Source organism: Caloenas nicobarica, chromosome 10 (genome assembly GCF_036013445.1).
Source record: "Caloenas nicobarica isolate bCalNic1 chromosome 10, bCalNic1.hap1, whole genome shotgun sequence".
In the NCBI taxonomy this organism is placed as follows: domain Eukaryota; kingdom Metazoa; phylum Chordata; class Aves; order Columbiformes; family Columbidae; genus Caloenas; species Caloenas nicobarica.
Window position 1 is genome coordinate 23,516,817 of NC_088254.1, and position 121,916 is coordinate 23,638,732.

General features: G+C 64.4%; 13 protein-coding genes across 15 annotated transcripts; 6 read left to right on the top strand and 7 right to left on the bottom strand.

Annotated features, from left to right (window-relative positions):
• The first annotated feature begins 32,385 nt into the window (after nt 1–32,385).
• On the top strand, nt 32,386–33,945 carry ANKRD34C (ankyrin repeat domain 34C). Its single transcript, XM_065641989.1, has one exon. It carries the CDS (start codon nt 32,386–32,388, stop codon nt 33,943–33,945), a length of 1,560 nt encoding a protein of 519 aa, XP_065498061.1.
• A 2,439-nt stretch (nt 33,946–36,384) lies between these two features.
• TMED3 (transmembrane p24 trafficking protein 3) lies at nt 36,385–39,172 on the top strand. The gene is made up of 3 exons (XM_065641580.1): nt 36,385–36,582; nt 37,047–37,295; nt 37,827–39,172. Exons 1-3 carry the CDS (start codon nt 36,385–36,387, stop codon nt 38,061–38,063), a joined length of 684 nt encoding a protein of 227 aa, XP_065497652.1. The 3' UTR covers nt 38,064–39,172.
• A 991-nt stretch (nt 39,173–40,163) lies between these two features.
• GNRHR (gonadotropin releasing hormone receptor) lies at nt 40,164–42,137 on the bottom strand. Its single transcript, XM_065641579.1, has 4 exons — nt 42,086–42,137; nt 41,125–41,714; nt 40,785–40,989; nt 40,164–40,618 (listed from the first exon to the last, which is right to left on the bottom strand). The coding sequence occupies exons 1-4, from the start codon at nt 42,135–42,137 to the stop codon at nt 40,164–40,166; spliced, it is 1,302 nt and encodes a 433-aa protein (XP_065497651.1).
• Nucleotides 42,138–43,480: 1,343 nt separating this feature from the next.
• On the bottom strand, nt 43,481–44,805 carry LOC135992745 (mesoderm posterior protein 1-like). The gene is made up of 2 exons (XM_065642112.1): nt 43,900–44,805; nt 43,481–43,543 (listed from the first exon to the last, which is right to left on the bottom strand). The coding sequence occupies exons 1-2, from the start codon at nt 44,803–44,805 to the stop codon at nt 43,481–43,483; spliced, it is 969 nt and encodes a 322-aa protein (XP_065498184.1).
• Nucleotides 44,806–49,713: 4,908 nt separating this feature from the next.
• Nucleotides 49,714–58,860, bottom strand: ANPEP (alanyl aminopeptidase, membrane). 2 transcript variants are annotated; one of them, XM_065641515.1, is made up of 21 exons: nt 58,762–58,860; nt 54,757–55,683; nt 54,362–54,507; nt 54,142–54,278; nt 53,937–54,063; nt 53,676–53,830; nt 53,489–53,602; nt 53,206–53,349; nt 53,045–53,110; nt 52,836–52,901; nt 52,563–52,735; nt 52,394–52,473; nt 52,126–52,259; nt 51,970–52,025; nt 51,709–51,856; nt 51,478–51,569; nt 51,194–51,304; nt 50,935–51,102; nt 50,722–50,862; nt 50,464–50,545; nt 49,714–50,203 (listed from the first exon to the last, which is right to left on the bottom strand). In XM_065641515.1, the coding sequence occupies exons 2-21, from the start codon at nt 55,368–55,370 to the stop codon at nt 50,039–50,041; spliced, it is 2,919 nt and encodes a 972-aa protein (XP_065497587.1). In that variant the 5' UTR covers nt 55,371–55,683; nt 58,762–58,860; the 3' UTR covers nt 49,714–50,038. The 2 variants fall into 2 exon arrangements, with proteins under 2 accessions (XP_065497587.1, XP_065497586.1); XM_065641514.1 differs by lacking the exon at nt 58,762–58,860 and adding an exon at nt 57,224–57,324.
• Nucleotides 58,861–59,899: 1,039 nt separating this feature from the next.
• Nucleotides 59,900–67,762, bottom strand: AP3S2 (adaptor related protein complex 3 subunit sigma 2). Its single transcript, XM_065642029.1, has 6 exons — nt 67,204–67,762; nt 66,911–67,002; nt 66,714–66,825; nt 64,421–64,492; nt 61,098–61,205; nt 59,900–60,611 (listed from the first exon to the last, which is right to left on the bottom strand). The coding sequence occupies exons 1-6, from the start codon at nt 67,270–67,272 to the stop codon at nt 60,483–60,485; spliced, it is 582 nt and encodes a 193-aa protein (XP_065498101.1). The 5' UTR covers nt 67,273–67,762; the 3' UTR covers nt 59,900–60,482.
• Nucleotides 67,763–68,666: 904 nt separating this feature from the next.
• On the bottom strand, nt 68,667–71,839 carry LOC135992294 (basic proline-rich protein-like). Its single transcript, XM_065641343.1, has 4 exons — nt 71,770–71,839; nt 70,210–71,026; nt 69,765–69,896; nt 68,667–68,838 (listed from the first exon to the last, which is right to left on the bottom strand). The coding sequence occupies exons 1-4, from the start codon at nt 71,837–71,839 to the stop codon at nt 68,667–68,669; spliced, it is 1,191 nt and encodes a 396-aa protein (XP_065497415.1).
• On the top strand, nt 69,996–93,510 carry ZNF710 (zinc finger protein 710). The gene is made up of 5 exons (XM_065641694.1): nt 69,996–70,129; nt 88,899–90,298; nt 91,257–91,448; nt 91,887–92,061; nt 92,660–93,510. The coding sequence occupies exons 2-5, from the start codon at nt 88,919–88,921 to the stop codon at nt 92,830–92,832; spliced, it is 1,920 nt and encodes a 639-aa protein (XP_065497766.1). The 5' UTR covers nt 69,996–70,129; nt 88,899–88,918; the 3' UTR covers nt 92,833–93,510.
• On the bottom strand, nt 93,383–98,779 carry IDH2 (isocitrate dehydrogenase (NADP(+)) 2). The gene is made up of 11 exons (XM_065641695.1): nt 98,669–98,779; nt 97,562–97,653; nt 97,072–97,237; nt 96,546–96,706; nt 96,283–96,426; nt 96,026–96,162; nt 95,742–95,893; nt 95,516–95,628; nt 95,342–95,439; nt 95,123–95,215; nt 93,383–94,879 (listed from the first exon to the last, which is right to left on the bottom strand). The coding sequence occupies exons 1-11, from the start codon at nt 98,757–98,759 to the stop codon at nt 94,792–94,794; spliced, it is 1,335 nt and encodes a 444-aa protein (XP_065497767.1). The 5' UTR covers nt 98,760–98,779; the 3' UTR covers nt 93,383–94,791.
• A 565-nt stretch (nt 98,780–99,344) lies between these two features.
• On the top strand, nt 99,345–114,364 carry SEMA4B (semaphorin 4B). 2 transcript variants are annotated; one of them, XM_065641692.1, is made up of 15 exons: nt 99,345–99,506; nt 106,525–106,687; nt 109,319–109,479; nt 109,726–109,788; nt 109,862–109,960; nt 110,104–110,215; nt 110,330–110,446; nt 110,545–110,702; nt 111,161–111,342; nt 111,503–111,653; nt 111,794–112,004; nt 112,091–112,206; nt 112,358–112,521; nt 112,635–112,729; nt 112,888–114,364. In XM_065641692.1, exons 2-15 carry the CDS (start codon nt 106,585–106,587, stop codon nt 113,661–113,663), a joined length of 2,508 nt encoding a protein of 835 aa, XP_065497764.1. In that variant the 5' UTR covers nt 99,345–99,506; nt 106,525–106,584; the 3' UTR covers nt 113,664–114,364. The 2 variants fall into 2 exon arrangements, with proteins under 2 accessions (XP_065497764.1, XP_065497765.1); XM_065641693.1 differs by lacking the exon at nt 99,345–99,506 and adding an exon at nt 104,920–105,071.
• On the top strand, nt 99,523–102,002 carry LOC135992495 (basic proline-rich protein-like). Its single transcript, XM_065641696.1, is given in 4 exon segments — nt 99,523–101,528; nt 101,531–101,677; nt 101,680–101,753; nt 101,756–102,002. Coding segments are annotated over 4 exon segments (1,155 nt in total). The 5' UTR covers nt 99,523–100,804; the 3' UTR covers nt 101,966–102,002.
• A 1,800-nt stretch (nt 114,365–116,164) lies between the features above and the next one.
• CIB1 (calcium and integrin binding 1) lies at nt 116,165–119,270 on the bottom strand. Its single transcript, XM_065641703.1, has 7 exons — nt 119,183–119,270; nt 119,018–119,052; nt 118,209–118,311; nt 117,705–117,858; nt 117,300–117,418; nt 117,140–117,228; nt 116,165–116,872 (listed from the first exon to the last, which is right to left on the bottom strand). The coding sequence occupies exons 1-7, from the start codon at nt 119,231–119,233 to the stop codon at nt 116,851–116,853; spliced, it is 573 nt and encodes a 190-aa protein (XP_065497775.1). The 5' UTR covers nt 119,234–119,270; the 3' UTR covers nt 116,165–116,850.
• A 55-nt stretch (nt 119,271–119,325) lies between these two features.
• On the top strand, nt 119,326–120,700 carry GDPGP1 (GDP-D-glucose phosphorylase 1). The gene has a single exon (XM_065641354.1). It carries the CDS (start codon nt 119,435–119,437, stop codon nt 120,512–120,514), a length of 1,080 nt encoding a protein of 359 aa, XP_065497426.1. The 5' UTR covers nt 119,326–119,434; the 3' UTR covers nt 120,515–120,700.
• The last annotated feature ends 1,216 nt before the right edge of the window (nt 120,701–121,916 follow it).

The following is a 121,916-nucleotide window of genomic DNA, read 5'->3' on the forward strand; positions in this document are numbered from 1 at the left end:
GGTTTTCTGTAGCCAGTGTCCCAGAGCCCCTGGAGACCGCACAGCCCCGCAGCGCTGCCCCCGGCTCGGGGCCCCTGTCCAGCCGCGGAGCCGGGCACGGCCAGGGCAGGACCCCCGGCACGGCCACCGCGGTGCCAGCGCCCCGGGCAGGGGCTGCGCGGCCGGGACAGGCAGCCCTGGCTCTGCCACCGTCCCTGCTCCTTTTTGCGGCTTTGTAATACAAGTGGTGAATGTAAAACAACAACAACGAAGCATGATCTAATTAGCAGCCTTCAGCTACAGCATTGAATTAGCAAAAAAAATTGGAAGTGGGTTTAATTAAAACTGTTGCTGGAAGAGAATTTTGATTAACTGATGTAATGCATTAAAATTGCAAATCCCAGAAGCTTAAGTGACAGATAAAATAGTGCAAATGGTTTACAAATTAATTTACTTTTTTTTTTTTAAAAAAAAAAGCATGCTGCATGTTATTAAAAATTAATTAGTCATAGAGGGAAGATCTCCCACAAAGGTTACACCAGCACGGGCTGCTGAGATGATGCACGTGCCTGTGTGTGGCTGGTGGTTTCCTGGAGCTACAAACACGAAATGCGTGTCTGTGTGCAGGGGCAGCAGCAGGAGCCGGTGACCGGCAGCACGGGGCTGTGCTCAGCAAACTTGGGGGGGCACAGAGCCCCCCGAGCAAGATGGCAACTCTGGTCATGGCACCATGTCAGTGCCTGGCTGTGCCACCACTGCCAGCCCCGCACCGGTGACAGGTAACGTGGGAGCACAGCACCCTTGTCCTGCCACATCCCCAACCCCAGGGCCACATCCCCGGGGGGCAGCCGGAGGATGGGGACCCATGGGGGCTCCCCCGGGAGCTGCCAGGACAGGGGATGCAGCCAGGGCGTGGGGCAAGACTGACCCACTGGTGGCCATGGGGACACTGACACCTCTAAACCCAAGACCTTGTGGTGACTTTCCTGCCGAGGGACAGGCAGGGGGTGGCTCCATCCCAGAGGCCACGGGACTGCCACAAGGATGCAGCCAGAACGTTGTCAAGAGCAGCAGTGTTAAACTGAAATGTTTATCGACACGATACTTTTTTCTTTTTTTTTTTTTTTTTTAATTCCCCTCATTTGACACATTTTGGTGATGTTTCCATACCCGGTTGCCATGGCAACTCGCATTCTCCTCCCCGCTGCTCTGTGCATCCTTCTCTCCCGAGAGCCGCGGTGGGTCCCCGTTCCACAGCCCGTCCCCAACAGCCGCAGGAGGGTCTGGCGGGCACAGGGACCCCCGGCCGGGGCTGCTGCCAACCACACAGCTGGGCCACCAGCCCTGTCCCCAGCACCACAAAATGCAACCCAACTTGCCAGCAGCGACATGGGTCCGCAGGCTGTGGCTGTGCCACAGCTGGGTTCTTTACACTTCTAGGAGCTCCGGATCTTAAAATAATCCTCTTGGGTTAAAAATACCCTGTGGCCACCCATGACCATGTCCCTGGTCTGTGCCATGAGTGATCCCTGCTCGGTCACCGTCCCTCCTGCAGTGTCCGCTCCGACCTCCCCTTTCCCCCATAGCCCGTGTTTCTGCACAGTAACCACCTCAGGGACAGGGAGCACAGACCCCCACACACCAAGGCCAGTTTTAAAAAAAAATGCATTAAGAACCCCAACCAACCTCCAGTTTATAATTTGCTGCCTAAATAAGTGACCTGCTTCTGAGAACATCCCAAAGCAACGAGAAGGGTTTGTGCTACAGCCACAGATCCTGACACCCAGGCTTCTAGCCCCTTTTGCAGGCGTGGGGAGCTCCGGAGCCCCCTCCCCACATACCCTGTGTCACAGCAAGTGTTTGGGACTGCACCAACTGCCAGGGGCGGAGGCGAGAGCAGCCCCCAGCCGCGGGCCAGGATCGCACCCCGCGGGGCAGGGACGGGGCTGGGGCAGCATCGCCCCCCTGCCCTGGGCTGGTTCGTCCTCCAGACCCGCTCGGCCAGGTGGGACCCACACCCTGCACAGCCGGGGTCCTGCTTCTGCCCCCAAAACCCGGGTGTGTGGGGAGCAAACAGTTCGCACCAACCCCAGACTGGAAAACACTTGCTGCCTCATCTTTAGCAGAACTTCAGATATTTTTTCCAGGCACTCACTGTTTTCCAGGGTATTTTATTCTGTTTCCAATGCACAGTTACCCTGGGAGCCCAGGACCTGTTGCAGGTGTTACCGACGGTGCTGCCTTTTCCCCAGCTCAGTGACGGGTCCGTGCACGGCCCTGGAGCGCTCAGCTGGGAATTGTTTCTGCTGACAAAATCAGCGCTAACAAGTAGGACATAAACCCGCATCCAGAGTAAATCCAGTGTGCTGCAGGAGCCACAACTCCAACAGGAATTTAATTGTACCCTTTAGGCATCAGATAAAGTTTTTAAAGATACAGCAAAATATAAAGCGATGCAAATTTGACAAAGCATTACATTTATCACTGAACACAGTAGGGGATAGAGGGCTAGGAAACAGAATATCCTTAAAGAAACCTGGTAACCCTTTGTGGACTGGGCAGACTGGACCCCTGCAGCCCCCAGCGCCGTCAGTCCCCCTGCAAGGGGACGGACAGATGGACGGGCACTCCGTGTGCCACCTTCCCTGGGAAGCTTGGCTGAAAATCCTATAGAAAGCAAAAATAGGAAAATGCTCTTCAGGAAAAAGGGATATGGAGCAAACACCACTGAGAACGCATCCGGGTCAATCCCCCTGCCTGTCCTCACACAAACATCCTTACAGTCTCTGTATTCTGGATTTCTACTCAGGCTAAATGGCCTCATCTCTCAAAAAACCCCACAGAACACCCACGACTGCAGCTGAGCCTGAGCAGCTCGGTGGGGACTGTTCCCAGGCTCCAGGGCCGGGTTTGTCCCTGATCCCACAGGACATTGTGTGGGGGAGCCCAGTGCGGGGCTCCGGGCTTGGGGGTGACCTGCAGGCAGCGCAGCCCCGCTTTGCAGGTCAAAGAGCCAGCACGGGGCCAGGCGGCAGCCCCACACAGCAGCACAGCACCCACTGCAGTGCTGGAGCATCACCAGGCACCACTTGCCCCGTCACGGGGACAGCACATGTCCTGCTCGCACGGGGGTCCCAGCAGCCGGCAGCCCCCAACACACGTGCAGGGGGACTGGGGGACCCGCCCAGCATGAGCAATGGGCTGGGATCCAGCGGGAGCTGAGCGGCAGTTCCAGCTGGCTGAGCTCATTCTGTTGCAGATTACAGAGATGTTCCCAGCAAGACGGGCTGTCACATCTCATCTCACTCTGCATTCCTGCTGTGCTTTCCGCACGCCCGGCCACAGCAGCCGCGTCCCACACAGGGTGTCAGCCCAGCCCAGCGGCTGCTCTGAAAGCATTAATGCACCCCAAGGGGGGCAGCGCCCCAATGCCACCGCTGCCCCTCGCTCAGGGTCCCACCCGGCTGCCTCCAGCAAGTAGCACCCACTGATGTGTTTTGCCGGGAGATGCAGATGTCACGGTCACTTGCGGCATCTTCGAGTGACACTGAGCTGCAGCTGCTGCAACATCCCAATCTGCTCACAACACTCCCAGATGCTCGAGCCAGTGTCCCAGTCCCAGCAGCTGGCACAGCAGAAGCCACACGATGTCCCTGTCTCAGCACGCAGGGACCAGACGGTGACAGCCACCCATGGGCATGTGGGGAAGTGATGGGGCTGTGTCTCCTGCTGTGAAGCTTCCACTGCTCAGCACTATTATTTCAGGAAAAAGTTGGCCTGGGAAAAGAGAGAGGGGAAATACAATTCGGATACTTGGATGTTACCTGCATTACAGGTAGAGCGTGGTGTTTGGCTGGTTGCCTCAGCACCTCCAGCTCAGAGCAGACACCTTGGCAGATCTGAACCAGCCTTTGCTGCCAGGTGACGTGAAAATGAAAAGTCAGCTAGGCCAAAGCTAGCTCAGCGTTTTCAAGCAGGCTGACTGGGAGCAGGTGGCGATGCGTTCCCCAATGCTGCTGCTCCGCTCACCCACCCAGGGACACCTCTGTACGAGCTGTGGATGCATCAGGCATCGCACAGAGTTTCTGCTCTGGTGACTGTGCTCCTAGCAGATGCTGCAAAATCGGATGGAAACAGCAACCCTGCTCATCCTGAGCTCTACTGGCAGAGTCACGTTTGGAAACTGGCTGGTGCTGCATTCCCCTCTCTCCCCAGCTCCCACCTGCCCCAGCCATGCTCCTCACAGCCCCGCCAGCTGCTGCTCACCGCAGTCCCCACGCTGCCCTGAGCTGGCTGCCGGCCCCCCGCTGCACCCACCTTCCATGCTGGGCTACCCCCAACTCCAAACCGTGCCCAGAAACCACCAGCCACCACCCTTGGCTGGTACAGTTTGCAAAACACCTCGGGGGAGTCCCCATTCGTCTCCAGCACAAGGACCAGCGAGCCCCCCAGCTGCAAATCCAGCTGGGACACAGCCCGGTGCCAGCCCTGTTTGGGAGCGAGCAGTGCCCCCACCCTCGGGGTGTCAGACACTGTAACACAAGCAGCAGCCTGTATTTTAATCCCATTAAAATTTTGCTGGCTGCTGCCAGTTATTTTTCAGCAGCACAGGGGCCCTTTCATGTTCCCTGTCTCCCGCAGGGCGCTACCAGGGCTCCATCCAAGTGACACATTTGTGACAGGTTCTGCTCAACCCACCTCACCTGCAGCTGCGTCCGGCTGCCACTGCAACCCGGGCTGGGGACCGGGGACCGTGGCCAGCACCATCCCAGCTCCAGCCCCGCCGCACTGCGGGGCACCGGTACCCATGCTAGGGACCTGGGAGAGAAACGGCACCTCCGGTGTGTCACCAACAGCAGCTGCTTCAGAGAGATGGGAACCAGGAGTGGGGTTCACGGGGAACCGCACGGGAAGAGTGGCTCTGAGCCCCTTCCTGAGCCCCAGCCCAGCACCATCTCACAGGAAGGTCTCACTGGAGCCTGGGGGTGAGCAACAGGAATCTTCTACAAACATCTTCTTGCTAAAAGCACTTCCCTGCAGAGCTGCAAGCCAAGAGTTGCCAATGTTCAGGCAGCAGCCCCACAGCCACAGCACATGAGGGGCACCAGGCAGAGAGGGAGCAAACCCCCAGAAACCCCCCAAAAGCAGCAGACAGCAATGCCTCAGAGGCTCCAGGCTGTGAGGTTCATCCACAGCACCAGCAGATTCACCTGGCAAGTGCCATTGTCCGGGGCTGGAGAAGCAGCTGTGACCCTGACGGACACACAGGACAGAGAATAGAGCCCAAGGCAAAGCACCAGCTCCTTAGATGCTACAGGCAACACATCCTCAGGGAATGCACAACCTGTGTCCTAGGTGGGCACTAAAAGCCTTTTGGCACCTTGTTTGTGCCCCACAGAGCAGAAATAGGCCCTGACAGCCCAGTTGATATAGGGCTGGGGTGATTAGGGCTGAGCAGCAGCAGGTGTGGGACCACTCAGTTGCTCCCAGCTGTGGATGCCAGAGCTGGGACACGAGAGCTCTTTTCCTTTGTTCCGAGCATCTCTCCAAGGCAGGGCCAGGTCTCTGGGCTTCCCCATCCTTGCAGCCCCGCTGGTGCTGGACCCAGCACTCCTGCCCCTGGCGCTGTCCCTGTGCCGAGGCACAGCCCAGTGCGGGCAAAGCGGGGAGACCAGGAGATGCACAACGCGCTGCTCCGCACCCAGAGCAACTGCAAAGAGCGATCACTCCGTGGCCAGCTTTGCTCATGAATAAACACGACCACTAACAGCATGGTTTACGCTGGCCCCTGGGGAAGCATTTTTGCAATTTCTCGCTAGAAACCCTCTAAATGCATCACTTCCCTGATCCCCCGTGGAGATGTTTCCACAAACAGAAACCGCTGGGCTGCTGCGTGTGAATATAACTGCTGCATTTTTTAAAAATCCCATCTCGCTCACCTTTTCAAGGAGAGCGGCAGCGGGGAGAGCTCAGCTCATTTCACGAAGGCAGCAGCTTTGCTGAAGCCTACAAAATTATTCTGTCTCCCAGCTCTGTCCTGGGAGCAGATCTCTGCCTTAGACCATGAAAGGAGCAGCAACGCCAGGAAAAAGATGACAAGTGGCAGCGTTTCTGCGCTCTCACTAGTGGGAAATAACCCACGGGTTCTGGGGCGCTGCTCCCACCTCCTGGGGCTGCCCCTGGGCAGGGGCACAGGCTGGTCCCCGTCCCTGGCGGGATGTGCCCGGGTATCGCGGGGCTTGGGAATCCCTGCAGCAGCGAGGGGGTGCAGAGCCCCAGCAAAACCCTTTTTCCTCGAGGGCTGTGGGGTCACCGTGCCCTTCACAGCAGCGTGTTCCCCACGTGTCAGCTGCTCCAATGGGGACGAGCTCGGCTGCCGTGTGTGAAACAGGCAGCCCGAATCTGAAAATACCCAATCTGTCAGGCTCGTTCCTGAGCATTTTTTGGAAAACCCTGCAGGCAGGTGCAGGTGCCACATCAATATGTCAGCACTCGGATGACAAGTTCATAATATTTTCTGCTTGCATTCCGCTGTCTCCGCGTATTAGCAAACAAGCTGCTCCCAAGCGCTGCTCTCCAGAGCCGGGGTTGCAGATTTAATAACAAAATCATCATTGTAAATCATTAGTTGGTGATTCAGCATGGAAATACCTCATTATCACTTAAGCGTGTGCAGTATGCGACTTATGAAAACCTCTGAATTATGACTAACTAAGTGCAGGCCAAAAAATATCCCGGATCAGAACTACAGTCATCCACCGTGGAGAGTAAAATCCATGAGGCCGACAGGACTGCGGGACACGGGGGGTGAACAGACCCATGCGAGGTTCTCATTGAACAGCATGTGCAGAGGTGCCCAGAAAGCTTCTTCCATCCTGAAGCGTTGGGATACTTCGCAACATAAACCTCTAATTAGCAGAATTTTTAAAATCTGCAACATGCTAATTAATGTCTATATTAATTGTGAGAACTTTGAACACTGGCAGATTCAAAACCTCTTGGAAACAAATCCATTCTGTTTTGGAAGAGCGGACCCCAAAGAACCCAGTGACTGTGCCCCCTGCGCCCACCCACTGCTCCCGCTGTGGGACTGGAGCTGCTGGTGCTGAGCAACTGGGGGGGTCCCTCTGTGCCCCCTAGGACACCACCCCCCGCGGCCCCGGTGGGATTTGCAGGTCACCTCAGGGGGACACCGGGGGACCGAACTGGCACCGAGCGAGCCCCTCGCGCTAAGAAAGGCTCTAAAACCAAGCTTTTAATACACTCTTGCATCCTGTCAGAGCTTTAAATAGCTGCTTGGAGTTCAAATTTTAAAAACTGTTCAGCTCAAATCACTTACGACAACTTGGGAGACAAAAATAAACGGGAATGAGGGAAGAGGAGGCGCCGTCCCCCGCGCGGCTGCCCCGGTGCCCGTGGGCTGAGCCGCTCGCAGCCGGTGCCCCAGCCGGGGGGTGAAAGTGGGATGTGGGGGGGGGGTCACCCGGGGGGCAGCCCCACAGCCACCCCATCCTGCGCGGTGTCACCTGCTGGACCCCATCCTGCGCGGCTGGAGGGATCGGCCTCGTTTACCCTGCGGGCAGAGGGAGGCCAGGATGCTCTTGGCCAGGAAATTAAGTCGAAACGACTGGTGACCCTGACGGCTCGGCTGGGGTGGGCTCTCACGGCCGGGGAAACTCCCTCTCTGCCGCACAGCGATGCCCAGACCTGCCACCATATCTTGTTTTCTAAAAGACCACCCGAGGGCTCGCTGACCGCCCTGTGACGCAGGTCTGTCCCCACAGGCGTTGTCACAGGGGGCTGGGGGCGCGGCCGTGCGGGCAGCCCCTCGTGTCCCCTCCGTCGAGCTGCGCCCAGGCGGCGCCCGCCACGCGCCGGGCTGGAAGCAATCACTGCTCGCGGGCTTTCCAGAAATATCCTGCTCTCTCGTTCATTGAACTTTGATCTTTTATTCAATTTGCATTCTTCTGGAAAACTGAGAGACAGGAAGGATGCCCTGATGCTGTCCGTCAGGGAGGAGGCTGCAAACAATGACGGTGCTGCCTGCCTGCTCTAAAAAATAACAACAGGGCTAAGCAGGGAGGGGGCTCCAGAGCACAGGGCCTCTTATTTCGTGTTTTCTGGGCTTTGCAGGAGCCGGCCCCTCTGCAGCTGCCGCTCTCTGGCTCATCTCGGAGTGAAGCGTCTCCCTGGGCTGCAGAGAGGCCACTGGGCTCTGCTTGCTGCGCTAGCGGAGGAAGCAGCGAGCTGCAGCTCCGCGCTCTCCTCCCGAAACAGCTGAGTAGGAGGTGATGGAAAAAAGATGTTTTCCCAAATCCCCAGCACTTTCTGCTGCAGCACTTGGCTCTGGCTCCACCTGCGTCTCCCCACGCAGCTCAGCACACTCCCTGAACCGGCCCGGCACCAGTTTCCCCTCTCACAGGCAGGATCCCATGGTGGGAACGTGGCTGCAGTGCCCCCTCCATCACGCACCATCTGCTCCGCATGCAGCTGGGGAGGGGGCTGCCGCAGGGCTCCCGCAGTGCCACCGCTGTCCCCTCCTGCAGTGCCACCGCTGTCCCCTCCCGCAGCGTCACCGCTGTCCCCTCCTGCAGTGCCACTGCTGTCCCCTCCCGCAGTGTCACCGCTGTCCCCTCCTGCAGTGTCACCGCTGTCCCCTCCTGCAGTGTCACTGCTGTCCCCTCCCGCAGTGTCACCGCTGTCCCCTCCTGCAGTGCCACCGCTGTCCCCTCCTGCAGTGTCACCGCTGTCCCCTCCCGCAGTGCCACCGCTGCCCCTCCTGCAGTGCCACCGCTGTCCCCTCCTGCAGTGTCACTGCTGTCCCCTCCCGCAGTGTCACCGCTGTCCCCTCCCGCAGTGCCACCGTTGTCCCCTCCCGCAGTGCCACCGCTGTCCCCTCCCGCGGTGGCACCGGCCTGGGGCTGCTGGGACGCAGCGAGCCCAAACCGCAGAAAATCCCCAGATGTGCTTAGTCAGCATTTTCCTCAGTCATGCTGGAAACCTTTCAGGAGCGCAGCTTTGTTCGTGCTTATTGATGTCGAATTGCTTTTGGGGGGCTAATTCCGCAGCAGATGTGCACACAGGTGTGTGCCAGCAGAGTGGGGCTTTGTGGGACAGGGCTGGCTTTGTACCAGCGGTGAAGCTGGGTTTGCACCAGGGGTGAAGCTGGGTCTGTACTGGGGGTGAAGCTGGTTTTATACTGGGGGTGAAGCTGATTTTGCACCGGGGGTGAAGCTGCGGGTGCTGCCGGGTGTAGGGGTGAGGAATGTGGGAGCGGACACTGGGAGTCAGAACTGGCCTGAGCAACTCGGCTGCTCATGACAAGTGAGGAGAAGCGATGGTGGGTGCATGCACTGCTGGGGGTGCATGCACTGCTGGGGGTGCATGCACTGTTGGGGGGTGCATGCACTGTTGGGGGGTGCAGTAGCTCTGCCCCATGAGGCTGCGAGCCATGTGGTGACCGCCAGGCTGACACCCACTCGGGTGGCTCACGGTGGCTCATCCTGGCAGGCGGCACCGGCAAAGCCCCAGCTCCTGAGGAGCCTCACGGGTGGCACAGGGAGGTGCAGGAGTGACAGGGACAGCTGAGGCTGGTGGCACTGGCAGCCCCCGGGAAGTTCTGTAGGCGATGAGCTGGGACCTGCTCATCTCCTCCCCAGGCCAGGCAGCAGCCCAGCGTGGGGACACGTGTCACTCAGCTGAGATGGCTTTCCCATGTGTCAGATAGTGGGGTACACCCATGACACAACAGCACTTGGAGCAATAGCTCCTCAGAAAGCACTAACGCACAGTGAGAACCAGTCCTGCACCCTCCTCTGGCGCTGCGGCCAGGCAGGGGAATGACCCATAACGCACAGGATCAGGCCCTCTCACGCCCGCAGTGCAGTGAAACATGCTCGGGGTCTGGGTGCTTTACAAAAGCGCCTCGGTGCAGAAGACACACTGCAAACAGTTTTGCATGTAGCTCTTTCAATTACCAATCTTGAATATTAAAAGGCTGTATCCCACAACCGTGGAACAATATGGATGTGAAAATGAAACTTAATAATGAATAATTTGCTCTCTAGGGGAAAAAGATGCCAAAGGGAAGTATATTGTACTTGCAGTCATGTCATTACAGATGTAGTAATTTTGTGGTTCTTGTCAACCCCTCCCGCAAACAGCAGCGCTCCTGAGCAGGTTCCCCCAGCCCTCGGGACCCCAACCTCCCCGCGCCGGGGGCTGCTGGAGCGGTGTCGGGAATCCCAAACGGTAAATGAAATGTAAACGTGTCACCAGGAGCAGAGGGGGAATAATGAGCTGGGAACAGCAGAAAGGGGCCAAGGCTCGAGGTGCGGAGGTGTCAGCAGCAGAGGAGAGGGACCAGCAGCCTGGACACGCGGCATCCTGCTGGGACACCCAGGGGACACCCCGGGGACACCCCAGAGTCCCGGCCCTGCCAGGCAGAAGAGGGGGCTCAGCCGGGGGCTCAGGGAGGGCCGGGAGCAGGACAAGGCTGCCATCTACAGAGCACGGAGCAGGCGGAGGGGGCTCTGCCCGGGACAGGGATGCGATGGGGATGCTGGTGGTCCCTGGTCCCCTGGCCGGTGGCTCCTGGGCACCAGCTGCTGCCGAAGCCGCTGCCCGCGCAGCGCGGGGAGCACCCAGAGCCCCGGTGTGGCTCTGCGGGTGCCCGGCAGCCGTCCCTGCCGGGGGCCCCCGGGACCCCGCACTGCCCGCAGCCATGCACCCTGCCCGCAGGGAGCGCACAGGCAGCCGGGCAAGATGTAGTCCAGTTTGTGCCACGTCACTGAAATTGATAAATCATGCTAACGAGTGCTGCATCTGCCACAAGTGTCCTCATTAGGCTCTGATCATGCGTTAATGTTTAACAGGGATCTCTCACCAGGGGTGAGCTGGGCTGAGCACCCCAACTCCCAACCCCTGGCAGCCTGTGGGGCTGGGGCTGCTCCAGGCAAAGAGCCGAGCAGAGACACATGTCACAGCCAAACCATCCCAGCACATTCCATGGGACCGCGGCCAAGGCTCAGCCCTCCCGGAGCCAGGACACCAGGCGGGAAGGTCCCGTGCACCACCCTGCCCCTCTCCGGCGTGGGGGCACAGGACAGCCCTGTCCGGCTGCCAGCCTGCAGCCCAGCTCTGGCGGGGCAGCCCTGCTGCTCGCCCCCGCCGTGGGCAGCCCCGGGGAGCTGCACCGTGTGCCGTGGGCTGCTGGCGAGGGGCTGGCAAGGCCCGCGCCGCTGGGTCTGAATGCTGCAGCGATTTTCCCGGTGAATAACCAGCACACACCGTGGCTGTCCCCAGGCTGGCTGTCCCCAGGATGGCCCTGGTGCCAGGACACATCAGGGGTGTCACACTGAGCCCCCTGATGAAACCTTCTGGCGTGCCAGTGGCTCTGAGTGTCCCAGCCCTGGACGTGGAGCTGTGGATGCAGTGCAGGCGGATTTGCCGGCTTTGGCTCCTCGTCTCTCACAAGGTCCCTTCTGCATCCCCTGGCAGTGCTGGGGCCGGCGGCTTCACCGGGGCATTGCCACTGGCAGCATCCGTGGCTCCCACAGCTGGGGCAGGAGCTGTACGAGGAGCTGTACGGGAGCCGTTTGAGGAGCTGTATGGGGAACTGTACCGGCAGCTGTGCGGTGCCGGCCGTGGACAGTCCATATTGCAGGTGACATCCAGCGGCTGTGGGCAGACAATGCAGCCCCATCGCCACCGCAGCACCCCGCACCCAGCACCCGCACCGGGGCACGCAGCTCACAGCTCTGAGGTGCCGGGGTGATGCTGGGCCCGCTCTGCTCACAGTGGGCGTGGGTGTCGGGCGAGCAACAGGCTCACTCGTGGGGAGCTGCCAAACCCCACGCCGGCAGCGTGGCGCTCCCACGCTCAGCATCGTTCTGCCTCCCGCAGCCTCACGGTGTGTGGCTGAGCCCGAGCCCTGTACCGCACTGGGACAGGACGGGGCAGGACGGGGCTGAGCGTGCAAAGTCCTGCACGGCCCCAGCCATGCCCGCTGCTCCCCGGTGAGCCCCCCAGGTGCTGTATGGGGCTGACATCCCACACGCCTCCCAGCAGGGCCGTGCTGCTGCTGGGGTGCAGTAGCTGCCAGGAGAGCCCGTTCTCCTCTGTCCTGTACTGCCCACGAGATCCAGCAGCACCCGCAGGGCCATGTCACTGCTGCTGAGTGAGCACAGGGACAAGGGACCCACGTGGACCCAGCCCTAGAGGGAGACCCTGAGTGCACGGTCCTGCTGGCACAGGAGATGGGGACCCACCGTGCACCGGTGGGTGCCTCTGAGCCAGGGAGAAGTGGGGTGTCTGTGCCAGGTCAGCACCAGTGAAAACCAGTGAGAAGACAGCCCCAAACTGGAGCCTCGGGAGGCTCAGTCTGCTGCCAGCCCAGCGTCCCGGCACGTCACCCCGCGGCACCCGGGGACACGAGGCTCCGGAGCGGGGTGGACGTGCCGGGGCCTCCCCAGCCAGAGGGTGCAGCTGCTCAGAGATGGGAGCTGCTGGGGGTGGGGTGTATTGGGAGGTATTTGCAATTTCCTCCTACCCCAGGGGTATTTTGGATTTTCTCTCCCCTCTCCAGAGGGCAGCAGGAGAAACCTCACTTTGCATCTCCGTCCAAGAGCTACTTTAATAACAGAAGTATGTGGGAGAGGCCTGTGAGCACAAATAAACCCACAGACGGGAGCACCAGTGAAGGGAGCTCACCTTGCACCCGGGGCTTGCTGGGAGCCCAGACCCGACGGGACGCCCCGGCCCCTCCAGCAGACCAGCGTTTGCCGGGGGCGCAGGCAGCCACAGGACCCAGTGTCGGCACCGCGCTGTCTGAATTCCCACGTCTCATCCAACACTGCCAGACTCCTTGTCACCCTGCCCGGGGCCGGGCTCACCCCGGGCACGACCAGCTCGGCATGGCTGGGAACAGCAGGTCCCTTGGTGCCACCTCCCTCCTGCTGCTGCTCAGCACCTGGGACCCTGTTTCTGGGGGCATCATTTGGGGCATCAGCCCTGCTGCCACGGTGTCACGTTGTGAGGAGCTTCTGCAAAGAAACTCATTTTGGGAGCGAGTCTTGTTTACTCTGAAACAAATATTCACATCCCTGGGAGCTACTCAGCAGCACAATCACCAAAACCAACACGGGACCCAGGGCCGCTCTGTCTTTTTGTACTTGCCCACTGGCTGCTCATAGAGATAAAAGCCTTGGCTCTGGCCGCAGCTGCTCCCGTGGGCTTTGTCTAGCTCAGCCCAGCCTGCTTTCCCACCGCACTGGGGTGGTGGCACCAGTCAGGGCATGGCGGTGCCGGGGTGGTGGCACCGGTCAGGGCATGGCGGTGCCAGGGTGGTGGCACCGGTCAGGGCATGGCGGTGCCGGGGTGGTGGCACTGGTCAGGGCATGGCGGTGCCAGGGTGGTAGCACTGGTCAGGGCATGGCGGTGCCAGGGTGGTGGCACCGGTCAGGGCATGGCGGTGCCGGGGTGGTGGCACCGGTCAGGGCATGGCGGTGCCGGGGCAGGTGGGAGCCCTGCGAGATCGTCACCTGAACATGCGCCTGACCCCGCAGCTGGGGTCCGCGGGCAGAGGGTGCTTCTCTCCAGTGTCCCCGGCAGCGTGCAGTGCCGCCGGCCTCAGCACAACGCAGGGACACATCTGTCTCCTCTTGCTTCTCCTCCCCTTGCAGATGTTTTCAATGGGACAGTTTGTACCTTCCAGCAAAGTCAGAGTTCAGGTCCGACAGCCCGGGCCGCCGGCTCTGCAGGCTCGCAGCCGAGGGGCCGCGGTGCCGTTCGCTGCTGCCCGCGCCCCGGGGACCTGCCTGCTCCCAGCTGGCAGCAAGGATGTCCCTGCACGTCACCTGTTCCCACAGGCTTTTATTGACCCCAGCGACTGGAAACGTCCCCCAGCTGTGTTCTCTGTGCGGAGGGAGGCTGGAACGCGGGGCAGGCTCCTGAGCCAGCGGGACACGTGCAGGTTCCTGAGCGCGCCTGTGCCCGAGGCGGGAGCAGCAGATGCAAAGGGGCTCAACACAGCTCCAGGGCCTTCGCGGAGCCGCTCCTGAGCCCCCGGAGCCCCCCGCGCCTTCCCAAGGGACAGCTGCTGCTCCCTGAGGTGATGGCCTCAGTCAAGTTACCTGCAAAACTGCAGAGACCAAGAGGACAGCAAGGGCTGGCTCGTCAGGCTGGCCAGCGCGGTCACTGTCTCTTGTTACGGTAGCAGATAAACCTGGACTGAAACAAGAATGAGTGGGAGCCGCAGCTGCCCTGAGCTCACGGTCGCAGAGACCTCGTGCGTGACAGCCCCCAGAGCTCGCTGCTCTCCAACAGCCCCGCTCGGCAAAAGTTTTTAGTTTTGAAAAACACCACCTACTGGGTGTTGTACTGGCCTCATTTCAGACCAAATGTACCTGTGGTGGGTCCCCACAACCCAGCCCAGAGCTGGGTGGCCAAGGGCTGTGGCCGCTGCCGTCTGCTAAATACAGTACAATACCAAATACGCCCATTTGCCATCACTGCCGAGCGCTGGCTGCCACCAGGCCCAGACCCATCGCTCCCACCTCGGGGATGCCTGTGACCACAGGACAGGAGGACCCTGGCCCTGGCGGGTTAGGCCGGAGGAGTCTGGGGCTGTTTTGTGGGTGACTCACACCAGGAGAGGATCTCGGGTTAGCCTGACATCCCCCGCGCCAGCGCGGGACCGTCCCCGGGCGCTCGCTGATCCCCGCGCGGAGCGGCCGTGACAAGCTCGCGCACGCCCGGGCCGGGGAGCGCAGATCCGGATTCCTCGGCTGCAGCCTCGGCTGCACTGGAGCTGAAAACAGGAGGGTGGGGCGCTCCGGTCACAGCCCCCGGCCATGCCGGTGGGGTCAGCTCCGGCGGGCAGCGACCGGTGCTCTGCCGCCTGGTGTCCTGACAGCCGGTGCAGAGCAGGCACATGCCCACGGGTCACCCACCCCCGTGACAGACCCGACTTGGTCGCTCTCCTTGAGCCGTTGCCCTCAAGTGTGCTGAGGAAGAGGAATCACACACGAGAGAAGTGGAGGAGAGCGTGGGGACACGGCGACATGGGCCCTGGCGCACGCGATGGGGTGGCACCGCGGGTGCAGGGATGGGGTACGGGACCTTTCCCAGCCGCCGGCAATGGGGTTTCTTGCCTTTTGGAAGGGAGCACCACCAGCCCTGTCCCCTCAGCCCCGCCACAGCAGCGGGCTGGGGAAGGCAGCAGCTGTCGGTGCCTTTCTGCAGCGTCAGACAAATCTGCCCGGCTGAAACCCCACGATTTATACAGCTTAATCCAGCGCTGGGCAGGTCCCACCCGCGCCCGGCCGGGCCGGGGTGCCGGGCTCAGCCCTGGCGGGCGCGGGGCCCAGGGGACGGTCCCACCCCGCAGGGAGGGGACTGAGGTTATGAAATTTGTGAATGGGGAGTGTCTGCGGGGCTGGAGCGGTGGGAGCCGGTGGGGCGCGGGCAGTCGCTGCAGGCAGCGCAGGCAGTGCAGGCAGTGGGGCAGCACAGGCAGTGGGGCAGCGCAGGCAGTGGGGCAGCACAGGCAGTGCAGGCAGTGCAGGCAGTGGGGCAGCACAGGCAGTGGGGCAGTGCAGGCAGTGGGGCAGCGCAGGCAGTGCAGGCAGTGGGGCAGCACAGGCAGTGGGGCAGCACAGGCAGTGGGGCAGTGCAGGCAGTGGGGCAGCGCAGGCAGTGCAGGCAGTGGGGCAGCGCAGGCAGCGCAGGCAGCCCAGGCAGCGCAGGCAGCTCAGGCAGCACAGGCAGCGCAGGCAGTGGGGCAGTGCAGGCAGCGCAGGCAGTGGGGCAGCGCAGGCAGTGGGGCAGCGCAGGCAGCGGGGCAGCGCAGGTAGCGCAGGCAGCGGGGCAGCGCAGGCAGCACAGGCAGCGGGGCAGCGCAGGCAGCGGGGCAGCGCAGGCAGCGGGGCTGCACCCCAGGGACCAGCACCACGTCCCAGCACCTGCCCGCCGCACCAGCACAACAGCCGTCACCTTCCCGCGTCCCACCAACGATGTGACCAGAGAGAAGAGCCAGCCGGTGATGTCCTGACCTTTGTCTCACGCATTGCCGGTCTAGCTTGTTTTTTGCATTTTATATTCTCAAGTTTTAGCGGGGAGACATCTCCTGAGGCCATTCTCATCTCCTTATCACTTTTCCAGCCCAGCTTCTTCACTGTAACTGTTGGACGGAGAACTGATAAGGGTATGCGAGTGACACGAGCGGCTGTCCCGGCTGTCCCCCTGCGGTGAGCCCGTCCGGCTGGGATGTGGCCGATGAGCGTCCTTGCTCTGCTGCGGATGTTGGCTCTAAGTGAAACTGACTGCAAAGCAAACTCAAGGGTTAAAGAAACATCTTTTTTCCACTAAGACCTGGCAGGTCCCGTCCTTCCGGTCTTTTTCAGCATCTACAACAGGTCTCCTGTAGGAAAGTGGTTTTTTAAAGAGGTCTTGAAACACTGTTTGTACAAGGGGTCCTGAAATGCTATTTTAGCACATTACCGCTTGCTTGTGTTTCAGTGAAGTTAGCTTGAAATTCTTTGGAATCGATATAAAGACTAATTACAAAAATAAGAAATAAGTGTTGCATATGTGTAAAACTCCTATGCTTTATATGTGTCTGGAATTTTTTACATTACAAGCTATTTATCCCAAATGTTTACATGATTTTAAAGGTGAGCGCTTGCAATACGGCTCGAGCGGCAGCTGATTCAAGGACCTGCGTTGCCAGAAAGGCAAATACCCCGTCAGTCAGAGGAACAAAGCCAGGATTTAGGGAAGCGAACCGAAGCGTGAGGTAAGGGGGTGTTTGCTCAGCACCGGGGCTGAGCCCCGCAGTCACACACAGGCTGGGGACAGAGCCCCGGGACACCCGCGGGCGCTGCCCCACTGCTCTGAAGCACCTGGGGTTTCCTTCACATCTCAGCCTCTTTTTTCCAGCTGTCCCGGTCAGTCAGATTGCGCCTGTCTTCCCTGAATCGCTTTGCACGAGCCGGGGGCAGGAAGGGCTGCGCCGCGTTCCCAGTGCTGGCCCCACGGCCATGGGGCAACTGGAGGGGAAAGCGCCAGCACTGGGGGGTTCTGTACGGGGGGGACAGCCTGGCCTGCCTGAACCCCATGGGCTGCACGGCCCCTGCTCCCACCCACCCCCAGCCACAGGGCACCGTGGCCCCAGGGGCTCCCGGCAGCACCGCAGCCTCCCAGGGACCACCACACCGGGGAAGGGGCAATGCCAGCACAGGCAGCCCCTGCCCGCCCCTCGGCTTGGCAGAGGCTGGAGGGGGGTCCTGGGGGTGGGTGCCCCAAATCCCCTCCAGTCCCAGGGGCAGACATCGGGGCAGGGACTGACATGGATGAGGCAGCTCTGAGTCAGACACTGCAACCACCGGCTGGCCTGGGAGGGGACCACCCCCCAAACCTGGGCGCTGCCTTCAGGCCCCTCCTGCCCAGACCTTCCCTCTGCCAGGGCCCAATCCTGACCCCCCAGACCTGACCTGTCCCCGCACAGCGAGTCGGAGGTGCAGCACCCACTGCACCCATTTGGGGAGCGCCCGGCTGCACCCTGGTGCTCCCCCCACCGCAGGCAGCACAGCGCAGCCCCCGCCGCAGCGGGACACGGGGCATCGCCGCCGGCTTCTGCTCCTGCTGCAGCCTGCCCTTCCCTTGATGTCCCCTCAGAGCGGAGAGGGAACGATCAACATCTGGGAGTCTCCATTGCCCTTCACCTTCAGCTTTCAGCAGCCAGAGCTGCGAGATGATAACCTGGGAGTGCAACCCCGCGCTGACTCAGAACCGGGCAAAGGGTGGCAGGATGGGCTGTCCCCCTCCCCGCAGCACGGCTCTGCAGGGCTGGGGACAGGTTTGGGGGTGGCAGCAGGCAGACATCCCAGCAGGCTGGCACCGGTGGGCACGGAGCACTCGAGGGTCCCAGGACGTCCCCCCAGCCCGCCCGCCCGGCAGGGAGCAGGAGGGGCAGAGCGCTGCTCCACAAACAGCCTCCCCAGCCCCTCAGTCCGGCAGGGCTACGGTGAGCCCCAAAAACGAAGTGTGGGGAGAGGAGGTTCCTCCTTAGCATTCCCCATGAGCCAGTCCAGGGACCAAACCCCGGTGCTCCCCGTGTCCCATGGCCTTGACCCCGTGGCACGGGGGTTTCCAGGGAAAGCAGCAGCTGAGCGGGGAGTCGGGAGCTGCCGGGACCCACGAGCCGTCCTGGTGTGCGCCCCCGTGTTCTCACGGCTGCTTCTGCATGAGGGGTTCAGCGGCGGGACGGGACCTCAGCTGATCCCTCTGCAAACAGCCACCAGCGGATTGTCGCTGTGCATTGGGATGTCACCCGTGGCAGGCGGTGTGATTAGCCATGAAAAGCAGGCTTAGCGCGGGCTGGAAAACTACTGAGGCAGCCGAATTCCCCCAGCGGCCCCAGCCCCACCGCTGGGAGCCCGGCCCGGGGAGAGCGATGGCTGAGCCAGCACCGGCCCTGCGCGGTGCAGCCGCTTCTCTCCCCGAGCACGTAGTCCTTATATTAAATCCATAAATAGGAAATTCCACCTCCTCAGAAAAAAACAGAATCCGGATATTTCATAAGTGTCCCGGCGGACATGAAAGCTGAATCAGGAAATTTCACTCAGCAGAGTTATTAAAATTGCCGCAGCCCTTCGGCCAGCTGTGGCAAAGTACCCACGGCGCACGCCCGCGGCCTGGCACGGCACAGGGGCTGGCTGCGGGGACACGCGTGTGCCGCGGGGACACATGCGCCACAGCCCCGGCCCTGCAGACGCGGTTCCTTGGCCATGGCGGCTGCACATTTCACCATCCCTCATGTCCCCCCTCCCCACAGCCACAATTTCTGGGCAGCAGGTGACCCCGGGTTGAGCAGCGCCGGGCGGCAGCTCTGGCAGAGCCCCCACGGGAAAGCGTCGCTCCCACCAGCGCATTCCCGGCTGCAGAAGCCGCAGCCCTGGCAAAGCTGGCGCTGGCTGCGGTGAGCCCGCTGTGGGCAGCGTGGGCCCCTCATGTGCCGCTGCCGGCACTGGCTCCATGAGCCGCAGAATCACTGTGCCTCTGGGCCCCGATAACGGAGGTAACAGACTGCGAGGCCAGCGACCAAAGTGGCCAAGAGTCTTTTCCCTGCGCTGCCTGCACCACCCACACCAACCCTGCACCAACCCCGCACCACCAGCGGACACAAAACGTCCCTTTGATTGCTAAGAGGCCAAGCACCCCAATTTGGAAACCCCGCCAGCTTGGGGAGGGCCGGGCTGGTGCGAAGGAGGAAGAGGAGCGATGGCCACACAAGTACCAGCGCCCAGGCTGCAGCCGGGGCACAGGGGTGAGGGGCGACCCTGCGGCCATGAAAAGCAGAGGCAGCAGCGGCCAAGCCCCCACCATGGCACGCGCCGGGCCAGGGCCCTGCGGCTGGTGTCACCTGGGCTGTGGGCGATGCCACCCCAGGGACTGGTGACAGTGTCCACGGGGCTGGGCACAGAGGACAGGCTGCAGCCCCACAGCTCTCACGGCCTGTCCTGGCGCTTGGCCACGCTTGGCGCACACCGAGCCGGGAGCGCTGTGGCAAGGAGGGGACACGTGCTGGGAGCCGCCGCGTCCGTGCTGCCAACACAAAGCGCAGGAGCAGCAGCCCCCTCACTGCGCCAGGGAAAGAGCCGCCCCCACGGGCACCGCGCAGAGGTAATTGCAGGTTATTACACCGCTCTGTGGTTAAATACGGATCACTTCTCTTCCGACAAGCGTTCACCGTAATGCAAACTCAAATCATCTCCCTCCTCCACCGAGCACCTCTCCTCACCCGCCGGGAGCCACGGCAAGTCATGGCTGTGGCAGAGGACACAATGTGCACCGTGTCACGGCTGTGGCAGAGGACACAATGTGCACCGTGTCACGGCTGTGGCAGAGGCACACGGGACAAGCTCTGTGCCACCAAGGGCCGATGCTCTGGCATGACGAGTCCCACGTCCCACTCTGTCTCCACCACAGCTGCTCTGCTGGCTGGGGGGTTCAGAGCCCCCCCGGAGGTGTCCGCTCCCAACCCGGCCACACGCGCCAGCGTCAGGGTCACCTGCTCTTGAGGGACAAGGACAAGAGCTTGAGGAAAGAGAAACAGGGGAAAGAAAGCCCGACTAATGACACCTGGATGGCGTACGGCGCACAAGGACCCCAGACCCCTCCAGAATCATGAACGTTCTCCGCGAGAGCCCCGCAGTCCTGGCACAGCTGCTCTCCTTCGGCAGCGGGGGACGGAGAGGCCCCGATGCAGCCAGTGCCAGAGCTGGGACAGGGGGACAGGACCACTGGCTGTCACCTCCTGCACCCCTGCACTGACCCCCACCCCTCACTGCCGGCAGCTGCCCTGTCCAGACACCCGTGGAAATGAACGTTCCATCAGGCAGGACTGGTGTGAGGGCAAAACAAAATCAGTTTCTATATAAACGAGCTTAAATCAATGTGAGTTTTAGATGCTAATCAGTTTGCTGTGCTGGGTTCCAGCACTCCATTCACGAGGCAGCAGTGCCAGAACGGCGGGGCCGGGATTTACCCAGCACCTGGAGCACACGGAATGTCAGGAATGGGAACCAGGCAGAGGACACGGATGACACCGGGATGCCAGCACACGGCCGTGTCCCCGCAGACCACAAAGCACCAGCACAGCGAATGGGACACGGTGCAGGTCCAGGCAGCCCCACCGCACGGCCACTGCCACACCGAGAAATGGGAAATTGGTCTGGGGGGGAATCCCTTCTGTATTTTGTGGCGGTTGTAATACAGTGAAACCAAGCTGATTATGCTCCTTAACCCTTTGCTCCGGTGAAATAAGGTTTCTTGGTCAGCAGCACAGAATCCCTGGCGCTGCCAGGCTCCCACGCTGGGAGCCATCGACGCCAGCGCCCCGGCTCTGCCCCCGGCACGGCTCAGGTGCAGCCACCCCGGGACCGCGCGGTACCCGGCGCACACGGTGCCAACATTCCCCCAGCAGCTCCTGTTCGCCCAGTCTCCAGGTGGCAGACGGGGCCGGGGGGTTAAGCTGCATTGGGAATGTGCCCCACGGCAGGGCAGAGAGCGTGTGGGGGCACCAGGGAAGTGACACCCCCCACCCGGTGACACCGTTGGGTGTCCAGGAGCACCCACTTAGGGCATGGGTGCGGGTGGGCGCCTGCAGAGCCCGCGGCAGCACTGGCCAGCTCGGGTCCCACGGGTGCTCCCTGGGGACAGCTGGGGGGACACGCAGTCCCCAGGCAGCCCCGCACAGACCCTCAGCACGGGGGGGCTTCTGCTTCGTGTCACAATGCATTTCCCACGCATCGCAGCATTTCACCACTCGGCCTGATGCCCCGTGCCTCTGCCTGTCCCAAGGTGACATTTCGCTTTTGTTGTTTCACGCACTGTCACGTTTGGAGATCCTTACAGGGTTGGAAGTGAAACACAACCCAAAGAGCATTGTAACAACTTCTCAAGAGAAAGTGGGTTTCTAAAATTAAACCAGCAAAATGAGAGAATGGAATATTTTTGCATTGATTTCATTGCCATTAATATTTATAAAACTCAGCTTAACAATATTAAATAAAATAAAAAAGAGCACTGGATGAGAACCACTGCCTGCATCCCTCAACCTGCAAAGCACATGTGAGAAGACGCCCTGAGACTTGGGGTGCCAGCATCACCAGCCCCATCTCAGTGCTCGCATTCACACTCCCAGCTTCACCTCTGCCTTTTCAACCCCTCTCCTCAGGCTGAGCGGCCTTTTTCTCCCATCCCAGACACTGCCTGTGCTCAGGCTGAGCGGCCTTTTTCTCCCATCCCAGACACTGCCTGTGCTCATCTTAATTGGCAAATAATCTCTGCAAATTGAATTGCCACTCAGCTCCGCCTATGCCTGCATATTAACTGCTGGAGTTGGCGGGTTGGGGAGCACCCATGTGGAACTGCTCTCCATCGCGGGCTGCAGCCCCTCGCCAGGCTCCCATGTACCTCAGACCTGCTGCCAGGACCCACCAGCTGCCGGGGGGGGGTTTGGCTTCGGGGAGCTGGTGCCATCGCTGTGACAGCCCCTGGCTTTGGAAGGACACGGGACTGCGTTCGCTGTGGTGAGCCGGAGCGGTGCCACGTCACCCGGCTGCTGCAGGACCGTCCCCACCTCCTGCTGCCACCTCTCTGTCCTGGGGCTGCGGTTTTCCAGCCCAGACCGAGTACAGTTCCTGCCCCTCAGTCCAACCGGCGTCTCTGCAGAGCCCCTGGAGAGCTGCCGAGATGGGAAAACCAGCGTGGAGGTGCGAGGATGTGCAGGTTACACAGCAAAAAGGATGCGAAAGAGCAGGGAGAGGGACACGTCGCCAAGGCAACCACCGACTGCCGGGTGGCAGAGGGAGCGGGGGGTGACAGAGAGGGCCGAGGGGGATGGAGGGGAGCAGGGGCACCGGGGAGCTGCACCACAGGCACGGACTCGCTGGAAGAACCGTGGTTCCCCACACGCGGCTCTGTAAGGACACAAGCGGGTTTGCAAACACTTTTCCAGCTGCTTTCAAAACACATTCCCACCCCAGCTGTGCCCACACGTGAGAGGAGAAGTTTGGGAAGTGGACCTTCGTCTCAGGAGCCCAGGGCTCCGGTGATGGAGACGGTGGGGCTGGAAAGCCCAGGGGTGAGTACAGGACAGACAGACTGTCCCCAGCCCGTCTGCCCACCAGGGCAGCTGCCAGCCCTACCCCGAGCCAGGGAGGGGACTCTGGGCACCGCAGCATCCCCAGAGCCCATCACCACACATCCTGCCCGCTCCCACGGTGGTCAGAATCCATGGGATGGAAATTGCAGTTATCTGAGGGCCAGCGCATCGAGTTAATTGTGCAAAATGTCAACCGGTAATTAGAAAATGAGAAGCACTCACTGTTCAGTGACACATAGCTGTGGCATTTCTATTTTCAGACCTTAACACAACTTATTAGAGTCAAAGTCTAATTAATGCACCACACTGTTGAGCAGAGGATGGAGAGTGACCCAGATCTCACCCATCTCCCAGCCCCTCACTTACAGGAAGGTTTTAAACTCTGCTCGCGCTTCAGACACGGGTAGGGGCAGATGGGCACCGAGGTCCCGCTGGGCGCTGGGCAGGGGCTCGCTCCCAGGCTCCATCTCTCTCTATACAGGTGCCATTTATGCTTTGTTTGCCAGTGGAAAAATGAAGGAATGCTGGAGTCATCCTGCCGGGGAGGAGCTGGCACAGCCAGGCCCGGGGATGCGCTGGCAATGAGGAACACGTGGGCTTCCCAGCATGGAATGATGCCGTGAAGGTGCTGGGCCCCACCGGGCTGTCCTCATGGCACGTGGAGGTGGCCACTGATGCTCCTGAGGTCCCCAAGCCTTGGTGCCATCCCTTGCAGAGGATCTGCAGCCAGTGCCCAGCCCTGCTCCCACCGAGCATCGCTCCCGCTGCAGCGCGGAGCTGAGCCGCGACGCTCACAGTCCCAGCAAGCGGGTCCGAGCAGAAGGGGCAGACCCTGCACCTGCCACGTGTCCCTGTCCCCACGGAACAGCCCGCGGAGGGTCCCCAAAGCGTGGGAGCCCTGGGAAGCAGCAGAGCCCGCCCCTGCCTGAGGACACCTTGGTCACTACAGCTGCACCGCTGGGATGGCAGCGAAACCCCACTTGTACTGTGCCCCCCCCGCAAATCACTGGGGTGACAATTGACACCCCCAACCTGCCCTGAAACCCAGGGTGAGCCCAAGCTGGCTTTGGTGAAGCTGGAGATCCCCATCTCCGACACTTGGAGGCTGCTCAGGCTGGCCCCAAAAATCACCGTCCCCAATCTGGTGGGACCTCAGCTGCTTCTGCATGCACCTGGTGCTGGAGCTTTGGAAGCTCCATGGCTGAGCAGCGAACACTGTCACCCAGAGGGGTCTGAGCTGCAGCCCCTGCTTGGGATGCACAGCTGCATGCCAGGACACAGCTGTCTGCAGAACTGGGACAGGCCCAGGAGGGGACAGCAAGGGACAACAGCCACCTGTAAGGTCCATGGCAGTCAACACAGCTGCAGAGCTGCCGATCCAACACAGGATGGCAGGAGGGAGAGCAGCTTTGAGTTCAACCCCACAGTAGTGACCATGCGCTTGCTCCGGGCACAGCAAAGCCTTGATGCTTGTTCACCCATGAGACCTGACAGCACCCAACAGCCGTCACCGTGCCTTCAGCCAGGACGGGGACAGCCCGGGTGCTACGCAGCCGCGGGGACGGGCACAGGGTGGGTGCAGGAGCAGCCCAGTCTCCGTGCGGCCATGCTCACATCCTCACCCCACAGCTCCCTCCTCCCCAGGGCTGCCGGTGACCCTGGAGCAGTCCTGGCACTGACAGCAGCTCCCAGCAGCACGGAGTGTCCCGCTCCCCCGTGAGCCCCTGCTCCCTCAGCACCGCAGCCCAGCAGCTCCCCCTGACAGCTCCAAAATGCTCCAGCACTATTTTTACCCCGCAGTTGCTATAGAGACATCAGACCCACTCGCCGTGATGCGGCCTCTTTCGGAAGCACTGCATCACCGGCTGCCTCTGACGACGCACGGGGCAGGAGGCCGCTATTTCAGGCAGAGCCCCAGCGTAGCTGGAGATAACCCAGCCCCGCAGGACAGCCTGGCCTGGGGAGACCGACGGGTCCAGCAGAGAGGGAGATGTGGCCGGGGAAGAGGACAGCAGCTTTTCAGAGCCCTGGAGCCTGCCCCATCACCCAGCCCTGCCACCCGCTGTTCCCCAGGCAGGACTGACACCTGGGCTGCTTTTAAAAGCAAGAAGGGAAGCACTGAGCCTGTCCCACACAGCAGGTGCCAGGAAGGGTTTGGGGTACAGGAGTTCCCAGAGCTAGAGATGAGCGAGCAGACACACGGGATTCACCATGCCCTCCGCCAGGCTGGGTCCAGCCCTGCAACACCCACACTGCTCAGAAACAGAGGTGCAGCAGACTTCTGGAGACGCAAGAAGGACCGTGCTGGAGCAGGAGGGAGGTGCAGGTCCCATGGACCCCCTCCAGCTCTGCAGAGCTTTGCCAGCTCACCCCGCTGCTGAGGGGCAATGCTGCGGGATGTGGGAGCGAACAGCCACCTGCTCCATCGCTCCTGGTGCCCCAGGTTGAGCATGAGCTGCTGCACAGCAGGGACCTGCCTGGGGAGTGTGGGCAGGGCTGAGGGCCTGACCCTGAACTTCACAAACCCGTCATCAGTCCTAATCAGCAACACACACCTGCAGCATCCTCCCGGAGCAGCGAAGCCTGGGACAAGCCCAGCGTGAGGCCCAAGCACAGGCTGCTGCGGGTTACGAGCTCGCTGATGAGCCGGGACACGCCGGCTGGCCCACACGGACCCTCCCGTGCCCCGCGGGTCAGGAGTCACGGCCGTGCCCCAGCGTTCGTGGCAGAGCGGGTGGTCCCCCCCGAACTGCCAGCGCTGACGACTCCCCCATCACCTGCGCTCATCCCTGCAGGGATGTGTGTTTATAAAAAGCGGCTGTGCGTGGATGAGCTGGCAGAAATAGCAGCACGCGGCCCTTTCTGTGTGGCGTAAGGGATGATCACCAGCTGTTCTGCAAAACGCCCAAAATAGCGCCAGCGCCGTGTGGCGCCTGCAGGGACGGTCCCTGTTTAGCTGCAGATGGAGCAACCAGGCTGGGCTCTCATCCCATCCCCGACTGCACCCCCTCTGCTCCCGGGGGAACTCAGGGAAATGTCCCTTCCCCAGGAGAAGGACCAGACTCTGCCAAGGCTCAGGCTGAGCTGCTGCAGCTCCTCCTGGGGCTTCAGAAGCAGCCGGAGCCGCGATGGCCCCGTGCTGCCCGGTCCCCAGGCCCGCAGCCTCAGGCTCCTGAGGCAGCGCTGCAGCCCCTGCTCGAATGCCCGGGGACCACGGCTGCACCACGCACAGCAGGCAGGCCTGTTACTGTCCCAGCAAGCAGCTGAAAGCAGCTCCCTCCTCCTCTGGGCTGGGCCAGACTCTAATTATAACTTCAGAAAGCTGTAATGAATGGATGAGAGCTGCCCGGCAGCTTGGCTGTGGTTTGATTGCTGGCGTGGCCCAAAGGAAGCACTTGACATCTCTGCCATTCTCTTTGGTATCGCAGTTTTGTCACCTCCGTCTGTCCCTGCCCTGCCCAGGGGGAAAGCACCGCGAGGCAGAAGGAGCCCCCTGCTCTGGGTACCTGTATCCCCGTGCACGCCGACAGCACCTGCGGGCCGGTGCCCAGCCCTGCGCAGCCATTCCAGGGCTGTTTGGGCGGCTCAGCAGGCAATGGCACCCCAGGCAAAACCCCCTCCATGCCCATCCTGTCCTGAACCAGCTGGGTCTGGATGCTGTCCCGCAGCCCCAGCCTGCCCAGGGCTCTGCTCAGAACCCTCCCGCCAGCGCTGCAGCTCCTCCCGCAGCCAGCCCTGCTGGCCCCGTTGCCATGGCACCCTCGGGAATGGCACGGGTGGCAGCGAGGAAGATGAGGAGGATGAAGGTATGTGGACACGTTGGCTCTGCACAGCCAGGATGCAGCTGGGGCAGATCTGGGGACCCTCGCAGCAGGCGGGGGCTGTTCCCCTCCCGGGAGGCCCCAGCTCTGGCGATAACCTGCGGCAGCTCCTGGAGAGCCCTTGGCTCGCCAGCCTGGCCAGCAGCGGGTGCCGCAGGGGGGCTGAGCCGGCATGGGCAGCACAGGCATCGCCCTGCCCGGGGCACACCTGCCCACCCCGGCCCCCGGCACGGCTGGGAGAGCTTCTGTCTGCCCCCCTCACAGGACGTGGCAAGAAATCAGCACCTGCGGACACCTTGCACGGGGTTATGACAGTAGATGAGCTGGGGGCTGCTGCCCCCCACCCACCCCTGCTCCGTCCCCCTCGCTCTCCCACCTGATTGTCTGTGGAGATGTCAGACAATACCGAGACTTGTATCTGCGCCCACAGAGACCGAAGAGCGACCCACGTGGATGCTGGTCCCACAGCGGAGGACGCAGAGATGCCCAGTCCAGAAGGACAGCAGCGTTAAAGCTGAGATGACACAGGTGACACTTTCCAGCCATCTCTACATGTCCCCTGGGCTCAGCCAAGCCCCCTCCATGTTCACTGCTCCCGGTAAACCAGGGATATTCAGTCCAAATCTTCTATTTAACTCATCACCTAATTAAACAAGATCTCCCATTTTAGGCACATCTCACGTTCACAGCAACTGAAATTCATACCGGTGGCCTGGCGAGCTGGCGCTGGCACAGTGTCCGGGGCGCTGGTACCAGGCAGGGAGCGGAACAGGGCTGGGGGGTAGGAGAACTGCCTGCCCCTGCCTGCCCCAGAGCCTGCGAATCACCCCAGAGCAAACCGCAGCCCGAGGAGCAGCACAGACATTACTCAGCAAATCATTATGCATAACTAATAGTTCTGAAAAAAACCGCAACCTGTGATCGCGTGCAAATAGGAAGGGAGGGGGGGCATCTCCATTAATCACTCATTATGAATTATTCGGCAAAAGAGGAAGCAAAAGGCAAACACAGAAATGATTTGTGTAGAAAGATGGTGCGTTATCATCAGTGCTCACCCCGCCACAGCCCGCCCCGGGCTGTGGTCCCCGCAGCGCAGCCCTGGCAGGGCTCTCCCAGCCGTTCTCCTGGAACCTGCTGCATTCAGGCTGATGGAATAGGAAAGCGAACTCAGGTCCGAACATCTGCAAGGAAAGGCCACTCCTGCTCTCCAGGCAGGACCAGCCCCGGCAGTGCTGGTGGAGCCCGGTGCTGCGGTGGGAGCTGGTCTGGGCTCCAGCACAGGGGCAATAACCAACAGGAATGGCAAATTCATCAGAAGAGGAAGGGTCGCTTGCAGGTGGGGGGTGTCAGCTCCCCGACACTTGTTGCTGATGCTCCCCTAATTGAGACCTACCAGGAGGGGTCACAGGAGCCTGGAGAAGGTTGTGTGTGACTCATGGCCTCTCGGCACCCCCTGCGTGCTGGGAACAACCATCCCCCCATTTCAAAACGGCCCCGCCAAACCTTGCAGTGAAGCTGCTGGCAGAGCCCCTGTCCTCAGGACACAGCCAGCCCAGGCACTGCGGGGAGAGCCCAAGGTGGGGAGATGTGGCCCCTCCAGCCCCGACCACCTGAGGGCTGTTTTCCACCTGCTTGGGGTCATTTCTGTCATTTCTGTCTGTACCGAGGCTGCAGCTTTGTCCCTGATGACCCAATGACAAGCAGCAAGGCAAAGGCAGGACAGACAGCCTGCTTTTTGGTATTGCATAAATTAGTTATAAATTGTCAGTCATTTATGTAATCCCACATGAATAAAGCATGTTTGATGCCACAAGCAGCGCTGTGAGGCAAGAGCAGCAGCTCCGGGCGGGTGTGGGTGTCCCCGCACAGCTGTCTGCCCTGGGCACCCCCTCCCGACATCCCCCAGGACCTTCCCTCCGCCCCACCCCATCGTGGCTGCCCCCTGCCCACCCCGGGGCTCCCCAGGCCCTGGGCAGGGCTGTGAGCTCCCCCTCGCCCAGGCTGGGATGCTGTGACTATTTTCTCTGGTGCCAGAGAACAAACCCCCATCTCCAGGCAGAGTCTCTGCTCATCCTGCCAAGGCAACTCATCTGGTTCTAAATGCATTTTTTTTAAGTAGAGCTTTTCTACAAGTAATCTGGAGTGCACACATGCATCTGAAAACGAATGGACAAACATTTTCAGGGTTTCTATGGCCAACTCAGCAAGCTCCTGAGAAGTCTCTGCCTTCCTGGAGTTAGCAAAGAAGCTGCCATAAGGTTTTCCTAAATGCTTACTAATGTAATAAGACCTACTTCATTTCTCTGCTAGCTCTGATTATTATTATTATTATTATCATCTTTTACCAAAGAAGATTGCAATTTTAGATTGTATTTTAGTAATCACGAGAGAAATTTCCCTTAACATTAATCCAATCTGAGAGAGTGCTATGATAAATACTGTTACAGGCAGCAGTAGTCTGCTAAATTACAGAGCCGTGTGTAACATCATGTTTATCGTGCACTTATGACCATTTCCCCTCTTCCACCAATCACCCATTTCTGCTGGGACTGTTCCTAAAGAGCCAATTTTCTCAGCAGCCACTGGCTAAAATGGGCTGGAGTCTGCAGAAAAAGAGTTTTCTGCCTGGATGAGAGATTCAGGGAGCAGAGAGGTGTGCTGGGGACAGCAGAAGGGCGCTAGTCCTTGTAACTTCTCACTGATGCTTTGTGCCCTGGAGAGCAGCACGCGGGGAGAAATATCCTGGCTGCACACGGGGACCACAGGGACATTAACACTGGAGGGGGCCTCAGGGGGTCTCTACTCTGTCCCGCTGCTCCAGGCGGGCTCAGCTGTGGAATCAGAGCAGTTTGCTGATGTCTGGGTCTGGAAACCCTCCACGATGGAGACAGCAGAGCCTCTCCAGGGAGCCCCCACCAGTGCTGGCTTCTACCCGCAGTGACACCTGGGCACTGTGACACCCACGGGGCACATGGCACCGTGATGAGCACAGGGCACTGCCAGCACACGCGGACCCATAGATGTCCACCTCCGGTGCCTGGGCACACAGGGACACCAGGGAACATGCGTGGCACAGCTCCCCGCACGTGGGCATGCAGACCCACGGGGACATGAACACCCCCCGCAGTGACACCTGTACACTGACACACCCTTGCACATGGACACACGTGCAAATACGGCTGTGCAAGGACATATGGACACGGACACACACAGGAATGCAGCCCCACAAAGGGATACACCCCCCCACAGCCAGGGACCCGGCGCACCTTCCTGCATACACCGGGAGGCACATGCACAGAGACACCCCCCCGCTCACCAGCATGAACACTGACACCTCCAACATCTGCACACCCCCCCGCTCACCAGTATGAACACTGACACCTCCAACATCTGCACACCCCCCCGCTCACCAGCATGAACACTGACACCTCCAACACCTGCACACCCCCCGCACCCAGCGCCTGCACACACCGGCTCACCCCGACCCCACCCCCGCGCACAGGCCCCACGCACGGGTGGGCACCGACACCCGCACACGGACACCCCCGCCCCGCCTCTGCCCGCACCCAGGCGGGGGCGGACGCGCCGCCCCCCGCGCAGCCCCGCTGCGGGCCGGGCAGGGACGGGCAGGGCCGGCGGGTGACGCAGCCGCCCGGAGCGCACACAACAGGCGATGCGGGCCGGGGCGCCGGGGCCATCGGCGGGGTAGCCCGGCACGGCCACGGCAAAGCGGGCGGCAGGTAACGGGCCGGGGGCGGCGGGCGCCCCCAGCAGCACCTCGGCCAGGGGCGGCGGCAGCGGGACGGCTCCGGCGGGGCGGGGGGCACCTGCCCCGGGGCTCTGTTCTCCCCACGGTGTCTCCGCAGCCCCGCGGCCGAGTCCGGGCAGGGGCGAGACTGCGGCTGGGCTGGGACCTTGCGGCGGCACCGGGGAACGCGACCGGCGAGGAGCTGGAGGTGAGAACCGACCGGGAGCAACTTCACACCGAGCCCGCGGGGCAGCTCACGGGCACGGCTCCCGGGACGCGGCGACACCGCCTGCGCCTCTGAGGGGGCTGGGGGCGATGCTCCCGGTGCGAGCACTTACAGCTGGTCCTGGAGCTGCAGGTTCCCCTCGTCCTCCGGGGCACGACGGCACGGGCTGGCGGGGACAGGCAAAGGCTGGTACCCACGGAGGAGATTTTGGGGAGACCAGGTGAGCACAGGCTGCCAGGTGCTCCGGAGCCAACCAGGCAGCTCAGCCAGGCCCCTCACCGGTGGGGATGCTCCAGGGAAGCACTGGGCACAGCCTGAGGAGCGGAAACTGCTGCTGACAGCTGGACAGGCAGCAAAGGGCAATGAGAGCGTGGGGCAAGTGGGTGGCAGGGCCCCTGGCCATGCTGGCTGAAGGTCCATTTCTGTGCCTCTGTGGTGTTTCCATGGTGCTGGGCATCTGCTGGTTCCTCCAGCACAGCTCTGAGCTGCTGCCTCCGCCTTGTGCGCAGAGCCCACCAGGTCTCAGAGCTGCAGGGGACAGGTGTTGTTCCTCAAGGACATAGGCAGAAGGGTCACAAGGTGCTTGGGTGGAGTATCATGGCTATGGAGCAATGCACAGGAGCCTCACCTGGCTGAATTTTCCGTAGCCAGCCCACGCCAGGCAGCAGCAGGGAAGCACTTGCCAGCAGAGATGATGCCTGTTGATCCTACTGAGCCAGTCCTGCTGCTGTGGCTGCTCTGGAGGAAGCTGCTCTTGCACCATGCTCCTACACAAGTGGCTCACACCACCATTTGAGCAGCACAGGGTTACAGACAGCATGACCGCAGCTGCTTAACGTTTCCTTTAGCAGTGAGGAAGCAAAGATTATGGCTGCAGCCCAAGAAGCTGTGGGAGATGCTCACACTGTCTCCAGTGAGCTCTGCATTACAGCCCCAGAGACCTAGAAGACATGGAGGAAACCATCTCAGCATCAGGAACCTTCTGATTTCTTTGGCACCCAGGGAAATCAGCTGCATCCAGGCAATTGGCAGCATGGCCACTGGGGAAGCAGAGCTGGAGAAGAGCAAGGCAAGATGAGCTGAGATGTATCTCCAGGGAGCAGCAAGAGCAAAGCTGCCCCATAAAGAAAGAAGAGCCATAAGCTGAGAGTGACCACAGCACAGGCAGCGGACAAGACCTCATCAGCAGGGCAGGGACAAGCCAGTGACAGGTCCCATCAACAGCAATCACCAGGCCAAGACAAGGTGGCAAGTCAGGTCCCAGGTCCACAAGGGAAGCCCAAGGAGCAAGCCTGGTCTGATAGAGTAGATGGAGCCTCAGGCACCTTCAGAGCTCAAACCAGGTCTGGGTGTCTGGGCCAGCATTTAAATAGAGCCCACAGCCCAGGGGCAGGGTGAGGGTGGGTGGGGATCTCAGGTGAGGCTGTTTGGGGCAATTAGGGGTAATTAGTGGATTAGAGCTCTGTCAACCAGGTCCTCTGGCATGTCTAGAACAGAGGAAGGCTAGCAGCTCCATGGCTGATACAGAAAAACACAGTACATCCTAAAGATGTATTGGGAGGGGGCCAACACCATGAAGTCAGGGCATGGTATGGCCGTGGGAAGGCAGGGCTGGGGCATCCCCCGGCTGGCAACGATCAGTACTTGTTCCCCAGGAGACCCTGAGGAGAGCAGCCCCTCCTCTCGCTGCACCCGCCTGCCTTGTCCCGGGCACACCCAGGCAGCGGGAGCCCCTGTGTGTGCTGCACACGGGTCAGGGGGTGGCTTTGGGGGCTCCCAGTGCCTCAGGGTGGGCTGTGGAGCAGTGCCCAGAGCGTGACACCCCCAGGAAGGCAGGGCAGGGGAGGGCCAGGGCTGAGGAACCAGCCTCACCTCCTCCCGGTTCCCTCCACAGCCGCTGGCCGATGCTGCCTTTGGCCACCAGTGAGGACCAGCGGGTGCCATGGATGAGGTGACAGAGCTGGAGATGGGCGGCAACTCCCTCCTGAAGGCTGTGTGGCTCGGCCGGCTCCGGCTGACCCGACTGCTGCTGGAAGGGGGGGCTTACATCAACGAGAGCAACGAGAAAGGGGAGACCGCCCTGATGGTGGCCTGCATCACTAAGCACGTCGACCAGCAGAGCATTAACAAGGCCAAGATGGTGAAGTACCTGCTGGACAACAGGGCCGACCCCAACATCCAGGACAAGTCTGGGAAAACAGCCCTCATGCACGCCTGCATCCGCGGCGCCGGCGGGGACGTGGTGTCACTGCTGCTGGAGAATGGGGCAGACCCCAGCCTGGAGGACCACTCGGGAGCATCAGCTCTAGTCCACGCCATCAATGCCGATGACAAGGACGTGCTGCAGCACCTCCTGAACGCCTGCAAGGCCAAAGGGAAGGAGGTGATCATTATCACCATGGACAAATCGGCCTCTGGCACCAAGACCACCAAGCAGTACCTGAACGTCCCCCCCTTGCTGGAGTTCAAGGAGAGGAGCCCCCCCAAAGCATGCACAGCACCCTCCAGTGCCCACCCGAAAACTCCCGCCTCAGCACCTTCCCCTGCTGAGAAGGAGAATGGCGTCTTCAGCCCGCGTCCCGGGGACACCCCCTCTGCCAGGGCTGCCGACGAGCCGCCCTCCCCAGGTCGGAGAGCCAGCGCGGCCAGGAGAGCCCGCCTGCCCCAGCTGAAGCGGCTGCGCTCGGAGCCCTGGGGGCTGGTGGCACCCTCGGTGCTGGAAGCCCCCTCGCACCACGACGACACGCAGGTCTGTGCCGACGACGAGGTGACCATGGGCATCGGTGACCTCTCGCTCTCCAAAAAGGCTCCACTGGCCCGCAGCGGCAGCAGCAAGAGCAAGGACCCCTCTGTCTTCCCCCCAGTAGATGAGCAGGCTCTGCGGCCACCGCTGGCAAGGAAAGCCACCTACGAGAAGAGCCAGGCCGCCCACCAGCGCCTGCCCCGCAGGAGCACGGTCCCCGAAGAGCCAGGGAGCGTCATGTCCTCGGCTGCGGCAGTGGACGCGCTGCACTGGCAGAGGCTGAGCGCCGAGCACCACGACTGCGACCCCCAGCTCTGTGGCGTCCCTGGTCCAGCCGAGGCGGGGAAGGTGCCGCCAGAGAGGAGGAAGCTCAGCGGGTCCCACCTGGCCTTGCTGGGCGGCTCGCGGGAGGTCCTGGACGGCATCGCCGGCACATCGCCCGGCACCGCCCGGCACCGGCCCCCCGGCTTGCTGGAGAGGCGAGGGTCTGGGACCCTGCTGCTGGACCACATCTCCCACACACGGCCGGGATATCTGCCCCCCCTAAACGTGAACCCCAACCCCCCGATCCCCGACATCGGCTCCAACAGCAAAACGCCCTCCCCGCTTGCTGCTGGCTTCAAGTCCTTGGTACCCGTCGCTCCCAGCTCGCCCCGACGGGGCGACTTGAGAGCCAAAAGGAAGCTCCTCCGGAGACACTCCATGCAAGTGGAGCAGATGCGGCAGCTCTCCGATTTCGAGGAAATAGTGGCCCAATAACCACGTCAGCGTTTCTTTCCCAGGAAGTTTACCAAACCAGTGCCCTCCCTGCAGAAACGTGATGGTTCCCGCACTGAGTGGTCACCCAGCTCTGGGGAAGTGCTGGCAGCTATGGGGGTCAGAGCTGTGCCCAGGGGGAGTCGGGGGCTCCTGCTCCCACCTGCCAGAGCTGCAGGGAGAGCCCAGCCCAAACAGCTGACATGTCTCTCTCTCTCACACTCTTCATTCACTTCTGGACTTTTCCCCAGAAGCAACAACGTGAGACATCAGCCCCAGAACACTTGAGATCATCAGGCTTCGCACAAAGGCTCCTGCCTGCAGTTCACTTACTCCTCATTATTTACAATCCATTTTTCTTCCATCCCGCTCATTCTGGCACAAAAACCTGTCTGAAGCCCCACATCAGGATGCTGTGGTGCTGACGTGTTTGTGAAGTGCCTACCAGGAAGTAAAGGACCTTAATGCTGCACAAGGTTGGAAGAACAGAACTAGCCCTGCCTGGCAATTGAAGGCGTTGGTGCCCTCAGTGTGCTGGAGAGGGAGACAACGTGCCACTGCAGAGATTTCCAAGCACTTTGAAACTCCTAAGGCTGAGCTACCCCCATTACTGCTGCAACCAGCTGCCTCCAGTGGGCCTGGCCCGGGAACGGGTTTGTCCCTGTCTCTGAAACGATCGAGGCTGAGAGGCATTTCCCACCACACTGAGCAGCTCCAAGCACTGAATCCCTGGGCAGGGAGCGCTCCCAGCTTGTCTGCGTGGGCAGCTTCTGCCAAGGGTGGGGGAGCAAGGATACCAAGCTGCCAAGGATGGCACATGGTGAGCGGCAGGGGAGGCTGCAGGCACAGCACCGCAGCCAGGATGACCCTCCTGCAACAGCTGTTCTTTGGGGCCAAAGCAGAGCTGAGCGAGGGCCAGCGGCTGCACGCAGGCAGGAGAAGGGGGTGGCCGTGAGGTTGGTCTGCATGGCAGGGGGGTCTGCAGCAGCTCTCTGCACTGCACTGGCCTGATGCAGTGTGTCTGAGCCAGCCAGCACATCTGCGTGGCTGGAGATGGGGTGTGACTGCAGTGACCTCCCGGTGCACGGAGACCTGGGCGCCCAGCCCTGCGCACGGGACCCTGCAGCACCTGGCCCTGCGTACGAGACCATGCAGTGCCCCACCACAGAACCAGGCCTGGACCAGCAGCACATGGCAGCTTTGCAGCATCAGGGCAGTGGGACTGTGCACTGCTCACCCCCTGTCACCCCCACCCACATGGCCCCAGCCTCAGGCAGCACGGGCCAGCGCTGGGGAGCACTCCTCACCCCGCACGTGGTTGGGACCGTGGGCTGGATGTGCCATTGCTGCCGTCGGTCTCAGCCAAACCCATTCCCTGGCTCCAGCTGCACAGAGGGAACGGGCCCCGGCCATGTGCTGCTGCCCGGGGAGCATGTTGGGGCTGCAGCCCACCCGAATACTGGGCACTCATACAAACCTGGGCCAGAACAACGCCTGGGGGTTTATTCAATGAAGTCTCCTGTGTCCTGACACCCACTGCACAGGCAGTGTCGCTGTGACAAGCAAGTGGCACCAGTCTCAGCCATTGGGGCTGGTGCTGTTTTCTGCCCTTGCCTCGATCAGTCCAGCACACACTTTGTCCATCCATCTTTCCGACACCGTTGGCGATGAGCTGGTTCCTTGCCCAGGGCATTAGCTGTTGTTCTCCAGGCTGTTGCAAAACTTTGCACAGTTCTTGCACAAAGCAGCACTGGATTTTGGTTTTAACTGCACAGGAATATTCTCTGGAAGTGCATTGTAGATTTAAATATGCTATTTAGAGCAAAGCTGGGCTTATATTTTTACAGCTTTAAAGTTTATACTTTCTGTAGGTCAAATGTCTTATAGATCGAATTTCAGGCGTATTTTCCCTATAACAATGATGTTTGCCCTGTATTTTAGAGTGTGGAATTTTAAATCCCGTAGTTCACCTTTTCCGTTCATTTCTAAGTATCCCGACACTTCGCATTCACCTTTTTGTAAGCGCCGTTTGCCGCCTCCAGCCGGTGACCGGCGGCAGCGGGGCTGCAGAACGCGGGTCCCCCCTTCGGCGCCTCCTGTGCCTGGGAGCGGGATCGCGAGCGGCGCGTCCCTCCGGGAGCGGTTTAATGCATGTGCGTGTGCGCGGAGGTGCCCGCGGGCAGGTGCGGGGTGACGCCGCGGGGCTCGACAGACCTTCCCACGACGGCTGCGCTCACAAAGACCCAGCGCTGCCCGAGACGCGCCCTGCGGGGCCGCGCTGCAGCGGCCGGGGGTGCCCGGGGGTCCCGCCCGGCGGCGGGAGGGGCCGCGCCCGGGGCCGCCCCCAGCGGAAGCGCCGCCGGTGCCGGTGCCGGGCGGGCGCCACGTCAGGCGGGGCGGGGCCGGGGCGGGATGCGGATGGGGCCGGGGCCGGGGATGGGGATGACGGTGGGGATGATGATGGAGACGACGATGGGGACGCGGGTCGCGGCGCGGGTGCTGGCGCTGGCCGCGCTGCTGTGCGCGCTGCGGGCCGGCCGGGCCGGCGGCACCGAGCTGACCTTCGAGCTGCCCGACAGCGCCAGGCAGTGCTTCCACCAGGAGCTGCAGCGCGGCCTCAAGTTCACGCTGGACTATCAGGTACCGCCCCGCCCGTGCTCTCCTGCCCGCTCCTTGCCCCTGCCTGTGCCCCCGCCCCTGCATGGGCCCCTGCCCGTGCCCGTGCCACTGCCGTGCCCCGCAGAGCCCCAGCAGGGCCCCATGCACCCCCCAGCTCCCCCCATGCTGCGCCAGGAGACATTCCCAGCCCTGACCCAGTGCCCACCCCAAAGCTGGTACTGGGATGTGCCCACAGTGGCCACAGGAGTCCCTGACCCAGCCGTCAGCACTATCCCCCTGTCCAGGCACCCCCCTGAGCTCCGGGCACCGTGGGGCACAGGTTTCCCTGGGCCTGGCCCCGTCCCGTGGCAGGCAGCCACGGGCAGGGTGCTGCCGTGTGCGCCCGGCTGTGCACACAGGCATGGGGCCAGGCAGAGCTGCTCCATCCGCGCTGGAAGGGTCTCGCCACGTGGTTCAGCAGGTGCCACCTGCATCTCCTTGTGCAGGTGATCACCGGGGGACACTATGATGTGGACTGCTATGTGGAAGACCCCAACGGCAGGACAGTCTATAAGGAGACCAAGAAGCAGTACGACAGCTTCTCGCACCGCACCGAAGTGGAGGGCGTCTACACCTTCTGCTTCAGCAATGAGTTCTCCACCTTCTCCCACAAAACTGTCTACTTCGACTTCCAGGTGGGCGATGAGCCACCGATCCTGCCTGACATGAGCAACCGCGTCACCGCCCTGACACAGGTGGGTCCCTGCACGCTGCCGCGGGAGGAACATCCTGCTGCAGCTCCTGCTTGCGGCCAAACGGCCCCACAGGACGGCAGTTAGGGGCTCGTACCCCTTCCCCTCTGCCAAATGCAGAAGTGCCAACCGCCAGCCAGCCGCCCCACCACACACATGCCACGTCCTCCTCTCAGCAGTGTGGGCAGAAGGGGACAGGGAGGACTGCTCTGGGTATGAATCTCCCCCAGCCTGAGCACCCAGTTTCCATCCCGTACAAGGGAAGTGCAGCAAAGCTTTTCCACCCTGTGAGCCCACAGGGATGACTGCCCCCTGGGCTGGGACCCAGACCCTGCCCTTAGCCCCCAGCACCTCATCAGGGCTCTTGGCTGTGCCCCAGTGCTCGCAGCAGGCTCGCTCTGCCAGACAGTCTGTGGTGCTGCCCCTCTGAGCAGAACCGCTGCTGTCCTGCTCTGGGTGCCCCAGCACCGTCCCCAGCTCCCTCGGCTGCCAGCCCCGGCCTGCAGGAGCAACGGAGCGTGCTTGTCTCCTCAGATGGAGTCTGCCTGCGTCACCATCCACGAGGCTCTGAACACGGTGATCGACTCCCAGACCCACTACCGCCTGCGGGAAGCGCAGGACCGGAGCAGAGCCGAAGACCTCAACGGCCGAGTCTCATACTGGTCAGTGGGGGAAACCCTCATCCTCTTTGTGGTCAGCATCGGGCAAGTGATGCTGCTCAAAAGCTTCTTCACTGAGAAGAGACCCGGCAGCGGCGGGGCCGGCACCTAGAGCCACAGCCATGCTGTGCCCGAAGTGCCGGGGGAAGCAGGATGGCAGCGTTCTCCTGGCTCAGGCTTTACCTCTATTTTCTGCAAGGTGCTGCCATGGGGAGGTGGCTGGGGGGATATGGGAGGACGTGATGCTGCTGAGCCGGATGGAAAATAGTCACCAAAGCACAGGCGGCCCCCAGCAAATTCCCTCCAGCATCACTCCCCACTCTTCCCGTGCTTGCCTTGCCGCCCTGTCCTCTCACCTGGCCGGTCTCTCCCCGCTCGCCGGCTCCACCAGGGCAGCGGGTGGGTGTGCTGGGGTTTGGCATCGATGCTCCAGCCTCTTGTCTGACACCTGGTGCCCCTTCAGAGCCCGATGGGACTGCAAGGTGCAGCCTGGCGGCCAGCGAGACCCTCGCTGCCCATACACACCCTGAAAGATCAGGAGCTCTGCCCAGGCCAGCAAGGGGACAGGGCAATGCTGACCCTCCAGCACCCCCAGCACCCACCTCCTGAGCGCTCCTGCCCCGAGCCCACCTGCTGCCAGCCCGGAGCAGAGCTGTCTGCCGGCTGCGGGCCCTGAGCTGCAGGCAGAGCCGTGAGCACAGCTGCCCCATCTCCCCGCAGCAGGCAGGGTGTCCCCGCAGCAGGGCCAGGGCTGGCAGCAGCATCCCACAGCTGCTGGCTCAAAAACGGAGGTGAGGTTTCAGCAGGGGCTTTTTGCTTGACTGTTTCCATTGCTGTGCAAGCCCCTATCCTCACAGCGAAGCATTTCCCAAATCCTTCTCTGCCGCGGGAGTGAGCAGCGCCTCCCATACCAGATGGTATTTTCATGCTTACATGAGTCCACACCTGGGGCTTGGCCCCCCCGTGCATCCCGCTGTGCCCAGCAGAGCAGGAGCAGGCACAGCTCTGCCCCCCGTGCTGAGGGAGCCCCATCCGTGCCCCAGCAGCAGCGAGGACCCCCTGTGTCCCTGCGACTGCAGCCCCATTCCCTGGAGCCCCACCAAACAGAGACCCCGACGAGAGCCCCAGGAGCCCTGAGCAGCACGGGATTGCGCCTGTGGAGCCGGGGCAGCACTGCCAGCATCTGACTTTGCCACTTCGTAATAAACCCCTGTGACGGTGGTCTGCACTGCTGTTATTGGGCACCCGGGAGGGGCAGCCAGGGATGGCCGTGGCACTCGGCCCCCTCCACTCTGCAGACAGCTCAGCACCCACCTCGGTGATGCCAGTTCCCCCCCGGCCCTTGCAAAGCCCTGTCTGAGAGGGGATATTTTAGTGCAGCAGTTACTGCAGCCCTGCCCTGGGGGAAGGCTCAGACCGACTACTCCAGGGTGCTGGGGGTGCGAGGGGCTCAGGCACCCCCAGCCCCTGCTCGAGGCCCGGGGCTGTAGCCCCCTCCTCCCCAGCCCTGGCAGCTGCACCAGCTCCTGCGGCAGCACTGGCCTTGGCGCCGTTGCCGCGCAGCCGGGAGCAGCCGGGTCCTGCAATGACCTTGGGCAGGAGCCGAGAGCTCCCGTTTGGAGCGGAGCTGCTGGTGTTTGCAAGACTGTGGTGGGGAGCACAGCTCCGGGGCTGCTGCCAGCCCTGTGCCACCACCAGGGACCAGGAGCTTCAGGGGGACGAACCGCCCCAGCAGCTGCTGCAGGGAGAGCAGCACCAGCCCTGGCCAGCCTGTGGGGGACCCTGAGAGCTGCCCCTCCCGGGGCCCTGGGAGCACCCAGGGCAGGGACAGGAGCAGCCAGGACCAACTCTGAACCAGCCACCCCTGGGGCTAACAGGCCGGGGCTCCCACTAGCCTGTCCCCAGCAGCACTGGCTCTGGGGACCCCAGCTCACGGCCCAGGACACAGGCAGGACAGGAGGTGACCCCGGGACACTTTATTGCTGTGCTGGGCTCTGCTCCAACAGCTGTGCAGGGCTCAGCTGACACAGAGAGAGGACTGGGGGGACCAACGCTGGCCCCACCACTCACAGAGGCACTTTGGGGCACAGAAGAGAGCAGCAGCAGCCCCGACCCCACCAGGTCCCTCCTGTCACTGGTCCCCTTGTGCCCACAGCCCTGGTTCCTGCTGAGCACCCCGGGGTGTCTCCATGGGCACAGGGCCATGCCCGGCTCACAGGGAGCTGCTCTGGCAGGAGCCAGCCCTGTCAGGCAGCCCCGTCCCAGGGGGCACCCGCTGCCCCCACGCCCCCGCGACACCCCGCTTGGGCGGCAGGGAGGAGGCCGAGCAGCGGAAGGAGCCGGTGGCCAGGGACGGGGGCTGGGGCTTGGGGCCGTGACCACAGGGGCAGCCCCAGCCCCCCCGGAAGGGGATGGTGAAGAGCCCGTAGGTGATGGGGTCCAGGCAGGCGTTGAAGAGGCCGAAGATGAAGAGGATGTGGGTGAGGGCTGGCGAGACCCTCTTCTCCATGGCCCGTGGGCAGAACCAGTGCCACAGTCCCAGCAGGTAGTAGGGGGTCCAGCAGAGGATGAAGGAGGAGACAATGACCAGGCTCATCTTCAGCATGCGCAGCCGTGCCCGCGGGATGTTGTTCCTGGAGCGGCGCAGTGACATGTCCCGCGAGGAGACTAGGGGGACATGGCCCGTGAGTGAGGGATGCTCAGCAGCCTGGCTGGGACAGGGACCCCGTGCCCTGAGGGAGGGCTGCGGGGTCCCTGCACAGCCCTGGCCAGGGCTCCCCCTGTTCCCACCGCCCCAGCGTCCCTGCGAAGCCCCGGGCATGGGGACACTCACAGAGGCTGGATCCCATGCGCCGGGAGATCTCCAGGAGGATGCGCGCATAGCAGCAGAGCATGATGAGCAGCGGCAGCAGGAAGAGGCAGGCGAAGCCCAGCATGTTGTAGACGGTCTCGTGCCAGGGCTGGGGGAAGCTGCCGCGCGTGGTGCACTGGGTGAAGTTGTGCGGGGGCCGGAGAGTGACCGTGCGGAAGAGGAAGAGCTGGGGGCAGAGCAGAGGTGGGACGGTGGCACTCCCCTGGGGACCACGGGGTGATGGGGGTTCCATGTCTCCTCAAGGCACCAGGGTACCGAGCCAGGACCGCTGGAACTGGGGGTCAGACGCTGGGATGGGTACCTGTGGCACTGAGAGCCCCGCGCTGAGGAGCCAGGCGATGTAGAGCATGATGCGGTTCCTCCTGCGGGCACGGGCGATGGCCAGCGGGCGCAGGATGGCGGCCTGCCGGTCCAGGCTGATGACCACGGTGACAAAGGCAGAGGCGTACATGGCCAGCAGCCGCAGGTACATGAGCAGGCGGCAGGCCAAGTCGCCCGCCTGCCACTGCAGCGTGATGTTCCAGACGGCATCCAGCGGCATCACCGCCACCGTCACCAGCAGGTCGGCGGCTGCCAGGTGCAGCAGCAGGAGGCGGATGTGGGAGCGCCGGCTGCCTCCGCGGGCCCCCGCCGCCCGCAGCACCGCCAGGTTGCAGCCGGCCGAGAAGGCAAAGAGGGCGAAGGTGACGGCCACGCGGGCCTGGGCGGCGGGGGAGAAGGTGGGCAGCCGCAGGGGCTCCTCGCCGCTCTCGGCCGGGGGGCTCCAGGCACAGCCCCGCTCGGGGGAGGACAGACCGCCAGGGGGCTCCGCGCTGGCGTTCCCCAGTGCGGGGTCTGGGTCCAGCCAGCCCCCTCCTGCTGCAATGGGCAGTGGCGGTCTGGCGTGGGGCTCTGGGGGGACAGGTCACCCTCAGCATAGTAGGTCCTGTCCCCTGGAGCCCGGGTCCCCGCCCAGGGCAGGTTCCTTTGCCACAACCCCCCACCCCAGCTCACTGCATTCTCATCCTCAGCTGCTCTCTGCATCCTGCGGCTCCTCCAGAGCCCCCAGCAGCCCCAGAGCCCCCCCACACCCCAGAGCTGCAGGGGTCCTTGGCACCAGGCAGGGCAGAAGCAGAGCCCAACCCACCGCCTACCCCAGGCCATTCCTGCTGCCCATCCATCCGCACCCCACAGCATCCCTCATAGCCCTGCATGGGGATGGGGACCCTCTCAGCCTGATGCCAGAGCTCCCAGGAACCAGACGCCCGCACCTTCCACCTCACCTCCAGCCAGAGCGTCCTGCCCAGCACCACCCATGGCAGGGCCGCTGCTCATGCGCTGCTGGGGCTCCGCACCGAGGGCTCCTGCTCCGGCAGCAGAGCGGGGGAGCAGGACAGGTACCGCTATGGTGCCGGTGCCTGCAGCCACCTCCGTGCCCACTGTCAGGCCACGCTCAGCGGGTGCTGGTGGGATGCCCTTGGCAGCTCAGGTTGCTGCTTGACGCAGCCAGCCCGCTCAGAACAGCGTGGTCCTTCAACCTGTGCCACCCACACACACACACAGGGGAGTGTGCACAGCGCTCACTCACACACGGACAGAGGAGTGCACACGGTGCTCACACACACACAGACAGGGGAGTGTGCACAGCATTCACACACACAGAGACTCGCACATTCCTGTCGATGCACACATGTGCATACACACACATGCACACAAATGTACACAGGGCTGGAGCGTGTCCTCGGGTCCCCTGAGCGCTCGTCGGGGGCAGCCGCAGCCTGGGGAAGGGCAGGGCAGCTGCTTTGCATTTCAAAGGCTTCGCCCCCCGCCCCGGCAGAGGGAATTAACGTGATTAGCAAGTCATTTCACAGATAAGTGGGGCTCATTAGCCCTGCAGAACCCCTGCCCCCGAGCCCCGGAGTGGGCGGAGAAGGGCCCCCCGGGTCCCTGTGCTGGACCCTCCGGCCCTGCACCCCGCAGGGAACCGCCGACAGGGCTGGGGGCAGAGGGGTCCCCCCGCAGCCCCCCTGTTCCCCTCCACCTGTGGGGTCTCCAGCCCGACACGTTCAGCCTCAGCCCCACACCCCAGCCCGTCCCCTGTTGCTGGACCTCAAACCCCACATTTAATCCGCGCTGTGGGGGCTCTCACACTGAGCCCCAGGGCCAGATCTGGAGGGTGCTGGTGACCCCTCCCCAGCAGGGACGTGTCTCTCCCAATGCCCCCCCGCAATCGCTTTCCCAGATGCTGTCCAGCTGCCCCACAGCTGTGTGCCGTGGCCCCCAGCCCCCCGGCATGGCGGTGCCAGCTCCGTGCTGAGCCCCTGCCCACTCCGGTGGGATGTCCATGGCCTGCCCCACTGCACAGTGGGGGTTCCACCAGCTCTGCCGTCCCCCAGCCCCAGAGCTGCTCCCGGAGCCAACGCGGTGGCCTGGAGATGCCGCACACCATCCTGTACCCGTTCCTGCCGCGGGAACAGCCACGCGGTGACACACGGTGGGGCACAAGGGTTTATTTATGTACAGTCGCAGCTGCCACAGCATGTCCAGCACAGCTCTGGGCTCACACCACAGGCAGCTCGTCCCCGCCACCTCCCATGTCCGACGGGGAAAATGCATCCCCTGAGCTGCAGGAATCCGGACAGTGCATCGTGGGGCCGTGTGGTGCCAGGTGCTGCGGGTCAGTCCTGGTGCTGTGGCGGGACCAGAGCCTCCAAGAGAGAGAGCAGGTCTGCAGAGAGCTCCTGGGGGACAGAGGGGGGCGAGAGGGTGACTGGCCAGGGCAGGGAGCAGGAGGGAGCATGAATGGGGGGTGACAGACCCCAGCAACCAGGAGGGCTCCAGGTCAGGGACAAGCGGGACCAGAGCCCCAGGTCTGTCCCAGCTGATGGGAACCCGACAAACACGAGAGAGGGTGGCACAGGGAAGGATGGGAGCAGTTTAAAGGATCCACATGCACCCACTGCAGGGAGGAGAGGGGACACCTCTCCATTCCCAACCCCCCACGAGGCTGTTGTTACCCGAAAACCAGGCCCCACACTGCCCCAAGCCAAGGGCTGAGGGCTTTGAGCGCACCGGGGAGGCTGAGCCCTGCACATACCTGGGTGACTGTCCCTGCATCCACGAACTCAGGCAGCATCAGCCCCGCATCCAGGAGGGGGTCACCAGGGAGGTCCAGGGGGGCTCCTGCCCCTGCGCAGCGAGGAGGGGACAGCCAGGAGGACACGTTGGAGGTGACAGCCTCATGCAGCTCCGAAGGGGTCTCCATTGCAGGGATGTAGGGGGGCGACCCCCAGGCCCCCATTCCCATGTCGGGAACCCCAAGCACCTCTGGGGAGGTGTCCACAGCAGGGCCATAGGGGGGCGACCCCCAGCCCCCCAGCCTCATGTCAGAAGCCCTGTGCAGCTCTGGGGGTGTCCCTGCCGTGGGAGGTGACCCCCAGCCCACAGTGCCAGAGGCCAAAGCATCCTGTGGGACCAGTGGGTGCAGGTGGGGGGCCAGGGGCTGGCAGCACCCCAGGCCCGGGGGGCAGAGGGGGCAGTGCCGGGGGGCCGCCCCCCGCCGCCGAGCCAGCACCTCCTCGCTGAGCCCCAGCAGGGCCGAGAGGTGGGCGATGTAGCGGATGGCGAGGCGCAGGGTCTCGATCTTGGTCAGGCTCTGCCCCGCGGGTGCCAGTGCAGGCGGCAGGTAGTGCCGCAGCCGCAGCAGCGCCTGCGCCAGCCGCCGCATCCGCAGCTTCTCCCGCTCGCTGGCGCTCTGCCGCGGCCCCCCCGGCCCCAGGCCCCGGACCCCCTTCCTGCCCCCAGGGCCGCCCCGCAGGCGGGGGGTGGCGGGGCTGCAGCAGGGTGCCCGGGCAGCAGCAGGGGACGAGAGGCCGCAGGAGTCAGGCGAGGGTGCGGGCGAGCTGCTGCTGTAGCCCTCGGGGTCTGGGGGCCCGCGGCAGCCCCAGTCCTGCAGCAGGGCTGCGGTGGGGAGCGGGAGGCCTGGAGCTGCCGAGCGGGCCATTGCGGTGGGGCCGTGTGCCGGCGTCCCCCGGCTGCCCCGGCTTTATGCAGGGCTGGAGGTGTGAAGTGGCACCTTCGTGGCTGCATCAGCAGCACTTCAAAGGCTGGGGTGGTGGGGGACGAGGGCAGCCGGCTTTGAACAGGCGGGTGACAAATTTTACCCCAGCAGTGTGAGGCTGCTCTGTGCTGCCCACCCCCCCAGCAATGCCAGCCCCCCGCACCACCCTGAGGATGGGGCTTGGGCCCCATGCGGGGGCTGCAGTGGGATTTGTAGCAAGGCTTTTAGCAAGGGCTGCAGTGGGCTGTGCAGTGGGGCTGGCAGCGGGCTGTGCAGTGGGGCTGGCAGCGGGTGTGAGCCGCAGCAGTGCCAGCTCCAGGTCCCCGCGTCCCCAGCGCAGCGCGGCCCCAGCCGGGCAGCCCCGGTGCCCAGCGCAGCTCTGCGGGACACTGACCCCGTGCCCGGTGCCGGGGGGCACAGCCCGGGGGGGCCACAGCCCGGCCGCCCCCCCGCGGCAGGTCCCCCGCAGCCCCCGCTAATGGCGTTTCACACGCTGCCCCTAATGAGCGCGGCCGCCCGCTGAGCCCGGCGCGGAGCCGCCACCGTGCTCGGCACCGGCGGGTGCGCGGAGCGGCGGCGCGGGCGCGGCGACCCCCCCGCGAGGGGCGGGGCTGGGAGGGGCCCCCCCGCCGCGTTCCCAGGCCCCGCAGGTGTCGGTGCCGGCGGGTGCGAAGGTTTCCAGGGAAACCCGGCCCCGCCGCGGGAAGGAAAATCAATCAGGGAGCGGGCGGGGGGGGCAGGACACCGGCAGCGCCACTCCGTCATGCCTCGGAGTACGTGACCCCCACATGGCAAAGTGCACGGCAGTGGGCACGGGACCCCCATACCGGGTATGCACAGGACCCCCATTCTGGGGGTGCACAGCCCCAGGGGTATGGCGGTGGGTATGAGACCCCCATTCTGGGGGTGCACAGCCCCTGTGCAGTACCAGGCACCAGGCACAGAGGCAGGCACGGGGCACAGAGCCAGCACAGGGCACGGTGCCTGCGGGGGGTGCAGGGCCGGCCCCTCCTCAGGGTGAGCCAGCGCCTCATTGTTCACAGGCTCGTGTTTCCCAGTGGTCACATGAAGCTTGTTCAGTTTTCCTTGGCAATGCCATGACACAGAGGTGACGAGGTAAATCCTGTTATCGCTCACCACCAGCCAAGCGCTCCTGCCATCCTGGCTGCGCTCGCCAGAGCCGGGCACACTGCTCAGCCCCACAGCAGTCCCGGGTGCCCCGGCCCTGTGGGGAGCCTGGGCAGGGGCATCGCTGGCATTTCAAAGCTCCGTCGCGCCTGTGTTGCAGGGCATGGGCATCCAGCCGTGCAGGGGCTCCCCCCCACAGTTCCTTCCTGCCACCAAGCACGCCACAGCACCCAGAGCCACGTGCACCCCGAGGTGTCACCCCTGCAGCCCAGCTGCTGGCTGAGCCCCACTCCCAGCACTCACGCTGCCTGCCAGGCACCATGAGGATATTGGCATCTAAACTGGCTGTTATCTCCCCGCAGGCGCCGCAGACCCGGCACAAAAACGCCAGTTAATTGCTGCTAATCCCCTTTGCCCTCTCGCTGGAGGAAGTGCGGTGCTGCTGCCCCGGCCAAGGTCCAAGGGTGCCGGTGCCAACCTGGACCCACAGCACGTTCCGGGTGCACAGAGGTCTGACACCATCCCAGCTCTGGGGATGGGGGCTGCGGGCTGCAGCAGGGGTCCGGCGGCACCGCATCCCAGGAGCGTGGCAGGGGGATCTGTGGAACGCTCTGCACCCAGCGACATGGTCCATTCCCCGCACAGCCCCTGGCTCTGCCCTGGCCTTGCTCTCCCCCCCGTTCCCAGGCCCCCTCCTGGGTCTCATTAGCTGATGAGCTCCCGGGTAATGAGTTCTGCGGCCCTGCTGGGCAGCTGCTTCCCACCTCCCTCTGTATTTAGACAAGTGCTGGAGCGAGGCTGGGCCGTGACAGCGCTGGCCGTGGGGTCAGAGCCCTCTCTGGGGAGAGCCCGCAGCCCCTCACTCCTCGGGGGAGATGGAGTCCCCCACATCACGCCTGTCTGTGTTGGTGGAGGGTGGGCACAGGGCATGGCGAGGATGTGGTGAGGGCACTGGGTGAGCTGTGGAGCCTCCTGACCGTGCCTCTGGCCAAAGCCCTCCCCAGGTCACTGGTGCCTGGCTTGGACCCGTGCCCCCAGAGCAGCCGTGCATCCCATGGGGTCAGGGAGACTGAGGCAGCATGGCCCAGTGCAGGGACATCACCCAGGAGGGGAGCACATGGGTCCCACCACCGCTGCCCCAGCCTGGCTGCTGCATCCCCTCGTACCCCTGCCCCTCGGGGAGCTGGCTGGAGCTGGGAGCACACCCATGAGAGCTGGGAGCTGTGCGCAGGGCAGGGAAGGTGTGGGGACACCGCTGGGTGACAGGGCCAGATGCTCAGGGTCCCAGCACTGGAAGGTCAAGTCCCCACTGTCCCCGCAGAGCCCCGGCCTGGCAGAGCCACCAGGGAGGGCGATGCGGGTGCTGGCAGGGCTGGTGGGTGCATTAGCATCTCTCATGGCCGTGTGAATTGGTCCCTGCACACTTCCCAGCGCCGGGCAGCGCCAATTAAGGGCCAGAGGAGTCAGAACTGACACCTCTGCAAATGGGCCTGGCATTCCCAGGCTCCCGGCCGGCCCCAGCCTGGCTCCGTAGGTTTTGACACCTCCAGGTGGTCACAAAGGTGTCACCTCACCCCCCTGGCCCTGCATAAAGCTGCCTGGGCACCCCCAGACACGGGCAGCAGAGCAGACCCCAGCCATGGCCGGACCCCCAGCCCCACTCCTGCCCCAGGGCCTCCATTCCCCGGTGGGCTGTGACCTGCTCTGGGACCAGGCCAGGGCCCTCCCCAATGCCTCCCCTCCTGCCCCTTCTGCGAATCCCCCTGGCATGTCCCCATGTCCCCCGTGGGGTCGGTGGCCGGGGGCCGGGGGCTGGCGGGGCGGCGGGGCTGAGGTGGGGCGGTGTAGGGGGCCAGGCGGCCCGCGGCAGAGCGCCAGCGAGCGGGAGAAGCTGCGGATGCGGCGGCTGGCGCAGGCGCTGCTGCGGCTGCGGCACTACCTGCCGCCTGCACTGGCACCTGCGGGGCAGAGCCTGACCAAGATCGAGACCCTGCGCCTCGCCATCCGCTACATCGCCCACCTCTCGGCCCTGCTGGGGCTCAGCGAGGAGGCGCTGGCTCGGCGGCGGGGGGCGGCCCCCCGGCACTGCCCCCTCTGCCCCCCGGGCCTGGGGTGCTGCCAGCCCCCGGCCCCCCACCTGCACCCACCGGCCCCGGCCCCACAGGATGCTTTGGCCTCTGGCACTGTGGGCTGGGGGTCACCTCCCACGGCAGGGACACCCGCAGAGCTGCACAGGGCTTCTGACATGGGGCTGGGGGGCTGGGGGTTGCCCCCCTACATCCCTGGGATGGAGACCCCCTCAGAGCTGCACATGACCTCTGGCTCCGTCTTGGGGTCCTGGCCATCACTGTCCCACAGCCTCAGAGCCGTGACCCCGCTGGAGCTCCCCTGGAGATGCAACACAGCCAAAGGGACTGGGACAGCTTCTTCCTGCTGCCTGGAGCCTGCAGCCCCCTACAGCCTCCCGGGGCAGCAGTGACGGACACGGGACCCCCTGGGACCCCCATATGCTGCTCCCAGCTGCCTGCGCGTGGCCAGGTACACACAGCCCCCTCCCCTGCCCGGGCCCTGCTCCTGCACCCACCACCCTCACGGGCAGCGGGGCTGGGGGAGCCTGGGGACAGGCAGGACGGGGATGGGGTGGATGGTCCCCGTGGGGTGTGGGCAGGGTTGCACCAGCAAAGCCACCTGCCTGCCATGGGGGGCACAGTGCGATGGTGCTGAGCCAGGGAGCCAGCCTGGGCACAGGGCGGCGGGCAGGGGACCCCCATGGCCGCTCACCTGACGCAGCTCTTTCTGCACAGCTCAGCAGCCCACCGCCCCCAGACAGGCTCGTCTCCCTGGCCCCTCGTGCAGCCCCCATCCCGCCCAGCTGCACCCCAGCACGGCACTGGGGGTGGTGGAGCTGATCCTGCACTCCCAGCCATATGGCAGCACAGGGGACAGCAGTGTGGCCATGGCACAGAGCCGCACAGGAGGGACACCGGGGAGGGCTCCTCATTAAAGCTGCTGTGTACTGCTGCACCCCGACTCATTACTGGAGGACCCCGCTCGCTGCACCCCGACTCGTTACTGCAGAGCCCCCGCCTTGCTGCACTCTGGGCCCGGGCACCCCCACACACAGCCAGGAGCTGTCTGTGGGCCGGGGGCTCGCTGCCCCCTCCAAGCCCACCCCACAGCTCAGAGATATCCCCAGAGCTGGGGTGACAGAGGGACTCACCAGCCAGGGACTTCCCCAGCCCCACTGATGGGAAGGGCGGCTCCCACCCACCTGTCAAGTCCCGACCCGTCCTTGTGTTCAAACCATCCAGCTCTGTCCCTTCAGGGACCTGGGACCATGTGGGGACATCCTGGTCCCAGGGTGGTGGGGACCCCTGGGCACTGCGCGGGGCCAGGGCCCAGCAGGAGAGCTTGCACACAGCTGTCAGACGGAGGGGCCGGGGGGCTGGCGTCAGCAAAGCCCCCAGAGCCACTTAGCACCAGGCTTCTAACGGCCTGAGGGGCTCTGTGTCCCCAGCCCCCTCCCCATGCCCACCACGGGATCCCAGGCGCCTCCTGCCCGGGCCCCAGTGCAGCCCCCCACACCGGCCCCACAGAGCCGGCACATGTCCCGTGCCCCCGTGCGTGCCCCCTGTTCCCAGCATCCAGCATCGCGGGTGAACGCTGCCATGCAGCCTTTATTGATCCCAGGCCTCACAGTAGCCCGTGGGGCCCAGCCGCTGTCCCAGGCAGCTGAGGGCAGCGGGCCCCCCCGCAGCCCAAAGCCCCCCGTCCCCCATCGCTGCCCATCATACAGGCACCAGGCCCTGCCCGCGGGCAGCAGCCCCTGCCCCTCAGCAGCAGCAGAGGACCCCCAGCTGGCCTGGGGGGAGCATTTGGGGCTGGGGGCTGAGGGGATGGAGTGAGCAGAGGTGGGGAGTGGGGGGGGGTCCAGCCCAGGCGCGGGGCCAGGGGCTCCGGGAGCTTCGGGCTGAGTCCCGCTGGCCCAGCCCGTGCCAGCAGCCCCAGCCGTGCCGGGAGGAGGGTAGGCGGTGGCCAGGGCGCAGGGTTAGCTGCGGGTGGTCTCAGTCGCGCTCTGGAACCAGGCCAGCACCGTTGCCTGGTTCTCCTTCACCCAGTTGATGTTGGTGCGGGTCCTCTCCAGCGCCTGCTCCAGCGCCCGCGTTCCCGACCCGAAACCGATGTCCTGGTTCTCTGCCTTGAACTGCTCCAGCTGCCGGGGAGAAGGGGGGCTGGAGCAGGTGTGGAGCGCCCTGGAAGCCCCCAGCAGCTCCCAACAGCTCCTGGCAGCCCAGGACAGGGACAGAAGCTGCCCAGACCCCTGGGCAAATGAGGGGCAGGGGCAGGAGCCCCCTCCCAGGGGCTGCTGGCCAAGGGCAGGTTGCCAGGTGCCAGCAGCGCAGAGCCGTGTCCCTGCTCCTGCTGGGGCGCCTGGTGCCTGGTCCCACAGACCCTGTCAGGGTCCAGCCTCACCTGCTGTAGCTCATACTCCGTGGAAAACCTCTGGGTCACCGCTAAGATCAGCCGGGAGAAGGAGAAGGAGCTGCCCCCGTACCTGGGGGAGCACGAGGGCTGGCTGAGCCGGGGGCCTGGGCACAGCAGCACCAGCAGCCACAGCTGCCCTGACCCCACACAGCCAGGGGAAGGGACAGTGGCACCCCTGAGGGGCACAGGTGGACGGGGGATGCTGCCCACCCCAGCCAGCCCCCCCAACCCCCACACGGTGCTCACTGGTTGAAGAGCGTCCTCCAGTTGCTGCGGATGAAGTCCCAGGCCAGAGGCTGCCCCACCACGTTGCTGGCGATGCTGTTGATGGTGGAGGTGGCATCCTGCCTGCGGATCTTGCTGGAGTCCACGGCGTACTGCAGGTACCTGGGGGGACAGTGCCAGGTGAGGGGACAGCCAGGACAGAGCCACAGCACCCAGCCAGGACCCCGCACCCACCGGTTGAGGATCCAGGGGTGGGGACTGCAGGAGAGAGCTGTGCGGAGCTTGTCGGCCTCGGACACGACCGTGGCCTCTCGGAACCGGTCCCAGATGAAGGCCCAGGCTTCCTCCCCGCCCGTGGCCACCATGCTGCAGTAGATGGAGGAGCGCAGGTTCGGGGGCACCCTGCGGGAGAGAGGACATGGCTCAGCTGGGAGCCCCATGTCGTGCCCAGCCCAGCTGCCCACCATGGCATTGGGGCACCCTGGGGACTCACGGGTTCCTGGTGACATTTGACTTCCAGTCGTTGAAGTACGTGGTGGCCAGCTGCTGGCACTCGGCGATGCCATAGGAGCAGGCTGTGTTGATGGCATTGATCTCATTGTACCTGGGGGAACAGGGCTGTGCTGGGGACCAGCTCACAGCAGCCGGGCACCAACTGGAGGGTGCCGGGCCACCAGCAGGGCCATTCCCGCTCCCCAGTGCACATTGGGGTGATGGTTCCAGTGTGGTCAGGGACACTCCCGGGGTCCAGCCCATCCCCAGGGCCGCAGCACTCACTGGTCCGTCAGGCCACTGGGTCTGGTGTCCCAGTCATGGGTGATGTTCTTGTAGTAGTTGAAGAGGGGCGTCACCTGTTGATGTATGTATTTCTGGGGGCAGGAGGACAGTCAGTGCCGTGGCACCAGCAGCAGCCCCCCCAGCTCTGGGTGCAGACCCAGCCCCTCGGCCCCATTCCCCTCGCACAGGGCTCTGCCGAGTGGCAGGACCCGCTGCGGTGGCACCGCTCACCGTCATCACCCCGAAGACCTCACTGCGGTCAAACATCAGCTGGAAGTACTGGAGGTTGTTGAGCGCCGCCTCCCAGGGCATGTACTCTGTCTCCTGGCTCAGGAACCGCGTGGTGTCCAAGGCCAAGGTCACGTTGACGTACTTGGCCCTGCGAGGGGTGAGGGCACTGTCAGTCCCATGCCCCACATGCTGCCCGCTCCCAGGGCACCCACCCTGCCAGTCCCCTCGCCCCAGTGGGCACTGGGCAGTGGCACGGCTCACCTGGCCAGGTTAAAGGCGTCATCGATGATCTGGGCACGGTTGATCACGGGGATGGCCTGGGGAGGGCAGAGTGGGCATCTCAGGGCAGCCCCGAGTGGGGTGTGTGGGTGCAGGGGGTGTGTGGGTCCGTGGGGGGCCCTGGCCAGCCCCGTGTACCTGGGGGTCGCTGGAGAGCTGCTCGAGGAGCTGGTCCCAGTTCTCCTGGTTGTAGTTGACGCGGAAGTACCCGCTGACGTTGAGGTTCAGCAGGAGCCAGTTGGGGCTGCTCACCCTGAACTGCTCGTTGGTTGCTGGGAAGGGAAGAGGAGGGTCTGTCACAGCCAGCCCCCACCTGCTCCCCCCACCAGTGCCCCCCTGGGGGACCTCGACCTCCGCGGGGCAGGGGAGGTGGCAGTGGGACCCCCGCTCCCAGGGCGCGCCGTACCTGAGACTTGGGTCAGCCAGTACCTGTCAGCGCCAACGGTCTCGCTCGTCTTCCAGGTGATGGGGACGATCCATGTGTAGCTGTGCCGGGGACAGGCAGACAGTGGGATCGTCCCTCGCCCCCAGCCCCTCCGGCCCCCGCGCCACCGACAGCCCCCCACCCCACTCACTTGAAGACGGAGGATCTCTGCACCTCGGACGTGGGGTCCAGCAGGAAGTGTTTCTGGGTGATGGTGCCGGTGCTGGTGTTGACGGTCACCACGGGGAAGCCCATCTGCAGCGTCCAGCGGTCCATGATGTTGCTGATGTTGTCGGGCAGTGAGACATTGTTGTTCTCAACAGCCTGCAGGGAGAGCAGTGCCACGGTCAGCAGTGCCAGGGGCCCACGGTGGGGAAGGGGCTGGGCTGGGGGGAGCAGCTGGGAGCAGCCAGTCCCCTCCTACCTCTTGCAAATGCAGCCAGAGGTCCGTGTAGACGGTGTTTCCGTAGGCAAAGGTGTGGAGGTAGGACTGCGGGAGAGCAGCAGGACAGACAGGTGGGCAGGGGCAGGGCCAGGGTGCAGGACACACACAGAGCACCTGGGGGGGGCCTTGCCACAGGCCACCCCACCTGCACCGGGGCTCGGTGCCCGCCGGCACTGGCAGGGCCTCACCTGCAGCCCCTCCTTGAACACGTCCTCGGTGAGGAAGTCAGAGAGCATCCGCAGCACCGATGCTCCCTGCGGAGATGGCAGGTGAGAGGGGCACCCTGCAGCCCACCCCCTGCCCTGGGACCACCAGCCGGTCCCCGAGCACCTGTGGCTCGCACACCCACCTTGCTGTAGGCAATGGTGTCGAAGACCTCGCTGATCTCGGCCGGGGTGTTGATCTCGTCCTCTTGGAAGGAGAGTGGGTGGGAGGTGGTCAGGGCGTCTGTCTCCATCACCGTGTACACCTCGTTCAGCACCATCAGGTCTTTCTGCGTGGGGAGCGCCGGCACCTGCCTCAGCCCTGCGCGAGCCCTCCTGGCAGCAGGGGCAGCCCGCAGGGTGCAGGGGGTGTCCGCACCCCCTGCCCGCACCCCCCGCCCGCACCGCTGCCTGCTGCCCCCAACTCACGATGCCCCAGGACTCCTCGGCCGAGTCGGCACCCAGGTATTCCACGTAGGAGGCGAATCCCTCATTCAGCCACAGGTCGTTCCACCACCGCAGCGTCACCAGGTTCCCGAACCACTTTGGGGGGGACACAGCGTCATGTCAGCCCAGTTCAGCCGCCTGCGGGGCAGGCGGGGGGCACGGCAGGTACCTGGTGGGCCAGCTCGTGGGCGATGACGGTCACCACCCGCTCCTTGTTGCCGATGGAGGAGTAGGTGTTGTCGTAGAGCAGTGCGTTCTCCCGGTAGGTCACCAGCCCCCAGTTCTCCATCGCACCCGCACTGAAGTCAGGGAGGCCGACCTGGTCTGGGGATGGAGGGGTCCCGTTGATGTGCCGCTGCCAGGGTGCTGGACTGACCCCCGCCACAGCTGGTGGCTCCAGCCAGCGCCCCGGGCACCCCACAGCACCCACCGGACTTGGGCAGCGGGTATGCTGTGTTGTAGTGCCTCTCAAAGAACTTGAGGATGGGGCCGGTGACCTGGAGTGCGTACTCGCCCTGGCCCTCAGCGATGGCCTCACTGCGGCCCCAGATGCGGATCTGGAGGGGCAGACGTGGGGCTCAGGCACTGCCTGGGCTCAGAGCCCCAGGCAGGGGGCTGCCCCAGCCCCAGCCTACCAGCACATTCTCCGAGGTGTTGTGCACGTAGCTGAACTGGCTGACGATGAAGGCCAGCAGGTAGGTGGACATTTTGGGGGTGGTCTCAAACTCCGTGACGTTCCACATCTCCCCGTCAATCTCCTGCTGCCAGGTGCCTGTGGGGAGCGGAGGGAGAGGGGTGACTCTGCAGCCCCGCCGGGCCCCCAGACCCCCCCGGGGCTCCCCCCACCCCACTCACTCCTGGGGGGCATGTTGGAAATGGCATGGTGGTCGGACGGGTGGATCAGCGTCACCGTGAAGTTGGCTTTCATGGCCGGCTCGTCGAAGCAGGGGAAGGCTTTCCGTGCGTAGGGCGCCTGCATCTGCGTGGTGGCCACCACCTTCCTGCCAGCAAACCCCGTCATTGCTGGGGGGCTCTGCCGTGGCTGGCACACCCAGGTCCCTCCGCTCACCCTGCGCCCCGCCTACTCCCCCATCCTGTCCCCACTGGGGTGGATGTGGACGCAGGGGGGCACAGAGGCTCCCCACACCCATCCCGCCATCCCAGTGGGAGACAAGCCCCAAACCCAGCATGTGCCTCCTGCCACCCTGAGTCCAGCCCCGTGCCCCCCCAGCCCCCTGCCCTCCACTCACCTCACGCCTGACTCATCCTCATATTCGCTGCGGTAGAAGCCGGCCAGGTCGTCGGCCAGCTCCCCCGTGAAGCTGCTGACGAGGCGGTAGCGCTGGCCCTGCTGCAGCGGAGCCTCCAGCTGCACCACCAGGTACTGGGTGGAGGTCTCCAGCCAGGTCCTGGTGATGGACGGCACGCTGGAGCTGTCCAGCACCTGCAGCGAGGTGAGGAAGTCTCCTTGCAGCGTGTAGTTCAGCTTGTTGCTGTGGATGAGGATCAGGTCGGTGGCTTCCACGCAGAGGAAGACCACACTGCTGTTGCCCTTGAAGATGTACGTGCTGTTGTCCGCGGGCTTCAGGAAGGGCTGCAGGGTCACCTCGTAGGACTCCGGCATCAGTGTCTTTGGCAGCCTCCACTGGTTCCAGAGCTCACCAGGGACGGTGGTGGCAGCCGTGGTGGTGGCAGCCGTGGTGGTGGCAGCCGTGGTGGCCGTGTCATCAGTGCCAGCATTTGTCACCTTGTTCTTCTCCTGGGCGTACACCACCGAGAGTGCAATGATGGTGGCCGTGGCACCCAGGCCCAGCACGATGGCCGCGATGCCCACGCTCTTGCTGATGAAGAAGCCGGCAGCCATGGCAGGGCTGCGGGAGCGCGGCTCACGGAGGAGGTGCTGCCCGCTGGCACGGCTTTTAGCCTCTCGCTCCCACGGGGTTTATTAGTCCAAGTTAATGGGTGAAGTATTAAACAACCATGAGGCTCCAGGTGGCACCGGCCCCTGGGATGAGCTTTCCATGTGCCTGCCTCCCAGCCTTGCACAGGCACTAAGAGCCGGTGCCGCTGCAGCACAGGACAAGACCAGCAGCTTGAGATTGCACCATCGGGATGGGCAGCGCAGGAGCGGGCACCGGCTGGGGCTGCCGACGTCCCTCCCGAGCACTGGCCCGGCCCTGCAGAAGGAGGGACAGAGCGGGTGGTCACAGTCAGGTTGCAGAGGGTCCGGGCAGCGTGGTGCAGCTGGGGCCACGCTGGGGAGGAGCCCGCTCTGCCCGCAGCCCTCTCAAAGTCCAGGGTCGCATCACCCCGCTCGCATCCGAGTTCAAACTCCGGGGCCCCTGAGCCCAGCCCAGCAGCCTGCGCAGGCCACAGGCAACGCTCACCCTCCCACCAGCCACAGCCCGGGAGAGCCAGGGCCCAGGGCTGGGAGAGAGGGGTCCCACGGCTCAGCCTCGCCTGCGCCCCACGGCACGGAGCCCCTGCGGGGGCCTGGCTGCAGCCAAGCAAACATGGGGGGCTCGGGGTGCAGGGCAGCAGCACACGCTGCTCTGGAGCTCTCTGGTTGGGCAGTGGGAGCAGCCCAAGCCCCCCAGCTGTGCGGGTCACCCTGGGAGCTCTGCCAGAGGCTTCTCCAGCCTGGGGGACAGAGTGGGCACAGCAGACAGCCAGGGAGCCAAGTCCCATGCGGAGCAGTGTGGGGAGGGGAGGTGCTGCACCTTCTCCTGGGAACAGAAACTCCTTGTCCCAACTCTCCCACAGGTGACGTGGGCAGGACCTGCTGGGAACCTCAGCTCTGGGGGAAGGGGGAACCTGGCACTGCTGAGCAGTGTCCTCAGGGAACTGTGCCCTGTTTGCCTCCACCCAGCTGCCCCCGCCGGTGTCACCGTGCCGGCAGAGCAGCCTCGGGATGCTGCCGTGTCCCCAGGCACCCCTGCCCTGCAGAGCCTGGCTGTCGCCACGGCCTGGCCGGCCAGTGCTGTGCGCAGGGTTGTGGCACAGACGCACTCTGCCCTGCTCCCTGCCCATGCTTTGGCCGAAGGCACAGGGTTTGGGGAACGGCTGCGACAGCTCCCCGGGATGGGGGCCACAGCCAGCCAGGAGGGTGCCGGGCACCCCGCGCATCCCCATCGCACGCAATGGGCACACTGTGCCCCTGCCAGCACTGGCCCCACACACAGACCCCTTGGGCACGGCATGTGGCACCACCCCAGCTCAGCCCCGCACACACTGCTCGCCCAGTAACACCAGCCAGTCCCCGTGTCCTCCCCTGAGCCCCCTCCCCAGCTGCCCACAGCCCCCCATGCCACCGGCAGCCCCTGCCCCAGCACAGGCAGGGTCCTGCTCCCCCTGCACAGCCTCCCCCCAGGGAGCACTCGCAGATGGCGCACACGCGTGTCCCATGTCCCACATGCGTGTGCCACGTCCCACACCCAGGCACCCGGGGCACAGATGGAGAGGGACATGCAGCTCTCTTGAAGCTGTGGCCCCACACACCCCATCACCCCACACACCCCAGAGCCCTCCATAACCCCATGCACCCCCAAACCCCATCACATATGGGCTTTGTAACCCCCGTGCATGAGCCCTGCAGCTCCGAACACACAAGCCCATGGACTCACTGCTGACCTCCACAGCACCCGCACAGCCCAGCCCCGCTCGGGCCCCCAGGACCCCCGGCTCAGGGTCTGGGCAGCGGCATCGCCCCCCACTCACCTTCCTGCACTCAGTTGCACAGCGAGAGGGGCAGGGGGGCTTCTGCCCACCTCGTCCCCGGCAGGGCACCCTGTTTGCGCCCTGCCCGTGCCCTGCCCGCACCCTGCCTGCACTCGGCTCCGGGCGCCTCAGCTCCTCAGCCGCCAGCGGGAGGAAAATTTCCTCCTAAAGCTGCAGGGGAAGGAACCCGAACCTCCCCCCTTAACCCCTGGGCTGCTGGCCGGCCAGGGCTGCTGGGGCACGGCTGGGGGGGCCGGGGCAGCGGGGGGAGTGGGGGGTCCGGCCCCAGCACAATGCAGGGACAAGGTCAGGGGTCTCTGCTGGGGAAGACGCCTCCAGTCCTTTGGGGCTGCGGGACCCCCTCACCTCTGCTGAGAGGTGTTAGGGGTGTGCATCAGAGACCGACACAGCCTGGAGACCGTGGTGGCTGTTGCTGGGGATATACTGACCCCACCCGCCCAGCCCCTACACCCCAGAGCCCCACCGGGGTCCTGCTGGGGGGTCCCCTCCCTCACACCCCCCACCTCGGCCAGCACACTCAGCCAGGGAGGTGGCGGGGAAGGGCACAAGCCATCACCCAGCAGCAGCCAAGCTGGGCTGTGCCCCCTCCCCAGAGCACCCACATACACTGGGAGTGGTGTCGCTGCTTGGGGAGTGCCCCCCACCCAGCCCCCCGGCACCCCCTGCCCCGGCGGCGCTGGGCTCAGAGCCATCCCAGTCCCTGTGGGCAGCCTGGTTCTGCAGTGGGGGCACGGAGGGTTTGAGGGGTGCAGCACCCCGGGGCACCAGGCCCCAGGTCTGCCCGATCGGGAGCGACTCGGCACAGCGGGTGCGGGGCCAGGCCCTGGGCTTGGCAAGGCAAACACTTATCCCCTGTGGCAAGTACCTGCGCGGGCTGGGCCAGTGCCAGGCGCCACCGCCTGCTCCCCCTGCGCTGCCGGGGAGGGGGCCCTGGAGCTGGGGGTCACGATCCTGTGAGCAAGCCCCGGCTGAGCTGGGTGAAATCCAGCACCCGGAGGTGCCAAATCACAGCCTGGCTGGGCTGGGCACAGGGGCTGGAGCTGGGAGCCAGACCCAGCCACATCTCCCGTGTCCAGACACACGGGCAGCTGGGACAGGGGAGCACGGAGCCCCAGGCAGCCCCTGCCCGATGTGTCCCCCAGCTTGCCTCGGGGTGTGGAGGGGCTGGTGACCCGGCTGTGGCCCCCTGGGAACACAAACCACTGCCAGCACGGGGAGTATCGCACCCTGCCCCGGGCAGGAATGCTGCTGCCCGCAGCAGGGCCAGCTCTCACCTCAGCACGGCCTCCCCCCTCCCTCTGCAGGGCACCCGGGCTCCGGTCCCGGGCAGGACGCAGGGTCCCGGCAGGCAGCACGCTGCCCCAAGGAGCCTGGGCTGGCAAGGCCACCTCAGCCCCGGGCACGCTTCTGCACAGTCCCGTGGCCACAGGGGCCAGGGCTGCAGCCCTGGGTGGGAAACGGGGAAATCTCTGCCCGATTCTGCCGTGGCAGGGGACATGGAGCAGCTGGGGACTCACCCTGCCCAGCGCCGTCCTCAGCCTCCTGCAGAGCCGGGCACCGGCAGGATGTGGGCCGGGGACAGAGCTGGAGCCGTTACCGGAGGCGGCTGTGCACAAACATCTCCTCGGTGCAGAGGAAGCGCGTGTGGCTGGACACATCCTGCACCAGGGATTGCCGTGCCATCAGCGCCGCCTGCGCCAGCCCGACCCCCGGCACCCCCGTGTCCCCGGCTGCAGCAGAGTGGGACATGGGCACCACACCGAGTTCCTCACCGTGGCGCAAGCCGGAGTTTTCCCCTCTGACCATCCCAGCACCTGCCAGACCCTGTGTCCCAGCCCAGGACAGACCCAGGCACCGCTCAGCTGCTGCCCCCACCGCACTGCTCCGGCAGCCGGCAGGAGGAGGAGGCGGCTGCCGGAGAAGCAGCAGCGGGTTGCCCAGCTCCTTGACCTCCGCCAGCCGCTGGCCATGGCTCGTGGCCAGCTGGGGAAGGGTTAAGCTGCAGGGAGGGGAGACAGCAGGAAAATTCCTTCCAGGCAGAGTCACGGTTTCCCTGCCAGGGGAAGTGGAGGCAGAGCCCGAAGTGCAGCTGGAGGGAAGCAGGGGAAGGGGCCCCGAGGCTGGTGGCCAGATGGAGCCGTGGTGGAGCCCAGGGCACGGGCTCGAGCAGCCCCACGGCGCAGGGACCTCAGTGCCTGGCCATCCCATCACCATGCTCACTCAGACCCCTCCAGGACCTGCCTCCAGGGCTCACCCCAGCCCCACATGCCCCACCGAGCCATACACAGCTGCCCTGAGCACAGAGCAGGGATGCTCAGCAGCAGGAATGCAGGAGAGCTGGCAGGGGGACAGCAGGCGCCCACGGGTTGCAGACTGGTGACCCTGCCCCGAAAGGCCCAGAGCAGGGGACGTCGCTGTCACAGCCCAAGCGGGGCCATCGCGCTACCCCCTCGGCCTGCCCGGGGAGGGCAGAGTGCAGGCAGGGACCTGCCCCGGAGCCCAGGCTGAGCAGCTGCAGGACCCCTCCATTTCTCACCCCCACGCAGCAGCCCGGGCTCCAGCCCCACCGGCCGAGAGACCCCACTGTGCAGTGTCCCCCAGCCCCTCCCGGGCTCCCCCCAGGGCCGGGCCAGCAGCACCCACAGCAGACACAGGTTCAGACGATGGTTTATTAGGACACAGGGACCCACCAGCCCAGTCCCTGCCTGGCTCTGAGCTCACAGCAGCTCCCACGAGCACCCCCATGGATCCCCACCCCAGCCTGGGGTGCCAGAGCTGGGGCAGGTGTGGGGACACGGGGATGTGGGGCAGGGGACAGCCCAGTCCCAGGAGGCTGAGGAGAGGACAACCCACAGCTCTGCCGGGAGCCACCAGCTACAGGTGCATTTCCACATTCCAAGAAGTGCTGGGAGAGGCAGGACCCGGCTCTTCCCCCCACGGCGAGGGGAGAGGCTGCGCACCCAGGGGGAGGGGGTGACAAAAAGCCACCCGTGTTGTGGGGACACCAGAACAGAGCCCAGGCCCAAGGGGACAGCCAGGTGGGCAGCACCACCGCACCCTTGCTGAGTCCCATTGCCCTGCCCACCGCTGCAGCCAGCCCGGCCCCCGCAGGACCCCAGACCCACCGTGTGCCACAGGGACAGAGGCCCGGCTGGGGGAGCCCCGCGGAGCCCAGTGCTGGTACCCAGGCAGCCCCGGCTGTGGCCGGCAGGTGAGGGCAGCCCCCGCCACGGGACGCTCACATGAACTGTGACAGGTTGGGCACTTTGATGTTGATGTCTCCAATGTTGATGTTGCGGGGGATCTCGGGCAGGTTGATGTTCTTCACAGCCGACACGGCGCGGGAAGGAGCAGCCGAGAGGCCTCCCTGCCAACAGAAGGGACAGTGACCAGAGACTCCAGCCCCTCGCCCCGCAGCCCCCTGCTCCCAGCTCAGCCCCACACTTTGCTGCAGGAGCATCCCCAAACCGAGCCCGCCCCGGGCTGCTCTGCCCCCCGAGCCCCCGGCCGTGTCCCTCTGCACAGCTCAGGGGAGCAGCCCCCGCATCCCTCCCAGCCCGCTGATGGACCCGGCCTATCAATAGCAGGACAGGGAGCGGCGGGGACACCGTGGTGTGTCCCTGCTGCATCTTCACAGCAGCACAAACAGGGGCAATAAACCTTTCAAGGCCTCGGGTTGTTAACCTTGATGGAACAGCTATTGCCACACTCGGGCTGCTCCCTACGCTCCTGAAACATCCCCAGCCCCCTCCCCAAGGACTCAGGCAGAGACTGGGGACACTGGGGACACCCTGTACATGGCACCCCAGAGAACACGGGCCTCCGTGGGGACAGTTGCGGCATCGCCACTCACCTCCGCCTTCTCCAGCTTGCTCTGCGCCTCCACCTGCGCCACGATCTCGTTCATGTTGGTCTCCAGCACCATCCCGCCGATCACCACCTCCTGCAGGATGTGGTGGACCTGCCGGGGGACGGGAGCAGTGAACCCATGAACCCAGCCCCGCTCACCGTGCAGCAGCTGGGGAACCGCCTCAGGGCTGGAATTTCCCCAAAAGACCCAAAATCCAACCCCATCCCCGCCTCAGCCCACACAGCCCCGGCAGCAGGAGGCCACGGTCCTCAGCGTGGGGGTCCAGCGGCCCCAGTTACTGCTTGTATCTCTGCTCTAGAGGACACCAGCCAGTGGGGAGGGGGCAAACGTCACCTGCCAGAGCCACCGCACAGCGCCCGGAGCACCCAGGTCCCACCCGGTGCTGGCCCAGCCTGGCCGGACCACCTCAACACCTCCGCTCAGCCCTTCTTCACTTTCTCTCAGGAAAGACGGGACTGTGACATGCACACAAAAAGCACCGAACTACTGAGAGTCTGCTGGGGTCCATGGCTGACACGGGGCAGCGAGCTGCTCCCTCCCGCAGCCCCAGCCGGGGGGAGCGACACCCCCAGCGTGGCACGGGAAGGGCCCATCGTGGTTTGCAAAGCAGTAAAACACGGGCAGCCCCATGCCGGGCTGTGCAGCACCCCCGGCCCTGCCGCCCAGCACCGGCTCCTGCCACGTCAGCAGCTCCCAGCAACCACCACACACAGATAATGCATTTATGGGTTTCTGGTTACTTCTGTGAAATAGGCTGTTACTAGAAGATGGTTAAGTTATTATACTGTTTTATGGCCTCATGAGGGCATGTCATACTTGTAAATGCTGTGGGAAACACTACCAGGGCAATGCTGTGAAAAATAAAGCACGCCAGAGAATGTGCTGGAAACCCAGCTTTGTGTGTAGGGTGAACGTGACATCCCGCAGGGCTCCCCGGTCCCGTCCTGCTCTGACAGCGGCAGCGTGTGCGGGACCAGCACCGCACAGGGATGCAGCACCAACCTAGGACCCCGCAGCGCTGGAATCGCTGTCCCCAGCGCAGCCCTGGACACCACACCAGCCACAGCTCCCGCACCAGGGGAGTATCTGGGCTGCAGGAAACATTCTTCCTTCAAGATCTGGCTTCGGCACAAGTTGGACCAAGACCAAGAGGGCAGAAATCCCAAGCAAGTTTTGTTTTGCAAACAGAAACACATCACTTCCCAAACGAACCGTGTCCTCTCTGGGACCTTGCAGCTGCCCAGAGGAACCCACGTTCTCCGAGATATGAAGCACGAGCAGGGGCTGCAAGAGCCTCCTCTGAGGCCCCCGGCTCCAGCCTCCCCTTGTGAAAGAGGGATCCCTGCAGCTCTTCCACAGCTGACAGCCTGACAGCACTGGTGTTACTGGTGCCACTGGTGCCTGAGAACCGCAGACCCAACAGCCCCATCCAGCTGCTCGCGGCAGGAGCAGGGACCTGAAACCGCCAGCAGCTCCGATTTCACGGACTCTGTGCTGCACATGAGTGCAAGGTGCATCTTAAGGCAAGAACAGAAAATCCCAGGACCCAGACAAGGCTGCACTCAAATCCCAGCCAGGGCCCGCTGGGGTCAGGGTGTTCACAGCCAGAGTCTCTGCTCAGCAAACTCCCGCCTCCTGCTGACCTTGGCCTCGTTCCTCCTGTTCTCCTCGGGAGGTCCCCAGCTCTGCAGTCCCTGTGCCAGCGCGGGGACGGCACCGTGCCCGGCTCAGCCTGTGGCACAGCCGAGTCCTGGGGCAGAGCCCCCGGGGGCATCGCGGCGCAGACAGCCCTGCCCTGGCAGCGAGGGGACAGAGCGGGAACAGGACACCCCAGGGACTGCAGGACACCCCGGGGATTGCAGCACCCCCACAACACAGCCCAGCTCCTGGGAGCACGGGCACCCAACATGAGCACATCTAGGGAATAAATACACGGCAAATACGGAAAGAGAGAGGGAAGGACCAGTTGATAGTGGCCAAGGTCTGAAGTTGAGGATGGGAAGCAGTGGGAGCACAGGACAGGAAGCAAAACCGCCGGAGAGCCCCGGGGTACCCGAGCCCAGGGGCTCCCCGGCCAGAACCCCTCCCGGCTCCCAGCCCACTGAACCCCTCAGCTGGCAGGAGAGCTCAGAGCCAGGGCAACCCCGCTGCTGCTGGCAAACCCACCAGCAACAGGGGCATCTCCCCTGCCCAGGGGCTGCAGGGGTCACGGTCACGCCACAGAACCAGTAGCCGAGAGCGTGTCCTGGCCCAGATGTGGCCAGAGGTGACCTGGGCGGCTGCCAACGTGCTCCCCACAGGTTCTCCTTCCTTCTGCCTCTCCTGTTGCCCACTTTGATAAGAATGCTTTGCTGATGAGATAATCAGTTGTAACGTTTCTGAAAGTTTACCGCCAGGCAAATTATGAAATCAAATTCTTACTTAAGCAGTTGCTGATGCCTCCAGTTGATCCAGATTGCCTTCTAAGAAGATTTGCTAACTGCATTTCTCTGCCAGAGTTCACAAGTTGGAATTGCCAGCAGCAAGGGAACATTTTGCAGCCTTATTTTTTCCCACTCCTCTTTTTGTTGGCATGCTTTGTGTTCAACAAAGCAAGAAAACCCTTATCAACAGCAACACAAGTCCAGCACTCAAGCAGCACAAGTCAGCTGAGTCTCTCCTTTCTCCAAGCTCAGTCCTGGCTATCTTCAGCTCGATCTATAAGATGATCAAAGAGGAGTTTCCACCCAGAAACTCTGTCCGGCTAAAGAGGAAGCATTAAAGGTTGTGGCTCAAACTGAAGTTTACTAAACACTTTGTGTTCCAAACATTCCCATTGTTCTTTTCCTCTTTTTTCCTGCAGCTCTAGTGAAACGTCCCCAGGACTCCCAAGGGGTCCCAGGGCACAGAGAGGCAAACACCGGGCACAGCGCCGCAGCCTGCCCAGCTCCACCGCACCAGCCTGACAGCCCCAGCACGGATCCCTGTCACTCAGCCGCACGGTCACCCAGCACCAGCGGCAGCCACCAGCCCACCCCATCGCTGTGCCACGGCCAAGAGCAGCCGCCCTGCGGCAACGGAGTCCCCATGGAGGGTCGGCGCAGAGCCCAGCACCGCACCTCCCAGGGGACAGGACTGAGCAGCTTGAGAAGACCCCGCGCTGACAACTTCTCCACCCAGGATTCCATCCTCTCCCCAAAAAGCGACCCCGAACACACCAACGGCCCCTCTGAAAGGCTCCTGAGCTCAAGGCGTGCAGGCTGTGGAGGGCAGGGCACAGGGGACAGCGGTGCTGGCCCAAGCAGCACACGGAGCCCACAACCCACCTTGTCCATGTGGAAGATGAGGTCCAGCTCGCAGACGTTCTCAAAGCACTTGTCCAGCGTTTCCACGAACACCTGGGGTGCAGGAAGGAAGGTCAGCGCAGGAGACCACAGTGAGATATTTCCCACACAGCCCCACAGGCATAGAAACCTGCAGCCCCAACCACCCACTGTGCCCTGGGCTGTCACTCCAGAGGGGACAAAACCTGCTCAGCAACCCTAGCTCCCTCCAGGCAGGGATGTTCCCAAGGCACACACAGGCAGCCCCAGGGCACCCAAACATTTCTGGGGGAAATCCTGGGTGTGGGTGTCCTGATCCACTGCAGTGCGGGCTGGTCACCGTGTGCCGGGCAGGGCTGACCGAACAGCCAGAAAGGAGCCGAGTTACAGGAACGGTGTGAGCACAGAGCAGGTGACTGAGCAGGGCAGGCGGCTCCTGCCAGCTCTGTGCTGACACTCACAGAATGTCCTGAGTTGGAATGAAGCCACAAGGATGATCGAGTCTAAGTCCTGTCCCTGCATGTGACAACCCCAAAATTTACACGATGTGTCTGAGCACGTTGTCTGGTCTCTTCTTGAACACCGGCTGTCAGCTGGATTTACCAAAGGTCACATTACAAATCCACAGTTTTTGAACACAATTTTCAACACAATTTTTTTGAATACAATTTTTAAAACGCACTTGTAGTTTTGGGCCCCTCATGCCAAGAAAGGCCCTGAGGTGCTGGAGTGAGTTGAGAGAAGGGAACGGAGCTGGGGAAGGGGCTGGAGCACAAGTGTGATGGGAGCGGCTGAGGGAGCTGGGGGTTCAGCTGGAGAACAGGAGCTGAGGGGAGACCTTCTGATCTCTGACCTGCCTGAAAGGAGCTTGGAGCCAGGGGGGTCGGGCTCTGCTCCCCAGGAACAAGCGCCAGGACCAGAGGAAACGGCCTCAAGTTGCACCAGGGGAGGTTGAGGTTGGATCTGGGGAACAATTTCTTCCCCAAAGGGCTGTGGGGCATTGGAACAGGCTGCCCAGGGCGGTGGTGGATACACCATCCCTGGAGGGGTTGAACAGACACAGAAATGAGGCTCTTAGGGACACAGTTTAGTGGTGGCCTTGGCAGTGCTGGGTTAACACTTTGTTTGCGGATGACACCAAACTGGGTGGGGGGGTGGGCACATCAGAAGGGACGGACACCTTGTCAGAACAGCCACCCCGCAGGAAGGACCGGACAGACTGGAAGAGTGGGTGACAAGAACCTTGTTAAGTTCAACAAGGACATGTGTAAGGTGCTGCACCTGGGAAAACACAAGCCAGGAGTACAGCACAGGCTGGGATCTGGACAGCTCTGGGGAAGGGATGTGGGGGAGAAGCAGATCCACAAGCAACCGGGGTGCTGCTGCTGTGGAAAAGGCCAAGGGGATGCTGGGCTGCAGCAGCAAGGGCATCATCCCGCTCTGCTCAGTGCTTGTCAGGCCACAGCTGGAATCCTGTGTTCAGTTTCAGTCCCTGCTGTGCAAAACAGATATGGATGGGCTGGAGAGGGGACAAGGAAGGGCCACAGAGATGATCCAATAATGAGGCAGCCGCAATGTGAGGAAAGGCTGAGAGACCTGGGCTTGTTCAGCCTTGAGACAGGAGACCTCAGCATCGTGTTCGGTATTTCAAGGGTGGCTACAAAGAAGCTGGAGACTCCCTTTGTACAAGGAGTCACGTGGAAAAGACGAGGGGCGATGGTACAAGTTACTGCTGGGGAGGCTCCGACTGGACACAAAAGCAAAATTGTTCACAACAAGAACAATCAATCATTGGAATAATCTCCCCAGGGAAGCTGTGGGCTATCCAACATGAGACACTTTAGGACTCAGCTGGGCAGGGTACTAGGCCAGCTTGGCCTAGGCCAGGCTTGTGCCAAGGAAGGCTGGACCAGATGAGGCCCTTTCCTATCTGGTATTCTGTGGTTCCACGATTAACAGTTGTACTCAGTAATCTTAGGGGTCTTTTCCAACCTAAATGACTCTGTAATTCTGTTTTTTAAAGACATTAATTCAGATTGACTTCCCCCGCTGCTTCCAGGTGGAGGAGCTGTGCATCGGCTAATGCGTGGGCAGATCCCGCTCCCCATCGCAGCCCCGAACGGCTCCTCAGTCACTGCCAGAAGAGCCAGTACAGAGATGCCACAGACACAACATGCACCCCAAAGGTTTGGGGCTGGGTCACTCGGCAAGGACTGCGCTTTGGGGGACGGTGCCGCCAGCCGCACGGGGCTGAGCGAGCGGCCGCCCCCGGGCAGGAACCCCGGCACAGACCGACCTGGATGAGGTCCAGGATGCCCAGCTCGCTCTCCGAGGAGTCCACGCAGAACACGAAGTACAGTGTGGCGTAGTGCCGGTAGATCAGCTTGTAGTCTGAGCCACCAAACAGGCTGCGGAGACACGGGGAGAGATGAAGGGCTGCGGGGGGACGAGGGGACAGCCCCGCGCGGACCCCAGTGGGAGGGCAGGGGTTACCTGCCGCACTCCAGGAAGTTGCAGATGTGGTCGTCCCGCTTCAGCACCAGGTGGAAAGTCTCTCGGATGATCTGCTGCTGGACCTCCTCCGCCTGCCCGGGGGCAAGAACAGGCACCCGTGGGCCCAGGGCCGCTGCTGTCCCCGCTGCCCCGAGGGACACCGTGCGCTGGCGGCACCGGTCCCCAGCACCAGGGCACAGCCGTGGGGATTAACCCGGCCACGGGACACCCCGAGGGACCGGGCCCGGGCTCCCCGCTCCCCACCGGCCCCGCCCCGCAGCCCCGGGCCGCACCAGGTGCTGGTAGAAGCGGACGAGCCGCGGCTTCCCGTGGTTGTTGAACACCAGGATGGCGTTGATCATCCCGGCGGCGGGCCGGGCCGGGCCGGGCCGGGGGCACAACCGGGGCCGTCGCTGCCGCAGCCTCCGCGCAGGAAACCCCTCGCCCGCCCCGGAAACGCGGCGGCGGCGGCGGGCGGTGCTCGGGGCGGCCCCCGGGGCCCGGTGGGCTGAGCCCGGGCGGCAGCGCCGGGAAACCGTGCGGCCCGGAGCAGCCGGGACCCGGCCGCGGCCACCGCGCAGCACCGGGGCTCGGGACCGGGGAAGGGGCACGGTCAGAGCCGCGCTCGGGCGGTGAACGGGCGGGGACGCAGCCGCTGTCCCACCGCCAAGGCCCGGGGCTCCCGGGGCCGGGCTGCTGCACCGGGGCCTGTCCCGACAGCCACCGCGGCAGACCGGGGATGCGGCAGGCGTTCCTCGCGGCCCGCACCGGGGCAGAGCACGGGCAGGTCCAGGGCCGGGCGGCCGCTGCCCCTGCCCGCACCGCGCTACCGGCACCCGCACCGACGCCGGGCCGCCGCCCGCCTGCGCCGCCAGGGGGCGCGCCAGCCCGAGCGACGGCGGCCGCGCGGGGCCACACCGCGGCGGAGCGCGAGGGCGCGCGGAGCCCCTCAGCGGCAGGCCACGCCCTCTCTTAAAGCGCCACCGCCCGTGTCGGCAGAGACTCTTGTGCGGGGTCAAAGGTCACCAGCAGGGCCTGCGGTGCGGCCGGAGCAGAGCCCGGTCCGGCGGGGCCGCTGCCCCCCGGCACCAGCGGGGCCGTTCCGGGGCTCTGGCTGACCCCCCGCAGCCTCAGCCCCGCTCCCTGCTTGTTCCTGGGGAGCAGAGCCCGACCCCCCTGGCTCCAAGCTCCTTTCAGGCAGGTCAGAGATCAGAAGGTCTCCCCTCAGCTCCTGTTCTCCAGCTGAACCCCCAGCTCCCTCAGCCGCTCCCATCACGCTTGTGCTCCAGCCTCTGAGCTCCCGGGTCCCACCCAGGACACCTCATCAGGCAGCTAACGAGCCGCACCCCACACGGCCGCCGGCTGCGGGGACACCGCAGGGGACAAGGGACACTGGACACACTGGGGTGGGGCCTCTGCCGAGTCGGGGGGACCCGCGTGCACCAGGGGATGAGGGGATCCGTGAGTGTTCAATCCGGGGCAGGGATCGGCTCGGCCTCCAATCCGGGGCAGGGATTAGCTGGGTGTCCAATCAAAGACAGCGATTGGCTGGGCTTCCAATCAGAAACAGCGATTGGCTGGGTGTTCAATCCGGGACAGCGATTGGCTCGGCCTCCAATCGGGGCAGAGATTCTCTGGGCTTCACCTCTGATTGGCTGAGACCTGCACACACTTTCTGATCCTCTGCTGCAAGTCGCTGTGGGTGCTCCTGGCCCACGGTGCTGATTGGCTGAGGCGGCTGCAGCCTCGTGTCTCCTCATTCTGATCGGCTGCAGTGGGCGTCGGGGCTATTCCACATGCTTCCCCCGGCCCCCTGGGGACACCCGGGGCACCCGCGGGAGCTGGAGTGACTGTCCCTCAGCTGCTCCTGATCCTGGAGCACCTGCAGGTCTTTGCACAGATGCCCAGCGCAGCACCCGGGCTGCAAGCTGGGGAGAGAAAGGCCGGTTTGGGTGAAGGTTCCCCCAGCCGGGCCCTGGCCGGGGCAGCAGGAGATGCCGGAGGTGCCGGGGCTGCGGCCCGGCCGCCAGCGTGCGGTGCGCACAGGAGATCACAAGCACCTGCAGCTGGAACGGTGTGAGATCCGTTTTCACCCAAGAACATGACCCCCTAGAAAGGAGAAGTGCATCTGCCAGACAAAGGGCTGTGTTTCAGACAAACTGTGCGGTGACTGGTCTGTGCAGCTCCACTGCCTTCCACAGCAGTGGGAACCTCCCGACACAACAGCCGAATCCCAAAGACCTCCGCGAGGAGCAGACCCTCGTCCTCCTCTTGACGGGGGCGAAAGCTCCTTCCCCCATCTGCAGCCATGAGACACTTGGCAGTTGCCAACCGCTCCCCTGACCACACCGTCTTCTGGCCCTTGTCCCATTTGGGGACCTGCCACCTTCTGCCACCACAGCCCCATCCTGCCAGCCTCTGCGGGACCTCAGCCTCCCCCGCTAGTTGTGGCCTCCCTGGGGGGTTAAACAGCATCTCCCCACCACAAGACCTTCAGATTCCTGGATCTTCTGAAATTCTGTTCATCCCTTTCTTTTGGGGGGGGGGGGGCGGGGGCGGGCTGTGCCACCAGCTGGTTTAACGTGACCCCTGCGAGGTTTCCAGGGAGGGCAGCGATGCCCAGCAGCCAACGGGGAACGTGGGGTCCCATCAGCCACTCTGCGGCCACGGCCCCTCGGGGCTGTGTGTCACTCCCCTGAGCATCCCTCTATGGGGTAAACCCCCCCGAAGAGAAGGGGTACTCATCCCCAGGATAAAATAAACCCCGAGGTCGGGGGTCCTGGGTGGTCACCATGGAGGAGATGCTGCGTGGGGCTGGTGCAGGGTTGGGCTGACTGCGACCACCCGGCCTGACCACGCACCGGCCCCGCACAGCGAGGGGGGGTCCCCGTCAGGCACCCCCATCCCCGCTACCATCAGACAAGCCGCGCCCCGCAGCTTTGTTCCGCGGTACCGAGGGCGGACCCGGCTCCGGGGGATGAGCGGGCTGGGGGGGACGGGGCGGGGGAGATCTCAGTGCTCGGGAAACTTGGTGGGGGGGACGCGGGGGCACGGCGGGGAGATAAAGGGCGGCCGCGGGCGGCCGAGTTAGGAGGAGCTGTTTTGCATCCCTTCACGTCAGCCCTGCCTCATTCCCTCCTTCTTCCTTCCTGCGCACCCAGCGCCGGGCCCGGAGCCGCCGCCGCCCCGCGCCCTGCGGAGCCGCCGCGGGAGCGCACGGTGAGTCCCCGCCGCCGGGCTCCCCCTCGCCCCCCACCTCCTCCACCGCGGGCACCCGCCGGGCCGCAGCCGGGAGTTACCGCTGCGTCGGCGCCTTCTCTTTCCCTTCCACCTTCCCCCCGCGACGGAGACGGGAGCGATGGCGGCGGGAGGCGGGGGGGGCCCGGGGGCGGCGGTGCCCGCTCCGCACGTGGGGCCGCCGCCCCCCGCTCCCCGCCGACAAGTTTCCCCGTGGCCGCTCGCAAACTTTCTCCGCGGTGGCGGGGCCGGTGAAGTTGCGGGGAGGGCGGCGCGGCGCGGCCCCCGGCCCCGGGGTCGGTACCTGTTGCGGGAGGGAGCGGCACCCCCGGGCCGGCCGGTGCGGGGGCTCCGGGGGGCGGCGGGGCGGGGGGTCCGCGCAGGGAACGCCCGGGGGTGGGATGGCCGGAGGGGAGGGAGCGGGCTGAGGATCGGGGCGGTCGCCGAGCAGCCCCCGGGGGTGCCCGGACCCGGCGTATCCTCGCCCCGGAACGGCCGCGGGGACCGGGGCGGGGGCGAAAGCCGGGGGGCCCCGCACGGGCCGCCCCCGAAGTTTGGGGACAGTTCGCGGGCGCTGGGCAGCGGCCCGGCGGTGGCTGTCCCGGGTGTGCAAGCCCGGACTTACAGCGACGGAGGGAAAGGGCCGCGGGGGGCTGAAATGGACGGGGTGGGTGACTCTGCGGGGCCCAGGCTGCCCGGTCCCACGTCGCGCTTTCCGTCGCGGAGGTGCCCCCGACCTCCTGGTGTCGGGACCCCGCGATGGCTCCACGGGAGGGTCTTGGTTTGGGGGTCGGGCCGGGGGCAGCTTTGTCTCCTGCTCCCCTGCCGGGGACAGCAGCTCATCGGGACTCCTTGTTTGTGCAGCCCTTTGATAGCTCCCTGTTAATCAACAGGATGCAGTGGTTAAATTAGTTATAATTAATTAATTAGTCAGTCGTTAGTAGTTTCTTTGTAAGCAGCCTGTGTGGGCAGAGGAGGGCGAGTGATGGAGGGCGGCATCCCGGGGCGCACCCTCCCGCGGCTCTGCACCCGAACTGCGCCGGGCTGCTGGCCTGCGCTCCGGGGCTTCTCCCATCACAGATTCAGACCAGCTTCATGAAGCTGAATATTCAGCAGTTCCAGCAAACATGGTTTCAGTCTGATTTGTGCAGGTTGACCAGACCAGCCACAGCCTTGGTAGGAATGCATCTCAGGTTGGAGGGAGACCCCGGGCCACGATTGCAAGGGAGTGGCAATAGGGACACTCGTGCCAGCATCCCCTTTGGAGCTCCTGGGGGTGACTGAGTCCTGACAGGCGGCTGGGGGATGCAGCTGTGGCAGCAAACACCGTTTCAGCAGCGGGACGGCAGGGCACCCTGTTCGCACCCCTGGGTGACGGCTTCCCCACCGTGGGGTCAGGGACATCCTCCTCCCAAGAGCGACCATGCGCACAGCCCAGGTAACGCCCTGGCGGGGCTGGGCTCCTCTCCTGCTGGCTTCCATTAACGCCCTCCTTGAACAGTGATCGCGTTATAGCCCTATAAAATGGGAAATTAGATCACAGTAACTTGAGCTGTGCTGCACACCGAGAAACATTCCCAGCCTAAACTTGGGAGGTGACTCGGGGGATCAGACGTGGATACCTGTGGTGGAGGGAGTGGGCGCATCTTCCACGGTACCTGAGGAACATGTCTCCTCTTGTTCTTTTGACATCGGCAGTGTTTCGTTTAATCTCTGAGAAAGTGGGTTTAGTTGGTTTTATTGGACCACAGTGCAAAGAAGGTTTTTCATTGATAAACAGTTTAGGAAACTGTAGAGAGGGATGAGCACAAGTGTCGTCCTGCTCTACTGTAAAGCTGGAAACATTAAGGAATAGGCAAAACGGTGGTTTTGTACTGCAAAGAATGTGCCGGCGTGAATCTCGTGAGTGAGAGTGTTGCCCACACTCCTTACGTTTATTTTACATTCAGGCTTTGTTAAGGAGAAGGCTCCAATTCATCTACTTGCTCGTGGTTTGGTTACCATCAGCTGAGCAGGTCGTGTCCGTGGTGTCCGGCCCAGAGCCAGGCCAGAGCGGTGACCCCGTCCCCACAGGCCAGGAGCAAGGGGTTCCTGCCGGATTTGTTACCACTGCTCCCCCTTCCCCCCGCTGCCCACAGCGGGTCCTGGTTTCCCTTGGCCCGCTACGTCTGCCCTGGTGAAACGGTGAGCGCTGGCAGGCGGGAGCGCAGCTCCTGTCCTGGCCCGCGGAGCCCCTGCCCGCTGTGGGAGCACACGGAGCAGCCCCGGTCCCTGCTCGGGACGTGCTGGCCGCGGACACGGGGCAGGTTTGCCTGGCAGAACGTTGCTGCGAAGTGCTGGGAGTGCCCTGGTCCTGTCCCTTGCGCGTGGCCGGGAGCCCCCGGGATGAGCCGCAGTCCCCGCCGAGCTCCCCGAGCCTTCCCGCAGGGCCTGGCCTTGGGGACAGAGGACTGGGATCCAGCGATGAGCGTTTTCCCGTTGTCCCTGTCCCACATGTTCCTCCCGCGCCCTGGGCACAGCTCTCCTCTGCCCCCAGTCCTCACCAGCAGCGGGATCTGTGCTGGGAGAGGGACCAGCTCAGCCCCCCGGTTTTCCCCGAAGCCCGATGTCCCTGGCCAGCGCGGGGCACTGGAGCTGCCCGGGGTGGGCTGGGAAGGTTCTCTCGCTGGGTTGAGCTGTGGGGAGGTTTCTGTATCTGAAAAACTCGTCGTCCGCCACTGTCCTTGGCCCTGGTTTGGGTGCAGGAGCGGGGATCTGTCCCACTGAGACAGCGGACGTGTCGTGTGGTTTCCTTCCCAAACTTTAAATTAAGGGGTGGGGGAAACATGATTTTAAATTTTCCTGGTGGTGGTCTTTACTCTTAACTGTCCATCACTTGAGTGCCTTGAAGTATTTCTAATGAAAACAACTCAAAAAGCCGGGTAATCATCCTGCCTAAAAAGCTCTTTATAAAGTCTGCACCTTCCACGATGCCCTTGTGCTCTTGCTGTCCTGCTATTTCTCTGAACATTTGTACAATGTTCCCTGCAAAGTATCGCAGGTTTTTTTAGTAAAGAAGTGACCTGGGGAGGAAGGCTTCTTGTTTTTCAGATGCCAGATCTCCTGGATCACTGAGAACGTTCTCAAGTGGGAAGAAAAGCCTCGTCTCCCACCCTTCCTTCCTTCCTTCCTTCCTTCCTTCCTTCCTTCTCAGACCACCTCTAATTTCACAGCAGAGAAAATGAGGGAGACAGGCAGTGTCCGGATTGTTCTTTTGTGTAGGGCAAGGAAAAACTTGCAGCAAGTTCATTTGAAACTTTGTAGGACTTGCTCCTGAGTTAAAAAAGAGGTGGTAGGTGCTGGGGAGCACTGGGGGCCGTGCAGGGTGGGATGCGGAGCCACAGCAAGGGACGTCCTGCAGCCTGGGGGCTCGAGGGGCATCAGGGTTGTACAAATGGATTTAAAAAAAAAAACAAAAAAAAGACACGTTATTTTTTGTTTGAAGCGGACAATGTTCTTCTCAAGGCTGGAGGGCTGACGATGTTATACTGGGTGTGTGCAGGTCTGTGGGGTGAGATGGGGAATGGCAGCTGGGGGTCTCGGACCGGAGCAGTCCCGAGCTGGCAGGACCTGCGGCGCGGAGCGCGGTCCCGTCACACGCGGAGCTGCGCGGTCCCGTCCCGTCACACGCGGAGCTGCGCGGTCCCGTCCCGTCACACGTGGAGCGCGGTCCCGTCACACGCGGAGCTGCGCGGTCCCGTCCCGTCACACGCGGAGCTGCGCGGTCCCGTCACACGCAGAGCTGTGTGGTCCCGTCCCGTCACACGCGGAGCTGCGCGGTCCCGTCCCGTCACACGTGGAGCGCGGTCCCGTCACACGCGGAGCTGCGCGGTCCCGTCCCGTCACACGCGGAGCTGCGCGGTCCCGTCACACGCGGAGCTGCGCGGTCCCGTCCCGTCACACGCGGAGCTGCGCGGTCGGGGCCGGGGAGGGGATGGAGGACGGGGCACGTTCCCAGGGCTGCCCGGGAGGTCCCAGAGCAGCAGCCGGCGCAGTGAGGAGCACCCGGCCGGGGTCTCCACCGGCCCTGGGCGGCTCAGAACGCACAGCTGCGGGGAGGGGGAAACGAGGGAAGTCCTGGTTCACCCGAAAAGGGATGCTTGCTTTCCAGGGCTGGCTCAGAGGAGGGAAGCGGCAGCACAGTGCGGTGACCGCGGCATTTTGTGTGGGTAGCTGTGCAGTAACCTACAAAGGAAGAAAGTTTGTAACTGTTCTTCATCTTACAAGGTTAAAAATTAACTGAATCAACCCCAAATCAGACCTGAGCATTGCTGCTTTGGGATGCAGCTGCAGCTGGGAGCACTGGTGGGTGGGATGCTGCTCCCTTAGTGAAGCAGGAGGGACGATGCACCTGGAAATGCCACCACCGAGTTTTCAGGTGGAGGGCGCAGGGAAGGGTCTGACAAACCCCCTGGGGGTGGCGGCAGGTTGAGGCCACAGGAATGGAGGTCCTGATGTGTTGGGGGTGTAACACAGGAGCTGTGAAACGTGCTGGTGAGGACAGATGTGCAAGCAGACACGTTTTGGTGGAGAACACTGACTAAGAGGAATCGCCACGGTTTTGAGAAAGCAGCAGGTGCCGGAGGGAGCAGCACCGAAACCCACCTGCAGAGCAGGGGCTGGAGGGGCCTGGGGATGGGTTATTGGTGCCAAACACACGGCACAGCTCTGGCCCAAAAATGGCCTAAAATGGCCTCACTCAACACTCTCCACTGCTGTGTCCTTTGCTCTTCCACGTGTTCCGCGGGCCCCTGTGCCCCCACAAACAGCCCGTGTCCCTCCCGCACGTAAACCCTGAGTATCCACAGAGCAGCCAGCGAGTGACAGACAAAGGGGTTTTCACTGAGGAGGAAATATCTATCAGTCCTTTAAAGGCTCTATCTCAGCACGTCAGTTTGGGGAAGAACGTATTTTAAGAAGGAAGCAGCAGGTGGACGTGTTCATTGTTTCACTTCCACGTCTTGTGTATGTGGAGCTGTATTTCTGCCTGGGCGCTGAACACCCAGACGCGCTTTGCTGGGTGTTGTGGGAGCCATTGCGGTTCAAAAGGGGAATTTCGTGGGGATTGCAGGCTGAGGCCACAAATGGTGCAGAAATGAAACCGTTCGGTCTCGCCGCTCGCTGTGCAGCCTTTAACACCCTTCCCTGCGCGGTGGGGCTGTGTCCCGCCGCCGGCACCATGGCACGGCTGGATTTGCTCCTGGCATAGCCGGGACTCGCCAGCGGCACCGTGGGCTGGGGAAGCCGGGCTGTGCCCCTGGAGCCCCATCCTGCCGTGGCCGACCCAGCGAGGGAGAGGAGGGGAGGAAGGCTGGGCAGCGCTGAGGAGGAAGAGCACTCGTCACTGGCCTCTAAATTTATATTTCCTGTTTCTCGGCAGCGGTGCTGGCTCGTGTCCGTGCTCCGTGTGCCAGTCAATTCTCTGACAGCTCATTGCTCCTCTGTGATATCCAGCTTTTAGCCAGCTCTGTCCTGCCCCTGCTTTTTCTTTCAAGTTTTTGATTCTTTGGCGCTCCCCGGGTGTTTTCCCTCCCTTTGCCCTCGCTCTGGCTCGGGCAGCCCCGAGCAGGGGTGTTAAGCTCAGTGTTGGCGGTCTCACTGCCAGGACAGTCGCCAAGATGTGAGCTGGAGGATGGTGTTGGGCTGTTTTCCCTCGGGGAGGCCTTCGTTTAACATTCACTTTGCTGTTTTGCCTCCGAGGAGGCGACGGCCGCAGCCCCCCACCCGCTGCCCCTTCTGCCCCTTCCTCGCCCTCGCTGGGTTTCTCTCCACCTCGCCGCTCCCCCACCATAACATTGGAACTTTAATATCTCTGTGCTCTGTACCAGTTGCAATATTTTTTTTTCTTTTCGAGCTGTCCGAGAGTTCCCATTTTCAGTCACAGATGGACCTGCGCCCCTTGGCTTTGCTCCGCAGATGTCCGTCCGTGTTCTCTGTTCCCGGCTGTTCGGCGCTCCCTGGGCAGAGCTCGGCCCTTGGGCACAGCGGCTCCGCGCAGCTCTGGGTTTGGAGGCACAGGTGCCCTCCAGAGAAAAACAACTTTCTAGAATACAGAGGCACAGGCAGAACTGAAAGAGCCTTTTCAGCCGGTGGTACCAGCCCCTCTGCTGTGTTTCTCCTCATCCATCCCTGTTTTCCGCCCTGGCTGTTTGAAGCCCATCAGGGTGACTGCAGAATGCATCTGCAGAGAGCGAGCCTTGATTTATGGAGCTTTGAGTGGTTTGGTTTCGTTTTATGATTATCAACAAGGGACACATATAAGAAAATTATTTCAACAGCTGAATATTCTGTATATTTATAGGATTTTCTTGCTGTAAGAAGAAAGAGTGCAAGATACAGCAATTATGCAGATTGCAATGAAAATGGGGACCGGGGTGGCTCAAGCAGACCCGAGTGTGAGCCAGCCCTTGGTGCTGCCGAAGCAAAGGCAGAACTACAGACAAACCAGCCTTGTGGATACGTTATAAAATATTTAATAACATGAGTAAAAAGTACAAACATCCCCACCCCCCTCAGTCATGGCCAGCAGTTTGTCCACCGCCTTTTCCGTTAAATTTGACAATAATCTCTGCCGAGCACATTCCGCAGTGGGGTTCATCCCCCGGCACCCGTGGCAGCTCCTGCCCGGCTTTGCCCAAATCTGCCTGGGTTTGCCAGTGGCACAGGCTGCTCAGTGCCCCGGGACACGTCCTGAGCTCCGAGAGAGCAGAAATGTCCCCGCGGCCACTTGTCCCTCTGCCCACAGCTGCTCCGGTCCGATGGATTTCAGGACTCGGATTTCAAAGTCTGAATTTCTGCTCCCCTGAAGTCACTGGGAACGTGCGGGACGTGGGATATGGAGTCCTTCACGCAGGGGCCCGTTCTGCAGGGATCACCTGGATGGGTCCCCGAAAAGCCACAAACTTCACTCTCTCATAGTCTAAAATTACATATTCAGCCTTTGTTTTCTGAAGCGCCTGTCCTGTAGCTGTTCATTATCCTTCGTTAAGGACTCGGTGCTTCCTGGCTTGGGGAGTTTTCCATGTCAGTCACTGGCTCCACTGCCCTGAGTTGTACCTGTCACCGCCTCACACTGTTCATCTGTGTTAGGCTGGGCTCCGTGCTGGAGGGTTTTTTCCTTTGATGATGGTGTTCGGTATTTTGAAGCAGACTCTGTGTTCCTGCGGTGCCGCCGGTCGGGGTGGGGGATTGGGGACAAGCCGCTGTCCCCAGTCCGCCGCAGGGTGGGTCGTGGACGGGGCCGGTGTGCGAACTCTGGTGCTTGGAAACTCGTTTGCTGAGCTTCAGTAAACCAAAATCACCGTGGCACGTCAGCCACGGTCTCGACTGGGCCCCTAATGAACACGGGCATAATTAGAGGTAGGATCGGCCTTGCTGCAGCCGGGGACGCGGCCGGAGCCCCCCCGGTGCTGCCGCGAGCTGGCGGGACGGAGCGGGGCAGCACCGGCTGCGGTGGCCTGTGCGCCAGGACAACGGCTGGGCTGCCAAAGCCCTCGGCTTCCTGGACCACACGCTCCAAACACCTTTCCAGCTGCTCAGAAAAGGAGCTGAAACATTTTTCACCTCGTGGCTCTGAAAGTAATGTGGCGTTTGCAGACGAGCAGTCGGGTCTGCTCCTAAAAGCGTGCAAGGTGTCCGACAGCACTGTTAGCCCAGAAATCAGAAATGGGACGTTCCCAGGGGTCCTGGGTCTCCAGCCCTTGGGCTGCCCCAGAGCTCTGATTCTCCCTCGTCCTTTCACCTGTGAGCCACAGAAAAGTGCACTCGCTGTGTTTATCTAACATTTCTGCCCCCACACGGGTGTCACCGTTGAGTTCTGCAGGGGACATTTCGTGTGTGGGAGCCAGTTCCTGGGGACACTGAGCTGGGAGGTCCCGTGTTCGTCCCGCTGCTTTGGCCGTATTTCCCCTCGCAAAGGCTGATCGGGGGATCTTCTCCCTTCAGAGCGAACCGGGTCGTGCTGTGTGTGCTCGGGGACCTGCAGTGGCTGCTGGCTCACAGCGGCTGCTGCAGCTCCTGGCAGTTTTCTCCAAAGCAGAACAGCCAGAAAATCACGAGTTGGCAGAGGTGACGCAGAGTGAAGTGTCCCCTCACCGGCAGCTCCTCGCCCCGTGCCGGCAGCAGGACCTGGCTCCACACACCGATAATGGGGCTTCGGGGGCTCTGACAGGTTTATGTGTGAAATATTATGTGGTCGGGGATTAATTAGCATGCTGAGATTAGCCCCTCTTGGCGGTGGTTTTGGCCCAGCAGTACGAAGCAGCCTGGGGGTCGGGAGCATTTCCCAGCTGCTGCTCAGCACGTGGGGAGACTGAACGTACCAGCAAAACCACGTGCAGCGCGGAGCGTTCACCTTCCTCCCGGCCTTCAGCTCTCAGTTGGAAGTTCCGGCTGCCACAAACGGATCCGCTGTCCCCGGGTGCCCGTGTCCCCGATCTTGCGGCCCCGTGCAGGACAGAGCCCGGGGAGGGGGCGGCCGGACCTGGGAGCTGTCACCCTGTGGGCAGCACTGCCCGTGCACGGGCATGCTCTGCACATGGAGAATATAAAACATATGTTGGAATTGTTCCCAAGGATAAGGGCAGCAATGGTCTTGAAAGTGACACTGTCTTCCCACCATGGGGGGATCTTCTCTCATCCCTCTCACCCCAAGAGGTTGTTTCACATCCTGTCAGGCAACTCCTGTTCCCTTTGGGGTGGCACACAGCTCACATTTATAGCATTTTGGTTGGTTTTCCCCTTTTACAACCAGCCAGCTGGGTCACACATAAAAAGGTGCTTGAGCTCCTGCTTGTGTGTGTCAGTCCCTCTGACCTCCAGACACTTTTATGGCTCCGCTCTGGAGTCCTCACAGTTTATGATTAACCCCTGGCCTGGGGACGCTGAGCAGGGGATGCCGAGCAGGGGATGCCGAGCAGGGGATGATGAGCAGGGGATGATAAGCAGGGGATGCCGAGCAAGGGATGATGAGCAGGGGATGCCGGGCAGGGGATGCTGAGCAGGGGATGCCGAGCAGGGGATGCTGAGCAGGGGATGCCGGGCAGGGGATGCTGAGCAGGGGATGCCGAGCAGGGGATGCCGGGCAGGGGATGCTGAGCAGGGGATGCCGGGCAGGGGATGCCGAGCAGGGGATGCCGGGCGGGGGATGCCGAGCAGGGGATGCTGAGCAGGGGATGCCGGGCAGGGGATGCTGAGCAGGGGATGCCGGGCAGGGGATGCTGAGCAGGGGATGCTGGGCAGGGGATGCTGAGCAGGGGATGCCGGGCAGGGGATGCCGGGCAGGGGATGCTGGGCGGGGGATGCTGGGCAGGGGATGATGAGCAGCCCAGGTCCACTTTGCTGTCACATCGACCGGGGTGCGGCAGGACCCAGGGTGCCTCTTGCAGCATGTCCCTGGGGACCTGCTGTCCTTGGGGCTCCATCTGCAGCATTTTTCACTGCTTTTCTTGCTCCCTTTGCCCTGTGTTACCGTTTCTCTCTCCTTGCTGTGCTGTTTGGTTCATCTCCACACATGAGGGTCTGTTCACCGCCCACCTCTGCTGAAGATGCTGAACCAGACGGGTTGGTGCTGGGGTTCGCAGCCCCATCAGGGCTCTCCTGGCTGGGGTCTCTGCTGTCGCCTTCATCTGCTGGGGGTCTGGGGTCTGCAGGGTGTGGGGTCTGCGTCACCCACCGGACCTTCCCCTGCCCCCCAGCACCCGCAGCGCCTGGCCCAGAATCGGGCCCCTGGTTTTGCGTCTGTCACAACCATCCCTCATCTTTCCCTGCGAGGTCTGGAGCTTGACCTCAATCCCTGGCACCCGTTGCTTTTCAGGGCCATGCTTGTTCTTACAGATCGTTTTTCTCTGGGATTTGGTCTGTGCTTGTTCCTGGCGGCTTTGCATCTGGGGGACCTTCTGCGTGAGGACGGGCCTTCCAGAGCCGCTCTGTGCAGAACTGCATTTCCTTTTTTACATATCTGCATGTGTGATTACTGGAAGAGGTATTTTTTAAAGTAGCTCGGCATTTCTTTCAGGGAGTAGCAAAGAGCAGATTTATTTTCTGCTGTGCTGAGAATTAACTCCCCTTTCTTCCTCTTCCCTCTGCCCCCGCTGGAAAGAGAGAGAATGCAGAAAAGAAGAAAGGATTTACATTGTGGTGGTGATTGGCAAGGGCTGTGAATGAGAGGTCATTTCATCTGGCTGTTTCTTTTCAAGCGCTCTTTTTTTCATGCACACTGTATTCAGGCTGGGAGCATTCTTTCTTTTCAAAGCTTCTCTGTCTGTCTCTCTCTTCCCCCTCCTTTATTTTTCATCCCTTTTCTTTACTTTTGCTGTCTTTTCATTCTGTTTTTCTCCACCCCCTTGGGGCTCCATTTTTTCTTTCCTCTTTCCTCTATTCAGTTCCTTTTTTCTTCTTGTGTCTTTTTTGAATAGCTCTTCTATTTTCAGAGAGGAAAGGGAGTATGTGGAAGAGAAGTCGTTGCAGCAAGGAGGAACTTGAAAGTCTTTCTTTCCCTGTTTATTTCACTTAAAAGCAAAAATTTTTTTCCAAGGGAGAGCGAGGTTTCTGTGCAGAGCCGTTGAAGCGGGGCTGGGACGGTGGGATTTCTCCCCGCTCCGCACCGCAAACACCATCGGTCCCAAGCTGTGGCCAAACGCCCAGAGCCCCCAGAGCGGGGGGTCTGTGGGTGGGTGCTGGGTGCGGGGAGTTGCGGGGTGCGGGTGCCACAAACGGGGAGTCCGGGGGGAGCAGCTGCTCCCCCTGCCCCGACTGAGCTCGCCCCTGGCCACTGCTTGCCCCACACCTTTGGGCACCAGTTACTTGTATTTAATTGCTATTTCTGTCGCTGGGGCTCTCGTGCGAGTGAGCGGCAGCATTTTCAGACACGAGGTGACAACAGGCTCTGGCAGCACCGTCCCGAGAGCTCTGCCCGGTGTGTCCCTGCGCCGCGCTGGGGAGGAAGGAGCTGGATGGGGATGGAGAGGCCGCGTTTGTGTCATTTTGAAGGGAAAACATCGTGGTTGCCCGTGGGAGACCACGGGATGTGCCGGGGAGCGGTGCCAGGGTGGCCAGTGACCATGGAGAGCCCTCGGGTCTGAGGACGCGGGGCTGCGGGGCGCCGGGTTCCACGCGTTCGGGCCCTTCCCGGCAGAGGAGCAGGGGGGCTCTGGCACGCGTCCATAAGGCCACGGCGGTCCCGGACGGGTCTCAGGGAAGACCCCTGGCTGGTCCCCGAGCCACTGCTCCCCAGCACAGTTTGGTGCCACCAGCAGCTCGCCATCCAGGGCTCCCAGCAGCTCCATCATCTTGCTTCCAGAAGAGCTGCCTGGGCAGCAGGGCTGATAAATCAGGCTTAAAGCTTGGTCAGTGTGTGCTGAAGAAGTGGTGTTGTGCGGAGTGGCAAGGCGAGAGGAGTTCCTCAAGGGAGGCGGCTGTGGGGGGTGACGAGATCCCTCCCCTTGAGTGCTCCAGCCCGAGCTGCTCCGGACATCGACCACCAGCCAGGTTCACTGCAGCTCGGGCTGCTCAGGGAACACAGGTTTCGGGCTTTGCCAGGTCGCTGGCTCCGCCGTCTGCTCTGGCACAGTCAGCCTGTGCACAGCGGGTTCCTGGTGCAGGGAACGATCCTGCCCCGACGGCTCCCGGCTGAGCTGCGCACCACGGGACGCGGTCTCCGGGGAGCGACCCTGCACTGCCGAGCCAGACCTGGCCCCCGCTCCTTCTGCCGTGCCCAGAGCCCCCAGCCCGTCCTCCCGCGCGGCGTGTCCTTCCAGCGCCCCATGGCCAAACCAGCGCAACTAGCACTCTGATTTTCAGAAAGCATCTTTTCCTCACTAATTTTAGTCTCCCCTGGTTGCTTTGAAATAAGGCAGAAGTTGAGGGCTGGTGTAAGACACAGGAGCAGGCGTTGGCTGGAGCCACCAGCTCTCCCGGTGTGAGGGGGTGGCGGACGGGGCTCAGCGCCGGCTGGGGTCCCGCTGTGGAACACGAGGCCGAGAGCGCGAGTGTGTGCCCAGGGCTGCTCCAATCCTGCCAAAACCACGGGTCTGAGTGAATGGCAAATGCACATAAATTCCAGCAAAGCGGGGACCCCTGGCGTAGCACCGCAACGGCAGGATGCGGCAGGTGAGCTGGGGAGGGGGCTCTGGCTGTCCCATCCTGAACGTCTGCTCGGGCGAGGGCAGAATTCTGCTTCCCCTTTGTTTGGGGCTTTTGGGGAAGGCTGGCGGGGCCTGGCCAAAGCAGGTAGCTGTACCGCTCTTGGCAGAGGGGCACAGTAGGGCTCGGGCACGGGCAGGGCTCCTTCTCGCGCGGGGGGCTGCGGGAGTGGAGCTGGTGGCACAGTGCTTAATGAAGTAGATTATTTTTTTAAAGTGAGATTCAAATAATTGTGACCCTGAGATAGAGAAGACATTGGAGGAGATGAAAAGGGAGAGAGAAAGAAGGGAAGCAAAGGACAGAGGTTTGGAATAGAGAGGGAGATGAGGAGATAGATGAAAGAGAAAGGAGAAAGATAAGAGGGAGAGAGGGGACAGATCTCCAGCGCGAGATGGGCGTTGCCAGGGAAACGGGAAGAATGAGGGAGCGACGGAGGGATGGAGAAGCGATGAGGAGCAGAGGATGCTGGGGGCGGGGAGCGATGGAGGGACGGAGCTGCGCTCGGTGGAGGAGGGCAGCGCGTTCTCCGCAGACGGGGGGCCGGAGCGGGACGTCCCGGGTCAGGGTGGGTGCCCGTGTGCTGGGGAGCCGGACAGTGTTGGGGATCGTGGCTGTCGCTCTGCGGTGCCCAGCCGTGGCATCGGCGGCCGCTCCCAGGCCGACCCCTCTCGCCCCGGGTTCCACCACTGGAGCATTCCTTGCTGCCCTGGCCGGTGCTGGGGGACAGGAGAATCCCTGGGGCAGGGCCGTGGCTTCCCGGTGCTGCCACCTCCGTGCTCGGCACAGCTGTCCCGAACCCCGTCCCGTGGAGCGAAGGTTTCCCGCGGAAATCGGGTGCCAGGTCGGGACAAATCCTGGTGTCCTCTGTTGCGGTCACAGGGCGGGGGCTGCCGGGCAGAGCCCGCAGGTGATGGGGCCGGAGCTGCTGCGGTTTGGCTGCCCCGGTCCCAGCAAACAGCCCAGCACCAAACGTCCTTCAAAAGCCAGTTTGTGCTCAGCTTTGGCTCTGGCTGGTTCCGGGAAGGTCCCGGCTGCACCGGCTGCTCCCGTGTCCCTGGGCTGGCGATGGGGGGAGCCAGGCAGCTTTGTGCTCTGAATACGTTTATTCTGCAGAAATGGTAATCTCCAGTGATTAAAAAAACATTCCTTTTTCCCTTCCAGTCAGAGTTTGCCAATAACCTGGTGGCTTCAAAGAGGTAAATGTTTAATTGTCACTGATAAACACAATGATTGGGGTAAGAATCACTAACGGAAATATGAACAGGGCGGCTGGGAGGGGTTTGACCCGAGCTGGCAAAGCGGGTCACACATTGTCTGTCACACGCACCTGATGTCACCATTTTCCCCAACTTGTTTTTCCACCTAATCTTACTGAAAAACATTATCATGCTGCAAATAGTAGCTTGTGTCCTTTTTTTCTTTTTTAAATCAAAGCCCCAGAAGACAATAATCCCTCCCCCCAGAACCACTTCACGCGATACACGCGACCCCACGTACATCTGTCCGTGTCAGAAAGTGTATCCCAGGCTGGAGGGAGCAGTTCTGCTTTCTAATCAACTTACAATAAGCAGCTTTTTTCTTTTTTCTAGAGAAGTCATTAACAAAAGGTTTCCTTTAAAAGCACCGTTAGATAGTATCTAATATGGAGATTGATTGAATGAACTCTAAAATTGTTTTGATTTCTTTAAAAATGCCGGGTTTGTTTGGGAGCAGCAGCCCAGCACCATGCATCCTCTTCCCTGTTTCTCAGAACTTTGGCTCACCAGGCCTGGTGCAGGACAAATGCTCTGGATCAGGTTTATGAATAATTTTGGTTGTGATTTTCAGGGAAAAAAATATTTTTCTGTTTAGAATTTTTGTGGGTACTTTGAGCAGCTTTATGTGAAAACCACAAAAAAAAAAAAGGATGAAAGACTGATTTTTCCTTTATTAAATTTAAATGAAAGCTTCTTCTAAGAAAGGAAGAAAAATAAAATCAAAGGTATTCTCACAAATATTAGAGGTTTGTTGATCAGCGGGGGGCTCCACAAAGGGGCTGCAAAGGGTCCCACAGTGGGGGTCCCACAAAAGGGTCCCGGCGCGGGTCCCGCAGCCGCCCAGCCCTGTGGCACCTGCCGCGGGCTGGGAGCCCACTGGAGTTCGGGTTTGGGGGCGCAGCTCCCGGACCTGCGGGGTGCCCCCCCGGCCGGCACGGGGCCTGGCGGCTGCGCGGGAGCCTCTCGGGGAGCCCCCTGCCCCGCTGCTGGCGGGGAAGCGGCCCAAAGGCCCCCGGGTGCTGTGGGTCGGTCACAGGGCCCGTCACGCCGCAGGTGGGTGACAGAAGACGAGCTGCTGCTGGTACCGGGGTCCTGGCACCCGCCCATGTGCCGGCACTTACCCTGATGGGCAGAGAGAACACGGGGCAGCAGCTGCAGGGAGTTGGGGGTTTCTGTCCCTGCAGTCACGGCTCCTCGGGACGGCTGCGCAAGGTAAATCTCACAAACTCTGCGGGCTTTGGGTGCCCTTGGCTCCCCGTCCCGCGGGAAGGGCTGGGCGAGGTGTGGTGTTGGTGGCCCTCAAGGGCACGTGGCCGGGAAATGGAGCCTGAAAGCAAACAGGGTTTTTGCAGAGCTGATCCCCCAGCGGGGAGTAGAGGCGCTCGGTGAGGTGGTCGGGGGCTACGGCCCCTCGCAGAAACCTTCAGCGGGGGCACGTGGTCGTTCTGCTCTGTTTCTCCCCACCAGATCTAGGACGTTGCAGGCAAACCTCGTATGTGTGCACAGGTGAGGTTTTCATGACCCGGACATGATTTTTTAGGCTGCTCGGTTTCGGTTTAGCAGGAGTCCTGTTTCCAGAGCCGTTGCATTGGTGTCTGCTGTGGTTTGGCTGCATGAGGGGCTGGTGGGACAGCGCGAGGCCGGGTGGAACCAAGGGAGTTAAAGCAGCAAAGGGAAGGGAGAAGTGTCCAGAGATGGGCGGCTCTTAGTCTGGGGCAGTGGCTGGAAAACTGGAATCCAGCAAGAAACATACTGGGGGATGAAGAGGCTGTTGTGCAAAATGCTGCGCAGGAGGAGACCTCTCTGGTGTAAGAGTCCTCAGGTGAGAGGTGTTTGAGTGGTTAAAGACGATGCAAGAGAGGTAAATACAAGTAAAATTACACAAGTGAAAGCTGTGTTAAATATATAGATATATATTTAAGTGCCTCGAGACTGGGAGGTGAGCGAGGCGCTGGTGGAGGCTCTGAGGAGGCGGCCGGTGGGCTGCGGGTGGGGGGCAGGAACCGCAGGGCTGTGCCAGGGCAGAGCCGGACCCTTCCCAGTGTGTTGAGAAAGGGGGGAGGAGAGGGGAGATTGCACGGAGACAAAAACCTCCAAGGAGTGGGAGGAGAAGTGCTGAAAGAAAACCGAATTTCACAACCCCCAGAGGAGCAGGGGCAGGAGCCGCTGCCACCGGCCCTGGGTGCGTCCGTCCCACGGGTGCTGGAGAACGGTGACGGGCGGGGGGGACTGGGAACACGGGGCTTTCGGAGGGGACATCAACAAGCGCATTTGTGTAACTCCACGTGTGGGCAGGCAACTGTTTCTGTTGGCGGATGAGCTGGAGAGCACCTAAACCTGAGCCGAACGTTCTGATTTAAGCCCAGGGGAGGGCTCTGCACCCTGGGGGCTGTCGGGGTGTTTCCTGGGGGAGCTGAAATACGTGACCCAGCCTTCCTTGCCCGTGTGTTGGGAAACAGCGTTTCCAGCCAGCTCTGCAAGACCCGAGAAGGCTGAATATGGAAGTGAGAGCGAGAAGTGAAACAAAAGCATCTGTCCCGTCCCCACTGCTCTCCCCGCGGTGTTTGTGCAGCTGCAGCAGCTCCGCGAGCTCTCGTGGCCTCGCTCCTCAATCACAAAGCTCCATTGCTCACGTACCAGAGCTCGCGTGTTCCGTAGAGAAAGTGTAAGGAGTGATTTGTGTAACACAAGGGGTTTATTTTTGTACCGAGGCCCAGAGGAGCTGAGCTCATCCCTGTTCCCTGAGTGCTCTGGAGTAGTATTATAGTATTATAGTTTCTTCTATTACACTTTCTTCTAAAAGCCTCCAGTTTACTTGTCTTGTGCTGCTCATACCGGGGGACAGAGACCCAGAGCTGCGCAGGGGGTCTGGCTGACCCCGCCCAGTGCTGGAGACAGAGATATCACTTGGTTCCCATCTCGTGTCCCCCCTCCTGTCCTGAGACAGCTGCAGGGCTCCCCATGCCGGGTGGATGTGGGGCTGTCCGGGTTGAGTGTCGCCCTTGCACGGCATTTACTGGCACCTGCTGTGGGGAGCAGGACCCAGCGGTGCCTTCCTGTCCCCAGCCAGGGTGACAACACCGGCTGCAGGAGGAGGACGTGGGTGGTTATCGTCCTGTGTAAGTACCTGTGGAGAAATCCTTGGGAACAGCGAGATCTTAACTGGGCTGTAAGAGACACCCAGTGTATGTGGAAACAGAAACTGCCCCAAACCGAGAAGGAAAACAACCCGAGACCCAATGGAAAGGCTTTTCCCTTGCCTCTCTCCGGCCGAGACCCCCGGGAGGAGCAGGAGCAGGAGGAGGATGATGCTGAGAACCCGCCCTCGCACCGCGGCTGCCGGGGCGGTGGGCGATGGGCGCCCGGGAGAGGGGGGTCCCGGCAAAGGGCGGGCCCGGGGCCCGGCCGTGCCCGCCGGCAGCTGCCTCCCCGGCTGCTCCCTCCTCTTCCTCCTCGTCTTCCTCCCCATCCTTCCTCCCACCCTCCTCCTCCTCCCGCCGCCGCCCTCCCCCGCTCCTCTCTTTGTTTCGCTGCCTCCGCACTCCCCCTCCTCCTCCCCCGTTCTCCTCCTCTCCATCTCCTCTCTCCGGTTGCGCAGGGGGCTGGAGGTGCGAGGGGTTGAAGCTGCCCCCCTTGTCTCGTCTCCGCTCCGTTTCTGGCCGGCAGCCCCCGGCCCCCGGTCTCTGCTCTGCCCAGCCCGGCCCCCCGGCCGCCGCGGGAAGGGCTGGCGGGGCTGCCGCAGCGGATCCAGCACGGCGGGCGCTGAGCCGCCCGCGCTGCCCGCACGGGAGCGATGCCGGGGAAGGACGCAGACCCCTGGGTGCCGGCCCCCGGGCAGCAGACCCCACACAGCCGGCGTCTCTCCCCGTCGCTGGCTCTTCGTGATTTCACGCTGGCTCTTCTCCCCTTCCCCCTCACTTCCCCAGAGGGACGTGTGCGCCGTGCCGCCGTGTCTGGGTGGGTGCAGAGCTGGCATGAGAGGACACGCAGGCCACACTCATCGGGCTTGCAGAGAAACAGCAGGAGCAGCAGCTGCCTGTGGAGTGTGAGAGTGGAGAGGCCGATGTGCTCCTTGTCCCTGCAGCTGTCACCGGCCAGGCTGGTGGGATGTGGCGTGGAGACCATGCGGGTGCTGCAGTGAGAACTGTGGGGATGATAACCTCTTAGGGGGGGGATTCTCTGCTCAGAGAGTGGTTATTTAGCCCAGGATTGCCTCTCACGGTGTGCAGGTGCTCCTGGGACTGCGACATAATCTGGTTTGGAGTTTATTCCTGTTTTACCTCCCCCATAGGATTTCTCTTTGTAGCTGCAAAATAATGGTATTTAGGAGCACATTCTTCACTGCAGGAGGAAGCAGCAGCCTCCTCCCTCACTTTCATCTGGTCTCCCATTGCCTTCCTGCCCGTCCTCACCAGCTGCCCCAGGGCTGCTGGGGTCCCGGTGCTGCCCCATCGATGGGTCCCGGGGCAGTCGGGTACCACTGCTCCAGGCTCTGCATCCCTTGGGAACCTGCTCCATCCTCTCTGGGGTGGGCATGGGGCTGTCAGGCCCCCGGGTACGGGTGAGCCGAGCACGAGCATGTTCTCAAAGTGTTGTTTTAATCCATAAACAAAATGCGTAAGCTACCTTCCATCCAAGGGGAGTGTTTTGGCAGCTGGTGCGTCTGTCCCTGGCCTGCCAGCATGCTGCTCCACAGGCAGAGCTGCCTGTGCCTTCACATCTCTCCCACTTCTCATTTCACTCTGTTTTGCTTTGTCCCCTCCCTGTTTCCCAGCCCCAGTCGCCAAGGAACGTGCGGGTGCCAGCCGGAGGGGTCTGGGGACAGATGGCGGAGCAGCAGCCCCGAGGTGCAGTGGTGCCTGCCCCGCTCTCCTCTGTGCTCCATCCCGGGTTCCCGGCCTGTTCATGGCAGCAGTTCCTGGGATCGCTGACTGGCGGCCCCGAGCGCTCAGAGGGGGCTGGTGCTGGTGGGGCGGGCACAGGTTCCGTGTGCCTGGTGAGGAACACCAGCTCTTCAGAAGGGCCTCATCCCTCCCCGCAGCCGTTCCCATGCCGGTCACACCATTTCAGTGCTCTCCAGGCTGATGGGTCCCCAGAGACCCCAGAGCACAGGGAGCTCCTGGTTTGTCCCAGCCTCAGGAGCAGAGCTGCTGTCCCCAGGGTGCCCCACACCTGGTGCGACCGCAGACCCAGCCTCTGCCAGGGTCAGCAGAGGGGTGACGGCTGGAACGAGCCCCTCGCCGAGCGGCATCCCCGGTGGCTGCGTGGCAGCAGGGGCACTGGGAAGGCTGACGACCGTGTCTTTGCCTCTGCAGCCATGACAGTGTAGGCAGAGATGGATCGCTTCACCGAGTGCGGGACCCAGACGGATGCGGTGGTGGTGCTGTCCCTGGCGCAGGCTGCGGTTCTGGGCTTGGTGTCTGAGAATGAGCTGCTCGGGGCCACCGTCAGCCCAGCCGGCTTCTTCCTGGGACTGGGTGAGGAGCTGCCGGATACCGTGGAGCCTGGGGAGCCTGAGGGTGAGGGGCAGGCGCCGGGGGACGGGCAGGAGGAGGACGCCTTGGAGGCAGAGTCCTCCCTGGAGAAGCATGCCCGGAGGAGGAAGCGGCCTCCTGTGAGGCTGGTGCCCAAGGTCAAGTGCGAGAAGGCGGAGGGTGAGGCGCTGCACGAGGCGTCCGACCCTGGGGACGAGGAGGGCGAGCAGCAGCATGGCTGCCCACCCCCCGGCCAGGAGCCCGGCCAGGAGCAGGCGGTGCAGAGCAGCACCATGAAGATGATTGACCTCAGCGCCTTCGGCAGGAGGCCCCGGCACCTGCGCCGGCAGCCGCACCCGGAGGGCCCTGAGAGCCACCCCGGGGACACCGACCCGGCCGTGGCAGAGGGCGGCACCGCGGGGGCCCAGCAGACCGAGTGCCCCTTCGAGGTGGGCGCCCCGTCCCCCGACGAGGCAGAGGCCCCCGCGCCGGCATCCCCCGAGCTGGTGAAGAGCGAGCAGGGCTTCAGCTGGCAGGAACCAGGGGAGCTGGAGGCGGCGGGGGCCACCAGTGAGCGCAACAAGAAGGCGCAGCTGGACCGGCTGGACATCAACGTGCAGATCGACGACTCATACCTGGTGGAGGCCGGGGACCGGCAGAAGCGCTGGCAATGCCGCATGTGCGAGAAGTCCTACACTTCCAAATACAACCTGGTGACCCACATACTGGGCCACAATGGCATCAAGCCCCACTCCTGCCCGCACTGCAACAAGCTCTTCAAGCAGCCCAGCCACCTGCAGACCCACCTGCTGACCCACCAGGGCACGCGGCCCCACAAGTGCGAGGTCTGCAGCAAGGCCTTCACCCAGACCAGCCACCTGAAGCGGCACATGCTGCTGCACACCGACATCAAGCCCTACAGCTGCCGCTTCTGTGGCCGCGGCTTCGCCTACCCCAGCGAGCTGAAGGCGCACGAGGTGAAGCACGAGAGCGGGCGCTGCCACGTCTGCGTGGAGTGCGGGCTGGACTTCTCCACGCTCACCCAGCTGAAGCGGCACCTCGCCACGCACCAGGGCCCCACGCTTTACCAGTGCCTGGAGTGCAGCAAGTCCTTCCACTACCGCAGCCAGCTGCAGAACCACATGCTGAAGCACCAGAACGTGCGGCCCTTCGTCTGCACCGAGTGCGGGATGGAGTTCAGCCAGATCCATCACCTCAAGCAGCACTCACTCACACACAAGGTAGGGGCCGTGCCCAGAGATGTGCCAGCTCTGGGCACGAGTGCTGGGGGACGGGTTGTCCCAGTGCCCCAGAGCCCTGTCCAGCCCTGGGACACGGGTGGTGCAGGTGGGCAGAGGCCCCCGGTGGCTGTCATTCATTAGGGGTCATTAATTAGCAGTTAAAGGAAATCGTTACAGACAGGAGCCCTGGGACTGCCCAGACTCCTTACTAGGACCTCCCATCCCGGGGGAGTGAGGTTCAGAGCTGCTGTGGGTGCTGCGCAGGGTGACTTGGGGGACCTGGCCACGTGCTGCCGCGGCCCCTCCAGTGGGCAGTGACGAGGGGTTCACCCTTTTCCAGGGATTCTTCTGGGGGCAGTGATTGGCCTGAGCCAGGGAGCAGAGCTGGGTCTCGCAGCCGGGCTCCCAGCGCCCGTCCAGCCGTGTTCCTCACAGCCACCCCCCACGTGCTGCCGGGCTGGGGCACAGCCCCGACACCCCTGTGCTGGGTCAGCTGCCACGTGGCAGCCTTGGTCCCCAGCCAGCCCTTGCTGTGGGGGCCGGTTTGCGGAGCTGCCCTTGCTCCAGCAGCGCTGGCCGCATACTGGGTTTTCCAAGTGCTGCAGGTGCATTTCCAGTGCAGGTGAGACAGTGGGGCCTGGGGTGAGGCAGGATCCTGCCCGCTGCAGGACCAGGCAGTGGGAATTGCCCCCAGGGCAGTTCGGGGGTGGCCCCAGGGTCTGCGCTTGCAGAAGGGGCAGGAGAGGGGAGCAGCAGGTGCTCTGTGGAAGGTGCAGATGAGATGATGAGGGTCAATCTTCCTCCATTTCCTGCAGTCCAGCCCACTGACAGGCCCAAAAGTTCTGCATAGCGCGAGGAGCCCACCCTGTGCCCCTTGGGGAGCGCAGGTCCCTGCTCTGCCCCGTGCCCGGCAGCGCTGGGTGCTGGTCCCACCGTCCCCTGTCCCCACCCCTCGCAGGGCGTGAAGGAGTTCAAGTGCGAGGTGTGCGGGCGGGAGTTCACGCTGCAGGCCAACATGAAGCGGCACATGCTGATCCACACCAGCGTCCGGCCCTACCAGTGCCACATCTGCTTCAAGACCTTTGTGCAGAAGCAGACGCTCAAGACCCACATGATTGTGCACTCACCAGTGAAGCCATTCAAATGCAAGGTATGGTCAGGGGTCCAGGGGAGGGGTGCAGATCGGTGGAGATGTGCAGATCTGGGGGGGTTAGCACAGGCCCTGATGTGCTGTGCTCCCGGAGAAACCTGGCCAGGCTGGGCTGAGTCCTGAGGCGCAAAAAAGCAGTTTTATGTTGCCTCCCTCTGTTCACTTGGGCAAACAGCTCGTCCTGACGCGGCTGCTCAGAGCTGCACTGAGGGCAGGACATGGGCACCGCTAATGGAGAAAGACAATTAGAGCCTCCACTAAGGGAGAAGGGGAAAAGCAGCCCCATTACTCCTGGGAATGGGTGGGAGCAGTGGGGTCCCCAGGGCGAGCTCTGCTCTGAGACACACAGTCGCAGGCGAGCGGCTGCTGCAAGAGCCCTTTGCTGGGGTGGGGACAGCAGCAGGACAGCCCCCGCTGACCCAGGACCACTGCCCGTAGGTCTGCGGGAAATCCTTCAACCGCATGTACAACCTGCTGGGGCACATGCACCTGCACGCGGGGAGCAAGCCCTTCAAGTGTCCCTACTGCTCCAGCAAGTTCAACCTGAAGGGCAACCTGAGCCGGCACATGAAGGTCAAGCACGGCGTGATGGACATCAGCCTGGACAGCCAAGGTGGGTGTGGCTGGTCCATATCGCAGACCGGGTGCTGTGGTGTCCCTGCACCGGTCCCTATCGCAGACCGGGTGCTGTGGTGTCCCTGCACCGGTCCCTATCGCAGACCGGGTGCTGTGGTGTCCCTGCACCGGTCCCTATCGCAGACCGGGTGCTGTGGTGTCCCTGCACCGGTCCCTATCGCAGACCGGGTGCTGTGGTGTCCCTGCACCGGTCCCTATCGCAGACCGGGTGCTGTGGTGTCCTGGCTGTGGCTGCTCCTGGGAGCACCCGGCTCTGGGCTGATGGCTCTGGGCACTGGGCTGTGCTGCCACGGCTCCAGCCAGCACCTCTTGGCGAGCTCAGGTCCTGTTAAAAATTAAGTTAAAATAAATAGCTCCTCAGGGAGCCGTTAAGGCTTCGGTATCTCTGGACAGGATGGTCCCCTCTGGTGACATGGTGGCTGTGGTTTCAGTTATAGGGTTTTGCAGGGTGGGAGGGGTAAATGCCGCTGTTCTTAGCCTGGCTGTCCCCAGAGGGGACAGGGGTGCTGTTGGCTGTGGACCTTCAGCGTGGAGGGAGGCAGGTCCGACGCAGGGTGTCCCTGTCTGAACCCTAGATCCCATGATGGACCTGGCCGGGGCCGAGCACGCCGAGCTGGACGGGCAGCAGGAGATGGAGGACTTCGAGGAGGAGAACTCTTACGGCTATGGGGGGGTGGGCAACCCTCCGGACGAGCACGCCCTGGCCGAGCAGGCCATGAAGGAGATGGCCTACTACAACATGTTGTAGCCCGCGCCGGGGGCGGCTGCGGGGGCCTTGCGTGGTGAGAGGAGCTGCGGCACCTGCCAGACCTGCACCCCAGCCTGGGGCAGGGGCTCGCGCTGGGCTCGGTGGAGGAGCAAACAGGGATGTCCGAAAACCTCTGCTAGGGCAAGGGCAGGCTCTGTGTCCAGCCTCCTTGAAGCTGCAGGCAGGGGAAGGCATGTCCCAGAAGATAATGAGCATTACTGATTATTCTACCTCCTGGGTCCTGCCCCGTGGCTGCAGCCAGCTGGCCCCCTGCTCCCCGCGAGTGCCCCGTGGGGCAGGAGCCCCTCTGCCCACAGAGGGGGGTTTCATTTCGTGCTCTGCTTCACCTCCCAGGCAGGCGAGAGCATCCCGCTTGCCCTGGCACCGGCCGCGGGCTGGCTCAGGCAGAGCTGTGGCAACCTGTACGGGGCACATACAGAACAGAATATTTTCTTACAAACTAATGGCAAAGCTCAGAGGAAGCAGCAGCTCTGCGTATGGAGCAGCTGTAGTGAGCAGTGTATTTAAAAGAAGGCAAACCACGTTCAACTTGAGCAAATGATGGTATTTTGAAAGTAATTTATTTTTTTCAGATGTGCCGCGTGGTTGGATTTATCTTTTCACTGAGTTCAGTTTCCTTCAACCAATGTGCTTTTTAAACCTGTGTAACGTGTGTGGTCTGTGCATGGGGGCGGTGGGGGCTGCGATGGTGCCGGGGGGCCGAGGACCAGAGCGGGGTCTCGCTGCTGGGGGGACCGGCAGCTGCTCTCCACACTGCGGCCCCCCGTCTGGGGCTCGGGAAGAGGCTGGTCCTGGCGCCGCGCAGCCCCTGGGGGGATTTTGCCACCTCTGTTCCCGGGTGCTGTGGGTGGGGAGAAAGGAGCTAGGGCAGCAGCGGCTGGGCCTGGGCCGTCCCTGCGTGGGGCCGGGCAGCACCGGCGGCGTCGCCCCGAGCAGGCCCCGTGCCAGGCAGGACTCTGGCAGGCGCCGGCACCGCCTGGGCAGCTGCAGCAGGGCCGGGAGGTGGGGACGACCCGTGGTGCTGGCACAGGGTTGGGGACACGCCACTCCGCGCACACCACAGGCAGCCAAGCGAGCGCAGGCCTGCGTCCCCCCGGCGCTGCGCGGGACCTGGCACCATCCACCCCATCCCCAAAGCCGCGGGCTGGCTCCAGGGGTGACAGCGCTCCCCGCTCCAGGCTCCCAGCCCCCAGCAGGGTGGGGTGCCCCCCGGCCGTGGGGCAGGATGGAGACGCTGCAGTGTTCAGCAGCCCGGACCCCTCCTGCAGCCCTCCCAGCTCCCTGCCAGCACAGCGCTCATGTGCTACCTCAGTCCATTACCAAAAAGCTGTGACACGTGTCCCCCCCGTGCCGGGTGATGCTGAGCCAGGGGGTCTTTGCTGCTGCCAGGAGGCAGCCCCGGGTGGCTGCGGCATGGGGCTCTGCCCCGCGGGGCAAGGTGGGGGGTCCTGGTCGGGGCTGTGGCAGAGCAGGGGCCAGCAGCCGTGGAGTCCCCTGCTCCCCGGAGTCCCCCCCTTGCATACGCAGAGCGTTTGGCCACCTCTTGTGCAAAGCCCTACTGTGTTTTTGTTAGTTTATCTCCTCCATTTGAAAAGTCGTTTAGCAATAATTCTAATAAATGCATATTCTTTAGCTGCTGGCTGCCTCCTGTGGCCGGCCCACCCCATGCCCGTGCCGCGAGAGCCGTGGCACCACCACCACACGCCGTGGGCTGGGGAGGTTTAATGGCTGCTGGCACCGCAAGGGTGGGGGTACACGAGTCAGTGTGAGACATGGCCCCCCAGAACCACCCCCTGCTAGAAAGGTTTTAAAAACACTTGTAAGAAAACTGCTTATAAAAACTATTTCACTGTTCCTGAGCGGTGCTGGTGAGCTGGAGGCAGCGCTGGGTCCCCATCCATCCCAGTGACACTGGGGTTGGGTGGTCCCCCCGCACCCCTAGTGCTTGCCCAGGGCCTTGTCCAGGTTGTTCTTGATGGCATCCAGGAAGTCGGTGGTGTTCACAAAGTGCTCGTTCAGCTTCACGCTGCAGGAGTACAGAGGGGCTGGAGGGGTCCCGTGGCCAGGGGATCCCTGCCCACCCCCTGCTGCAGCACAGCGCAGCCCCGGAGCGGAACGTGGCCCCAGAGCGGGACGTGGCCCCTGCCCAGCTGCAGGCACCGCCCAACCCCGTGAGCTGGGAATAGCCACCGCGGGTCCCTGGGGACTGTCCCGCGGGCAGCCTGCCGTCGTGGCTGCCCCACGCGCTCTGCCCTGTAGCCACACGTACTTGGCAAGGCCGTGGATGCAGCCGGCGAGGTCCTTCGTCATCGTCCCACTCTCCACCGTTTCAACACAGACCTTCTCCAGCGTCTGAGCAAACCTGGGGACAGTGGTGCCACACACGGCTCCAGCAAAGCCAGCACCTCACCGGCATTCCTGTGCCGCAGAGCCTCACCACGGCTGGCTGCACACCCTGCCCTGGGGTGCCCCCAGCACCCCCACTCACTTGATCAGGTCAGGGTTACTGTCCAGCTTGCCCCGGTGCTCCAGGCCGCGCGTCCAGGCGAAGATGCTGGCGATGGGGTTCGTGCTGGTGGGTCGTCCCTGTGCAGAAAGATCGTTCAGCTGGCTGGCACGGGCAGCACAACATGGGCAACCGCCATGGGCAGAGCACACCCACCTTCTGGTGCTCCCGGTAGTGGCGGGTGACGGTGCCGTGGGCCGCCTCAGCCTCGATGGTCTTCCCGTCCGGACACACCAGCACCGAGGTCATCAGCCCCAGCGAGCCGAACCCTGCGGCAGGACAGGGGTCAGGGTGGCCCTGGGAGGGTGACCACACACAGCCCACCCCGCAGCACCCCACAGCCTCCCACACTGCCCCACAGCACCCCACACCACCACCCCACCTTGGGCCAGGATGTCCGACTGGACGTCCCCATCGTAGTTCTTGCAGGCCCAGACGAAGCCGCCGGAGGACTTCAGCACTTGGGCGACCATGTCATCGATGAGCCGGTGCTCGTACCAGATCTTCAGCTTGTCGAACTCGGTCTTGTAGTGCCTGGGAGCCCAGGGCAGGCGTCAGCTGTGCCCGCCCATGCCCGCCCCAGGCCGGGTCCCACTGCGACCCCCAGGAAATGTTCCCCCCAGGAGGGGTAGCCAGCCCCCCTAGGCAGGTCCCCCGCATCCTTACTTATCAAAGATCTCCTGGAAAATGTCTTTGAAGCGCCCATCGTAGGCCTTGAGGATGGTGTTCTTGGTGCTCATGTAGAGAGGCCACTTCTTCTGGATGGCGTACTGGAAGCAGCTGTGCGCGAAGCCTGAGATGGACTGCAAGGGAACGCATGGACCCCCTGGGACCCCAAACCCCCCGCCTGGCCGGGCCCACCTGGATGGCAGGGCTGTGCCACCCCACGGGGACCCTCCTGTGCCACCCGCCCACCCCGTTACCTCGTCCGTGTTGTACATGCCCATGCCCACGCCGCCTCCAGGGAAGTTGAACACCTCCCACTCCTTGGTGCCACTGCCGTCCTTTGGCGTGAAGACCATCTTGAACGTCCCGGACTTGCTCACCACGAAGTCGGTGGCTTTGTACTGCACAGGGCAGGGCAGAGCGTGGGGCAGGGCACGAGCTGCCAGCTGCGCCCCCGCAGGCAGCTGCCCACAGGCTCACTTGGTCGCCATGGGGCTCACCTGGTTGCTGTGGGGCTCACCTGGTCGCCGTGGGCATGTCTGCCAATGGTGATGGGCTTGGTCCAGCCGGGCACCAGGCGCGGGATGTTCTTGCAGATGATGGGCTCCCGGAACACCGTGCCCCCCAGGATGTTTCGGATGGTGCCGTTGGGGCTCTTCCACATCTTCTTCAGCTTGAACTCTGCAGCATGCAGGGGTGAAGACCCCAGGCACCCCCCAGCAGGTGCAGCCCAGCACGCGGCCCCTGCCGCCCCCCCTCCTCCGTGCCATGGGCCGCTGCCAGCGCCCACTGCCAGATCAGCCGACGAGAGGGACAGCCGGTGTGGGCTCGTGACCAGCACTGGGCAGAGGCCAGTCTGTCCCCAGCCCTGCGCCCTCGGGGTCTCCTCAAGCACCCAGACCCCCAGCCCAGGCCACAGTGCAGCCCCCAACCCGCCAGAACCCTGAGCCGGTGGAGGGAGCCACTGGCTGACCCCGAGGGGCCGGGGAACACGGGGGGCTCAGCTCCCCTGGGGCTGCTGGCACCGACCCCCTGCCCCTACCCACCTTCCACCCTGGCTTCGTCCGGCGTGATGGTTGCACACTTGACGGCCACGCTGTACTTCTGGGTGGCCAGTGCTGAGTCGATGGTGACCTGGTCGTCTGTCTTGTCCCGGTGCGGCAGGCCCAGGTCAAAATACTTCAGCTGGACGTCCACATTGGGCAGGATAAGCTGGGGGGCCCGGGAGAGCGTCAGGGGGGCACATTGTGGGGTGGCAAGGGCGCAGCACCATGCACTGCAGCACGGCCAGCCCCAGCCCCCTGCCTGGGACTGTCCCCCCCTGCCTGGGACAGTCCCTGCTTTGTGGGACCTCCTCACTTCCAGGACTCAGCGGAAGCTGTGCTGATCTCACCACCTGCTTCCTGCAGACAGACAGACTGAGGAGGGCAGACAGACAGGGAGGGGGGGACAGACAGAGGGACCGCCTGTCCCCTGTACAACAGCTGCCTGTTCCCCGTGCAGCACCCACCCGCTCCCTGGACAGGACCCCATTACCTTCTCCTTGATGAAGGCCCAGATGATCCGTGTCATCTCATCTCCGTCCATCTCCACCACCGGGTTGGCCACCTTGATCCGCTTGTCGGCATCTGGGGAGCAGCGGGAGGGGTGTCAGGGGCACACAGGGGCACATGCCCGGCCCCGCTGGCACCAGCCCCACAGCTCTGCACCCCAGCGTGGGACCAGATGTCTCGCAGGGACCACAGGGCCCCGTCGGCAGGTTTGGGCGCCAGCCATGCTCAGGGCCGGGTGCAGGTCAGGATGCAAAACCCCATGTGGGAGCAGGACTGGGAATGGTCACACACCCCTCTCGGGGCAGGACCTGGGTGCAAACTGGGCTGCAAAGCCCTCCGCGAGTCCAGAACCAGGACCAGACACAAACTACTCGGGGCCAGACCCAGGTACCAGCTGGAGTGCAGAACCCTGCACGGACTAGGACTGGGAGGAAACTCCTCCCAGGACTGGATCCAGGTGCAAGTCCGTGCGTGGGACCTGGACCGGGAGTAAAACCCAGCTGGGTGCCAAGCCTAGCTGTGGGTTAGGATACAAAACCCAAGGTGGGACTGGGACTAGGACCAAGAGGAAACCCATCTGGGGGCCAAGCCTGGCTGCTGGCCAGGCTGCAAAATTCCACGTGGGACCAGGAGCGGGTGCAAACCCCTCTTGGGGCGGGACCTGGGCGCGAGCTGGGCTGCAAAACTTCACGTGAGCCCTGGGCCAGGAACAAACCGCTCCAGGGTCAAAGCGGGTACAAGCTGGGGTGCAAAACCCAGGAACAAACCCCTCAGGGAGCCGAGCCTGGCTGCAGGTGGGGCTGCAAAACCCCGCGTGGAACCGGGACCAAACCCACCCCGGACCGAACCCGGCTGCAAAACCCGCGTGGGTCCGTGCAAACCCTCCTGAGACCGACTGTAAGTGGGAGTGCAGATCTAGTTGCAAGCCCGCCCCCCCGCAAAATAAAAACCGACCCGACCCGACGTGGAAACGCCCCCGTGGGCCGAGACTGGCGCAAACCCCGCTCGGGGCAGGAGCGGCCGCCGTCTCCGTCCTCAAGGACACGAGGGCTCCCCCCGCGCCCCCCCACCCCAGGGTCACCCCACTCACAGTGTCGCCGCTGCCCCACGGCGGCGGCGGGCAGGGGGCAGCGGGCCAGGCGGCTCAGCGCCGGGGCGGCGCGGAGGCAGCGGGCGGCCATGGCGGGGCGCGACGGGGCGGACGCGACGGGGGCGGTGGCGGCGGCGCGGGGACGCGGTTCGCTCCGCCCCGGGGCGGTGCGTGCCCGGGCTCCCCCGTGGGGCCTCGGAGGGGCCCGCGCGGGGTCCCGCGGGGGAGCGCGGGCCGTTGCTGCACCCCCGCATCACGCAGAACACCCCATCTGCAAAACACCCGCCGGGGGGTGCCCCCCTGGGGTGTCCCACGAGGCAGGAGGGTGTCCCCCCCGGGTGGGTGACGGGGGAGATGCCACTTGCTCGGTGCAACCGGTGCCAAAGCACAAGGTGACCGGTGAGCCCGGGATCAGCTTTCACTGGGGTCCTTGGGACGCGGTGACAAGGGCGAGTGTGCAAGGCGCCATGTCCCCCTGTGCCCACTGTGTATGCAGCCCCGCCTGCTCTGGTCAGTGTGGGGTGTGAGGAGCCAGAGGATTTGTGGTGGTTCCCGTTCCTAGCAAAGGGACATGACCCTGTTGGCCACATCTGGGTGGGGGACATGCTGCGCGCTGAGCCCAGGGCTTGGAGCCGGCTCAGGTTTTCCCTACATAGAAGTGCCGGACCCTGCACAGTGCCAGCGCGTGACTCAGGGCAGCTGGGCCCAGCGGGACGGGGCTGCGGGAACCGCAGCTGCCGCCATTGCTCTGCAGATCTTCACCTCACCTGACCCCAGCACAGGGAGGAGGGAGTGATGCCCCGGGGGGCACCCCAAGAACGTGCACGGGAGCCAAGAGGTACTGGGGCGGCCAGGGGGCTGCTCGGCCCGCGAGGTTTGCTGTCCCTCTGCACGGGCCAAGCCGATGGCTTTTTTTAGCCATGGGGGACGGGCAGATCCTGCTCCGGGAGGAAAAACAGTCCTGCTGGAGGGGCTGGGAGGAGGCGAGGCCGGGCGCTGAAGCCTGCCTGGCTTTAACATTAACCAGAGCAGCAACCTGGAGGGGGCGGCACCCACTGCTTGGGGCAGTACTGGGGTCTCAGGTGCCCCCCCTCCCACCACCCTCCCCATGGCTCCCCGTCCCGCCAGCAGCTGCACGGCCGGCACTTGGGGCTGCACTGCGGTGGGGCAGTAGGCGGTGGTGCCCCCTAGCACAGGGCCGGGGGGCTGCCCAGCTGTGCCTGGCTGCAGCACTGCCCCCCCGCTGCCCTCGCCTTGGCCCCGCGGTCAGAGCCACCCAGTGACTGCAGCTCTTGCAGGGACGAGGTCACGCCAGCGCAGCAGCCGTCCCCCCACGGAGCTGCGGAGAGCAGCCATGTGGCACCCTCCCAGGGAAGGGCTGCCTGCAAACAAAGGAGCCCATCCCTGGCCGGAGCCCAATCCGCACACCCCGGGCTGCTGCCAAACCAGCCTCCCCTGAGCGCGGCTGGCCCTGGGAGGGTCCCCGGGGGGGTCTCCAGGCTGGCAGTACTGGCTGCAGAGCGCCAGGGCCTCCAGGGATGACGTGTCCCGGGTGGGCTCCAGCAGGTCGGGGACACTGAGACCCCAGCCAGAGAATGTGCCAGGACTGGGAGGTGGGGTCTGTCCACACATACACCACTGCCTGCAGGCAGCCCCCTGTCTGCCCGTTGAGGGGGGCACCAGGGAGGCTGGAGGGAGCTGTGTGCCTGCTGGGGCAATGCACAGAGGTTCCTGTGCGAGCAGTGCTGCCCCAAACATGCACGCTGCTCTGAGCTGCTGGCCCACAGGCTGCGGGGTGGGGGCTGTACCCCCGTTCAGCAGCAGTGTGCGTCTCCCCGGGGCTGCCGGGAAGGGGTGTGGGCGAGGGATGAGCCAGACTGTGGGGCAGAGGCACAGCCCCTATCAGCAGCCCCCCGCTGCACCCCCTCCCCATAACCCGTGGGCCCAGGGGCGCAGGGAGCAGGCAGCTGCCGGCAGCAGAGCCGCTGCACGTGCTGGCAGCACGGCCAAGAGCTGCCTGTGCTGCACGAGGCGAGGTGGCCCAGCTGCTCTGGGGACACGGTGGGACGTGAGGTGGAGCAGCCCGGCGCTCAGGGACAGGGGGAAGGATGGAAACTGCACGGGCTGGCTGGGAGGATGCTCTGGGAGGCGCGGGTGCAGGGCCACGGCTGGCTGGCCCTGGGACCCCTGCCCAGGACCCCTGCCAAGCCCAGTGCCAGCCAGCAGGTCAGTGCCCATGACACTGGCATCTCTGCTCTGGGGCTAGAGGGGCTCTGCCTGCTGGACCCCCAGGCTGAAGCACAGCTGTGTGTGCTGCCCAGCTCAGCCCCAGCACACCCCCATGGCACAGCTCTGCCGCACCCCCATGGCACAGCCCCGCTCACCCCTCTGCGCCCGCGGCATGGCTGCCTCCCACCCTGCCCACCCTGGCCAGAGCACAGGACTGCCCATGCCCGGGCCACCGGCTGCTGCTGCCCGGGTCCTTCCGTGCCCCAGGAGAGCAGCACGTCCCCCCGGCTCTCTGCAGACCCGGCAGCTCTGTGCACCACTGGCACCTGGCCAGCAGCCCCCAGCTCCAAGCGTGTCACCGTAGGGACATGCAGAGCCGTGGGCTACCCCAAACCACATGGAGCTGTGTGTCACCGCAAGATGCTGGGAGCTATGAGTTACCCCAAAATGCCTGGAGCTGGGTGTCACCACAGGGACCTCACGGTGATGCCTGGAGCCATGTGCACATGCACTGGGTGTCCCCGCAGCTGCCGTGCAGGGCAGACACCTCTGCTCCGGGGGCTGCTGTCCTGCTGCACCCCATTCCTCGTGGGCTCTCACCTAAGAAGGGCCCCCAGCAGGGCACACGCTGCTGCCCCCCAGACCACGCTCCCTGCCAGCCCCACAGCGCTGCGGCCAGCCTTGCTTGGAGGCACCAGCGGCGGCCCGTGGAGGGGCCAGTACTAGCCCAGGGCCAGCACCACCCCGGGCAGCCCCGCGCCGGGACTCCCCCTCCCCTGCCGCTGAGCCAGGGCCCCTCCAGCTCCCCCACCCCAATACTGGGACTGAACTCCTGAGCCAGGGGCAACCGCCCCCGCGGCGGGCGGGACACCCGGAGCGGTGCCAGTGGCGGTGCCGGTGGCGGAGCGGGGGCCGGGCGGCGGCGGGGCCGGCCGGGCGGGGCGGCCCTTTGTTGCGAGCGGCGGGCGGAGCAGCCGGAGCCGCCCGGAGCCGCCCCGCCGCGGGCGGGAACCCCGGAGCCGCCTCCGCTGCCGGCGGGTCCCGCCGCACCCGCCGCCGAGCCGGTGAGCAGCGGGCGGGCGCGCCGGGCCGGGGGGAGCACCGGGCACGGGGGGTGTGCAAGGGGTGTGCAAGGGGTGTGCACGGGGTGTGCACGGGCGGCTGCGTGCGAGGGGCGTGTCTGTGTGTGCGTGTGCACGATTCCTGCGAAGGGTTTTGTGCGGGTGTGCGGGGTGTGCATGTGCAGGGGGGTGTGTGTGCCCAGGGGCTGTGCACGGGTCTGCGTGTGCATGTGCACGGGGCTCCCTGAGGGGTGTGTGCGGGGAAGGTGGCGGAGGAGCTGGGACTGTGTGTGTGTGTGCGTGCGGGTGTGTGAGTGTGCATGTGTGTGTGCGTGTGTGTGTGCGTGCATGCAAGGTGCCGCGCACTGCGGGTGTGTGTGGGGGTGTGTGCTGGCAGCCCACCCGCTGCGTGGGGCTGTTCCCCGCGGGGGTGGGTCCAGGTGTGTGTTTGCCGTTCGGGGTGTGTTCTGCCCGTCAGCCTCCCTGGTGTGTTTACATGTATTGGGTGTGCGTTACGCACGGCTGAGGGTGCAGAAGTGCACGCACAGCACTCTGGACATGTTACGGGTTGCTCGTAGGAGGTGTGTGTGCACACTCAGGTATGGGGCACGCGTGTGCATGGCATGTCCCATGGATGGATGTGCCCTGGGCACTTGCAGGGTGCACACGTGCTGTGTGTCCTAGGCATGTGGCCACTGCTCCTGACAATGCTGTTGGGTGCCAAAACAGCCCATGGTCTTGGGGACACAGCAGAGTTGGAGCCACATGGGCTGTAGAGTCTCCCCACTGATCCCTGGTGTCTGCTCCAGCTGGTGCTGTGACTGCTTTGGGGGTCTGGCACCCCCTCCTCCCCTCGGCAGCACCACAGCGGGAGTGCTACTGTGCCGGGGATGAGCGGGGCCAAGGACACCAGCACTGGCTGGAGTTCTGTGGGTCCAGGGATGGTGGGGAAGGGGACACACATCCCTTAGCCAGGACCCCCGGGTGCAGAAGTGCCCGCACTCAGAGCCCACCACATCCCTGCCCTCCAGGGGTGCTCGCTGTCCCTGCTTTGCCCTGTGCCAGTGGTGCCCCGCAAGCAGCGGGGACCCAGAGCACACCCCGTGTGTCCTGCAGCGTCCCGGGCAGGCAGTGTGCAGGTGCAGGCAGGTGCTGGCACTTATAGGGGGGAGCTGGCCCACGGGGACACCCCGTAGTCCCATGAGCTGAGCCCGGCATCGTGCAGCAGCATGGGGCAGAGGAGCGATGGCAGTGATGGGACGGGTGCCTTTTGTGTGGTGCTGGGCAAGCTCGGTGCAGGGCTCCCATAGCGTGCCCTGCCTAAGGGTGAAGGGGATGCTGTGGGGCAGCGTGGGGCTGGTGCGTGCTGCCCTCGGACAGACACCGGCACCCTGGTCGGGAGGTCCTGGCAGTGGGGTCAGAGCTGGCCCGGAGGCACAGGGGCAGCCAGGCTTCGTGTGGCTGCAGAGCGGCAGAGAGCAGGCTGCAGGGTGGCAGGGCTGCGCCCATGGGACGGGGAGGCTGCTCCGGGGCCCCTGGGCCCTGTGGGGCACCCTGCGGTGCCCTGCCTGGCTGGCCATGCCCCCCAGGCCCTGCACCAGGACCAGCACCGGGCTTTTCCCTCCTGCGCCACGAGCTGGAGGCTGCCCCGGCCCCTTCCCTCGTTCTGAGGCCTCTCCCTCAGGGCCACCAGCTGCTGGGTGCAGCGAAGCAGAGCGGAGCAGAGCCAGCGTGCCTGCACCGCACTCCTCCCCGCCATGCCGCCCACAGCTGTGCCGGCAGAGCCAGCCCGGCCGCAGCGGGACGCGTGGTGTTCTCCGAGCGGCCGGCACGGAGCAGCTGGTCTGGGAGCATCTGTGCGTGAATCAGCAGGGCCTGCGTGGCTGCAGGTGTGCGTGCAAGCATGCTGCCGCTCTGCGTGTGTGCGTGGCCAGAGGAAGCTGGGGGGGCCCGCCTGGTGTTGTCTGGCAGCTCTAGGAGAGAGCCGAGCCGGGGGCGTGTGTGAGCCCTGGGAGATGTGGGTCGGGAGGAAGAGCTGGGGCGCGTAGGCGGCGTGCGAGCCGGGTGCAGGGCTGTGAGCAGGGGATGTGCCTGCGCTGCTACCTGCGCTGCTGCCTGCACTGGGCAGGCTGCGGAAGGAAGGTGTGAGCACACAGGCGGCAGCAGCGGGGCGCATGCAGCCCCAGCCCTGCTCCTTGCAGGCAGCAGGACCCGACTCTGCAGCTGCCTTCCCAAGCACCCACAACAGGGTGGAGGGTGCTGGTGTGGGAATTTGGTGCAGAAACCACCACCTCACCTCCCTGGTGACCCCAGGCCATGGGTTTTGGTGCTGCCTGAGCCCAGCACCCCGGGCAGTTTCCCCGTCGCAGACTGCTGTTGCAGGCGCAGGTGGGCCGGGACGTGGCGGGGCTGCTGCCCTCGCATGTGCAGGTACCTGCAGAGCTGCGCAGGACACGCACACGCCAGCCCGGCCCCTGCGCCTGCGCGGGTGCACCGGCAGGACGGGTGCTGCAGGGTGCCCCTGGCGCTGCCCCGCGCTGGCAGCCTGCGTGGGCAGGCGGAGGAGATAAATGGGAGTTTGTCGTAAACAGGCCAGGCTGCCAGCAGCGCTGGGAGCGCCGTGCAGCCTGCACTTAAAGGCGCAGGCTCTGGCCTCGCTCCACTGCCTGCTCACTGCCCAGCCTGGGCCAGGGCCGCCCCACCGCCCACTGCCCTGCCCACCCGAGAGCAGCTGGCGTCCCTGCGGGGGAGTCCTGTCGCTGCATGCCGTCACACCGGGGTGCTGGCACAGCACGCAGGTGATGGCTGGGTCACCAGAGCCCCCCAGGGACCTCCGTGGTGCCGTGGGGCGGTGGGGCCGTGGCTGCAGGGGTGTGTGTCTGCTCCCACCCCACGCACGGTGACGTGCCTGACTCTGTGATGCAGAACCTTGTCTTGTCTGGGGCACTTCCCGGGCAAAGGGTGCTGATAAGGCAGGCGGAGCGGAGCCAGCGGGACTGTCCCCGGCCCAGGAAGGGACATCGGCCTCCGGCGAGCGCAGCGGGAGCAGGAAGGGATCCGAGCTGAGGAGAGAGGCAGGGCCCCCACTGGCAGCCCCAGCCCCTGGACGGCAGGTACGGCCCAGGCAGTGCCAAACAGGTAGACTGTGGGTACAGTCATCCCAGGAGTGCGGGCACAGCCATCCTGGGGCATGGGCACAGCTATCCCAGGAGCGTGGGGAGTATTTTTGCTGGGCAGGGTCTCACCGGGAGCCTCTCCGGTGGGGTGGCAATGGCCTGGGTTCTGGGGCCAGAGCTGGCCAAACAGGGTGACGTGGAGCTTTGCCCCACATCAGGAGGGCAGCTGTGGGGCAGCCCCAGCCCCAGGAGAGCTGCCTGCTGCAAGGAGAGACCCTTTCCCCCTGTTTCCATGGCAAAATAAGCAGCTGTCATTAATAACAGGTTGCCATGGCAATCACTGGACGAGCAGGCAGTTCTCTGGGGTTTGCATGTGCTTCTGCCGGGGGTTGAGAGCTTTCCCCGCACACTGGCCGGGGTGCAGAGCCCACCATGGGCCCAGGCAGAATGTCCTGCCCAGCACTACCTGCTCCATGGCGTGCCCACGCCACCCGGCCCACGCTGCGACCCCACTGGGACCACCCTCATCCCGGAGCCCCCAGGAACAGGGCATTGGGGCTGGCAGGGACATGTCCCGTGTACCTGGGTGCTGCCCTGTGTGGACACCAGTGCCAGCAAGCTTTGCCCGGCGGGGTGGGCTGTCACAGGCATCCCACTGCCTGGCTGTGCTGCGCCCCGTGGGAGCCCGTCGGTCCTCAGGGGGGACAGGGAGTGCTGGCTGTGCCAGGGCAGGGTCACAGCCCCCGGCAGGGAGCACAGCCCGCTGCACACAGAGAGCAGAGATGGAGCAAAGCTTGAGCTGAGGGGCTGTGGGAGCAGCAGTGCTCCCTGCACAGCCACGGGCTGTGGCTGCAGCCTTGAGGCCGAACTCTCCCAGGACAGACATCCCTGGGACAGACATCCCCAGGCCAGCATTTCCTGGGACAGACATCCTCGGGATTCCTGCCCAGCCGGACCCCCGCTGCGGGAAAAGAAGCGTGGGTGTTGGGGAGACCCGCGGCGGCTGTTAGTGTATGAGACGAAGCACCGGCCCCTCCTGGACCGGGACCGGGACCGGGGCCGTGACCGGCTACTGCTCGCTGGGACTGCGCGGGGGGCGGGCGGGCAGGGCACAGCCGGGTACGGGGGCGGGCACTGGGGGGATTCTCGCAGCACCGGCTGCCCCACGAGGCCGCGATGCCCCGGGAGCGGGTCCCGGCGGGGCGGTCCCTGCGGGGAACCGGCCGCCTCCTTTTCCGAGCTGCCCGCCCCGCCCGGGGCACCGGCACGGCTCGGCGCAGCCCGGCTCAGTATAGCTGGCCTGGGCGGGGTGCGTTACCCCCCCGCTCCGCCCCGCCCGGTCCCGCCCCGGTGCCCGAGCGGGCGGGCAGCCCCGGGGCCGGGGCGGGCGGGGGCGGTGCCGGGCCGAGCCGAGCCGCGCCGCGCCGCCGCTGAGCCCCTCTCTCCGCAGGTCTGCAGCGCCCGGGCGGCTTCGCGGGAGGCGGCGGAGGCCCGGCCGGCCCGGCCCGGGATGGCGGCGCGGCCGGCGCTGCCCGTCCTGGCGCACTCGGTGCTGGCGGCTTTGCTGCTCTCGGCGGCGCAGGAGCCGGTCCCGCGGGTCAGCCTGTCCTACGGTGAGTGTCCGCCGGCCCACCGGGAGGGTCTGTCCGCGGGGCTCTGGCGGGTCCTCCCCTCGGGGCCGCGGGGCATCCCGACCAACCCCCCGGGCTCCTCACTCCGCGGGACAGGGTGGCCCCGCGTGGAAACGCCTTGTGACAGTCGGCGGTGCTGAGGCTGCACAACACCCTCCCGGCCAGCCCGGCGAGCCGGGGCTCGTGTCCCGCCGAGGGGCCGGGGTGGCCGCGCTCCCCGGGGGGACAGGGGGACACGACGGGGCCCCCGGGCGGTGGGAGCAGCAGCCGGGGCTGGGGCCGTGCTGCCTGGATGGGCAGAGTGCTGGGGCTGCAGGGCTGCACACACGGCAGTCAGGGAGCGGGGGGGGCCACGATTGCCTGTGTTGGGACCTGCACCAAGGATGTGAGCGGGTCTGGGGCACCCAGGGGTGCTCATGTCCCTGCACACTGGGCAGCGTTGGCAGCCACGTCCTGTGCGAGCATGGGATGGGCTGAGCTGGCCACAGGGCTCAGCCTGTGGCTTCATCCTCCCTGGGCCTGCCGTGGCCTGCCGGCCCCCTCCGCTCTCAGCTGCGTCCCACAGACACTTGCTGTGCTGTGCCTGGCCCCAGGCTGCTCTGGGACCCACCGCAGCCCCTGTCAGCAGTGCAGCTCTGGCAGGGTTTGCTGCTCAGCTGGGGGAGGCAAGTGGGGGGGGCCTGGCCCAGAGACCCCTCTCGCCCTGCACAGACCCCCAGCAGCTCTGTGGGGTGGGTGAGCAGCAGGGCACGCTCCGCAGGCAGCTCGGGCTCGGCACCAGCAGCTGCTGGGCCCAGCTCCATCGTCCGGCACTGGGGCTGTAGTGTGATGGGAGCTGCCCATGTGTGTCTGGGCTGGCTGCACTGCCAGGAGAAGGTGGCTAAATCCAGCTGCTGCCGGCCAGTGGAGCTGTCCTGTGCTGGGCAGCCTGGGAGGGTGCAGTGGTTTGGGCTGGGCTGGCTCTGGCAGCGAGACGCGGGCAGCTGGGAGCTCTCCCTGGCTCCATGTGATGCAGTTCATTGGCATGGAGGTGGCCTCATCATGTGCTCCCGTGACCGCGGGTCGTGGCTGTGGTGGCACCAGCAGATCTGCGACCCGCCAAGCTGGATGGGAGCCCCGGGAGCAGGACGGCCCAGCTCGGCGTTGTGCCATACCGTGCCACGCTGTGCCGAGCCACGCTGCCCAGCCCTGCCTGCACAGACCGGTTCTGCCCAAGCTCTGCCCACTGCAGAGGCTGCTTTGGCTGCAGGGACTGCAGCTTATGGGCTGTACCCAAGGGTCCCGACCTGGACCCCAGGGCTGTCCCGGGGAGCTGGGGTGCGGGCCGGCTGCCGTGCCAGCGGCCGCGTGTGCCCGGCTGTGGCTCCCACGGAGCTGGGGAGTGCGGCCGTGTGGGGCTTGCGGTTGTTGGGAGGGAGGAGCTGGTGAGCTGCTCCCCTGGAAGCGCTGGATGTGCCTCCAGCAGGTTTGTCTGGAAGAAGCAGGTCTTGTCCTAACAGGTCTCCTGGCAGCCAGCACAGGCTCCCGCAGCTCTTCGGGCTGCGCCAGCTCTGTGGGGTGCAGGGGCCCCCGCTGCCCCTGCGCTGGGGCTGTGCCCGCTGTGGGGGCATCACCCTGGTGCTGGGGCACAGGACCCTCCACAGGACAATGCCCTGGGGTTGGCAAGAGAGCCGAGGCGGGTGCTGGGCCAGGGGCCAGCGGAGCCCCTGGGGATGGGGAGATGCCGCCCCATCCCACGGCAGCCGGGGCTCACGAAGAGCCAGGAGGAGGAGCAGGGTCTGTCCCCACAGCACTGCTGGCACCACAGCACCTCAGGTCCTCGCTGTGGCTTACACCAGGCCGGGGTTGGCAGGAGCCCCGGAGTCTCCCAGCAGGGATCTGGGCGCAGGCAGGGGTCAGGGAAGGTCAGGACGTCCCTGGGGCACGGGGGGTCAGGGGCGAGGGAGTTGGCAGCGTGAGTCAGCCCAACGTGTCCCAGTGACACAGCTGGGCGGCTGATTCACAGCAGCTGCAGGAGAGCAGAGCAGGGAAAGCAGAGGAAGGGCTTCCTGGGCCCGGCCACCCACGCGGGACAGGGATGGGCAGCGCCGGTGCCCGTGACTCAGCTGGCTCTGGCAGCCTCTGCCCCGGTGTCTGGCACAGGCAGCCACCAGAGCTGCCCGTGTGCCGAGGTGGGCAGCCAGTCCCAGCACCCGTCTCCCTGCCAGGGGGTGGTGGGCTCGGGGTCCCTGCGGGGCTGGGCTGCGGCCGGGGCTGTGTGTGGCCGGGCAAGCACAGACCTGGCTGCAGTGCCTGGTGCTGGGCAGGGAGGCTGCGGTGTCCTGGGGACGACCCATGGCAAGGTGGCAGCTGGTGCTGGCGGCAGTGGTGCTGCCCTCGGCGCTGTCGCGGCGGCGCATGGCTCCCTGAGGTGTGGTGCCGCATGTGTCTGGCCACACGGGCAGAGCCAGATCCAGCCCTGGCAGCTCCGTGCAGCGGCACGGCCAAGCTGCGATCCGAGGGCACTGGTGCCCAGCAGAGGGACCAGGAGTGACCTGTGGCACGGGGCCGTGGGCGTCGGTGCTGACCCGCACAGGCTGTGCGGGGCTGACGGCCGTCCCTCTCCCTCCCCAGACTCGGCCGAGCGGGTTGTGCAGCGGTTCGAGGTGCCTGGCGTGTTCAACTACACAACCCTGCTGCTGAGCCTGGACGGCGGCACCCTCTACCTGGGGGCACGCGAGATGCTCATCGCCGTCAACACTAGCCACTTCCATCCTGGGGCACCGGCTCGCAGGGTGAGCCCACGGACGGGGGCTGAGCCCCGCATGGGACAACAAAGCGCTTGGGCTGGGCTGTCCCTGGGGAAGGAAGGGGACACCGAGCCAGCACTAGTGCCCCGGGCAGAGTGATGCTCTGGCCCAGCCACTGGCTGCCTCGCAGCCCAATTGGGGCGGGGAGGACATCGATGCTGGGGGTGGGAGATGGGCTCTGTCGCGGCCGGCTGTGACACGGGGCTCCCTGTGACTGTCCCCTCCCTGCAGCTGCCGTGGAGTGCGGATGAGGAGAAGAAGAGGCAGTGCGTGTTCAAAGGCAAGGACCCCCAGGTGAGCCCTGTGGGCGCCGGGGGGCTGTGGTGGGGGCAGGCAGGGGGCTGAGCCAGGTCCTCTCACCCTGCAGAGGGACTGTCACAACTACATCAAGATGCTGCTGTGGCTGAACAGCACCCACCTGTACACCTGCGGGACCTGCGCCTTCAGCCCGGCCTGCGCCTACATCGTGAGCACGGGGAGCGGGGCGGGGGGCTGCGGTGCCGCGGGGGGTGCGGGCTCCTCTGTGCCATCCAGGCCCCGTGGCGGGGGTCCCGGACACGGGGGCAGGTGCTGGCGGTGCTGCCAGCTCACAACCCAGTCTTGTTGCAGAACGTGCAGCACTTCAGCCTGGAGCGGGACACGTCGGGGAAGGTGCTGCTGGAGGACGGGAAGGGACGCTGCCCCTTCGACCCCGAGTACCGCTCCACGGCCGTCATGGTCGGTAAGGCACGCTGCCCCAGGCCACACCGGGGCCGGACCAGCGCGGAGCCCGGCGGGGAGCGGGGCTGTGCCGCACGGTGCGTGCCGGGTCCCAGCGGGAGCGTCTCTTTGGCAGATGGCGAGCTCTACGCTGGGACTGTCAGCAACTTCCAGGGCAATGAGCCCACCATCTACCGCAGCCAGGAGAGCCGCATCGCCCTCAAGACAGAGAATTCCCTCAACTGGTTGCAGGGTGAGAGCTGGGGCCAGCACAGCAGGTCGGGGCGTCCGTCCTGCGGGGTGGGGGCCAGTCCTGGTGGCGGAGCGATGCTGAGGTGCCCATGTCCCCAGACCCAGTCTTCGTGGGCTCAGCCTACCTGCGGGAGAGCCTGCCCGCCGGCAACCCCGAGGGCGACGACGACAAGGTCTACTTCTTCTTCAGCGAGACCGGCAAGGAGTTCGACTACTTTGAGAACACCATCGTCTCCCGCATCGCACGCGTCTGCAAGGTGGGCGTGGGGCAGCAGGGATGTGTGCGGTGGGGCTGTGGCTGGGATGTCACTCACTGCTGGGGTGGGGGCACGTGGGACCACCCTACACACCTCTGTCTGCCGGTTCCTGGACACCTCAGGAAGGGGCAGTTACAGCTCTATAGTGCCCAGCCCAGGGCTGTGGCTCAAGCCTGCTGCTCCTGCTGGCCCTGTTGGTGACAGTGACCCTTCCCCATCTCCCCTACCGCCTTGCCAGAGGGGACATGAGCCCCATCCTCCTCTTGGCTTGTGTTTCCCTTCCCCTGGGCACCTCGGGTGCTGCTTTGCTTGTGCCTCCCCGACACGGGGGCTGCTCCCTGGGGCCTGGGCACTGCTGCACAGATGGACAGACAGCCCAGCTCTGCTCGCCCAGCCCCGTGGGGCTTCCCGCCACCGGCCAGCTATGGCATTGCGCCCTGACCCGCCGTGCCATGCAGGGGGACCAGGGCGGGGAGCGCGTGCTGCAGCGGCGCTGGACAACCTTCCTGAAGGCGCAGCTGCTCTGCTCACACCCCGAGGATGGCTTCCCCTTCAACGTGCTGCAGGACATCTTTGTGCTCACCCCGGGGGAGCTACGCTGGAGGGAGACGCTTTTCTACGGGGTCTTCACCTCGCAGTGGTGAGTGGCCGGGGGGACCCAGGAGCGCTGCCTGCAGCACCGCGGGGTGGTTGGGAGCTGGAGTTCGGCTCCAGCCATGCTCAGGTTCCTGAGGTGGCGCAGAAGGCTCGGTGGAGCCAGAGGCCTGATCCTGCCGCGGGCTTTGCCTCTCCCCTGCCAGGAACAAGGGCGGGCTGGGCAGCTCGGCCGTCTGCGCCTTCCCCATGCGCAGTGTGCAGCGTGCCTTTGGCGGGCTCTACAAGGAGGTGAACCGCGAGACGCAGCAGTGGTACACGGACACTGGCCCCGTGCCAGAGCCCCGGCCAGGCACGGTATGTGCCTCCTCAGTGCCCGCCCGGTGCAGGACACGGGGCAGCCCCTTGCGCTCTCCCGGTCCTGGCAGCCACCACGGCACGGCCACTTGCCCGCCCGCTGCCCTGAGCCCTGGCCAAGCCCCCTCCTCTCTCCCCAGTGCATCACCAGCCACACGCGGCACCTGAAGATCAACTCGTCCCTCCAGATGCCGGACCGGGTGCTGAACTTCATCAAGGACCACTTCCTGATGGACAGCCCTGTGCGCAGCCAGCCGCTGCTGCTGCAGAGCCGCCTGCGCTACCAGCAGATCGGTGTCCACCGCACGCAGGGCCTCCACGGCACCTACGATGTGCTGTTCCTGGGCACAGGTAGGTGCAGGCGTGGGCTGCCGCGGGGCAGGCGCTGGTGCCCTGCATGTCTCAGGCCCTGCTCAGCACAGCCCTTGTGTTTGCAGATGATGGGCGGTTGCACAAGGCCGTGCGTGTGGACCACGGGGTGCACATCATCGAGGAGATCCGCCTCTTCCCCGCTGGGCAGCCCGTGCTGCAGCTGCTGCTGGACCAGAACCAGGCAGGAGCCGGGCACGGGAACAGTGGGGCTGGGCGGGGGGATGCTGTGGGCTCAGCCTGCATGGGGGCCAGGGAGGGCTGGGCTGCACAGGAGCTGACCCCACTGCACGGCTCTGGGGCCACCGCTGACCCCGCCGTGTCCCCTCCCGCAGGGCCTGGTCTACGCAGCCACCTACACGGCCGTGGCTCAGGTGCCCTTTGCCAACTGCAGCCTGTACCGCAGCTGTGGAGAGTGTGTGCTGGCGCGGGACCCCTTCTGTGCCTGGAGCCGGGGTGCCTGCCGCAGGGCCAGCCTGCACCCCCCTGCGCACCCCCAGTGAGTGCTGCACCCCTTCTCCATCCCCTGCACCCCTTCTCCATCCCCTGCACCCCGCAGCACCCCGCGGCACCCCGCAGCACCCCGCTGCCCTGACTCCTCTCTGTCCGCAGGCTCTGGGCACAGGACATCGAGGACGCTGACACGGAGCGGCTGTGCCAGCCGGCCAACGCCTCCCAGCCCCGGCCCCGCGTCCTCCTTCCCCCAGGTGAGCTGTGGTGGCTGCTGTGGGGCTGCAGCCACTGCCGGCCCGGGGTGTCCTGGGGCTCCCACATGTCGCAGGCTCCCTCTCAGCACGCTCATCCCACCTGCCCCCGGCCAGGGTCCCCACAGCCTCGCTGACGTCCTCGGCAATTCTTTCCACAGCCTCGGGTGCCCCGTGCCAGCGTGTGCAGCTGCTGCCCAACGCGGTGCGGCCGCTGCCGTGCCAGCTGCTCTCCAACCTGGCGTCACGGCGCTGGCTGCACAACGGGGCCCCCATCAACGGCTCCTACCTGGTGCTGCCCGACGGGGCCCTCATCCTGGTGGGCAGCCCCGAGCGGGCGGGCACCTACGAGTGCTGGTCGCTGGAGGAAGGCTTCCGCAAGCTGATGGCCAGCTACTGCGTGGGCGTGCAGGAGCCGGCCCGCGGGCCACCGGAGCCCGGCAGGAGGGGGGACGCCAGCCGGGACAGCCTGGAGACCGTCAGCACGTCCCGGAGCACCTCGGCAGTCGGCAGCGCCGCGGCACGGCTGGATGGCAAGACCTACTGGACCGAGTTCCTGGTGATGTGCGTGCTCTTCGCCGCCACCGTCCTCGTGCTGGCCCTCTTCCTGCTGCACCGGCACCACAACAGCATGAAGGCCTTGCTGGAGCCCAGCGACCCTGGCCGGCACCAGAAGCCGCCCCGCAAGCCGGTGGAGAGCCTGCCCCTAAATGGCAGCAGCCTGCCCAGCGTTGCGCCTGAGCACAAGGGCTACCAGGCGCTGCAGGACAACTACATCGTCAGCACCCCCGTGCACGAGCCCCCAGGCCCCCCACGCACCTTCTCCGAATCGGAGAAGAGGCCCCTCCATGTCCGGGACAGCTTCGTGGAGGTGTCCCCCGCCTGCCAAAGACCCCGGGTGCGCCTGGGCTCTGAGATCCAGGACTCGGTGGTGTGACAGGGACAAGAGCTGAGAGCTGAGCCCTCGCCCACGACCGCCTCTGCTCTGCTGAGCCTCGCCGGACCGCAGTGCCGTGGCCGGGGTCCGTGTTGTCTGTGTGTGCATGCCCGGAGCCTGTGCCCGCTGCGGCACCCACCCGGCCCGCGGCACGAGCCCCGTGTGCCCCGTCAGGGTTTGGCTTCCCTGGGAGCTCCCTGGGCGTCACTGGGGCTGCTCTGGCCCTGCCTCCAGGGTCGGTGCTGGCGCGAGGGGTGCGCGGGGAGCCGCGTGCCTTCCAGGGATGTGCGGGACTTTTCGCCAGCCTGGCGTCCCCACCACAGGGATGGACACAGCGCCCGGCTCAGGCTGCTGGTGCAGCCCTGGCTCTGCTGGTGCTGTGGGGCCCCGGTTCCCTCTATGCAGAGGGCAGGAGGGGGCTGCCGCGGCCCCCCCCGTGCCCCAACCCACTGTGACGTCCCGCTGCGGGACCCGGAGCCACGCATGCGGCCGGGCAGTGCTGGTGCAGCGACCTGCGGCATGTGCTGTGTGTCTGTGCTTGGTTCGTTTTTAATACGTTGAAAATGTGAATCGTGTCCCGGGGAAGGTGGGGGGATGGCGCTCACCCCGTGTCGGGCTGGGCAGCGACTCATCCCTGTATCCCTGTGTGCGTGTGCAGAAACGTCTGTGGTTTTTATATAAAGTCAGGTGTCTCCTTTGGACACGTGTGTGCTGCTGCGCGGGGCTGGGTGCTGACTGTGTCTGGGTGGCCCCATGAAGAAGAAACGTGTCTGGCACTCGCTGCGCTCAGGGGAAATCCTCCTGTTGTTTGTGGAGGTGTGTGGCAGTCGGATCTCCTGCGGACTGTGAAGTCCCCGTGTGCGTGGCTGAGCACGAGGCCCTTCGGGAGGTGGCTGTGCCCTTGCGGTGCTGCTACCGGGGTCAGTGGGTCTCTGTGACCCCTGTCAGGGTGGGGACAGAGCGGAGTGGCCCCTGCAGCGCGGGGAGCTGCAGAGCGATGGGCGATGCTGTCCCAGCACTGCGGGAAGTGGTGGAAGGCAGAGGTGACCGGGAGGTGCCTGGGGCTGGGAGCTGGGCAGCCCAGGGCTGGGGTGCTGTGCTGCACGTAGGACCCCGCTGGCAGCCCCGGGAGGGCAGGTCCCTGTCCCCGTCCTGCACACCTGCAGGCAGACCCTAGCCGCTTTTCCATGACAGCTGGGATCGGGATGTGCGCGCGGTGCTGTTTGGGAGCCCTCATCCCTGGGAAGTGTCGGCAGCACAGGATGAGGAGCGCTGAGCTCCACGCGGGGCTGCGTGTCAGGACAGGCTCCCCCGGGGACCGACGCTGCCTCGCTCCCGGCTGGACCAGCGCACCAGCCAGCCTGCCCAGCCTGTTCTGGGACATCAAAAAAGCCACCGCAGGCATTGGCTGGTGCTGTGCCAGCAGACATGGCCCCGGGGCCACAGGGGCTGCGGCGCAGATACCATCAGCACTGCGGGGCACTGAGCTGGAAGGGCCAGCACTACCAGGAGCAGGAGTCGGTACACGAGAAACGGCTGCACCAGCGCCCGGCACAGCTGCCAGCCACTCCACCTGGTGTGGGTGCTGCCGCAAGGCAAGACAAACCCCAGGCACCGGTGGGTGGTACCACAGCCCCGACGTAGCCCTGCGGAGTGGCTCCAGCAGGGAGGCTGCTGGCATGGGGGAGAGTGTGGCCGGGGGCTCGCTGTGCCGGGCAGGCAGGGCTGATGCAGGCAGGGCTGATGCAGGCAGGGTCATTACCCACGGGGGCAGGCAGGGCCGGGGCAGGCAGGGCCGGGGCAGGCAGGGCTGATGCAGGCAGGGTGGGTGCAGGCAGGGCCGGGGCAGGCAGGGTGGGTGCATGCAGGGCCGATGCAGGCAGGGCCGGGGCAGGGAGGGCTGATGCAGGCAGGGTCATTACCCGCGGGGGCAGGCAGGGCCGGGGCAGGCAGGGCCGGGGCAGGCAGGGCCAGGGCAGGCAGGGCCGATGCAGGCAGGGCCGGGGCAGGCAGGGTGGGTGCATGCAGGGCCGATGCAGGCAGGGCCGGGGCAGGCAGGGCTGATGCAGGCAGGGTGGGTGCATGCAGGGCCGATGCAGGCAGGGTGGGTGCATGCAGGGCCGGGGCAGGGAGGGCCGTTACCCACGGCTGGCACTGGGCCAGGGCCAGGCCTGCTGGCTGAACAGACACAAAGGGCTCTGGCGCTGCCTGCAGCGGAGGTGGCTGCTCGCCTGCCCTGGATTTCCCTTTGTGCCTCTCGCTCCAGGGCTGAGCTCTTTGTGTGGCGCCCGCTGGGAACGGTCCTTGGTTTGAGCCGAGGGAGGTGGCCCACGGAAAGGGCTGTCACCACGCAGGACATGGGACCTGTCCCTGCAGCCGCTGGCACGCAGGCAGAGGGGACTGGCAGGGGGCTGTGTCCCCAGCACCCTCGTGGCACTGGTCCCACCGTGCAGCTGGAGCCCCCTCTGCGTCCCCACAGCCAGACAAAGGCAGCACAGAGCGAGGGTGAAACCAGAGCCCTTTATTTGTGTCCTTGCAGGAGAAGGGGGAGGAAGGGGCTGGAACAGAGCTGCCGCTGAGCCCAAGCCAGCGAGGGGACAGAGAGAAGGAGAGCAGGGCCTGAGTGACGCTGCGCCTCACCGGCCAGGGCAGGATGGTGTCCTGTGTCCTGAGGGACAGCGCTGCTGCCGGGATGGCACAGCTGCAGTGCCACGGGGTTATTGCACAGAGAAAAGATCCACGTTTGGGTTATTGCTCAGAGAAACGGATCCACGTTTGGGTTATTGCTCAAAGGATCCACATTGCAGCAGGGAGGGCCCCAGGAAGCTGCAGGAGCCAGGCAGGGGCTTGGCTGGGCAGCAGCTCCCTGCCTGCTCGTGGAAGGCACGAATTGGTAGTGCGGGCAGAGAGGGGCCAGGAGCAGCTCCATGTGCTTCCCCCGCCCACAGAGCTGCCCCTGGTTTGCATAGGGAGATAAAATCCGCTCCTGGCAGAGCAGAGCAGCTGCAGGCACAGCAGCTTCCCAAGGCCCCGCTCTCAGGGCAGCAGGAGCGTGTCCTGCCCAAGGCGCTGCGGACGGTGAGGAGCGCGGCCACCGCTGCTCTGCTCGTGAGAAGAGGAAACGTTCTGGGAGCACGAAGAGCTGTGGCAGCCAGAGAAGTGGTTGTGCCACAGAGCTGCAGGGCTCTCACAGGACAATCTTGAAGGAGCTGCAAGAGACACTGCAGGTTCTGCACCTCCTCATTGGGTTGCACGCAAGTGTTTTGCGAGCACCCAGCACTGTGAGGACGATCACCCTGTGCGGGCAAGGCTCCGCAGAGCAGGCAGGGGCTGCGGTTCCCTCTGCTTTTGTGGGAGACCTCACACAGGTCACCTCGCATTACAGGCACCGCAAGCTCTGCCCCAACGCAGCGACCGGGGCAGCTGAACCTCCCGCCAGGCCCTGGGACAGGCTGTGCTGCCGCAGACCACGGTACCTGGCGAAGTCCGGGGAGCGGGAGATGACGTGCTGGAACTCGGAGAGGTTGATGGTGCCGTCCTTGTCGATGTCGGACTCCTCCAGGATCTGGCGGGGAGGGAAAGGTGAGCTCCGGCCAAGACCGAGCAGCGGCCCGTGTCCAGCCTGAGGCTGCTCACGTTTCGGATGAGCTGCTCCATCTCCGCGTTGCTCAGCCGGGACTCCTCGCCTTGCCCAGTCAAACAGTTCACCAGTTTCTCCAGGTCTTTTCTGTCCAGAGTCCCATCGTCATCAAAGTCTTTGGGGAGAGGAAAGTTACATTTCAGCAGGGCCACAGCAACCCCAGAGAGTCACGAGCACCCACTCACGCTTAGCAAGGGCCTGGGAGGCCTGAGGACACAGCAGGCTCCACACCACACCCCTTGGTGCATGTTGTGACGCCAAACCTGCAGTTCCCGCAGAGAATTTCTAAAGCCACTGTCCCCGTGGGTGCCCCAAGTACACTAACAGCCCTCACAAACAAGGATCTGTCCCTGCCCCAAGGTGCAGGGACCCCAGGACATGGTATCTGCCCCCAGGCTTACCAAAGATGCGGAAGGCGTAGTGGGATTTGATGTCCGAGGTGGCAGAGTCACTGAAGACGCTCAGCATATCAAGGAAGTCTTCAAAGGACATGCTGTCATCCCCATCCTCTGAGGTGGAGAACACGTGGCAGATGCGGTGCTGGAAGGGGTTTGCCTGCCGACACAGAGCAGCTCGGGGCAGGGCTGGCAGTGCCGGGCGGTTCCATGGCAGCAGACACTGGCCGCAGGCCAGTGCCAACCCCGCGCCCTCAAACAGCTGCCCCGGTGCCCCCGGTGTGGCACACACGGCGGGACCGCGCCTGCCCTGTGCCTCCCCGCGCAGCAGGGACCTCCGGGATCCTCCATGGCACAGCGGGAAGGCGGAAGCTGTGTGTTGGCACAGCCGCTGTGCAGTAAGTGAATGTCACGTTAAGGGCAGAGCACCGGGGCAGGTAAACAGGGCGCTGCCCGAACACGCCCGGACCCAGGTGAGCAGCAGCGAGTCCTGCCTGCCTGGCACCATACCCGCAGCTCGGGCAGTGTCAGGATCTGGCTCTTGGGAACACGCGCGGAGCAGACGGCCACCCTCTCCTCCTTTGGCAGCAGCGCACTGAACCTCTTGTAGGCACTTGAAGAGGCAAGAACAAGAGATGCTCTGTAGCGTGAGAGGCTGCGCAGAGCGGGCGGCCCATTCCCCACAGCTCCTGCCAGCTGCGCAGAACCGGACCGGGGGGTCCCGGGACACCAGCGGCCGCGGTGGGGAGAGGAGTGAGCCCTGCTGCCCGGGCCGGGACCGCAGGGGGAAGGAGCTGCCGCCCGGCCGGCCCCGCAGGCAGCGCCGGCCCGGCCCGCAGGCAGCACCGGCCCCGCAGGCAGCGCCGGCCCGGCCCGCAGGCAGCACCGGCCCGCAGGCAGCACCGGCCCGCAGGCAGCACCGGCCCGGCAGGCAGCGCCGGCCCCGCAGGCAGCACCGGCCCGGCCCGCAGGCAGCACCGGCCCGGCCCGCAGGCAGCACCGGCCCCGCAGGCAGCACCGGCCCCGCAGGCAGCACCGGCCCCGCAGGCAGCACCGGCCCGCAGGCAGCACCGGCCCCGCAGGCAGCACCGGCCCGCAGGCAGCACCGGCCCGGCCCGCCCCCCGCGCCACCGGCGGCACCCGCAGCTCCGTGCCCGCTGAAGCTTCGCCGGCCGGTGACGGCCCAGCCGGGGATCGACACCGAGCGGCTCTTTCCCGCAGCCGGGCCGGCTCCCCCCGGCAGAGATGAACCCCAGTGGGGACCGAGGGGCAGCTGGGGGGTCCCGGGGGGCCCGGGCAGCCCCCCCGGCCGTACTCACAGCAGGATCTCCTGCTTGCTCAGGAACGTCAGCTCCTGCGGGGAGAGCGCGGGTCAGCGCCGGGCGGGCACCGGGGCGCCCCAGCTCCGGGACCCTTGGCCTCCGGGCACCTTTGCCCCGGGGTAACGCCGTGACCCCCCGGTGCCGGTGCCGGTGCCCCCGCACCTGGAACTCGCTCAGCGCCTCGCGCGGCAGCAGGCTGGCCGAGCCCCCCATGGCGGCCCGCGCCGCTTCCGCCTCGCACGTCACTCTGGCGCTGCCACGGCAACGCCCCGCCCCGCCCCGCGAACGCCCCGCCCCGCCCCGCGAACGCCCCGCCCACCTGCGCCACGCAGCCGCGCGCGCGGCGGGCACGGGGATCCGCGCGGGCGGGGCTGCGGGCCGTCCCGTCCCGACAAGAGCCGGCCGGCATCCGGCATGGCGGCGGCGAGCGAGGAGCCGGACGAGCCGAGTCCCGAGGAGTTCGTGTACGGGGAGGAGGACTTCGTCCTGCAGGGAGCCGGCTGGGGGGCCGAGCCGGGCTCCGCGCCCTCCCGCTTCGACCGGGCGCTGCTGGAGGGCTGGGACGACCGGATGGAGCGCGGCCTGTTCCGGTACCGGCTGGGGCCGCTGCCCACCCGCGTCCTGCCCGGCGCCATGCGGCTGGTGGCCCAGCTCAACGTGCAGCGCGGCACCGAGCGCCGCCCGCCGCAGCCGGTCCGCAGCCTCCGGCAGCCCTTCGACCCCGCGGCCTTCAACTTCACCCGCCTGCGCCCCGGAGAGCTGCTGCTCCGGCTGCGCAGGGCGGGGGACGCGCCCGGCCCTGCGGCCCCCGAGCCGCTGCTGGTGGCGATCAACGCCAGCCCGCTGCAGCGCGGCCACGTCCTGCTGCTGCCGGCCCCGGCGCGGCGGCTGCCGCAGGCGCTGACGGCCCCGGCGCTGCGCGGGGGCCTGGAGGCCGCGCTGCTCAGCGCCCACCCCGGCTTCTGCGTGGGCTTCAACGGGCTGGGCGGCTGCGCCTCGGTCAACCACCTGCACCTGCACGGGCTCTACCTGCCGCGCCCGCTGCCGGTGGAGGCGGCGCCGGCGCAGCCGCTCTGCCCGCGGCTCGGTGTGCTGCGGGCCGGCCCCGCGCCCGCCTTCCTCTTCTACGCCGCCGGCCCCGCCGAGCTGGGGCCGCTGGCCCGGGACGTGTGCCGGGCGGCCGCGCACCTGACGGACACCGGGCTGGCCTACAACGTGCTGGCCACGCGGGGCGACCCGCCCGAGGGGCCGGCGGGGGCCGGCCGGGGGCTGCGGGTGCTGCTGTGGGCGCGCCAGCCCAGCTTCGGCGCCAAGAACGGTGCCGCCTTCAACGTGGCGCTGTGCGAGCTGGCGGGGTACCTGCCGGTGGCGGCGGAGCCGGCCTTCCGGGACCTCACCGAGACCGGCGCCGTGCGCGCCATCCGCGAGCACCTCCTGCCGGAGCCGCAGCTGCTGCGCCTCGGCGAGGACCTGGCGCGGCTGCTGGCGGGCTGAGCGGGGCCGCCCCCCGCAGCGAACCGGCGGGATCGCCTCTGCACCGGCGCCGCTCCGGTTGGCACCGCCGGGATCTCTGTGGCCGCCGTGAGGACGGAGCGGGCCGGCTGCGGCCCCGCCCCCTCGCGTGTTCGGGGCGGCCGGTCGCCATGGGAACGGGGCGGCCCCGGGAGCGGCCGCGATGGAGGCGGGCGGCGGCGGCGGGGGGGGCGCGGCCCCGGGAGTGCCCCCGGGCGGGGAGCAGGCCGCCGCGCAGCCCCCGGGCCAGCCCGTGACTCCGAGCGACCCCCCCGAGCCGCGGAAGAGGCGGAGGAAGCGCAGGCGAGTGCGGGGGCGGCCGTTGTGCCCGTGTTCCGGGGGGGTCTGTCTGTCTGCCGGCGGCGGGGGACACCGCCCCGAGCCGTGCTCGCTCCCGGGACACGGCGGGCGCGGCCGCGGGGCGATGCTCGGCCGCTGCCCTCAGCCCCGGGAGGCAGCGCAGGGATGTTCTGGAGCAGAAAATAAACGGTCTTTGCCCTGAGTTGTCCCAGTGATCCCAGTGTTGCCGCCCCCACGGGAGGACCCGTGGCCAGGGCCCGCTTGGCCGTGTCCCCCGGCTGAGCCCAGCGGCTCTGCCGTGAGCTCCGCGCAGCGTGTGCGGGGACGCGGTTGTCCCTTCGCCAGCACCTGGCACGGGCCGCGGTTCCGCGCTGAGCGGCTCTTCTGTGGTCTCTTTCCGTTGCAGTGTTCCCTCCATCAACCTGACTGCCTGCAAGTACGAGAGCGGTGAGTCCCGGGAGCTGCGGGTCCCTGCGGGTCAGCGCACCGACCAGCTGGTGCTGGTACCACCACTCACCGCGCGGCACTTGCGGTTTGCGGGTTTGTTGGTTGGAAGCGACTTGGGCCCCTGTGAACAGTGTGGAACTTGTCACACTTTTGGCTGAGGTGCCTCCAGTTTAATGAGACACAAAATGTGCCACGGCAGCACCAGCCCCCGCCCCATCTGCATCTGCCACATCTGCTGAAACTGGTGAGGAGCCTCTGGTCAGGGGCAGTTCCAGTGCCAGACTGGTGCCCGTGCTTGGGGAAATGATCTGAGAGCTCTCAGCTGCTTTAACCTGGTGCTGGAACAGGCAGGATCGGTACCTAGAACCTCTCCACCGAGCTGGTCCCCCCTCCTGGCTTGCTCCTCTTTGCTGCCACAGGCTGTATCTTAAAAGAGCAGACTCAGATCATTCCGTGGGTGTCATTAGCCAGTTTGGTAACGACTATTCCAGCAGTGCAACCACATTTGTGTTGTTGGAGGTCACAGCCTGACCAACTGTGTGAGGAACACAGGCTGTGCCCCAGGGACAGGCGCCGCGGGTCTCACCGGGGCCGTGCTCGGGCGCTTTGCTGACGGGAGCTGGATGGGGAACGGTGG

Bases quoted from the DNA above. Each gene is read 5' to 3' on its own strand.
- CIB1 (XM_065641703.1), bottom strand. From the start codon at position 119,233: ATGGGGGGCTCGGCCAGCCTGCTGCCGCGCGAGGCGCTGAGCGAGTTC. The intron at 117,859-118,208 runs GTATGGTGCCAG...CTGTGTCGGCAG, and splicing joins TGACACTGCCCGAGCTGCGG to GCAAACCCCTTCCAGCACCG. The intron at 117,229-117,299 runs GTGAGCAGCCTC...CCTCCCCGCCAG, and splicing joins TGGAGCAGCTCATCCGAAAC to ATCCTGGAGGAGTCCGACAT.
- GDPGP1 (XM_065641354.1), top strand. From the start codon at position 119,435: ATGGCGGCGGCGAGCGAGGAGCCGGACGAGCCGAGTCCCGAGGAGTTC.
- LOC135992294 (XM_065641343.1), bottom strand. From the start codon at position 71,839: ATGTCAAAAGAACAAGAGGAGACATGTTCCTCAGGTACCGTGGAAGAT. The intron at 69,897-70,209 runs GTAACTCCCGGC...CGTCCCCCCCAG, and splicing joins GAGAAGGCGCCGACGCAGCG to CCCGCTCATCCCCCGGAGCC. The intron at 68,839-69,764 runs GTCAGGCCGGGT...TTCTCTCCCCAG, and splicing joins CTGTGCGGGGCCGGTGCGTG to CTTGCAGCCCGGGTGCTGCG.
- TMED3 (XM_065641580.1), top strand. From the start codon at position 36,385: ATGACGGTGGGGATGATGATGGAGACGACGATGGGGACGCGGGTCGCG. The intron at 36,583-37,046 runs GTACCGCCCCGC...CTCCTTGTGCAG, and splicing joins AGTTCACGCTGGACTATCAG to GTGATCACCGGGGGACACTA. The intron at 37,296-37,826 runs GTGGGTCCCTGC...TTGTCTCCTCAG, and splicing joins GCGTCACCGCCCTGACACAG to ATGGAGTCTGCCTGCGTCAC.
- LOC135992745 (XM_065642112.1), bottom strand. From the start codon at position 44,805: ATGGCCCGCTCGGCAGCTCCAGGCCTCCCGCTCCCCACCGCAGCCCTG. The intron at 43,544-43,899 runs GTATGTGCAGGG...TCTGTCCCCCAG, and splicing joins ATGCAGGGACAGTCACCCAG to GAGCTCTCTGCAGACCTGCT.
- SEMA4B (XM_065641692.1), top strand. From the start codon at position 106,585: ATGGCGGCGCGGCCGGCGCTGCCCGTCCTGGCGCACTCGGTGCTGGCG. The intron at 109,480-109,725 runs GTGAGCCCACGG...CCCTCCCTGCAG, and splicing joins CTGGGGCACCGGCTCGCAGG to CTGCCGTGGAGTGCGGATGA. The intron at 109,961-110,103 runs GTGAGCACGGGG...GTCTTGTTGCAG, and splicing joins GCCCGGCCTGCGCCTACATC to AACGTGCAGCACTTCAGCCT.
- ANKRD34C (XM_065641989.1), top strand. From the start codon at position 32,386: ATGGATGAGGTGACAGAGCTGGAGATGGGCGGCAACTCCCTCCTGAAG.
- GNRHR (XM_065641579.1), bottom strand. From the start codon at position 42,137: ATGAGCAGCGGCCCTGCCATGGGTGGTGCTGGGCAGGACGCTCTGGCT. The intron at 40,990-41,124 runs GTACCCATCCCA...CTCTGCCCCCAG, and splicing joins CGGGGCTCTCAGTGCCACAG to CTCTTCCTCTTCCGCACGGT. The intron at 40,619-40,784 runs GTGAGTGTCCCC...ATGTCCCCCTAG, and splicing joins GCGCATGGGATCCAGCCTCT to TCTCCTCGCGGGACATGTCA.
- IDH2 (XM_065641695.1), bottom strand. From the start codon at position 98,759: ATGGCCGCCCGCTGCCTCCGCGCCGCCCCGGCGCTGAGCCGCCTGGCC. The intron at 97,238-97,561 runs GTAATGGGGTCC...CGGGCCCCCCAG, and splicing joins GGGCCTTCATCAAGGAGAAG to CTTATCCTGCCCAATGTGGA. The intron at 95,440-95,515 runs GTGGGTGTGCTC...CTTTCTGCACAG, and splicing joins ACTACCGGGAGCACCAGAAG to GGACGACCCACCAGCACGAA.
- AP3S2 (XM_065642029.1), bottom strand. From the start codon at position 67,272: ATGATCAACGCCATCCTGGTGTTCAACAACCACGGGAAGCCGCGGCTC. The intron at 66,826-66,910 runs GTAACCCCTGCC...GTGTCTCCGCAG, and splicing joins AACTTCCTGGAGTGCGGCAG to CCTGTTTGGTGGCTCAGACT. The intron at 60,612-61,097 runs GTGAGTGGCGAT...TTCTGTTGGCAG, and splicing joins GCAAGCTGGAGAAGGCGGAG to GGAGGCCTCTCGGCTGCTCC.
- ANPEP (XM_065641515.1), bottom strand. From the start codon at position 55,370: ATGGCTGCCGGCTTCTTCATCAGCAAGAGCGTGGGCATCGCGGCCATC. The intron at 53,603-53,675 runs GTACCTGCCGTG...TCCCCCCCAAAG, and splicing joins CCCACGAGCTGGCCCACCAG to TGGTTCGGGAACCTGGTGAC. The intron at 50,204-50,463 runs GTGAGGCTGGAC...TCTCCCCGGCAG, and splicing joins CGGAGTATGAGCTACAGCAG to CTGGAGCAGTTCAAGGCAGA.
- ZNF710 (XM_065641694.1), top strand. From the start codon at position 88,919: ATGGATCGCTTCACCGAGTGCGGGACCCAGACGGATGCGGTGGTGGTG. The intron at 91,449-91,886 runs GTATGGTCAGGG...CACTGCCCGTAG, and splicing joins TGAAGCCATTCAAATGCAAG to GTCTGCGGGAAATCCTTCAA. The intron at 92,062-92,659 runs GTGGGTGTGGCT...TCTGAACCCTAG, and splicing joins CATCAGCCTGGACAGCCAAG to ATCCCATGATGGACCTGGCC.